This window comes from Prunus avium, chromosome 8 (assembly GCF_965620075.1).
Source record: "Prunus avium chromosome 8, drPruAviu1.hap1.1, whole genome shotgun sequence".
NCBI lineage: Eukaryota > Viridiplantae > Streptophyta > Magnoliopsida > Rosales > Rosaceae > Prunus > Prunus avium.
Window position 1 is genome coordinate 28,258,448 of NC_142291.1, and position 143,251 is coordinate 28,401,698.

The 143,251-nt window shown below is 37.4% G+C and overlaps 10 protein-coding genes, 3 non-coding genes and 1 pseudogene across 17 annotated transcripts; 8 read left to right on the forward strand and 6 right to left on the reverse strand.

The window, feature by feature from the left end:
• Positions 1-5,815: 5,815 nt before the first annotated feature.
• On the forward strand, positions 5,816-9,343 carry LOC110770402 (uncharacterized). Its single transcript, XM_021974546.2, has 3 exons — positions 5,816-5,862; positions 7,097-7,177; positions 7,268-9,343. Exons 1-3 carry the CDS (start codon positions 5,821-5,823, stop codon positions 9,047-9,049), a joined length of 1,905 nt encoding a protein of 634 aa, XP_021830238.2. The 5' UTR covers positions 5,816-5,820; the 3' UTR covers positions 9,050-9,343.
• A 3,959-nt stretch (positions 9,344-13,302) lies between these two features.
• On the reverse strand, positions 13,303-30,856 carry LOC110769946 (Phosphatidylinositol 3- and 4-kinase family protein). Its single transcript, XM_021974008.2, has 26 exons — positions 29,500-30,856; positions 28,999-29,340; positions 28,735-28,896; positions 28,170-28,340; positions 27,855-28,013; positions 27,629-27,756; positions 27,148-27,454; positions 25,848-26,016; positions 25,454-25,671; positions 24,287-24,445; positions 23,997-24,179; positions 22,300-22,833; positions 21,797-22,156; positions 21,203-21,417; positions 20,330-20,516; positions 20,017-20,153; positions 19,741-19,894; positions 18,662-18,928; positions 17,537-17,614; positions 17,382-17,429; positions 16,370-16,542; positions 16,005-16,200; positions 15,570-15,710; positions 14,323-14,531; positions 13,912-14,073; positions 13,303-13,805 (listed from the first exon to the last, which is right to left on the reverse strand). Exons 1-26 carry the CDS (start codon positions 30,475-30,477, stop codon positions 13,547-13,549), a joined length of 6,096 nt encoding a protein of 2,031 aa, XP_021829700.1. The 5' UTR covers positions 30,478-30,856; the 3' UTR covers positions 13,303-13,546.
• A 4,087-nt stretch (positions 30,857-34,943) lies between these two features.
• Positions 34,944-35,947, reverse strand: LOC110770252 (hydroxyproline-rich glycoprotein family protein). The gene has a single exon (XM_021974351.2). It carries the CDS (start codon positions 35,853-35,855, stop codon positions 34,944-34,946), a length of 912 nt encoding a protein of 303 aa, XP_021830043.1. The 5' UTR covers positions 35,856-35,947.
• Positions 35,948-44,099: 8,152 nt separating this feature from the next.
• On the forward strand, positions 44,100-45,545 carry LOC110770366 (adenylate kinase isoenzyme 6 homolog). Of its 2 annotated transcripts, none has more exons than XM_021974496.2 (3): positions 44,100-44,254; positions 44,712-45,071; positions 45,178-45,545. In XM_021974496.2, the coding sequence occupies exons 2-3, from the start codon at positions 44,740-44,742 to the stop codon at positions 45,362-45,364; spliced, it is 519 nt and encodes a 172-aa protein (XP_021830188.1). In that variant the 5' UTR covers positions 44,100-44,254; positions 44,712-44,739; the 3' UTR covers positions 45,365-45,545. The 2 variants fall into 2 exon arrangements, with proteins under 2 accessions (XP_021830188.1, XP_021830194.1); XM_021974502.2 differs by having other exon boundaries at positions 44,102-44,254; positions 44,655-45,071.
• A 72-nt stretch (positions 45,546-45,617) lies between these two features.
• Positions 45,618-48,193, forward strand: LOC110770358 (uncharacterized). Its single transcript, XM_021974485.2, has 4 exons — positions 45,618-46,423; positions 47,065-47,148; positions 47,229-47,318; positions 47,765-48,193. Exons 1-4 carry the CDS (start codon positions 46,013-46,015, stop codon positions 48,023-48,025), a joined length of 846 nt encoding a protein of 281 aa, XP_021830177.2. The 5' UTR covers positions 45,618-46,012; the 3' UTR covers positions 48,026-48,193.
• Positions 48,194-49,912: 1,719 nt separating this feature from the next.
• Positions 49,913-52,538, forward strand: MED32 (mediator of RNA polymerase II transcription subunit-like protein). 2 transcript variants are annotated; one of them, XM_021973996.2, is made up of 3 exons: positions 49,913-50,315; positions 50,816-51,298; positions 52,131-52,538. In XM_021973996.2, the coding sequence occupies exon 2, from the start codon at positions 50,864-50,866 to the stop codon at positions 51,296-51,298; it is 435 nt and encodes a 144-aa protein (XP_021829688.1). In that variant the 5' UTR covers positions 49,913-50,315; positions 50,816-50,863; the 3' UTR covers positions 52,131-52,538. The 2 variants fall into 2 exon arrangements, with proteins under 2 accessions (XP_021829688.1, XP_021829680.1); XM_021973988.2 differs by having other exon boundaries at positions 49,923-50,315; positions 50,847-51,298.
• A 1,524-nt stretch (positions 52,539-54,062) lies between these two features.
• LEW1 (Undecaprenyl pyrophosphate synthetase family protein) lies at positions 54,063-58,994 on the forward strand. Of its 3 annotated transcripts, none has more exons than XM_088245283.1 (10): positions 54,064-54,216; positions 54,319-54,422; positions 54,915-55,192; positions 55,310-55,355; positions 56,894-57,164; positions 57,278-57,339; positions 57,749-57,938; positions 58,034-58,130; positions 58,479-58,561; positions 58,815-58,994. In XM_088245283.1, exons 4-10 carry the CDS (start codon positions 55,311-55,313, stop codon positions 58,820-58,822), a joined length of 756 nt encoding a protein of 251 aa, XP_088101409.1. In that variant the 5' UTR covers positions 54,064-54,216; positions 54,319-54,422; positions 54,915-55,192; position 55,310; the 3' UTR covers positions 58,823-58,994. The 3 variants fall into 3 exon arrangements, with proteins under 3 accessions (XP_088101411.1, XP_088101409.1, XP_088101410.1); XM_088245284.1 differs by having other exon boundaries at positions 54,939-55,192; XM_088245285.1 differs by lacking the exon at positions 58,815-58,994 and having other exon boundaries at positions 54,063-54,216; positions 58,479-58,569.
• Positions 58,995-61,895: 2,901 nt separating this feature from the next.
• On the reverse strand, positions 61,896-64,333 carry LOC110770190 (putative polyol transporter 1). Its single transcript, XM_021974278.2, has 3 exons — positions 64,011-64,333; positions 63,545-63,891; positions 61,896-63,112 (listed from the first exon to the last, which is right to left on the reverse strand). Exons 1-3 carry the CDS (start codon positions 64,162-64,164, stop codon positions 62,036-62,038), a joined length of 1,578 nt encoding a protein of 525 aa, XP_021829970.1. The 5' UTR covers positions 64,165-64,333; the 3' UTR covers positions 61,896-62,035.
• Positions 64,334-87,269: 22,936 nt separating this feature from the next.
• LOC148292466 (uncharacterized) lies at positions 87,270-89,154 on the reverse strand (annotated as a pseudogene).
• A 10,463-nt stretch (positions 89,155-99,617) lies between these two features.
• Positions 99,618-102,627, reverse strand: LOC110770018 (polyol transporter 5-like). The gene is made up of 3 exons (XM_088244984.1): positions 101,845-102,627; positions 101,380-101,726; positions 99,618-100,975 (listed from the first exon to the last, which is right to left on the reverse strand). The coding sequence occupies exons 1-3, from the start codon at positions 101,996-101,998 to the stop codon at positions 99,899-99,901; spliced, it is 1,578 nt and encodes a 525-aa protein (XP_088101110.1). The 5' UTR covers positions 101,999-102,627; the 3' UTR covers positions 99,618-99,898.
• Positions 102,628-115,721: 13,094 nt separating this feature from the next.
• On the reverse strand, positions 115,722-116,441 carry LOC148292467 (uncharacterized). The gene has a single exon (XM_088245446.1). The coding sequence runs from the start codon at positions 116,439-116,441 to the stop codon at positions 115,722-115,724; it is 720 nt and encodes a 239-aa protein (XP_088101572.1).
• Positions 116,442-139,418: 22,977 nt separating this feature from the next.
• LOC148292468 (small nucleolar RNA Z223) lies at positions 139,419-139,510 on the forward strand. The gene has a single exon (XR_015827148.1). It is a non-coding gene; the product is annotated as a small nucleolar RNA Z223 (small nucleolar RNA).
• A 67-nt stretch (positions 139,511-139,577) lies between these two features.
• Positions 139,578-139,692, forward strand: LOC148292469 (small nucleolar RNA Z278). The gene has a single exon (XR_015827255.1). It is a non-coding gene; the product is annotated as a small nucleolar RNA Z278 (small nucleolar RNA).
• Positions 139,693-140,106: 414 nt separating this feature from the next.
• On the forward strand, positions 140,107-140,216 carry LOC148292470 (small nucleolar RNA snoR97). Its single transcript, XR_015827426.1, has one exon. It is a non-coding gene; the product is annotated as a small nucleolar RNA snoR97 (small nucleolar RNA).
• Positions 140,217-143,251: the final 3,035 nt, after the last annotated feature.

Genomic DNA, 143,251 nt, shown 5'->3' on the forward strand with positions numbered 1-143,251 from the left:
GTCCAATTTGGACTTTATTTCCTAGTATTATTTTATTTTAACCTAGTTTTCTTGTGGAGATTGGGGAGCTGAGTTTTAGGAGGTATATAAGTTATGTTTCAGATATTTTTAGGATCTCTCTTTTCAGCTTTGAAACGCGACTTTGGCTAGGATTTTTGGAAGAGCTTCTACTTCCAGGTGTTTTTATTCTTATTCATGGGAATGATATTTTCTTGGGTTTTAGTTATGAGTATGCGTAACTAATTCCTTTTGCTAGGGCGAGGCCATAAGCCTTAGCATGAATATGTAATTTTATTAATTTGCTTATGAATGGATGCATGTTTGCTTTGAATTATTAATCACTGTGTTTAAAACTATCTATCTATTTTAATGACTGATCACCATTAGGATATTTAGACAAGTAATTTGATGCAATTTTTGTTGGCACATCACCCTGAAATTGAGGAGGGCTTCTTGTGATTAATAATTGTAAGTTCACTTAAGGCGAACATCACGCTCTTAAGGGTTGCATGGTTTTTCAAAGGGTTTTCACAAAGCTTAATGAGTCTTGCATGTTTATATTTGATCTGAACATCACAGACGGATTGCATGTTAGATATACGTTTTCGCTTGAACATCACAAGGAAAATATGCATTAGGAAAACCTAGCCTTCAAAGCATATATGTGGAACTTCATAAGTAACTGATAAAATTGCATAGAATTGTAACGGCGACGGCTAAACCCTAGTTTCTCTCTATATTGTTAATTTTAAAAACATTTTTATTCTCTGCTATTATTACCTCCCAACTTTCAGATTTCTTTTATTGTCAAGTTAATCTTTTCAAATTCATAAATTTCACATCTTTGATAAAATCTATTTAGTTATTAATTAAGAGTTAGTTTAATTACAAATTAGTCAAACAATCTTTGGGGACAACGACCTTGCATGAGCATCTATACTACAATATCCTTGTATTCTTGCAAGTATTTTAAGTGATTCTAACCCTGTTTGCGCAGGTACTAAAAATCCTATCAGGATGATAAGTGATTTTTAAAAAAATTTGGGAAGCCTAACCCGTTTGGTAAACTATGAGAAAATCACTTATTGTTAAAAATTGCTGTGAGAGAAAGCTATTTGGGAAAGCAGCTAATAAGGTGCTTTCATTTTCTGATTATACAGGAATCAGTTTCAAAGAGGCGCTGGGTTTAATGATTATGCAGCAATTATTTTTTGATTAAACGGAAATCCATACCAACAACACTTTTAACAAAAAGTTTACCAAACGCCAAACTGTGTTATCTCACAGCTGATTTCTCTCACAGCAAATCTGACAGCGATTATTTTCACAGCACAGCAATGCCAAACTGGCCCTAAACCAACTACTCTCATCCAAATAATGGCCACTTTGGTAACTCTCTTCATGTTTTTTTTTTCTTTTAATGGTAAATGGGGGATATTTGAATTTGTAACCTCTTTTTAAAAAAAACTCATTAAATGAAGAGTTATGTAACTCCTATTATGTTTAAACAAACATAATATGTGAGTTTTACCAGAATCTGCTCTTCTTTCCTCCCCTTCCTCACCCTTTTCCTCTTCCCTTCCTTTTGTTTTTTGATTGAGCTTGTGGTCATTCTAACCCCTTTGAGGGTTTGGTTGTGCTCTCCGCTTTGTGTTGGCCCCTTGTTTTACAGATTTGTCTTGGTGTAGTCTGGGTTAATTTTGCAGATATGTGGGTTTCCCTTTTTTTTTTTTTTTTTTTGGTTATAGGTTCTTGTGTGGTTGCGGTTTTCCCCTCAACTTGGGCTTTCTACGGTGGTGTTCTTGTTTTCGTGGTTGCGACGACGGCAACTCTACTTTCTGTCATTTCAGTTGGTTTTGTAGTTTTATTGGGTTGTAATAATTACATCGACTCTTTGTGAGTTTGGTGTTTTGTTTGTATTCAAGTCTCTACTTGTCTTTTTATTTAAAGGGATTTTTGTAGACATGTCATCTAAATTTATACCTGAGTTTCAATTTGTCACTTTAACGAAAAATTTAAGAGAAATGTCACCTTAATTTTTCAAAATCATTTGTCATCTGACTTTAACACTATCCAATTTTCCATCCATTTTAAAGGGTATTTTAGTTTTTTTTTTCCATTTCCAATGGTATTTTAAAAATGGAAAAATCATTATAAAAAAATTTATACATGGTTAGAGAGAGAGAGAGAGAGAGAGAGAGAGAGGGGGGGGGGGGGGGGGGGGAGGGGGAGTCATGTGCAATGTGTTTTTGGGGAGGGTGGGGTCGGGGTGGGGGAGAAAGTGAGAGAGAGGTCTCTTTTTTCTCTATTTTTTGTTCTTGAAAATGGAAAGACTAAAATACACTTAAAAATGGATGGAAAATCGGATGGTGTTAAAGTCATATGACAAATCATGGATTTTGAAAAATTAAGGTGACATTTCTCTTAAATTTTTCTTTAAGGTGACAAATTGAAATTCAGGTATAAGTTCAGGTGACATTTCGACAATTATTCCTTATTTAAAAGGTGTAGTTATGTTAATATTTTTTGGCGTAGTGGTCCATGTCTGATTTGTTCATGCTCGCAGCTTTCATATCGAACTTTCATCACTTACTCTATAAAAAAAAAAAAAAATTGTCAGTATCTAAAAAACAAAGTACACATCATTGAATAAGAGTGCTGCTAAACGAACCCTAAAATTAATTGAGTACATCCTATGATCTAAGTATACCCTAATATTTAAATCAAAATGTAAAATTAACTAAGTACACCCTATTTAATTACCAAAAATACCCCGGATACACCCTAATCCACTCTATTACATAGCAGCAAACCCATTCGAATCTGGTAACAGCATTCATCAAGGTCAAGTGGCATACTAAATTATTCGGATATCATGGCTGAGCTTTGATTCAAAGGCAGTAGAAAGCCCCTTGTTTTCTCTGTGATTTATTATTCGCCATTGCCATGTGGTTCTTTAATTGAATAAATGATGTTTACCGGATTCGAGTTTGAATTCTCTCTACATCACTTTCCCTTATTCGAGTTTGAATGAATTAGCACATGTACCTTGCTCAACCACATAATGGAATAGGGTTTCTATCTATTTTTCCCAGTTAAGCAGATTCTTCAACTCAAATCCCAAAAGTTTCAATCTTTATTTTCTTAGTTTTCACCCAAATTGAATTGGGTTTTTTCTTCAATTTTTTAGAATTTCAATACACAATTACCGAATTCCAATTTCAATTCGAAGTAAGCACGTATGAACTCGCTTGGTATTTGGAGGTTTTTTAATCTTTTTATTGTCAATAAAAGGAAATAACATAGTTTTTGGAGTAGGATTTTTCGTTTATGTTTTATTAGAGTTGAATATGGTGAGTAGGGTGTACTTATTAAAATTACATTTATTTCATAATTCAAAATATCCTTTTTGGTAATTTTATATTAGGATAAATTAGTAATTTAATAAATAGTTTGATAGTAGGGTGTACTCAGTTAATTTTAGGGTTCATTTAGCACCACTCTAATTCAATGGTTACAAACAGAATCATCGTTTGAATGATTGAAATCGACAAAGAACACCCCACCTTAAAAAATTATTGAAGTTTTCAATACCAATTTTTCATCATTAAATCAGAACTTTTTTTTATTTTTTATAACAACATATTTATAAAGATATTTTGACAACGGGCCCGATAAGCAATTTCAACAAAATTACACCATTACAGTAAGGCTCTTCATAATTAGGTATCAAATAAATCACAAATATAATCATCTGCATTCATATTAGTCAAACCCAAAACTTCCTCCAATCAAGTGGATACAATTGCCCCTAAATTAAAGGTTAATTGGTTAATCAGTTAACTTCATTACCTGGTTACGTAGCAAAAATGTGGGCTTAATTAATAAAATGCTACGAAATTTTATTTGAGGGATACCCTTTAGGGTACTCTATGAAATTTTTTTCAACGATCCAAACCATCCATTTTTCACATCTTCATTCAGAGATCATCCTTGCAAAAATCATGCAAATTGAAAATCACTAAGGTATCTAATTGAGACCAACAAAATTAATGAACACAGTGCTCCAAGAAAGTACTTAAATTTCAAAATTTTAATTGAGCGGTCAAATGAAATCAGATTCAAGTGATTTTTTTTGTAGAGATGATCTTTGAATGAATATTTACAAAATAGATGGTTTGGATTAGTGAAATACAACTTAGAGTGGGCCCTACAAGAGTGTTCCTCAAATAAACTTATTTCAGAGATCCCTCAATAAAAGCTCTCTGATGTGTACAAGTTCACAAGATGAGTGACATCGATTGCATATCTATAGAGCCAATTTGCGGGGTGACGTGTGGGATTTTTAATTGACCAAGTAGTTTGCAATTATTTTATGGTATATTGACATTATTCCGATTCCTTATTTTTTATGTGTTTACTAACGCATAAGTATTAAAATGATTCCAAACACATAAGAAATCAATATGTGAGTTCCACATTAACTAAAAATTAGATTAATTAAGGGAGTAGTTCATGCATATTCTTTCTTTCCCCAATTCCTAAAGCCAAATAATGCAAATGAATTTCCTAGGGGTAGGAACATATAATCTGTGGGGTACCGGCCCTTGTGGGAGTCTTGAGCTGCTGTCCAAATCTTGTGGCATTACATGAAAAGTCATTAAACCTTACCATTTTGAGATTTACAAATCCTCTCATTGCATACATCAATAATTAAGAATTTAATAAGCCAGTAATATGCACAAAAGCCTTAAAAGAAGACTATTAGGCAACAAGTTTTATGTAGTATTCTATAATTTCTCGACCCAAAAGCGCACGCAAAGAGAAGTTAGTGCATGATAAGGATAAGATCATCAATTCAAGGTACAATAATGTCTTGTTGAATCGTTCTCACTCCTAATTTGTTATTTTATCTTCTTTTCGTGAGTATTTTAAAACATGAATAAGATATTAATTTATGGAAAATTAACTGAAGTTGTGATAGCAATTGCCTATTCTAATTTTTGGTCCAGCAACCTTCCTAGTTCCTACCATTCTGGATCTTGTGGTCCCTTAGCCAATTGTCTTATTCTACTGATTAGTAGTGTCGTCAAGTCTTTTATTAATCTTCAAGTAACAACGGCATGTCTGGAAGTGCTTCTGCAAAGAGCATTCTAGTTATAAGTGCTTTTTGCTGAAAGTACTTTAAAAAATTTCTCTCGTTTGGGACTGCTTCTCTAGGAAGCACGTCTGCTCATAAGCACTTCTAACAAAAGCATTTTTATTATATAGTTGTTGAAAATTTCATAAAAAATCGAAGTGTGCTCATAAGCACTTCTAACAAAAGCATTTTTATTATATAGTTGTTGAAAATTTCATAAAAAATCGAAGTGCTTCCTAAAAAAACATTTGGGAGTGCTTCTTGAAGAAGCACATGGCAGGTGCTTCTCCAAAAAGCACTTCTATGACCCAGAAGCACTTCTAAACTTTTCTGCCAAATGCTGTCATAAGCGCTTCTGGTTGTCAGAAAGTGCTTTTAGCCCTTCCAAAAGCACTCCCAAACGAGAGTATACTGTGAGGCAATAACTGTGAGGTGTAGTCTTTTATTAATCTATTTAAGTACGATTAGTTGTCATTCATTAATCAGTTATTAAAATCAACCACCGCGTGGATTAAGGAAAACGTAAAGTCTTGCATGGTTGCATTTTATTTACAGTCCTTTCAGATAAGAACGAACGATTATCTATTAAATTAATACGAATCAAAGCTCTCAGTGCTTATAAAAGCCCCTGCACACCCTCACTAAGAGCCACAGAGAAAAGCCTGAAGCAGAGAAGAAAGATGGCATCTAGATTCATAATCTTCTGTCTTCTCTTCTTTGTGGTAATTATTTCTTTCATCATACAGTAGTAAACTTATTAGAGCTTCTGTGCTACCTTGTTTTTTCTTTTGTAATTAAGTGAGGAGGGAATATTCGATCTTTTGATTTTTTAAAATATTGAAAAAAGAAATGACACTAGATCGATAACTATTTTGTGTGTGAGTAATGCTAGGAAGATTACATTATTGTACCACATTATGTGCCGCCTCCCTGATAGAAGTACAATCCACTAGTAAGTCCTAGCTATATTAGATAGGTGATATACAATTGTAATTTTTATTGTACAATAATATGGTCTCTTTTAGTATTTTTCCTTTGTGCGTATCACATGATTAGATGATTATTGTATGCCCTGGTTACTAAAGTTATATGTCAAATTGAATTTGGTGCCTACTCACCGATTGTTAAATTTCATAATTGTTTCTAAATAAATGGAGAGGGGATTTCAAACTTGTGACATCTTTTAATATTAGAAAGAAAAGTACCACTATAAGCTAGTTGGTGTTAAATTTTACAATTGATGTACGCATGTTTTGATTCATTACTTATTTTGCTTTACGATAACAGGTTTTAAACATTAAGTATTATAAAACGATATTGCTATATAGCTTGCATAAGATTCATCATCCTTGCCAGTGGGATATAGCTCAGTTAGTTGAGCTCTTCCCTCTTTACCCATGTGGGCAGAGGTTCGAAAAACTCCCAGACAACCAATGAATATTTGTGTAAATCTCTCTCCCCCAATCGCTTGTACTGAAAATAAAAAATAAAAAAACTTAACCATCATTCATTTAATTCAAATCTAACATAAAATGAAAGAAACTTGTTTTAGAAATTTCTGTTATAACTATGATTTTTCCATTAAGTCCTTGATAAGAAATTCTAAAGAAGGAACTATTTTATATTGTTTTTCTTTTTGTGACATGAACTAGTTTAGTTTAATCAAGCTTTGTATCTCTCTTCTTAATTTGATAGGATCCATGTACTTCTTTAAGAGGATGCATTGATCCAGAAAATTGTTACAGTTTCTTGAATTTCTTGATTATATAACTAAAAATACATGTAATTTAAATTGAACATACGATTAGTAGTTATAGAATAAGAGCAATATACTCAGATTTAAATAAGCACCTCATTTCTTCTTTTTTTTATAATGACTAAATTTAACTATGTATAATGACTAAATTTAATCTTTCTTTTTTTTCTTTCTTTCTATTTCTTGCTATTCAAATGTAGTGTGGTCACGCCAATGGAGCAAGGGATGTACAACAATACAAAACCGCATATGGAGCTACAAAAAACATGAAGGAAGCGGAGGTAAGTGATTACATAACTTGTTATGAGACTACACAACACAATGTTAAGCATCACATGATCCTTACATAACTAGTTGCGTGTCAACTACAGGATTCATCATATGGGCCTTACATAAATCAATACAATTCTGGACACAGCTTAAAGGAAGTAGAAGTGTCATACCTAACCAGTTATGGAACCAAAGAAGGCAGAAATGAAGCTGAGACTCCTTACATAGCACAGTACGGTTCAGGGCACAACTCAAAGGAACCAGAAGTGCCATACATAACCAGTTATGGAACCAAAGAAGGCAGAAAAGAAGCTGAGACTCCTTACATAACTCAGCACAATTCTGGACACAGCTCAAAGGAAGCAGAAGTGCCATACATAACCAGTTATGGAACCAAAGAAGGCAGAAAAGAAGCTGAGACTCCTTACATAACACAGTACAATTCAGGGCACAACTCAAGGGAAGAAGTTCCATACATAACCAGTTATGGAACCAAAGAAGGCAGAAAAGAAGCTGAGACTCCTTACATAACACAGTACAATTCAGGGCACAACTCAAAGGAAGCAGAAGTGTCATACATAACCAGTTATGGAACCAAAGAAGACACAAAAGAAGTTGAGACGCCTTACATAATGAGTTATGAAACCAAGACAGGCACAAAAGAAGTTGAGACACCTTATGTAATGAGTTATGGAACCAAAGAAGTTGAAGTGCCGTACATAGCTGGGTATATTTCTGCACAAGCCAAAAAGGAGTCAAAGGAAGTTGAAACTCGTTACATAACCGGGTATATTTCTGCACAAGCCAAAAAGGAGTCAAAGGAAGTTGAAACGCCTTACATAACCGGGTATATTTCTGCACAAGGAAAAAAAGAGTCAAAAGAAGTTGAAACGCCTTACATAACCGGGTATATTTCTGCACAAGAAGGAAAAAAGGAGTCGAAAGAAGTTGAAACGCCTTACATAACCGGGTATATTTCTGCACAAGGAAAAAAGGAGTCAAAAGAAGTTGAAACGCCTTACATAACAGGGTACATTTCTGCACAAGCTGCAAAAGAAAAGGCTATAACCAAATGTAAACATCACAAGCATGTAAATCCACCTTCCTCTGACACCAAAAACTCACAAGAGCCGCTATTGAAGGGACATGAACATCATCATATGCATACACATTCATCATCTCCCATGGATCACAATGAAGCATTCAAGATAGGCTTTTTCACGTTCGATGATCTATACAAAGGTAAGATAATGCCCCTAAACTTTCCAAAGCAAGAACATTCTCGTTTCTTGCCTAAAGAAGTAGCTGATTCCATTCCATTCTCAATGCCACAACTTCCGCACCTTCTCCAACTCTTCTCAATCCCACAAGGTTCTCGAGATGCAAAACACATGGCATATGCACTCGAACAATGTGAGATGAAACCCATCACAGGGGAGACCAAGTTTTGTGCCACTTCTCTAGAGTCCATGATAGAATTTGTTACCAAGATCATTGGTTCTAGTGTTAGCTTCAATATTCTCTCAACCACACACCCCACAACATCAACTGCCATTACACAAAGCTACACCATTTTGGAAGAACCCAAAGAAGTTTTAGCTTCCAAAATGGTTTTTTGCCACCCAATGGCTTATCCTTATGCGGTTTTCTTCTGCCACAACTTTGAGAAAGACACCAAGTTCTTCAAGGTTTCACTTGAAGGTGAAAATGAAGATAAGGTGGAAGCTATGGCTGTTTGCCACATGGACACATCTGATTGGGACCCTAACCACAGTTTGTTTGGCCTGCTGGGAATCAAAGCTGGTGCCTCTTCTCCAGTGTGTCATTTCTTCCCTGAAAATCATCTTGTTTGGATCCCGTCACCAACTAAAGCTACTATGTGAGTAGGTAGCAATGTTCTTGACTCTTTGTTGTTTGTATCAAATTTCATGTCATGTGTGTAGAATAATGATCAGTTGCCAAGATCTGGCACTGTGATCAAGCATTCATGTTAATGTTTTGATCCTTGATATGCTTTCTAGTTTGTTGTTTGTAAGAGCAAGTTTCATGTTAAGAAGACCTCAAGTGCCTAGATGTGATCTTTATGTCAAACAAGTTGTAACTTGTATTCACAACTCATTTCCCTAATTTATTTTTATTTTTTTCCCCTCCGAACTTAAAGTTTTCTTCAACCTAAATGATGGGATGCAATGAGAACGCCATGTCATCAATTAAAAGAAGTGACATTCATTGTCAAGAAACCTGCATTTCTTTTAACAATTCAGATGTTGGCAATCAATATCATACTTCTTCCCGCTTTGTAATTCTTCTTTCCTAAAATATTATAATACTTTGAGCATTAATCTTGGCTTTTACTAGCTCTAAACACTCCAAATTGTAAAGAGAAATAACTCATTTGTGTTAATTTGAAGTCAACTGTTTTTGTAACGCCAAAAAAGAATTAACTATTTTTTTGAACCAAAAAAAAAAAAGAACAACCTAGATTTTTGTTTTTTATTTTTTCACCAAGAACCACCTAGCTTTACTTAAAAGGGAAACAAATGGAGTATTCGTGACTTCATGCATCTTCTCCTCATGATTTTGAAATCTGAGGAATGCTTAAGCAACGATAATGACAACGATCTACTATGGCAAAAGAATATAAGATTACAATGCAGAGAAAGTAAGCCTATTTCAGCCCTTCGTACCCTCAAGCAATCCCTTTCTCTTAATCTCTCTAAAAAAATATTCCACATACACTAACAGACTCACATTTTCTATAGGTTACATCAAGTAACCCTGGTAACCTAGGTCCCATGCTAAGCTAACTTCTTTGGTAGTCCCATTACCACCTTAAATCGAAACAGGGGAAACATGCGATGGGCTAACCATCGTCCATCAAGCCTTACCAGTTGGTTCGCACCGAGAGTGACCAAACTTTAATACTGTTGTTGGCCTGCCGGTCGAGCCTAATCTCCGACCAGTCTCCCGTTACCTTTGATCACTAATTGAAGACGTTATTCCAACATGCAGGAGGATGTTAGTGTATGATGATAAGTGTCATCAAATTAGCCGCTAGTTGCATTGTTATGATACAATTAGAGCTTGTTACTATAACAAACGAATTTATTTGAGCAAATAATGCAAATTTTCTTTACTATCTCTTCTTTGTTCTTACTCTCCATTATGGCTTGGTTTTTTTTTTTTTTGGTCAAGAAGATCAATTTCATAAAACCCACAGAAACGAGGGGGAGGAAGCAGAACGTCTTCCAAAAACAATGAAAAATCCAAGATCTATTTGGCTTGATTAATACTGCCAAATATGTGGAATTATATATATATTTTTTTTTAAATGCATCAAAAGTTAAGCTAAAAGATATATAACGAAAAATCCAAGTGCAGCCTTGATTTTCAACATGTATAGTTGGCTATATAGAATTTAAGTAGATAATATTGAATAAAACAAAGTCATACACACCAAAAATTTATATATATATATATCTCAAATTATGTACCAAATTTCAAATATGAGTATGTCAGAATTGATTTAGTCCAACAGAAAATTTAGAGTATTATGATGATATCAAGACGTCAAGAGAGAGATCCCTTCATTAGTTTAGAAATTGTGACTCTTACATTGTTCAATAGAGAAATTTTGGTATTATGTACCTCAATTTGACATGTAACAAATACATATGTATTATGATATATTGGCACGCATCTTTTTACCTTTCAAAACCTAATTTAACGTTAACATATGATTACATATGTAAGTTACCTTCTATTGAGGAATCCCTCAAATACCTTTTGGAGTCCAATACGAATTTTATTTCAAGATCCAAAGCATATCTATTTTTCAAGTATTTATTCGTAGATCGTCATTGCAACAAATTAGAAAAATTGAAAATCATTAAGGCATCTGGTTTAGACTAACAAAATAGACAAATACGGTGCTTCAAGAAAGCACTAAAATCACAATCGTTAATTGAGTGGTCAAATGATTTTGGATTTAAGTGATTTTTTGTGGGGCTAATCTTTGAATGATAACCTAAAAGATAGACAGTTTGGATAATTGAAATACAATGAGGAGTGGGTCTTTATTGTATTCCAATTATCAAAATCGTCTATCTTTTAGGTTTCTTAAAAAGATCATCCTTAGTGGCGAATCCACCAAGGAGCAAGGGTGGTCAATTGACTCCTACAACACTAGAATCCGCCACCTGAGGGGGAAAAATTGACCTCTGCAAAAGCCCACAACATGTTTGAAGAAATGCCTCAAAAGGGCACAACACATGCATTCAGAGCGCGTTGTGCACATCGCTTCCTCTTTTTTTTTCTTCACACCGAAACAACGTCGTTCTATTTAAGAGATTTAAATAAAAAATAAAAACCCGGCAAAAACGAGGGCAGCAACAACTCCTCCACTTGTGCCCGATAATATTCCTCCCTCAATTGAGTTTTAACTCAATTTACACATTCAAACCCTAAATCCCTAACCCCAACTGCTAATCCTACCCAACCTTCACCCAATCAGATAATTAATTATTAATTATATATTATAAATAATATTAAGTTGAAGTAAAATGTAAGGAGTGTAATACAAGGAATGGAGATTTGAACTTGAAATCTTTCGTAACAAAGTATAGAGTTTTGTTGGATCTTATTTACTTGTTCTTGTGTTACAAATTTTCATGAACGTTGGTCTCTTCCTAGGCTACATCTCATGATACGCCTTCTCCAGGCTCCCAACCCACTTGGGCTTGCGCCTCCTGCTCGGCACCGGTGGCATCCCCTCCGTCTTCCTCATCCTCGGGATCCTTGTAATGCCGGGGTACCCTCCATGGCTTGTTGTCATGAAGGGCTGAATCTCTGAAGCAAAACAAGTCCTCGTCCAAACCTCCGACAGCAAGGAAGAAGCCGACCTCCTCCTCGCGGACATCATCGAAGCCGCAGCATCCGGTGGCTTCCCCCAAAACGACCCCGCTTCCGTGACCAACAAACAAGCTACCCACCACAGCCTCCAGCAACGTAGTCTAGGAGGAGACCAACGTTCATGAAAATCTGTAACATTGAGATTCTTTTTGTGATGCTTTTGGATGGTCATGCCTTGACATAATCTCAATGCAAGCTCAAGCTTAAGCCAATGATTTCCGTCGCCATTTTCTCTCATATTTTTCTTTTTTCACTTTTGTATTTACATTTGTTTTATGTGATATTGTATGGCGACTGAGAAATTGTGTCAAAATACAAAGAAATTTGTATCAATATATTGGTGGTATCTTCAACTGTTTTTGCTTATTCGACCCAAAAAAAAACCGTTTTTGCTTACTCTTACTCTCCGATTCCTGGTTAATTCTAGTTTGTTCTATTTCTATTTTCTTGGTCTTTTTTTTTTCTTTCTTTTTTTCTTTTTTGTCAAAGTTAGGAAAGGTGAGGGGGAAACTCACACACAGAGACACGGGTACCATAGAGACTTGAATCTATGACCACTTGAGAGCACACCAAAATCCTAACAGGTTTCTATTTCTTCGATATATCATTGGTATCAATGACTTTCTTATCCTCTGGAGAATTGCATGGCAAGCTTTATAATAATAAAAATATGGAAGACATTCTGGTCTCGTAAAAGGCCAAAAAAAACAAAATTCAGAATTCAGAAGAAAAAAAAATTATGTACTGGTTAACAAAAGAACGAAAGTAAAGATAAAAATCTATAGGGTATAGAAGAAAACCTGTATTTGAGAAGGAAAATGGTATCTCATTTTAAAATTGAGTTGATGTGGACGGCCAAGTGTTTTCCATTAAACAGAATACAACTTGCGACGAGTAATCTTTGGCTACCATAATTCCTTTGTTGATAAATTACATGCCATTTTATTCTTTTTTGCACATTAGAATTCTTTGACACGTATTATTCCCTCTGCATTTTCATTCTCTTGACATAAGATATTTTGTTGGATTTTGATTCAAAGCATACCGGGAAAATGAACCAAAAGACAAGCTTAAAATTCTATGCAAAATCCTTTGTTTTCTTCCTTTCATTTTTATCCAAATCTTGACATCCATGGATAGTCATAATTTACACAATTTTACCTTATAATGTCATCTACATATTTTATTCAAGAAGTGCTTGTAACTTGGTTGCATTAATCACTCGGAAGCAATAAATTTTGAATGCCATATATAAAAAATAACTACAAACTGTATTTTTTACAAACCTCACGAGGAATTCCAACCCTAGAATACAATGATTTCAATCTCATGCCGTTTTGACAGTCCTCTCAAACCTACAAAGTGGAGATCCCTCGGGAAAAAAAAATTGCAGCTATAAGACGACAATAATTACTATAAAATACAAGCAATCATGTACATTTGTAGACAAGCTCGAAACCTCTCCTTTTTTACTTCTCAATGCCCTGCTGCAGATACTGTATCAAGTCGTAGCCAGCAGTTGTCCATTTGTTATAGGCATCTGTGCATACATGGATCATAAAATTGGCCGCCTCACGCTCACTCATCTCGGGATGAAATCTCTTACGAAGATTTCCTATCGGATCTCCCCTGCTGAAGCAAGGCAGTCCACTATCTAGCATTAACGAAACTGTGTTGATGATCCCATCCATGTATCGGCGGGCAGCAAGGTAACCCTTAACGCACAAGCTGTGAACATATTATACAGAACAGAACATGAGTTTAAAATTTAGGCGGAAAAAAAATTTCAATGTACAAAGATTACCCAAGAACATAGGAAGGAGGCGCTTACTACCTCACAAATTGGTTCCAAGTGTCACTCTTCATAACCCCAGAAGGGTCTAGCAATTGTGTCATCTCGTGGCTAAGCTTAAAGTGTGCACTTTCAAAGCGCATGTTGCCACCCGGTGAAGTTTCCAAGATGAAACCAAAATCGATATGAACAAGCCTTCCGACGCTGCATTGTCAGGCATGTTGACATCAGTTTTAAATCAAGTATTGTATAATCCTATATGCTTCAATCCAAGTACTAGCATTTGGAGATGGCTTATCATGCATAAGGGGTTAGAAGATTAGTTTTGAGTTTGCCACATTGTCATAGTTGTGGTGTGCCTCACATATTGATTCACATAGTGCTTACTACCTCAAATATTGACAAAAAGAAAAACGTTACAGAAGAAAAAGAAAGGATAGATCATATTCATACTTGTCAAACAGAAGATTCCCATTGTGTCGATCCTTTGGTTGAAGTAAAAGACTGGCAACGGCATAACCGGCACTGCTAATGATGAAGTTTTCACGTGCAGCTTCAAAGCTGGGAGAGCCAACAGGGCCGTAGTCCTGTTGAAAAATCTCATACAAACCACCATCAGTGGTTTCACCCATCTGACTTCTGCTCCGTGTATTAGGTACAACCTGCAAGACAAAATATATTGAGAAAGAAACCAAATATGCATGTACTATTATGGTCAGAAACAAAAACAAAGAAAAAAACAAGGGATTTCTTTCCACCAAGTAGATTACAAAATATTTTAAAAAATGAATAAGAAAAACATGTTGTACCCCATCAAGTCCCTCATACCCCCATGGGCCCTTGGACATAATCAATCTGATAGTATACTCACAGTAGTTCAAGCCCAGCATAAAGACAAATCATCAGGAGTGCCATGTCAGCAGACTGAGGATGATTCTAGTAACTACGACTGTGGTTAATTTGGTCAATATTGTTAGAATTGATTTTAGTTAAGCTTTGATTAGCTGTCATCACAGCTGTGTAATTGGTTAGGTTGTTAGAGGTGTGAACACGCCTTCTCCAATAATATATACCCAGAATGTAATTTTATCAATTAATGAGAATCAGATTTCACAATTTCATCATGGTATCTAGAGCCTTTGTCTAACGACTTTTCTCTGCTGATTCTCGGCCTTTCTTACTTTTTCTCGGCCTTTCTCTTCTTCCAAACACTACTCTTCTTCTTCGTTTTTGCCATGGATGCTCCCCCTTCTCCCCCTTCTCCTACCTCCGAAACTTCCGAAAAAATTACTTTGACGACTCATAAAACCTTTCATTTTGAATTGCTTTCTCCAAATACCGGAGTCTTAAACTATGCCAAAGAATTAGACAAAGACAGAAGTCAAATGTCGCCTGAAGCTTCTTAGATGTACATTAAAGGTTTGTCCATTCAGGGGATACCTTGTCCCCTGAATTGTAGTTTTCTCTCCTATATTTGTTAAAAGCTGTGGTCCTCATCAAAATTAAAATAAAAAATGTACCCTGAAGCTAAGGTGCTGAGAAGAAATGTTAAATATCTATTGCTTATATGGTATCCTGGAGATTAAAGAATAAGATCTCAGCATAAGAACCAGCAAAGTAGCACATATTCAAAGCATGCATGCATTTCCAGACACGTGCACATGCATGAACCTAGTAATTGGGTTGAAAGAGATTCAAACCTCAATAATTCCTCTCTCCGGGCCAGTTGGGAGTACACCATACGGAAATAAATAAAGATTAATTCCAACTGATTCAAATATGTCTCTAAGAAGGGAAATCACTTGAAGAGCAAGAACATCCTGGCGACAATCATCTCCAACCTTGAAGAAAAGGAGCTCAGTTAAGCCATGAATGAAGGAAAAAATTCCTGGTGTCAAATTTTCATAGTAATAAATAAGAGATCACGACTTTCAAATCAGGAAAACTAAAGTTGTTTGCACCATGTAACTTATTTATTCCATTATAATGAAAAGGTTAAAGAAAGGGCTGGGGAGCAGGTTGGTTGACCTTCATCAAGGGGTAATGAAAATGGATCTTCTGTGAAGCATAGGTGGTTTTGAACAAAATACCTTTTATGGGTCTAATCAATTTGAAATGTAAGTGGGTAAGCTTACCTTGAAAATACAAGCTTGAGGTTTTACATCATTGTGGTCCCCACTTCGATCAATAACATTGAATGTTATCATTATAGGAACTTTTGCTGCAGATTGCAAGGGTATTCCACTATCTACCTGAATACCCCTGACAAGCTTGTTAGGAGCAGTTGGCAAATAGAGATCCTCTCCCTCAAGTTCAATTTTCTCCAACTCTCTGGTAAAGCACATTGCCTATTAGCTTCAACGGCAAACACATAGATGCATACATAGAGACATAAATATATGCATGCTTGTGCTTATGCGTATGCATGTTTTTAAACTACGGTTGCAAGCATCAAAAGCCTTTATTTTTTTAAGGAAACATCGACAAATTACAAGCATACCTCCGGATACCAGCTCGACGTTCTTCCTTTGGAAGTGGAAAGAGTACACCAGAAATAGATGTAACCTTGTCAAAGAAATCAAATTCTCTTTGAAACATGTCAAGTGCCTTGGGAGTGAAACCATCAATAATATGTTGTCTAACGAGAGGCAACAATTCTTGAAAGGAACTATTCTGAAATGACAGCATCAATAAATGCAAGTTATTAAGCAACGAATGATTGAGAAACCCAGACTATGTGAATGCATGCATATATCTATTTTAATATAGTAGCTCTTGTAGTATTGATACAACAATAATGCAAACATATCTTAGCATCCACTGTTCTACTCATATATGACCAGGTATGGATACCGAATGGAACTACAATCTTCTGGTGATGCAAAAGGTGTTTGATAATGGACTAGGCAGTTTTCTTTTCTATTGGTTAAAAATGACAACACAGCACACATAAGCAAACTAGTACACAAACTTTTTACACCACAAATACGCATACTGAAACTGACTTAAAATTAATGGGTGAGGCTTCCAACTAGATTATAAGCCCAGAATGAAAAAGTTTAATCTAAGTCATGACATTACCCAAAAACACATCTCAACAACATGTAACCAACAACACTTGCACTCTTTGAATACCATAGAAAGTTATTAAAAGAAATAATACAAACTTTTTAACGGAAAATTTCAGCTTCTATAAGCAATAAAATTATCATTGCACATGTCTTTAAAAATTCGCTTGCAGATACATAGTATACAACAGCATTCAGCAGACTGGTTAGCCACTTATTTTATATATCTTTCTAATATGACTTTATATATCACGTATTGTATAGACTTAACAATGCAATGCTAAATTCGTTTTCAACACAATGCCAACCAACAGACTCGGGGTTAGACATAAAGGAATAAGCAGATATTAGTTATCAACTTTCTATATAGAATCAAAATGTGAGGCATCCAAAAAAAGAATTGAAGAAACAAGGCCAATCCCAATTCCCAGATTCTAGTCAGACCTTCACAGGGGCAGCATCTTTTCCTGATTCTGGAACAGACGTCTCACCCTGCCATTTTTTAACACACAATCAAATTCTCAAAAATAAAAATACTTTCGTGTGTGTGTAAGTGAGTGAGAGAGAGTGAGAGAAAGAGTGAGAGAATCAGGCTTCACCTGTAAGTGCCATATTAAAATATGGGCAAATATATCACTTCTTTGAGTTGCTCTAAGCAGATATCCTTCTACTAACCTCTGCAAAACAATTTAAGTAGAAATCAGATACATAAAGAAATACTTGCAAAAGACAGAGTATGTGGAACAATGTTAAACGGGTTTGCAACTCCAGAAAGATGGTCAAATTAAGGATCCTCAAACGAGTACTACTATCCCCAAATATTCAATCAATCTGGGTTACAGAACTGCGGTTGCACCAACTATCCCCAAATATTCATATAGAAACTAAATAGAGATAAATAGCATAAGCATCTAATTACATATATATAAGTATGAAGAAACTTATAACTATAATTAAAAATAAAAAGATAACGTAATAGATATGATCTCAACTCTGATTTCAATTTCTACTTTCAAATAATTTAAATTGTATTTTGTATTTAATAATGTGTATACTACTTTTGGAAAATATGTATGCATGAATAAACGAATTACATGCATGTTTTCACAGATGAGACTGATTGATGAGGAGGTTCTTTATTTATTTAAGTAGAAGTGCATACTGAAAGGAGTTTTCATCAGAATCCTGGCCAGAAATCAGTCACACACACAATGTGTTCAACATACCATCACTAATAACCAAGTTTTTCTGGAAATAAGTTATGACCTATATCAAGATATTCAACTTTGTGGTTGGGAGATGCCAACACTTTATTGGACCTGTACCCATTTCACCCATTAGAAAGTCCTCCAAATTGTATTTGAAATAACAGTTTTATTCATTTTCTGTAATCTAAAATATAAAATATGCAACAACCAGATTAAAGTTTTCAGAAATTGTGATATGTTTACTTAAAATCAACCAAACTTAAAAAAGAAAAAACTCAATCAGGACTAGTAAGGACCACTGAAGTTCACCCCAATATGAAGTGAAAGTTATAGATCTTATTCTTCAAACAATCAAAACGAATCCTATACTTGGGAATTTAACAAGAATGAAGAATGGGATACAATAAAGTAAAAACTGAGCTTTAACTAATGCAATCCAATCCCATTCCTAATATAACACTGAATGAAAACAAATGTAGCTAAAGGAATTAAGATTGACCAGTTCCATTAACTCACCTCTTCATCATATCGTAAAGCCTGCACTAGCTGTGGCATGAAGAAAGTTACTCGTTCAGGAGGATAAGACTCCAAAACCCTAAGAACATATGCCATGACACGAGGATGCCCCTTATATGCAGGAGTAAGGAACTCAAGAGCTTGTGTGATTGAGCAAGCAGCCCAGTGTGGCAACTGTTGCAAAAGCGCCGAGTTTTCATCAACTGCTTTTGGGGTAACAAAATATGGCAATGCTTCAGGAATGGATCGGATATCCAGTATATGTGACTGCGAAATAACCCAGTTCAATCAAGATGTATTAATGTATAAAGATCCCAGGAGTAACAAATGGTAATAAGGTTGATATCAACATAAAATTTATAACAAATTTACATTTCAATACTTTTAGAAAGAAAAAAAGAACGCTTGCTAAAAATGAGGTATAAAAGCAAAGTTATTATAACTGGATATGGCCAACCTGCTGATTGTATTTAACCATTCAATTCAAAACACAGATTTTTTGGACTGTAAAACATTGGGCTGGTAATAGCTGTTTCAACTAAATGGGGGTGTTTTGCTCCTTTTTACAAAGCTGTTTGAACGGCACGATGCAGGAATGCAGACACGTCTGTCTAATAGGAAACTTTTATACATGCATATACATTATTACATATGTATACATAGCAACAGATTACTACTGCTAAATTATTGAGAAGTACCCCTTCCTCCTACAACTTCAGAAAATATTTATACACCCATAGCAACAGATTATTAATACCAAAACATGTTAACAAGTGACTAAGAGTTATAACAATAGCCATGGAGGATGCAGTTAGGTCATAAACTGAATTTAAGCCATAAACTACGAATTGCTCAGCCAATTATCAGTATTTTCTTGACAATTCGTGGCCTCCGCCGATCTGAAAAGATGCATGCATGCTAATCATAGAGAAGTCTAACGTCCCACTTATAAACAAGATGACAACAAACCTCTCACATATCACAAGTGTTTAAGACACTCAAACAATTTTACTTGCTCATCTCAATAAGCCAAACCCAAAATTTACAATTCGTACTCTCCCTATTACAGACAGACATACCTGAACCAGCTGGGTTACTTCAGCCTTCAAGAATGTGTTTGTTGGGAACCGCGAGGCCAAGGATAAAGCAATTCGAGGATCCACAGCAAAGGCAGTCCTAGCATGCTCAACCCATTTCTCCGAACTAATTTTTTGCTTAGAAGAGGCACTCTCCCTGAGAGTAAGAGTAAAAGGCAATTCAAAAGAAATAAGTTAAATTCACATGGAACCATGGGTACTGAGAAAAGGTTCTAACAACTTTACAATGTGATGAATATAAATGTAAATAAAAATTACTTTGTATTAGTGGGTTGCGACCAAACTTCAAGCCTGTCAGCCTCATGCTGGCATAGCATCAAAAGTAACTGCTTCCGTTTTTCTCTTCCCGCAGCATAGTTCTCCATCTGACCCCAGACAGGGTGATATTGATCGTTCTGCAAGTATTAAGTGACTTTATGGATATATTGCCACACAAAAAAAACAAAAAAAACAAAAAAACCTTACAGTGTCCAGTAATAGGGAAAACAAAAAACAAAATAAGAATGTGCATTAGACATCATCTTCATGCAGAAAACCATTGGAATGTACGCTGCAAACATAGTTATCTTACCGCATCAACCAAAGTGGTCCCATTTTCTCGTCCCCTCCCTTTTGAATCAGATTGGACTGCTGCCTCTACTCGCTCATTCAAAAGGTAGTGGACAAATAAAGAGACAGATTGAGCTTCACTCTGGGAAAAATTCATATAGTTTGTGTCGTACCATTCAGGCTCGTATGCAAACCAACCCAGAGAGGTCCTGTAGCATGCATCAAGAGAAACTTTCAACCAAATTGGAAACTGTACATGTATTCAACTTGAACAAAAATTATTCAAAACCTTAGTGGCTTGACACCCTTTTATACGAGAAATTTCATATCATTATTTGGCAGAGAAAATATACCAAAAACTAAAGTATTAAAACTACAAACTGCATAAAATAGGGTATTTCCCATCCATTCTTGCAGCCAAATTTCCTAATAAAGACCAACAATATAAATTTCACAAACTCGGTGACTAAATTCAAATAGTCATAATGCTCCAAAGCTATAAAAATATAAAAAATAATAATAATAAAACAAGAAATCAACCACATGTAGCTAAAATAACAAGTGCGACAACAAATTCTGCAACGAATAAAAATGAACAAAGTTGCAGCCATGTAGGACTGTGGCAGAGCAGTTCCAGACGAGCGAGCATAGCATATAAAGAAATACATGCTCCTACATCAACCTTCAATACATTGGCATAACTACTGATACTTAACAAGAACATATTACAACATGCCACACAAAAAGTACATATTACACAAAGGCAAGTAACTCCACTAGAAAACAAGTACACATTACAACATGCAAGCCAAGGTGCACTCATATGGTTGATGAAGTGCAAATAAATCTAATAATGCCTAATAAAATTGACAGTAAAAGACATAATTGCAGTAACCTATAAATCCGGTCTTCCAGTAACTGAAGCCCTGTTTTAAAGTTCTGCAAATTGCGCTGGGATTGGCATGAGCAGAACTTGAGCCCAAGAAGCATGACAGTGAAAAAAGTACCAGTCGCTGCAGGGTGGTGTGAAAAATTCCAGGGAAGCTTTGTCATCCCTTGTAACATTCGTCCAAGGAGCAAGAGTTGCTCAACACTGTTGTGTCGAACTACCTATACAGCCAATCAATATGAAGAGAATATATGGGTCAGCACACATAAACCAGTTAAGAACCACAAGTTGCAACATAAAATAAATGAGAACCATTTTCCTAACATTAATTTCTTTTCTTTGAGGATGCATACTCCAACAGTTGGAAAATCATAAATAAATAAATAACAAAACATTAAAAACAAAAAGAATGACACATACACCTCATACACCATAGTTATAAATAGTGTCCTAGTATCAATGTCTTTTAGAGTTGTTAAAGTTGCCAATAAAGAGCAAATTTAATTCCCAAACACAGTACCACAAACCAACTTAAGAGGTGAATAGTTACTTCAAAATAGTAATTATTTACTCGTGCATGCGATGAATACAATTCCTAACCTCAAAGCGGTCAATGAAAAATCCAAGCCATAATCTATGAGCCATTATTTGCTCAACAGGATCAATTTCAGGCTCTGCTTCTGGCTCTCCAGGAGAAAGGTGAGGCCTTAATTTTGCAGCAGGCCCAGAATATTTCACATCCGAAGCAAAGATACCACGTTTTGTATCAATGGTCCATAACCATGCATCAACAAGCTCCGCAAGGACTAGAGATCCCAATTCAGGCGCAGCAGACACTAACCAAGTCCAAACAAAAACACCAGTTTCCATTGCATCGGGCGTGGAAATGTAAGCAGGACACCAACAGAGAAGACGGAGAAGTTGGGAGAAGCCCTCTACATTTGATTTTGAATTAGAGCCCTGGATAGCAAAACAGAAAAACAAAACTAACAAATCAGAGAAAGGAACATGACGCCTTAGGAATAAGCATGCAAGAATGAAGAGATAACATGACGCGTTAAGAATTGAGCATGCAATAATGTAGAGAAGTAACACATATTTACCAGATTTGACAGCAGTAAAGCAGTTGCCTGGGAACAAGTCTTGCGAAATTGAGACTTGTCCACTTCCACACCTTTCTCTGCAGCATTAACAAATTGTTGTAGCAAACGCACAAACTTTGTGAGCAATATCCCATTGAATTGATCATCCTCAGCTTGTGTCTGTTGAGGAAATGCTCCGGAGATCAACCTTTGAAGGCCAACACCAAGCCCATATCCAGTTGGTGTGGTGCCAGATTGAAATCCACCAATGCTGTTATACAAGCTTCTCATGCCAGCAATTTCTCCTGCATGGTTGCACTTCACAGTTGCACTGACTATACCAGTACTGAGCACCTCCAAATTAAATGCTTCTGTTAATTTTAAGTTTGCTCCTGATGCTGCGGCTGCAGCAGCCATTACTGCGGGAATATTTGCTGTTTGTATGCCATTCCAGCAATCAGTTTTACCTGTGCCAATCCGTATCTCCGATAAAAGAGAGACCACATCAGTTGTATGCTGTGCTCTTTGCCATGTGTTTGCTTTACAAAGCTTTTCCTGCAGTATGCAAATAGAAGAAAGGAGCAATCAGACCTAAAAAAAACCAACTAACATGAAAAATTAGGTCTAGGAGATGTTTGGTAACCCAAAATTATGAGCAGAATTTTAAAAACTCGACACACAACAGATTTATGTTCATTTGAAAACATTCTAATGTTTAACATTTAAATTTTAGCTTGTTTGATACTGTCTAACAATTCAGCACATGACAAAAATTATTGAATATATTTAGCACAGCTGAATGCTGAAAAGAGTGATATCCAGCTCCTTCCATCCTTTGGCATCACACCAGAGCTTTCCTGGAATTAATCCAAGAGGTTTCTTGGACTCACTCCAATTAGTGCAACATAACCCACAACCACCACTATCACCATTATCATTGTTATCCTGACTATCACTCGTAACATTATATTTCTGGTTGTAATACATAATAATTTAATTAAGAAAAATCTGGCGTTTGTTTGCTACCATCCTCAATCTGTGTACAAGTATCATATATACCTTTCCACATAAAGGATTACACTTTAAGCCTCTTGGGTTGCACATTAGGAAGTTATTTATTCACCAAAATATATTAGTTCGTTTCTTTAAAAAATTATGTTGACTAAATTCTCTATTTTTTCTTTTTTAGAAGAAGCACACTTGTATTAAGAATAAGCGCAAAGTACAATGCAGTGGACCAATAAGTTTCAGGTTGAGTATATCCAGCACTTGTATTCAGCTCTTAAAAGTCAGTATGTACAATTCAAAGATCAGTTTTCAGTACTTAATTTCTAGTTTCAACAAACAGCACCTAAAAGGATTTGTAGATGCATTTAACTTACATTGCTGAACTACGCATGTACAAGTTGTATACAACAGAAATAAAGAAGGCATAACATCTTAAGAACAGAATATTCTAAAGCATGTACTTAAAGATCCATTTGAAGTCACTGTTGATCAAAAGAGATAAGAAGTGACTGTTGGATAAGATAGCAAACTGTTCACTACCCATATGTTCCAACCCTCAAAGCAAAACAATTGTCATTCAGGGGGGGTTCTCACTGATTAAAATGATATCATTTACCAATATCGGACTGGCATACCACATGAATGCTCACACATTTGACAATCAGAATAAACTTATACTGACTTCATACATAGAAAGTATAGTAGTCAACCTGTAGGAGACCCTGGCTAGAGCAAGGAGCATATGAAAGTGATTTTATGATCCACTCTCGAACAATCTTTTGGTACAAAGAACGAACTGTCACCACCCAACCAGGATCATTGACAACAGTAGAAAACGAATCATTATGAATTGAAAATAGCAGGGAATCAACACAAGATGAATTCCACAAGACCTGCATTCATGCCAATTGAGTTTTTTCAACTTTATTAGGCAAGTTCAATGACAATGAGAACTGGGAAACAATGAGATAAATGAGTAATTTTACCAATACAATCCTACCTGTGGAAACCTATCTTTAAGCTGGCTCAGCAAGATCACAGCAACATCCCGAATGTGTTCCTCTCTCTGTGACATACTTTTGATGAGAAAGCAAGCGTGGGCAGAAAGAGTTGACTCCCTAACCTCAGCTTCATTTCCTGTTTCAGATATCCGATCTTCCTGAACCCAGATCAAAGCAGCAGTGATGTTGACATAGCAGGCACATGAACGCAGAATAGGAGCAGTAAAACAAACATTGTACTATAAAAAAATTGTAAACTGCACTTCTAATAATTTACATTGTTATTTAAGGCGCTATTTATTTTTCAAGAAAAATGTATCCAACAATATTAAATAATTCACATTCAGACAAGAAGAAATAAATACAAACTGAAGCTATCTCAACCAAGGACTTCAGTTTCGATCGGTACTCCAAAAGTACAAAAATATACAACGACGGAAACGTGATATAAAACATATATATTACTGAAAGTTCTACAAACTTCAAAACCAACCAATTGCATCAATGTTACGTATAAGCTTTGAAAAATAGTTTTGTTCTTAATCTAAATTTGCATTTAAGGTGGGAAAAAGTTGGCGTTATGCTCGGTTCTCCACTAATAAGACTCTGAATCTTAAATACAATATGTAAAAAAATTTCTGTTCCATTCCATGTTGTGTATACTTTATATCAATATAAGAAACCTCGAGAATGCGAGATAAATTTTATTAATGAAAACATGCAGAGACATGGTAGCTGCAACATCTGTTTTCACAACATTTGAATTTCAAATCACACTTAAGGAATATTGACTAGAAAATGCAAGGAACCCTAGGATTGAAATTGTACCGAAATTTTATCGAAATTTCCACTGAATGATCTCTAAAATCTTCCAATTTTATCAGATAATGTACCGCAATTGTCAATATTACCAAAATATCTCTGCAATTTCGGAGAAATCCTGGAAAGATATTGCTTCCCCCCCTTCAATATTGGCAACCCCATGTTACAGATATTTTGGTAATATCGAAGATATTTAAAACCTTGATCTCATAAACACGTTCAATGCAACATGATGACTCTATAACATCCCCTGGATGATGAATGGCGTCTACATGAAAAGACCCAATAAAAAAGGAAAAAAGAAAGTATATTTTCAGAAGTTTTATGAAAGAACAAAGCCATACCAGCCATGACACTGCTGTTTCAAAAGCCCTATGCACAGTTGCCATTAAACATTGGAAGACAGCAGGCACAAGATTTGGAGTTTTTAGGTATTCAAATACGCAACTGAATGCACTTCTAGAAGAAGCTAAACTAGTGCCACCATTGAGGATCCCACCATTGCTGCTGAATCGTATGATTTCCAAGAATGCTACCGCAAGAAGATAGGTAGCCTTCACACCTACAAAGCATTGGAAAGTAATGCTTTAATGCTTGTAGAAAGAGTGACTTCTAGCAAAGTCAAAGGAGCCTTTTCTTTCTTATATCAAAAGCAAAGATGAGATTTGTGGACAATTAATGAATACAAAGAATGTGTCTTTACTTCACCAGTAAGCACTGTACAAATAATTAAATAACCTGATATAGTGTTCATTGATGCAACGTCGACTCTCCCACCTAGAGCAGTAGAAAGAGCAGCTCTTTGGGTTACAGCAACTTTCTCATTCCCACTTCCTCGACGACTGTCAGGATTGTGAAGAGCATTGAGTTCCAACTCATCTTCAAGCCATTTCACTGAGCTAACAACCTGAAAGAGAGATATTATCATGTTAAAACTTCAGATGCAAACAATCACTTTCAAGTGCATAAATATATGCAATCATCCTGAGTTGGCAAGAAGTTGAATTCAATAAAGCTGCGCAAACAAAAGTAGTAAACACTGGGGATAATCAGTCCCACCTGACACAGAATTCCCTGAAGCTATAACTGTCCAAGCATCACAAAGTATACATTCAAATTGAACAACAAACATGAGAAAGATGCAAGAAGAAATTTTTTATTTATTGTAGGTGGATTCACTGGTATATTGAAGAGAGATTTTCTTGAATTAGATGTGAGACATAGATAGAGATAGAGATGAGAGAGAGAGAGTAGCCTATGTATGAAGAGTCATGTCCTTGTAAGAAAATTCTGAGATAGTGTGTTGTCTGTGCCTCCTATACTGTAATCGTTCTTCTCAGAGCAACAAAAATTTAGTTTTATTATGTGGATTATCTTTTACCTGAAAAATGGTTGTCCAAATAAATTTGCTTCAGTTGTGTTGTGTGTAGTTGGAACCATTCAAAATATTGATTCATACATATGGCTATGGAGCGTCAAACATCTAACAACATGAACATTGAAGATTCACTATCTTACATTATGTAGTGTACACTTTGTAGGTTTTTGTAACTCCAGAATAATAATTTAAAAAGAAGAACTTCAATTTGGGAACATATCCTCACAAAACGTTTAAACCAAAGGAAGAAAAGAAAACATTTGAAGCAACTATATTCAGTATAGAAAATTCAAAAACCAAATTTAATTGCCAAAGAAAATTTCCATGTTAAGGAGACCACAGGGGCATACTCAATTTTAAATTACAGTACAAGCATCTACCCACGAATAAGTTCCTGTTTACAACAGAACCAGAGCCAACTCCCATACGATGGATGTTGCAGTGTGTGCGAGGGAAACACAGAGAAAAAGAGATAGACAGACAGTCAGACAGAGATTATTATCACCCCAACAATAGACAAAAATAAATCTAACATGTGAAAGTGCAGATAGCAAGTCCATAATTATTTTCACAGCACAAAATCAAAGCGAACCCTAACGACTGTATGAATTAACATCATGTAAGAGAGAATAAGGCAAGAATACTTAATAAAAATCTTACAAGTGGAGGAGTTCCTTGAGCAATTCGCTGAACAGCGGAAGACCACTGTGCATTCCACATGTATGGTCCACCCACAGCTTGAAGAGGAATTGTGCCCATGCTTCCCACACTATTCAGTGTAGTGGAAAATGGTTTTGCAGGGTGTTGAGTATTCTGTATGGGAGGTGCTAAGCCAAAAAGAGCAACATAGAACCACAAGTTGCGAAATAACTTTAGAAGTGAAGGCTCCACATCTACAGAAGGATCAAAATCAGAACATATTTCAGCTACAGCGGGAAGTAGTGGCCCCAAAAAATCTGCTCCACTCCTGCAATAGTTAGATATGAGATAAAAAATTTGAAACACAAAATGCAATGAGAAATGTTGATAAGTATCAGAAAACCAAAACCTCCAGGGTGCATAAGTTTTCATAAATTAAATGAAAGTTATATGAAAAACACAACGACATGCAATCAGAAGATATTATTTGAAAGAATTCTACCTTCCACTTTTGGATTCAGCAGCCAGCCCTACATCTGAGCATAAAGACAGCAGACGGTGACGATAGTCTGAACGCAATTTAGGATTCGTAAGACCACTAGCTATCAGATGGAATCCTGCAGGAAGAGTCTAGAATGTGATTGAACCAGTGAGAATCCATTTCATAGATATCAAGTCAAGCAATCAACAGTATCATGTGTAATTCATATGCTAGACATTATACGGACCTCAACACGTTCTGTTGTGGCTTCCTGTGGCACAGTTTTGCTTTCAGCAGATCCTAAACTTGAAAGTTTACTTAAGTAACTCCTTGTCATTAGAACAACAGTCTCACGATAGGACTTCTCAAAACCTAAACTTGCCATGCGTGATACAGCATCAAGGAGCTGTAGTAAAGTAGAATAAATAATTGAGAACCCATATAATTAATAAATAGCTAACTTCTTACTGGATCTTGATCAGTGTTAATCAAACCTACTTGGTAAAGATTAAAGAAAAAACTAAATAAGAAAATCCATGCCATAAAGGCAAAGTTACCATACCCGGAGTCGCAGTAAACTAGGACTTGAAGCATCGCCCTCTTCTAAGCTTTCAATAAATAGAGGTAATATCATGTCTACGACTTCAGGCTTCTTAACGGCAACATTCAGATCGGCTAGCAAGCGTATAACATTAAGCTGCACAACAGGAACTGCCTCTTTGTCTTTATCTGCCTGAAATTAGCAAGATGATAAAAGAATGCAATGAGATTAAGTCAACCTAGATACACAGGAAAAATTAAGGGTATTCATTACTAAAAGGGCATCACAGTTTGGCATACTAAGAAAATGCAGTGTGTCAATCTTTCGGATAGAACAGAAGGTTTTGTGATAAGCTAAACTCTTCCTCGCAGAAAGTACAAACAAGAAAGGGAGAAACCATAATTTCATCAAAAAGTATCAATTATAAGAAAAATTCTTACAGTTATACTGTGTGCATATAGCACGTACAGATACAAGTTAAAACAAAGACAAACACTACAACTTCAGATGTATGTATCTGTACAAGTGTGCATTATACAAGTAAATCTGTTATTTGTTAGTTAGTAACTGGTACAAAACAACCAACCTGTTCTTCAAAGTCATTTCGTTCGCGAATACTTGTAGCTAATCCCATTATGAATGTGTCAACTGGAGCTCGCTCCTTGGTCCAACAAGATTCAATTATCTCACAACTTGTCTTCATCACACTCTCAAACATCGCTCCCTGGCTGGTTGCCCAAGTATCAGCCTGTTAAAATCACATTGTAGAAAAAGCAAAAGTAAATAAAACAAACTTCCTACCACACTTTAGAACTGATATGCAAGTTTTAGCACCATAAAAAATATGTACCTGTGCGCATACAGTTAACACAACGGGTTTGAGGCGGATGAGCAAAATACGCAGTGCCTGGCCACCACGCTTGACTGCAATTTGTGCGAGCCCAGATAGCAAAGAACTAAAGAGCTCTTCACAAACTCTCATCTTCCTCCACACAGAGAGCAAACAAGCTTCAGCAGCATCCATCAACAATGCCAGAGTCTCATGTGCCAACTTCTTGGCTGATTTCACATCAGTTTCATAGCAAGCAAGGCAACTAAGAGTCAACTTGGCAGCAGCTTGATAAACTGACAGCTTCGTATTGATTCTGGCTTTTAAAAGCGCCCCATGTTCATTCCAATCCCGCTTTCTAATCTGCCCACATGTAACCAACAACACGAAAATCTCTTTCTTACATCTCCATTTTGCTCAAATAAACTCGATTTCTAGATTCTCACATAGACAACACTCTAAAGCAGTAGCTATTCATTTGCAACAACAATAAATTCAAAATGGTAACATTAAAAACCTTACCTTTAGAAACACTGACATAGACTGTAGTTGCCTCTTTGCAATAAACCTGACCTGCTCCAAAAGCGCAGAATCAATGCGGACTTTGTCTAAAATATGAGCAACCAATTTAAAAGCAATCTCTTGCTTCTCCAAATTCTCCACAGACTCTTCCTCGAATGAAGAAACTTGCTGCCTAAGCATCACAGCTCCACCTCCTTCACTGAGACTCAAAGTCAGACCCAATTGATCAACACCACTCTTCCACACAATGCTGCTCCCATTCACCATCACCGACCCCCTCGATGATACACTACCTGATGAACCCGTCACATTACTCGCCTCATTTCTGGGGCTGGAACTCTCATTGGCCTGGTAATGATTTCCATTCAACGGCGAGCTCTGCGCCGACGAGGTCTCTGAGTTCGCGGCAATTCGTCTTGGTGTAACCGGGGACTGAACCACGGGACCGGAGGCCGCAAACTGATCCATAAACATTGTTATCAACTTCTCTGCATCCGAAGGCAAAATTGGAGGGAAATTTTCTGACAGAGCCATGAGAAAAGCCCTAGAAATCCCTAAATCTTCGCCACCATTGCTAATCGCTGTAACCACAACCTCCCCAGTGAACCCAGTGATCTCTGTAGCAAAATCCGACGACAATTCGGTGGCTTTACAGACATAACCCAAGAAATCGGAGAAGAAAGAAGCGATCGAGTCATTTCCAAACGATTGGGGCCAAAATGACCGATTGAACGAAGCGGGAACCGAGCGAAGGAACTCGAGAACCACCGATTTTGGGCGGGGATCGGCGGAATCTGGGCATTTGGAGATGAAGCGAGACACGGCGAGCACGGCATTGAGCTGAGACCGCGAAACCCTAGGCGATCCACACAGAAGAAACTCCGGAGGTGGACACCGGCCACAAATCCACGAGAGCTTCTCAGTGAATTGGGTCGGGTGCTCCGCAATCAGGTCGCAGAGCTCCGTCAAAGCCTCCATTGCGATCGAATCCGAGAGGAAAAAAATTCGAAAATCCAAAAGAATTTCAAAATACCACAGAATTCCAATTCCGCATAAACAATGCCAAAAAAAGGGTCCTCAGGGTTTCCGCCGCGGAGCTGGATTGGAAGCTTCCATGTCCGTACAATGCGAGGGAGAGGATGAGGAAATTAGGATTTTTTCAGAAGCAAACAACATTTCTTGTAGTGCCCTTGTTGTATATGGTGGTGGTGGTTGTTTTCATTTTTTGTAAAAGAGGAGAGGGAGAGTGTCCGGTTCTGGCAATGTCCGCTTTTGTTTCTGTTTTTGGGCAATTGTGCTTCCTGTGTTTTTGCTTTCTGTTTTTTCTGTGATTTCTTTTTCTTTTTTTCTTCTTTTCTTTTCTTTTTTCCTGATTCTGTGTTTGGTTTGTTTTGCAACAGGAGCGAGTTGACCCGGTGAGTTACAGCAAGGCACGTGACGTTGACATTATAATAGAGTAATTTACGGTTTCCTCCTCCACCCCTTGGTTATGTAACTAAGATAGTAGAAGGGTAGTTTTGGTTACTTTCTTGATGACATTGCTTATGTTGACTTTGATTTTTGATTTACAGACCTCGATCGATTTATGTTGGGCCCCTGCTACAAATTGTATTTGACGCGTTAATTGAGACGTTACCTGCTCCAACCCATGCACAATAATTTTTTTTGGTTTTTGAATACCTAACCTATGCACAAATATTAATGGCAAAACGAAGGGCCCAACTTCAAATAGTCAGAGTGGGATCCGGTTTGATTCGGTTTGATTCGGTATAAACATATATCATTAACTAAACCAACTATCAATTCGTTAATTTGTTTTGATTTTCTGAGATTTTCTATTTTTGGTTATTGGATTATAATTTATAAGATACCAATTTTCAGTACTACTTTTCATATTTCTATTTATACTTAATCCAAATCAACCTAATAATATTCTAAATTCCAATAAGAGGAGGGTCACATCTGTAGTAAACCAATAATTTTGTATTAAATCATGATATTCGATTCGGTTTGGTTTACCTATAAGTTGGGTATTTCCAAAATTTTCAGTTCAAATAGGATCGTTATTATTTTTGTCAAAGTATAATAAATAGATATATTTTCGAACCAAACCGGATCGTTGATATGACTGGAACTCAGTTTTTTAAACTCGAATGACCCACTTCTCATTAACTATAACTGGTCAAGCCTGCAGCAACTGGGGCTTGAGTAGTACCAAAGGCTCTGCACAAGTTCATCTCTAGCAGGAAGGTAACAAGTGATGTCGTATATTGTAAACGTTGTATCTTGTCTCCTTCTTTGTATCTGTCACTTCTTTATTTAATAAAAGCTGTTTTTTATCTTTTTCTTTATTTGACTAAATTAATCGAAACATAATAAAATGTAATGAAAGAGAAATTGTTTTAGCTAGGTGGACTAGTCCCATATGGAAACAAATAAAGATTAACAACTGTTTCGTATATGTCTCTTAAGAACGGAAGTCACTTACTTCTCTTCTCGTCCCAATATTGGAAGAGGTCTCGATTTCAATTTTTAAGAAGGGAAACTACTTTAAGAGTAAGAACATCCTGGAGACAATCATCTACAAGGACTCCAGCTTTAAAGAGAGGGAGAGGGAGCTCAGTTAATCCATGAATGCAACAACAACAACAACAACAACAAAAATACACTACCCCATGTTATGTACCTACTTATATTTTTCTCTTGTTATAGTGAAGGTGGTCAGTCTCCCGAACACTTAGCTAGGCATATTACTAAACCTCATAAATTTGTTGTGTTTCACTTAATCATCATCTTGACTACACTTTTTTAATTTTATATTTTCATCGGTTTGAAGATTGGAAAATGTTTAAGGGGAGGCAATGGCTAAGCCATGATTTCATATGTGTAGGGCCTCTTACAAATTATAAAGAATAAAAAATTCGAACTCACAATACATACGAAAAATAGTATATATATATATCACATATGTCAAGAATTATATTGCTTTATTGGTTGCAATCATAATTGTCCTTGACAAAGGGATAGACAAATACATTCTAAGAAAGAAAATTTGCAAGAGATAGACAAAGAGTAGTGATTTAGCAAATAGCTTTAAAGCTTTTTCTCCCATTAAACCCAATAGAAAGAAAAAATCAAAATTTCACAAACTAAAAAAAGACGATAAGTGGAGAGAAATATAATATGGAGTTTAAGAGAAAAACTCAAAAACTTCTAAGAGGAGGGGTAAATTCTAGAGGATTTCACTAATAAACTCATTTTAGCATGACATAATATACAAAAGTCCTTATAGAGCCTATTTGGAGTGAAAAACTAAAAACTAGTCACTTGTTATTTTCTAATTGGTTCTTATAAAATTTTAACACAATTAAAAAATAACAAGTGGCTAATTTTGGGTTTTTCTCTCCAAATAGACTCTATATGAGTTTTTGTATAATATGTCATGCTAAAATGAGTTTTTGAATAAATATCTCTAAATTTTGTTGTCTGCACCAAGAAAGGAGGGGTGAAAAAGACTTTTTTTAAGGTTTGTGTAATAAAAAAGTAAGATAATTTTAATAGTTATATTAAACTTTTTGGTAGTGGATTTGCAAGTATCCGAGGAGATGTGGGTTTTCACTGGGTAGGGCCACATGCACTGGCGGATCCATGATTTTTTTTGCGAATGTGCAATTTTGAAAGGCTAAAAACTTTTTGTGGATTGAAAGGCATCTGGAAAAAAAAAAAAAAAAAAAAAAAAACCTAAGGCTTTTTACCTAGATTGACCTTAGGTCTCTTCATGCATTCATATCATACATGAAAAAAAGTATGAAAAATGGTTTTTCAGAATAAGAAAACTTGATTTTTATGGGATTTTAGTATGAAGCATCAAGGGAGGAACCATGAATTTTTTAACGGGTGGGCTAGCTAAAGTTATTAGCTTAAAATGTAATGATTATTTTTTTTGGTACTTACAATTTCTATAGTCTTTCTTGAAATAAAAGTAAACCTTAAATCATACAAACCACGCTAGTTCATAGCTCCATAGACTAATGTTCAATAAATTTTCACATAAACCAAATAGGGTTTAACACCAAAGTGGATTGAACATCTAAGGCTTTTTACTTAGATTGACCTTAGATCCCTTCATGCATTCATATCATACATGAAAAATTGTTTTATGTAAAAATATTGACTAAGTATGAAAAATGGTTTTTCGGAATAATCATTTTCTCAAGATAATATTTGGCTGCTTTTATTCCTCACACATCAAATAAGAAAACTTGATTTTATGGGATTTTAGTATGAAGTATATATTGACTTAATGAGCCATCATTTTTAGCCTAAATCGAATTTTGCACTAAAACTGATTTTTCATATTTTGATTTGGTTTTCTAGTATTTTTTATTTGAATCCAAATAGGGGGTACTTCATTATTTACATTGTAAACTTAAGTAAATAGAGTAATGTAAAAATAAATGAAAGTAAATGGACAAAGACATTTACTTAAATGCTGAAAATGGAAATAAGGTAATCGGTAAACGTGGAGTGCACCACCACCAACTGAACAAAGGGGCAATTTGAAGCACCTCCTTGTGCCTTAATATGTCCACCACAACACATGTTGATACATATAAAAACGTAAAGTATTTGAAATAATATACATATAGAAATACATAACAGTATATAAGTTTTAAAATATAAAAAACCTTGAGTGGGGGCCCGGGACCACACTGGGGGAGGGGAGGCTACCCCATTCCATTGCCATGGCATACCAAAGTCTCTTTGAGGACTTACAGAGGGGGTCTTAGCCCACTTTTTGGTCTTTTCATCGGTTTTGCTTGGAGCGATCAGGGGAATTAATTTCCCAACATGTTTTGCGAGTATTCTTGCTCATCTCCCACAAGTATTTTACGAATTTTTTTCCAAAATAAAGAGGGATAGAGGTGACAATCCGTAATTCTGATATCTCTCCTCATCTGGCCTTTCGTAGAATGTTGACAAATATTTAATTGTCGCAAGGAAAAATATCAATCCAAATGGACTTGAATGGCGTTCCAATGCCTGAATAAATGATCAGTCCTTTGCATATATAACTCGAGCAATTAATAAGATCTAACTTTTTTTTCTTTTCTAGAGACTTGTCACAACAGTTGCGTTCTTTCACAAAGATTGGAGTGGGCCTCTAGGAACCAATAAAATGTTTTCAGAAAACTAAGATCCGGATAAATTCATCATCAAGTTTGATTGCTTTTTCACACGCAGGTCTTTTTTGGTTTCCCATAAATGTGCTAGATTCATATCCAACAATATTCAATACTCAATCCGAAAAATAACTAAATTTAAAAGAAACAAATTGCAGTAATAAGTTGCATAGATCACCAAATTTGTAACAAGATAGCAACCTTGACCAAGATTTAAAACAAAAGAAACCAAGCACTCGGAACTACTATTGAAACAAGAGTTCACCCTTTCGAATTTGATCGGTCGAAAGGTCCATTGGGAACGAGTTGTTTACACAGCTCAAGATAGGTGAGGAAAAGAACTCGATCCTTGGCGCCGGTTCGATGATTTTTGGTGTGCTTACAGAAATACTTCAACTGCTCAAGCGTGCAGCAACCAAGCATCTGCCCTAGCAGCAAAAACAGCCAGTTGATGGCCTTCTTCTTCTCCGCTATGATCGGTTTCCCGCTGCTCTGTTCTTGACAATGCGTGCAGTTAGGAAGATCCGGCGTCGACCACGAAAGCGGTGCCCTATCACGCAGCGTATCTTTATTCCCAGCAACAAAACTCCCAACAACAGCAAACTTCACCTTCAGATCGTACTCCACCACGAATGACTTTTCACATCGCTTGCACTGCACGTCACCAGTGATAGTACGGATACCCCTTGACAACAAGTACTCAAGAGTGTGCACTGTGGCCCGCCTGGTGGTGGCCCACGGGAAAGGGGCCGGGACAGTCTCACTCTTTCCCTCCCGAGGAACATGAGTAGGGTTTCGTCGTGTACGAATTGGGCGAGATGTAGAAGGCCCCCGGCCCGGCTCTTGGGAATAAACCAAGGGCATGGAGGAGGGGATGAGGGAAGGTGGTTGTTGTGTAGTCATGTAAAGAGGGTGTGAGGGTGAGAGTTGGAGAGGATGGGGTGGAGGGTTTTGGGCCGTGAGGGTTTGCATGAACAATGACGGCATCAGCAAAGGCGGTGGTGGTGGTGGTGGATCTACCGTGGTCGGACTTCGCCGAGGCCTTGATGGACGGTAAGGACTGAGAGAGAGAACGAGCATGTCGTCTTCGTCTTCTTCGGAGAGCATTCGTTGGTCAAAATATTGGTTGTTGTTCTTTCTCTTCTTGTTGATTTCTTGGTCGTTGTTATCCATCTGAATTAGGGTTTGATGGGGAAGAGAGAAAGAGCAGTTGAAAGCAAGAAGGTAAAGTAAAAACAACTAAAACTGTGAAATGGGGGGTTTGAACGAAGACAGGCTGAAATTTAGAGATTTGGAGATAAGACGAAACAGATTCTTATATATAGGAGGAAGGAATTGGGATTGGGTTAGAAGTCTAATTTAAATTTTGAAAGAAAAAGACTATTCAAATTCTTATTAGTATTTTGTTAGGCTTGGGCTTTCCTTTCCTCTTTTTTTTTTCCCACGCTGGAACAGTGACAATTTGATGCCTCGTGGAAATCTTTCTTAGGGCACACATATATGCATGCAACCTAATTCATCAGTCTAAGACATGTGTCAAAATTTCATCAAGGCCAATTAGGACATTTTGATCTAATCTAAATTGTCGGGAGGGATTTCGAACTTGAGTCTCCTCTAACCAACTTGGACTATCCCATGTCTGCTTTGAATTTAAATAGTCTTTTAGACTAAGTCTGTGTCCTTGGAAGAGTTATTTTAGACGAAAATCAGTTAGTTTTGTTCACCAAACTTATCTCTTATATCTAACATAATAGATAATAGCCTTCATTTATTAGAAGAGGTCAAAATTTTATTGCAAAAACTAGGCAATTCCACTAATAAAACATCAGATGTGGTAGAGTTCCAAAAATAATAGCCTTTATTTTGATGACCTAAGATGTGGTGGAGTTCCAAAGTTTGTCTAAAATAAGGTAGTGGCATTTGTATGTAGACAAGCTTGGTCTTAGTGACGACCCAAAATTAAGTCCTAATTCTTTTTCAAATCCTATGAATTGTGGACCTAATTGGTCATGAGCATTAATGGCACAGTGTTAGACTTGTATTGTGTCTATTTTGAGCATGAAAACGTATTGATTAAGTTTGACTAATTTTTCTTCAATTTTCTCGTGAGATATGATGTTAGCCAAAATGTTCCCACTACAAATTGAACGTCAGCCAATATGATATATAAGGAGACAATTAATTAAGAAGAAATAATATGGTACTTGACACGTTGTAAAAGTATCTTGTATATTCTTGCCAAAAAAAAAAGTATCTTATACATAGCGGCGGAGCTAGTAGTTTGTCTTTGGGGGCCGGTAGCCTTATATTTTAACTGATATTGCAGCAAGTGTTTAAGAGTTATTGGTTTTTTCATGGAGCTTCGGGGGCCACGGCCACGGCCACTGCAGGCCTGTATGTGGCTCAGCCGCCCTGCTTATACATTATCTTATCATTCTTAAAAAAACACTTTTTCACACATTTTAACTTATCTTCGAATACCCTATATTTTTCTTTGAATGCACCTTAACCGGGATAGTCTTCTCAAAACAACCAGCATCCCAAAACTGCAAGAAACTGTCAAAATCACCCCAAATAAAAAGAAAAACTAATTAAAATTGTTAAGAGTTTTCAATTTTAACAAGTATATGCAACAGAACAATTTGGCTGTAAAATCATTACATGCCCCAAATGTTGCATTACAACAATGTTATATACTCGAACAAAACAGTGTGGCTACGTATGACCTAGTACGAACACATAAAAATACCACATTTATTAGACATTTGACCTTGAAGTGGTAACATTCTCTTCTTTTTTTCCCGCGTTGCTCAATATAACACTAGAACAGTGAGAATTTGATGCCTCGTGGAACTCTTTCTTAGGGCACACATATGTATGCATGTAACCAAATTCATCAGTTTAAGACATACGTGTCAAAATTTCATCAAGGCCAATTAGGACATTCGGGTGCTGCATTATATCTTGAGTCTCTTTCTTTGTTGGTATATCTATCAAAGCCCTAGAGATTATCCCGCCATCATTTTTTTGGCCCAAGTTACTGTCCTTGGAAGAGTTATTTGAGGAGGAAATCACTTAATTTTGTTCGTTAAACTTATCTCTTATCTCTAATATATTATATAACAGCCTTCATTTATTAGAAGAGGTCAAAATTCTATTGCAAAATTAGGCAATCCTCTAAGAGCATCCGCAATGATTGTTCAACAATTCATTTCATTTCAATTTAATAGTTAAATTTATTGAACTTTTTTGGCAACTATTGAACTGAATTGCAGTTTGACTTGCAGTGGTGCAATTCAATAGCTTATATATATATATATATATATATATATATATATTAATGATTGAATAAAATAAAATAAATAAATTTAATTACGATAAGAATTATACATTTAAAATGGTTTCAAAGACATCTTTAAAAAGAGACCAATTTTGAATATATATAAAAATAATAATAATAATAAAACTTTCTTTGGTTGGTGACAATATTATATTAACACTTTTTTTTTTAATGAAGAATTGGAAGTTAAGATTAAATGAGAACACATCAGAGCACCCCTTTTTCAGGTTATTGTAAAAAGTAATGTTGTCCATATGTCAATAAGAGAGAGGCTGCATAGTTATTATGGTGGGCCAACTTATTGATATGAATTTCATTTTAGAGTTCATTTTATTGACTTCTGAAATGAACTATGGATTCCTTAAATGAAATATTGATCTTTGAATTGAACTGAACTTTATCACTGTAAATCAGAAGTCCAATTTATTATAATAAAATTGAATTGACCTCACCATTGGAGATACTCTAATAAAACATCAGCAATTTAATCAAATCAAGAAGTGGAGTTCCTAAAATAATAGCATTTATTTTGATGACCTAAATATGTGGTGGAGTTCAAAAGTTTGTCTAAAATTAGGTAGTGGCTTTTGTATGTAGACAAGCTTGGTCCTAGTGACGGCCCAAAATTTAGTCCTAATTCTTTTCCAAATCCTATTAATCGTGGACTGAATTGGTCATGAGCATTAATGACACAGTGTTCGCAAGATGCATCCTGGTTTTCAATCCTGCTTAGACTTGTATTATGTGTATTTTGAACATGATTACGTTTGACTAATTTTTCTTCAATTTTCTCGTGAGATATGATGTTAAGACTAATAAACCATGCATAAAAAGTTCCCACAACAAATTGAATGTCGGCCAATATTACGTTTCGACGAAATAATCTAGTACTTTGACACGTTGTAAAAGTATATTGTAAATATCTTATCATTTATTAAAAAAATAAAACAAAATTAAGCTCCATTAAGAAGATCGAGATGGATGCATTAATTTAACCTTTCAAATCTCATTCCTTCCAAACTCAGAAAAAACCATTCATGGAAAAGTAATACAAAAATTCCATCTTCGGTTTATAACAATTGTTTCCGTAAAATATCAATGGGTCTTGGTCTCACATAAACCAATTTACTTTTCTTTAATCTAAAATAACCAAATTACTTTTTTTTAATCTAAAATAACCAAATTACTTTTCTTTAATCTAAAATAACCAAAGTACACTAATTAACATAAGATGGTCGAGGTAGTTTTGGTTGGAACTTGTCATTTTGCTCATGCGAAAATAGATTTGGTTGGAACGAATATCCTAGACAGTTTGGTTTTTGTATCACATAGCATGCAACAAATTACCAGGATCAGTTTTCGTCCTAAACGTTTTTCTGTGTCACTATTAATGGTCCTCAAGATATTGTATGTGTGGGGAGCCAAACCATAACACAAGCTTTTATAAATGAAAAAAAAATTCAAACTTACAACATTGTTTTAAGGAAAAACTACATAAAACCCCCTAAACTATAGGGTCATTTTCAAGTTCATACCCAATTTTAGAGACATTTACGAGTATATACTCAAACTCCCAGAAACCCTACAATTTACCCCATTCGTTAGCCAAACCGTTAGTTAATCTGTTAAATGCTGATGTGGCAAAAATGGGACCTATTTTTTTAATGACATGGACTTCCATGTAGACAAAAAAGAAAAGAAAAAAAAAATCATCTTTAAAATAACTAAAAAATCAAGAGAAGAGATTGCAAGCCTCTTGCTTGAAGCAATTGAAGAAGTGATTCCCAATAATATTCTCAAAGTAATAATCGACAATGCAAGTAATTGTGTCCCAGCTTGGAGAGAGATTGAAAAGGTACATGAGCATATTTTTTGGTCTTCATGTGTTGTTTCATACCTTAAATCTCATTTTTAAAGATCTTGCACAAAAAATTGAGCGGCTTACAAATATTTATAAATCTAGAAAATTAATTGTCAATTTTTTTTTATAAACCATACACATGCTTTGAAAATTTTTAAATGTGTCACATTTGAAGTTACTGAAAGTAGCTAAAACAAGATTTGCGTCACATTATATCTTGTTAAAGAGGCTAGTTGATTGTAGAGAAGACTACAAACTACTGTTATTCAAAAAGCATGGAAAGATTTTTTGAAAAATTTATATGAAGGCAAAAGGAATTTAGCTACTCTGATTCAAAATACCATGCAAGATGATAATTTTTGGGAACATGTTGAGGCAATATTAGATTTTACAAAGCCAATTTATCTAGTGGTAAAATTTGTTGATGGTGATGGGCAAAAGATGGGCGAAATTTATGAAAGGATGGATAATATGCTTGGCGAAATAAAAGATAGTATGGCAAGTGGAATATATGCGGAACATTTTCCTGAGGTTGAAGAAATTGTGCTTCGTAGGTGGGAAAAGATGAATATTCCCATGCATTGTCTTGCATCTGCCTTAACATCGATGTTTTATAATAGAGTTGATTTAAGTCGAATAGCACCAATGGGTGTGGCTAGAAAAAGCCCTAATGAAGACATATAAGTGATATGGATCCCATTGATTTGTGGTCAACATATGGTGCAGAAACATCAGAATTAGTAGAGGTGGCTAAAAAGGTATACATTTAATTTCAATATATATATATACAAATGATAAAGGTGTTGGCTCAACCTATATCAAGTTCATCGACAGAAAGAATTTGAAGTACATATTCTTATATCCATAATGTTAAGAGAAACATGCTAAATTTTGCATGAGCTAGTCAATTGGTTTATATCCATTCCAATATCCATCTCCAATCACGTTTCAGTGAAAGCCACAAAGATGGGTCTTTCGAGAAATGAGATATTGATCCAGAATCCTTTTTTTAAGATGACTTTGCTCAGAAATTGGAGGAATGAGATGGAAAGGGTTGGACGACAATTATATAGGTGTTCACACCCAAACATCATCCTCACCGTCCTCTTTGCCCAGTCACTTTTCTCTTGGAGGGAGCTCAAGCATAAGGACTAGTGCAAAAGCGAAGGGAAAACGACCAGTTAGCTAAAGTTGCTATTTTTAATTTTAAATATTTTCAATTTCTGTTTTGTTTGTTTTGAAGTTTCAACAATAAACTTTAATTTTTGTTTCTGCATGCAAATTTTAATTATGAACTTATTTAATTTATGAATAAGTGGTTTTTTTTAATCTATTCAATAAGTTATGTATTTTATTTGTTAAATGTATTGAAAGAACTGTGGCTTTCCTTCTTCCTTAGCAATTCTTGAACAATCTCGTTCTCTTGGACCCTAGGGTCCAAGGAAATTTTGATCACTTACCCTTGGATCTAATATAAGGATTGAGAAAAAAACTGATTTAAATATCAATATGTCATTATTTTATTATTTTTACTGTACAAAATATTAATTTAACTTAAACAAAAACAAAAAATGTAAAAAAGAAAAAAATCATTCCAACCAAAAGACACACACTCTCTCTCTCTCTCTCAGAAAACCAAGAACATGTTCTTCATCCTTTGTTGTTCAGTACCTTCAACCCCGAGGTTGCGACAAAAACACGTGCCGTTTAAGATTCACTTTAATTCTTATTGGTTATCTATTTCATCTCTTGATTTAGATTCAAATATTTAATTTTTTCATAAACAAAAGAAAACTTAATGACCCAAATCCGAAGCCATCAAGCCATCCCTTCTCACTTTAACGTGATTGGATTTCAAGGACCCACAACCAAGTCATTTTTCTATTGTTCTCTGCCTTTGTGATCAATTTTCTATTTATAAATGTTAGATTTGATTCTTAGGCCATTACTCGAGTATCTATTGTTCCTTTTTCATTTTTTACTTTTCCAGAGTTATTACCCGTATAAAGATTCTAGCACCTTCACGTTTAATAATATATTATACACGTACGCACGTATTTCTCATGTTTAATACACCTATTTTTTACAAAAATTTCATTAAGACACGCAAAATTCATGTATTATACACATAATTCTCACATACTATTGACTAAAAATAATATATATTTTAAAAAAATGGTATAGCCTTCGGCTATACTCAGTTTTCCCCTAATTGTCTTTAAAAATCATATAGCCGGGCGGCTATACTCCTTTTTTTAAATTTTTAAAACAAAAATAGTACAGCCGGACGGCTGTACCTGTTTGACACGTGGCTCATAGGCGCTGGACAGTATAGCCGAGACAACATGGTATAGCCGTGCGGCTATACTCGTTTTGACACGTAACGCCCATGCGCTGCGCGCTTTTTTTAAATATATAAATAGTATAGCCGGTCGGCTCTACTGTTTGGAAAAAATAATAAAAAACATATAATTAGTTTCTTTACTTTTATTTTTTGCCTACTTCCTTAATTTAATATATGTAATTAAGTAATATCTTAGCGTTATTGAATCACTTTAATTAGTAATTTAAAAATTATAGAAAAAGTCCACAAAATAATAGATTTCTATTTACTAAGTCTTTTGTGAAACTGTTTGGGTGTCCTAATTAAATTTCTCCATAGCCCAAGAGCCCTATCCATTACTATTAGACCATTACTCGAGTATCTATTGTCCCTTTTTCATTTTTTACTTTTCCAGAGTTATTACCCGTATAAAGATTCTAACACCTTCACGTTTAATAATGTATTATACACGTACGCACGTATTTCTCATGTTTAATACACCTATTTTTTACAAAAATTTCAATAAGACACAAAATTAACGTATTATACACATAATTCTCACATACCATTGACTAAAAATAATATATATTAAAAAAAATGGTATAGCCCCACGGCTATACTCAGTTTTCCCTAATTGTCTTTTAAAATAGTATAGCCGGGCGGCTATACGCCTTTTAAAAATTTTTAAAAGACAAGGAGTATAGCCGCACGGCCGTACTGGTTTGACACGTGGCGCATAGGCACTGGGATAAATAGTATATCCGCCCGGCTATACGAGATTCTTTTTGAATTTTTTAAAGAAATAGAATAGCCGTGCGGCTACACGCCTTTTCCTAAAAAAAACTGTTTTGACACGTGGCACCCATGCGGTGGGCGCGTCCTTTTTTTAATATATAAATCGTATAGCCGCTCGGCTATACTGTTTTAAAAAATAAAAAATAAAAAACATATAATTAGTTTCTTTACTTTTGTTTTTTAGCCTACTTTTTAAATTTAATATATGTAATTAAGTAATATCTTAGCCTTCTTGAATCACTTTAATTAGTAATTATATTTTAATTATTATTTAATATATAAAAATTATAGAAAAAGTCCACAAAATAATTGATTTCTATTTACTAAGTCTTATGTGAAATCATTTGGGTGTCCTAATTAAATTTCTCCATAACCCAAGAGCCCTATCTTTTACTATTAATCATTTGAATGATTCATGAACGAAGTTTGAGAAAACTTCAATTTTTTATAAACAATTTTGAGGTTTTTTTTTTAGGTCATGAACATAAACTTGGTTTTCTGCAACTATATTGTATTTTCATCTCTGATATTAAACGCGTTTTAAAAAAAAATAAAAAAAATATAGTTTTAATAACCAAAATAATATTGTACTGTAGTAAAAGTAAAATAAAAGATGACATATTGATATTTAAACTATTTCTTTTTCTCAATCCTTAGATTAGATCCAATGGTAGCTAACCACAACTTACTTGAACCATAGGGTCAAGAAGAACGATACTGAATGCTTGAAACCAGAAGCAGTACTTTTATTATATTGACACACCCACGCACCCAAACTCCAGTATGTTCCCCCTAACAACACTTCCACCCATTTGTCATGGCAAAAGACAAGGTAAGTAAGGAGAGTTATTGTTTATATGATAGTATATGTCATGGCAACTCAAGAGCAATTATTATTCACATAGGATACGTATGAGATTAATAAATAAAAATTTGCTAGGTATGTATTTAAAAAAATTTTATTTAAAAAAAATTAATTTTTTTTTTCGCTGATGTTAGTGTCCACGGACAGCAGCTCGGGCTATCTTGCCTTGGGCCTTGCCAGCTCTGGCCCGGGTTGGATGTCAACGCTGGAGCTGATTTTGGGAGACCAGGGGAGTCTTTTGCCTGGGCTGGGCTCTTGGAATCCATTCATCTAAAAAAATCCTCTCCGAACCCAATATCTTCCTTCGCCTAGTCCCTCATGTGCCCTCGATTGCTCGTCTGCTGTCGGCGGTCAGGTACTGTTCTGTAGCGGCGACGTCGTCTTTCAGGTACTGTTCTCGCCTCTGGAACTGAGTCGTTAAATCTTTCGTTCTAGATCGATACCGTACCGAGATTGGGTACGCTCGATCCACATCGAAATTCGTATGGGGGGTGGGCGAATTAGGCAACTATGCTGCTAACTTATCTTTTCTTATTCTGGGTTTGGTAATGTTTACTTCTGGGTCACCCAAATACAGGCCCAGCTGCATATAAGAACAGAGCTTCCGAATTTAGTTTCTAATTTGTCATAGTTGTTTAGGGTTTAAGTTCTTACTGTTGCACCTTTTAATTGCACCTTTTATTTAAGCTCTAAGATGAATGAAGTAATTTGGTTCTGTTGAGAAATGTTGGTATAATTTCCTGGGTGTGTTGCTGGTTAGTTTAAGATTGAATAAAATGTTTTTGTAGGCAACAAAAAGATAAAAATTTATTTTGGAGGCTTAGCCCACCTTAAATTTCATCCAGGCTCTGCCCTGAAGCAGACTAGAGGACCATGGTGAGGAAGAGGCCAAACATATTGGTGACGGGCACACCAGGAACGGGGAAGACAACAACATCGTCTGCCTTAGCAGAGGCAACACAGCTCCACCACATCAACGTCGGTGATTTGGTGAAGGCCAAGAATCTCCATGATGGGTGGGATGATGAGCTAGACTGTTACATCATCAATGAAGACCTGGTATGCGATGAGCTTGAGGATACCATGGAAGAAGGAGGGAACATTGTGGACTACCATGGTTGCGATTTCTTCCCTGAGAGATGGTTTGATCTTGTGGTTGTGCTCCAAACTGACAATACCGTCTTGTATGACCGCTTGACTCGAAGGTAATTTTCTTCATCACTGCTTCGTTTCTAGTGTTGCTTCCTTGGGAATTGAAAAGGAAAACCTTTGTTTATATGGCTTTGTGGGTTCTTTTTAAAATTGTGGCAGAGGATATTCGGAGTCAAAGCTCTCCAACAATATTGAATGTGAAATATTTCAAACTTTGCTTGAGGAGGCAAAAGAGAGCTACCCAGAAGATATCGTGCTTCCCTTGAAGAGTGATAGCATCCAAGACATTTCGACTAATCTTTCTACTTTGGCAGAATGGGTCAGGAGGTGGCAACCTTCAACTTAGTTTCCTATGGATCAAGCTTTTGAGATGGATTTTTCATGTACTATTATTACGACATATTAGCATTCTGTCTCGTATCAGTTTTACCGTTATGTTATGTGACTCTCTCTTGAATTGCAATTGTTCATTGAAGGGGTTTGATGAAATGAATTTTGTAATGAGGGGCATTCGTAGTGACTAGAAAGTTTGTATGATCAAAGATGCAGCCTGCAAATTGGCTTGAGTCCTGTTGGACTCTAGAAGAAGACCATCATTTCGTCCGAAGACACCCGTTTGATAACCATTTCAATTTGAGTTTTTAGTTTTCATTTTTTGTGCTAGAGTATAGAGGAAAAAAAGGGAGAATAGAAGTGTGAAGATGGAATTGATGGATCATACATAAAATTTGTCAATATTTCATTGAAACTAGTACAAAAAGCATTTTCGTGAATTTCTGAAATTCATAACTAACGCAATAGGTTGTCTTCTTTCTATTTTTCCTCTAATTATTTCTCAAACCAAGAGGGCAAACTTTTGGTCAGGCTCAAAGATTTTCATGAAACGGGCATATTTTGCTATGGCAAAACAGTCTATTCCCCCTGCAATTAACTTTTTCTCCAAACGAAGAGGGAAAATCGAAACTGCTGATTCAGTCACGTCAAGCAAACAAATATGCTGAGAAGAAGAGTCACATCCCTTCTCTCCACCACCATTCGCAGCTCCTCAATTGGCACTAAACCTACTCTCTCACCCTCACCAATCTCATTCCAATCCCTCCATTTCCTCCAATGCCCAAACCCTAACCCTAGCATTAGCAATGCCAAAGGGTTTGGCTTTCAGCCTCAGGGAATGAGAGCGTACAGTCTGCTGAGCTTGAACGATCTGAGAGGCAAGGTGCCCAGGAAGCAGAAGACGAGGAAAGGCCGTGGGATTGGGTCTGGTAAAGGCAAGACTGCTGGTCGAGGCCACAAGGGTCAGAAGGCTAGAGGCTCCGGGAAGTTGGGGTTTGAAGGCGGGCAGACGCCACTGCGACGTCGTTTGCCCAAGCGTGGGTTTAAGAACCCCTTTAGCCTCACTTTTCAGGTACCCTTTCTTTTCTCTTTCTTTTTCATTGTGTGTAATATGCATTGCTATTTGTTTATGGTGTTTTGCTGCTAGATGTATGGCACTGAAGATATGCTTTATGCATGAGTTTGAGCACAATTGGTCCCTTTTTATTAGAATAATTGAATAGTTTGTTTGTTTCATGCCTCTTAGAATTGGTGTATGCACAAAGAGGTTGATCAATTAACTTATTTGTGTTATATTTGTTTTATATGTCAATTCAGGTTGATATATTTAACAGATATATGTTTGGGATCATCAATCATGTACTCTGTAAGATGGCCAAAGTGCTCTGGTTGTGTTTTCGTGTCGGAAATTGTAGAAGCCTTTAGTGAATAATGAAATACTGAATTTATGCAAGCCCTGAGCTATAATGACCACCAAGGTTTTATGTTAACTGTGTGAATATGCCTCTTTTGATAGATAATAAGGGAAGTAGCTTCCAAACGTGCAATGGTAGTTGGTACTGAAGTAAAGTTTGCTGCTATGGCTATCAGATTTATCATTTCCTTTTAATTGAATTTGAATATATTGAAAGCGTTTTCTGTTTCTGTTGGATTTATTTGTATCACCTTTATTTCCATTCATTTTCTGATATTTCATACATGTCTTTGTGGCAGCCAGTAGGATTAGGAAAAATTGCCAAACTCATAAACGCAGGAAAGATTGATTCGTCTGAGTTGATTACAATGAAAACACTCAAGGTGCAGTAAATTCCTTCTCAGACTATTGAACCAATTCCAGCATCAACTTTGTTTCAATCTGGCAATTATTGTTACAATAGGATACAGGGGCAATAGGGAAGCAGATTAAAGATGGAGTACGATTGATGGGACGTGGTGCTGAACAGATCCAGTGGCCGATTCATTTTGAGGTATATGTTCATCTAGGCCTTCTACATGAACAGTTCAAACTTTATTTTCATAAAGCAGAACCATGTTATGACTGGAAAATGTTGATTGATCATGTTCATTAGTGCCAAGTTTGGTGATGACCTGAAATGTTTTCACTAGGTAATTTATTTCATATAAAATCTTTGGATGAAAGTTACTCAAGTAACTTTGGTCTTAGATTTCTTAAACTAGTTTGCAGATAAATTTTAATTTGAGTAGGTCAGTCAGACTTTTGGTTTGTTTTTTTTTCACCGTAATTCTTTCGTGTGCTGGTTTGTCAGGTAATCTCCAAGACTTAGATATTGACATTGACTTGAGTGTAACCTTGTGCACTTGATATCATTGTTGTCACTTACAATCAAATCATGCGAGCTTCCTTTTTTCCTTGCATGCAATTCAAAAATGGACTTACAAATGAGGTTTGCAGGTATCGCGTGTCACTGTGAGGGCAAAGGAAGCCGTTGAAGCTGCAGGTGGGTCTGTCAGAAGAGTGTATTACAACAAGTTGGGCTTTCGAGCATTGCTGAAACCTGAGTGGTTTGAAAAGAAAGGCAGGTTATTGCCAAAGGCAGCGAGACCTCCCCCAAAACAGAAGGACAAAGTCGATAGCATCGGCCGCTTGCCTGCCCCAACCAAACCTATTCCTTTTTTTACTGAAGAGGAAGTGGCCTCCAGTTCATCCACTTGACAAAAAGGGAGCAAAATCAGTTCTTTTTAGGATATTTGTACTTTTACATTGAGTTCCTTCATATGCTTTGCATGAACTGTTCTCTTTCATAAGAAACAGTAATTTTGTTACAAGGCAAAATGATCTGGAGGGATAAATGGAATGAGTAAAGCTTTTCATGTTGCCTCAGGATCAGCCTCTTTCAGACTTCTGCACCTTCTAGTTCTCTAGAAAATGAACTTGATCATCAGATGCTTTGACATGGTTTAACAATTTTACTTGAAGTAAGTATCTCACTTTTACCTTAGACGAGGAATAACAAAAGCTCTGTTATGCCAAAAGCTAACAGGTTTCTGTAATCAGAAACTCCGCATAGCAGACGAAGGAATGGTAATCTCACTTTTACCTGGATTGTGGCTTTATTGTCTTTGTGTTTCTGGTTTGCGCCTTTTTACTGGTTTCAGTCTCGTTGTACTATAAATCCCCATTTAGAAGCTTTTCTTAACGTACTTCATGCTGCGATTGCCTGGCGTAAAACTTGGGTTCAACAAATCTTTTACCGTTGCTGAAGGTTAAGGAGGATAAATCTTGCGTACAATTCATTTTTCACATTGAATCTCTTGCATGACTAGCATGGAACCAGCTTTACTAGAATTTCTCTAGCATCAAGTCTCTTCCTCTTTTAAATTAAAGCAATTCTCTATCAAAACCTTGTGCCTTGGTTGAATTTGAATTTCTGTTGTGATGCTTTCACCTTGGAAACTCAATGAGATCTTGCAATGGGCAGATCATAGTTCTCCTCAAGTAGGGTTTTCTTCTTCCGTCTATCTAACTTGCCGGAGGAACACGAACATTCCGAAGGCATACACACATCTCGCATTATCGCATATCCTAAGTTATGTCCAATTTTGAACAACGCCACAATAAAACAATTAGCAGGTTTACATACAATTAAAATCAAATAAGTTATTTGATGTCATTTAGTCTGTCGCTGAATTTTTTTTTCACCATGCATGCCCATATATTAAACTCATAATGTTGAGTTGATTCATTCAATCCCATGACCAGATATTCTAATTTATTATCTTTTAAGCCATGCACCAAACAGAATTGAACCCGCAACTCCACCTCACTTTAACCAGCTTACTACAATATGAAAAAGGACGCATTTCTAGTTACTTTAAATTTACTTCGTTTTAGTTTCCGATTCTAATTAGGATTTGATTTACTTTCCTGATTTTGGTTTAATTTTACTTTAAATCATGGCTCTGCTCATGTCAGATAGAGCGAGGAAGCAGCAATTGCAGAGGACGCGATTCTCGGATACCTGGAGAAAAACGATCAAATATCAGACTCAATTCAAGAACATGAATTAAAGATTTCATTTATATAGCGGTCATGTTTGTGTCCGGGTGTAGAATCCCTGTTTGCAGTTTGGTACTCCAAATTCTGAAATGTCCTAAAGCATGTGAGTTAAAACTCTTTTTTAAATACAATTAATAATCTAAATTATTATAAATTAATCTAATATAAGGGGAAGGGTACTCAAACTTGGGTGTAAGGAGGTGAGCACATTGCCTTGGCCAACTGACCTAATTCACGTATAGCCAACTGGCCTAACCTACAACTTGAGTTAAAACTTACAATATAAGTAATTAACATGTACATTTAGTTTGTTTTTAAAGGTGCGCTTCGGCTTTTCATTGACTCAGTCTTGTTGAGAAAATGACGAGAGTTTTTAATTTGTATTTTAGGCGGATAAGTTATAATTTGATGAAAAATATCATTTTAAAGCTTATCGCATGATGAGACGTAACATATTATTAGGAAAGTTTAGGATAAAATGCCATAACAGGAACCAAATGATTAAAGATTGACTTGAAAAAAAGAACCTTAAAATTTTTTAGGGCAAAGTACAAGAAAAACCCTATAGTTTATAGGTTCTTTGAACTTTATTTCGTAGGAGTTCTCCCAATTGAAATTCGTTTTACATTCTCCAAATTGCCAAAGGAAAAAAGATAAGAAAAAACGTATAAAAAAGTTGCTAAAAAAGGGAAGAAGGCCTTGGACATAGCAGCCCGCCCAGCCCTCTTCTTCTTTTCTGAATTTCTTCTGCGTTCTAAATTCTACTCTTCTTCTTCTTCAATTCTAATTTCTAAAAAACCCTTAACCCTATTTTTTGGTCTACAGTAGCTTTCATTAGCCACAAACGGGCAAGGGAAAAAAGAGAGGACCATCTCACAGCGGAAACCAGCTGCAAAAAAGTATCAGCTTCAGTTCTAAATAATTGAATCGGCTCCTTTTTAATTAGGTAAATTTCAATTTCATGAGTTTAATTTCAGCTCTTGTGTTTGATTCTTTTGATCTTTGAATCAATTATTGTCATAGCTCATAAGCATATCGATGCCAAATTGATCTGGGTTTTAATATCTGAAAAAATCCCCCTTTTTCTTTAGTTTGCTTCTCTTTTTAATTTTTGTTGTTGAAATTTTGTGAATTCTGATTGGTATTTCTATGTTACCGTTGTGGAATGTTTTTGCCTAGAATTTAATTTCTATATCGAGCGGATTTGATTATTTTAATGTACGTAATGCATACCCAGGTTTAAAGTAACAGAGAATTGTGATTTAGTATGAAATTCTGGTTCAAATTGAAAAAAAAAAAAAAATTAATTAGATTAAAGCTATTATCTTTTGTTCGTTGTGTTGTTGGTTCACCATACTGAATGAATATAAAGCTATGGGTACCCTGGATTTTTATTTCAGTTATATGCATTTATGCAACTTTTTACCTTCCCTCAATTGTTCACAGTTTGCTAACGTTTCATCACTAAATTCACTAGCCAATACGAGCCGCCAAATGGACAACATTGTAGATTCTCTAAACAATGCATACCAAGAGTTCGTTGTTGCAGCAGCTAATGTGCTCGAAGCCAAGGAAACTTCTGGCGCCCAGAAAACAGCAGCCACAGATGCTGCTCTTGAGAATTTTAAGCAGAAATGGGAACTTTTCAGAGTCACTTGTGATCAAGCGGAGGAGTTTGTGGAGTCTGTGAAGCAAAGGATTGGCTCCGAGTGCCTGGTGGATGAGGCAACTGGCTTGGTGGCTGGGAAGTCTGGGCAAACCGCAACTGGTCTTCCACCCATTAGTGCAGTTCGGTTGGAACAGATGAGTAAAGCTGTTCGATGGCTTGTCATAGAACTTCAAAATGGTTCTGGAACTGCTGCTGGTTCAGCACATTCTCATATGTCAACTCCTTTTGATGGCAGATTCTCTGAAGATTCAGCTCAATAGGTATGAAGGTTCTTCTAAGCCCTTATTGAGAATTTTGTAAATGCATTTTTTTGCTAAGAAAACTTCTGCTACCCCTTCCAAATGATTTTGAATGCCAGCTTAAGGGAGTTGTGATTTCCTTATTGTTGTGAGCTTGGGTTGTGTCCCCTTTGGCACTTATAATGAACTTATTTATGGAAAAGGTGGGGGAAACACAAAAATTGATTGTTGAAAGATATGTGTCTCGGATTTGCATACCTTGAACTCACTTCAAGTAGATGCCACACTTTTTAATGTATGGCTGGCTGCTACGACAATCTATTTCTATATTTACACAATCTCATAATTAATGTTTCTACATATAATCTGTTGTATGTGTGTTTTAAATTTCTTTCATCAAAGGTATGTGTCGTGTGTGCGTTTTAGGACAGGAATTTGAACATTTTCACATATTTGTTGGTTTTAAATTTTTATGATCATGAACTTAATTATTTTCAAAAAAATAATCATGAACTTAATCATTTCAAACCTCATGTATACTTATATTGTTCATTCAATCACTTTTCTTTGTCATATTTACATACGAAAATGATTGGGGAATTCAAATACTTCCAAAACTCAGTTAAAAGTAAATGCAAGGCCTATATTCATGCCATACATTTTGCTATAAAAAATGTTCGTTCTTATTAAGTGGTTTTTCCTGGAAGACATGATCTTTACCTGCTATTATTTAGCTCCGTATATGTGCTACCACATTTAGTTGAGTTCTACTCCAGAGAAGGTGTTGTATTCAGTTTTTGTGGTTTTGGGCAATTTAGAGTAAAGGAGAACTGATATATTTAAGCTGTGGCAGAGGATCGTAAGGTCTGTGGGTGCGGGCTATCAACAATGAAAAGATTGTTAGATATTAAATCAAACAGAGGAAAGCAAGGTGATAGACCCCTGTGTTTGGGTGATATGGAATGCATAGAATGCAGTCATACAAGGTTCCACGACCAGATTTGTCTGCTTTCCATTCTCGATATGGTTTTTCTCGGAGAGCTACCTCAGTTGGGCAAAGAGTTGTGGTTTTAGTTGAAGAGACACACTTGTGTTTGTAATTTACCCTCGCATTTCAGTTAATCTTCCCTAATGTATTGTTAGAACTAGAGTTGAGTTTTTCTAGCAGACTTTGAACAAGTGGACAAGAGCTAAGAACAGTGATTTTGTTGATGAGGCAAACTAATGGTCAATTTGTAGTTGTTTTTCTTTTTGTGATTTACTGCTCCGTCATTTATTCTTGCCTAATGTATTATATAAGAAATGCTGGAAAGTAAGCTGATTGTATCCAAAATGATGATTAATTCTTATCCATATATGAACTTTTGATCAAAGGTTTTGACAGAAGTTTCACTGGAAAATGTTTATATAATTGATATCATGCAATTTTGGAGGGGTCTAACATATGGAGCTTTGGTGCCGGTCTTGTTGCAAGAGGCTTTACGTCCACCAATTCCCCATTGTGAAGATGCATTGGGATTTGTTTGTTCATATGCATATGTCTTGGAAAAGAAAACACCTTCCAGGGGGCTTGTAAGAGCCTACATTTTATGGAGTACTTGAATCCATGACCCCTAGACTAGCACTTGAATTGTACAAAGTGGAATGCCAGCAACCTTCTCTTTTGGACATTCTCCCTTCTCTTTATGACATGTGTTAATTTCGTTACATTTAAAACAATGTCATTAATGCATCATACAAGCTACTTTTTGTTTTTCAAGTTTACCCTTATTAATGTATTAACTTTTTTGTTTTAATTTACAATAAGCTAGCCTTTTTATAATTTTTTTTTACAACAACCTTGTTAAAAAAATTAAATAAATAACGTTTTTTTTTTGTTAAAAAAAGACGTCTTTTTTTTTCTCTGTAGAGAAATGAAACTCCTATTTTCTCTTTGTTTCTATTGGTCATTGACAATGGCTATGTAAACATCACATGTGCAGCTTCCGCCTTAGACAAGTTTGACTGTTTAGTGCAAAAGAATCATCCTTCGAGCATGGTTAAATATCAATCAATAGTGGTCTAAATTCTTTTGTGTTTAAAAAAAAAAAAAAACGTTCTCTCTTGAAAAGAAAAACATACATTTTTTTTTCTCAAATAAACAGACGTTTTTTCTTATTTAATTTTTTAACAAGGTGATAAAATAGTTACAAAAAAAAAAGCTTGTGTGATGCATTAATGACATTGTTTTAAGTGTAAGAAAATTAACACACGTTGTGAGAAGAAGGGAAAATATACAGAAGAGAAGGTTAGAGAAAAAGTTGCTAGCATAATAATAATAACTCAACGCTTATCCGTTGACCCAATTAACAATATATATATAATCAAAAGGTCAGAGTTTTATTAAGACGAAGTGTTGGTTACAACAAAGTCACTCTCTCAAGACAATCACTTAGGGCTCGTTTGGGGCTGCTTCTCTAGGAAGTATTTCTGCTCATAAGCGCTTCTAACAAAAGTGCTTTTATTATAAATATCTTGAATTTTCATAAAAAATCAAAGTGTTTCCTAAAAAAGCACTTGGAAGTTGGAAGGGCTTCTCGAAGAAGCACAGAGCAAGTGCTTCTCCAAGAAGCACATAGTAGGTGCTTCTTCATGAAGCACTTCTAAGACCCAAAAACACTTCTAAACTTTTCTGTCAAACGCTATTAGAAACGTTTTTAATTGTCAAAAATCGCTTTTGGCATTTCCAAAAGCACTCACAGGCCCTTAACCAAATAGGACCCTCTTCCAACCAATAAAACCAAGTCACTCTCTGAAGACAATCACTTAACCAAACCAATAAAATAATCCTCGCTCTATAATTAAAGAGGCAGTACATGTGCCGTCCTTTCTCTGAGACTCCATCATTGGTCTTTCATATTTTTGGGCGAACAGCATCATTGGTCTTTCTTCCTTGTACTGTAAGATTTTATTTATCTCAATTTTGTAGATTATGTGAACAGAACATTGAACTTTATGCTGTGAAGAGAACAAGGCGATTGATACTTTGGTTTATCGGGCAGAAAGAAAAGAAAGAAGAAAAAGGAAGAAGAGGAAGAAGAAAGAAGAATCCAACCCAACCTAACCCTCTTCGAGAAGGAACACCGCGCGCAGCACCAACCACCAGGTTCGGTGACTCCAGCTTTCTTCTTCTTCTTTGCTGCTCGACGAGATACTTTTTTATTTTTAAAATTTGTTTTGTTTTGTTTTTTTTCCAGTTTTTTCCTTTTTCTTTAATTTTTTATATTCTTAGCTAGTAGCTGGTATTTGTTTTGTCGTGTTCGTGTTTGATATTTTAAGCCCACTTTTCTTAACGGGTTGACACGACCCGGCAAACACGATCAGTGTGCCATGTAGCTGGTACTCAAAACGATGTCGTATGGTTTGCTCTCCACGTTTTTTTTGGGTTGGAAACTCTCCACGTTTATACGTTCTCTCTTTTGTCTCGACATTCCATCTGCGAATAGTGTGCGTTCTTCTTTGTCCCAAACATGAGAATTCCCTCTCACTCTGTCTCTTCTCAAGCAGATATTTATTATATAATTAAATCCATTTTATTTTAAAATTTTATCTTTCGAAATGCTCTGAAGCACAATTAACCTGAACCGGAAAAAAGCAGGAATTTACGTGAACTCAATTGCAGCGACCAGAAGCACAAGTACAAGTGTGAAAGAAGACAAATCGCAAATATACATCACAACCCAGAAACCACAAATCGTTGCTCGAATCCAGTACACAATTTATGTTCAAGGGTTAGTTTAAGGCTCACTTCAGCTTTTATATATTGGATGAAGCTTGGGCAAAAACAGGGAAAGAGTTAGTTCATACACAGAGAGACTGGTGGTTTGGCTTTGCTGCTCTGTTTCTCTCACTCCAATATTCGCCAATTTCTTTTTGGTAAGTGAGATTAGTTTCTGATGATTTCTTGACTCTCTGATTAAATTTATTGCTACCCTTTTAATATTTGGGTTATTGAATTGTTGGGTTTCAATCGATTTTTTTTTCTTTTTTCAGAATGATGGATTTGAGGATTGATATGCCGAGGGCTTCCTTTGCTCAAGTAAGTGCATAAGTTTCTTCTTCTGTGATATTTGCGTAGTGGGTATCTTTTGCTTTGGACTGAACCTCTGTTGCACCGATACGCCAAAAATTGGGGGTATGCCCGTATCAGATACGGCCCCGATACGATACGGCACTGATATGGGGATGTTGACTTTAAGATACGGCTCCGATACTCCATCGATACGGTCATGATACGCTCGCGATACGGTCCCGATACGTCAAGGGGTAATTTTGACGGCAACCGAAAAAGAAGAAGGAGGAAGAAGGAAGAATGAAGAACAAAAAGAACTTACTTGCGAATCTTCAGTTGCTGTGCGAAGAAGAGGCGGCTAATTAGTGAAGAAGATGATGTTAGGTGCCCTAATTACAATACGCACCGTTTTAGTTGCATGTTAGGTGGCCTATGTTAAAAAAAATTATTTTATACAATTTTAAGTCTGATTCATTCATTTGGGACCAGCCCAATAACTGAAACAAGTCATATATGGCCGAGAAAAACATAATGAACCAGAAGAAAAGGCCCAAAATGCTAATTTTACATATATATGTTTATATTTTTATAATTTATATATTTATATTATTTTAATTGCAGTATTGGTGCCGTACCTGTATCCTATTTTTTGGAGATTTTCTGTATCGGCATATCATATCGTATCGGAGTACCTGTATCCGTATTGGTGCAACTTAGGGACTGATACATATCTTGTGCTCTTTAATTTCCAGCGCAAATTACCCGTTAGAAGTTTACTTCTTTTACATTGTAATTAGATTGGTGTTTCCTGGTTGGAGGTTGAGGCTTTGCTCTAGATGATTTTAGCCCACAAAAGAGAAATTAGTCTATATGTTTCAATTTATTTTGGAAGCATAATCAATCTAACTAAAAATGGTCATGTAGGCAGACAATAGAATAGTCACTCTAAAAGATTGGTGTGATCATAAAAAATGGTATTGACAAGCTTTTAAATGTGCTTATTGACCTACTAATTAGTTCAACTTTGTGTTTTATTTTAAATTCAGATATTTGTTGTAGTCCATATAAGAAAGGGCCTATTTCTTATTGTCTTCTACATAGTTGAAGCACCTTCATATGGCATAATGAAGTAAAAGAATATGATTGAATTTGATCTGTACATTATAGCGAGGTTGTTCTTTAAAATTGGCATGCGGAAAGTAGGAAACCTTGAGTTTGTTTTCTACCTCACCAAATAATTTAACAAAAGAATAAAGTAGTGCAAAGAAGGCTTCTTTGAAGCTTTATTCTTTGGATGATGGCTTTGTGTAATTGATGTTGTTTCTTTGTTCATGTAATCGGAAATGAGTTTTAATGTAGGTAATAAACTTTTAAGATAAATTATGAGCCTGAAAAGATTGCAAGCTTTTTGAGAGGGTAATGGATTGTGAATTATTGGGCCATTTATTGCAATATCAGAAAAGTCATGTATTTGGATGATTATGGCTGATTGATATTCATTCATTTCGTATGCTACTTACTTTGATATTAAAGCCAATGTTGATCCTGGGTTGTGGCTGCTGCAGATTGGCAATCTCGGGCTTCTGCTGCTATGGCATATTCTACACCTTTTTGTCAGCATATGGTACTTTCTATTGGGTGTAGCTTATGTGCTTCAAAGCTATCTTATTTCTGGTGGAGTACTCAAGAGCTTCAAAGCCCTTAATTTGGGCAAGCTACGGTACCTGGCAATTGTGATAGAAAGTGAAGAAGCTTACCAAACATCAAAAGTAATTGAGCTGCTGCAGTGGCTAGAAGCTATTGGTGTGAAGCGTGTGTGCCTCTACGATACAGAAGGTAATGGTGGTTTGCCATCCTGATTGATGTCAGACGCTTTCTACTATTGGTATGCAACAATGTAACATATGTATTTAAATCTTGTGTAATTATTTGACTTTTCTGATGTCCAGGAGTGTTGAAGAAATCAAAAGAAGCCATCTTGAATAAACTGAAAAACGCAAGAGAATTTAAGGTGTTGTCTTCTGTCCCTACAGTAAAGTTACTTTCTGGTTCTACAATTCTCCACCGTAAATTAACTAATTAGCATACTGGGAAGCAGTTCAGGCTGTCACGATCAATCTTCGTGTATCTAGAATTCAGGATTGTGTTGAGACCAACAGAGTTTTCTTTTGATGCCAATACCAAGCAATTGCCTTTAATTTTTGTTTTATATTTTTAATATGACTCCTATATAAAGCATACATTGGTAGTCCACCACTAGATTACCGACGTAGGGCAAGTGAGGGGTAAGTTTATGCAAAGTAGTACTTTTTTCTTTAATTATATAGATCTGATAAATGATTTGTGCCTTTCACAATGGACAGTTATGCATTATTGATGATGCCAAAGTGTATACCCAACTTAACATCCATGCTGTGCAGGCTTATGAAGATTTAGTCGATCAAAACCACATGGCTCTGGAATTTTCTTCATTTTCTGATGGAAAAGAAGCTGTAACCAAAGCAGCTAACTTACTTTTTGTGAAGTATTTGGAGTTGGCCAAATCAGTTGGAGATCATGAAGAGAAAATCTTTACAGAACCTAACATGGATGAGGCACTAAAAGCTATTAGTATGTTTTACTGTCAGATGCTCAATTGTCTACAATAATGGTTACCTGCACAATTCAATTTGACCTTACGGGTGTTTATGGTAATATGCTTTCAGGTTGTAGAGGGCCAGACCCTGACCTCCTATTGGTTTACGGACCTGCAAGATGCCACCTTGGTTTCCCTGCATGGAGAATTCGATATACTGAGATTGTGTGAGTGTTCTTCGACAGATGTGTGATGCAGTTAGCTGCATATATTCCTATATATGTCTACTTGATGTCTAGTGAAACTTAAACCACAAAGCCATGGTGCAGGGAAAGATGGAGTAACCAATCTAACCATAAAAATAGGCCAGAGTTTTGAGCCAGCTGATTTGTGTATAATACATACATATACATGTGTTTGTGTGTGTATACATTTATCTCCTTTGTCTCATGCAGATTTGTTTTTCTGCAGTACATTTTCTGGGAACTTTTGTGCAACAGAAGCTTCTCCTTGATGTATTGTGTTTGTACCCATTTTGTTTCTGAACTGATTGTGTCCCATATTTTGCTTTACAGACATATGGGAGAATTGAAGTCTATGAGATATGGTTCCCTAATTAAAGCCATCTACGGGTTCACCACTGTGCGCCAGAACTATGGTAAGTGATGTTCCTTTTCATTTGTCTAATTGTCATCTCTTGTAATAGTTTGAGACTAAATTAGTGATTTCATAAGATCCCTAACAAGTTTGCAATGGTGTGCTTAAAACTGTTTATTGTATTTGTATAACTTGGTAACCATTTTCATTTAAAATAGTTGTATGGTTTTAATTTTCATCATCGAACCGAACCATAGAAACTGAAGATTTTTAGAATTTGGTTTGAATATTATTTATTGTTCTTGTTCCAACAGGTAAATGATATAGCAATTGGAAGTTCATAGCTTGGATAAATGATGGCTTCTACAGAGAGTTCTCAAAGTCCAAGCCTGCTTATCATCTTCCTTTTACCCTAATTATTACGTAAACAATAATCTTGCTCATGTACAAGACATCCATTATGTTATAAGTTATAACCAGTAATCTTCACCCAACTGCACATCTCTTATTGATTTTCAATTAAATGGCAAGGATAACCAAAAAAACACGAAAGTGGGAAATTAAAGGCAACATTTCATTTTCATAGACGAAGAAGAGTCGAAACATGTTAATCTGAACATGTTCATTTTCAACTTTTATTATTTCTTGCGGTAGTTGGGGCGTCGGTGCCCACCACAAATCTAGATGATACGCATGGCATTCATGTCAATTGTCATTAATTATTCATAGTCAACAGCAAATCTATAATCCTCTAATTAATTCTGTTCTTGAATTCTGTGAACCAAGGGGATATTTGGACTGATTGGTAATTTCAAATGCAGGGTGTCTAGATTTTGAGAGATTATTCGTATTACTTATTTATTTGTTAGTAATTAAATTATAGGTGTAGATATAATTATAGGTGACATAGCTTGGTTTTTGTACTTGTTTCATTATTTAATATTTCCTCATCAATAAAAAGCTATGGCCTTTCGTGCCAGAGTTTAGGGAAAAGAGTATTGGTTCATTAAATTCAACGGCAAATGGTGTAATTTGTTAGTAAAAATAGGGCTAGTTAAATGGTGTGAGGAATTGAATTCCACTTAAGAAGAATTTCTGTGTTTACTTCATATTAAAAAAATTAAAAAGTAAGTGGAGTACACACAAAATTAGGAATTGAATTCCTGATTTTAGAGGAATTCAATTTTTGGGTGGGAGATGATATTTTAATTCACAGAGAACTAACTCATTATGAATTCATCTTTTTTACCTATTATATCCTCGTACAATTTTAAAATTCCAAATTTGCCATCTACTTTAACCCAACAACAAGGACATTTTAGTAATGAGTACCACTCCTATTCCAATTTCATATGATGTAATAAACAACTTCAATAAGAATCCAGAATCTAACTCTCCTCAATTCATATGGTTTAGTAAACAACTTCAATAGGAATCTAGAATCTAATTCTCCTCAATCCAACTCCTCCTCAATTCATTTCATCCTCAGTTCAATTCATCCTAATCCAATTACGGGTTAGTAAACATGCCAAAAATATATATGGCAATACAATTGTAAGGGAGCGTTGAATCAAAATTCTAAAATACATATATCTTTAGTCTAAGAAATATGAATACGAGGCACCTAAATCTAAATGCCCCTTTTTTTACAAGAAAAGGAACACCTTATTATTAAGAAAAAAGAAATTAATTTCACAATCTTTTACATGGTTATATATTAAAACTAAAAAAGAGATGTTATAAGGCATATACATATTTGTGTTTTTTTTTTTCCCAAGCAAGAAAAGGTGTATTACTTAAAATAACATTAATGGTAGTTACCTATCACAATCTTCTTCCTACCAAAAATGAAACCATTCTCACAAGCTATTACATGGTTATCTATTAACATGACCGGTAGTTTAACGTCACAATCTTCTAACCAAAAAAGAAAACCTTACCATCTTTTTATCGATGTGATGTCCATCTCATAAGGTGGTATGTAAATGTGGGATAAAAATGTGATAAGTGTAGCATTACTAATAATTTGGATTAACCAACTTTTGGGGGTCGTTTCAAATTAGTACCAAAGCTTTAAAATTGTGTACGTATGTATTTGAACGCACGAAAAATATACAAACTAGTTAATCCGTTACTTACATCGTTCTATCAATTTAGCACGACCCTTAAAATTTGGTTACTTTTATGTAGTTCACCCTAATAATTTTCAATAGAGGATGTGATGACCTCAACAGAAACAAAAGATCAACTAATGGTAAGGGGAACCAGTCTGGCTCCATAGTGTTTTAGCTCTTGATGTTATTGTTGACTTGAATTAATAAAACTTCCAAACTGTTGGCAAAAAAAAAAAAAGGTAAGGGGAACCATAGACGAGGAGTGCCTTTTATGTGGGGCCCCAACCGAATCTACAATCCATAACCTCCGTGACTTGATTGGCGTAGTTCGATATCAAGCAACCGCAGGTGGAATGGAACAAAGAAGCTCATTCACGCAAGGATTGGGTACTTCTATGTGCAAATTCACTCACTCAGTAATCATGACTTGGGAAATTTTCTCGTGGTGGGCTGGGCAATTTGGGAAACACGTAATGGATGGCTATAGGAGGATTAAGCCTGACCAAGTCAGCTTGAGTGCATCTTTGTGGCTACAGGATTTTTTGCGGGTTAATAATTTCTTGGGGTCTCGTGGTGGGCATAGTCAAGCAGAACAAAAGTGGCAGCCAACACCTCATGTTAATACTCTCAAAACCAATGCGGATGGTGCTTGGAAGCCAGGGACCACAGAGAGGGTGGCGTTGGTCTGGTTGTAAGACTCCAGCGGCAAATTTGTGGTGGGTTGTGGGATTAAAATGGACAATACATTCTCTGCGCCACAAGTTTTGTGGCGGGTTGTGGGGTTAAAATGGATAATATATTCTCTGTGACATAAGTGGAGGTTTTGACTGCAAGAACATGTACAATATTGGCGATGGAAACGGGTTTGAAAGTGATGCTTTCTAGGTCACTCGGTAAGGTATTACTCATATTCGTCGTACTGAAAATCCTGATTTTATTTTATTTCCGATGTATTGTATAACGATTGTAATTCATGATTAAGGAACTGTCCTTGGCCCTTAATAAGAATTCAAACTTGTTGTACTAGTTGTTTCATGTCAATAATTTTTATCGCCTATCATTAAAAAAAAAAAACAGAAGATAAGGTATATATATGTAATTTTTTTTCCCAATAACACAAATGATGGTTGGGTGGCAATATCAATTATTGTTATAGGTCCTAGTTGAGCTATTATTGAGAATAAAGAAGTCCACTTTTCCAATAGAGAAAGAGTGTGATTCCTCTATTGCTTTTAAAAGAACAAAAAAAAAATTATTACAAGGGAAAAACACATTAGAAAATCCTTTCGAATAAAAATATATAAATTTTATTTTCTCCATTACATAGAAAACATTTATACTAAAATAAAAAGAAGAGTATTTAAATCCTACTAGTAATAATAAAAATCCATAGTAAACCCTAGTGGACTGGACTGTAAATCCTATTTGATTTGACTTTTGTTTTCGTCACCATCGCCTTGCTTGCTCTTCTCGAGCACGGCTTTCGCTTCTCTCCACCTGTGATATTTACCAAACAGCACCTCCATGTGTTCAATGGTTCTTCCCCTGGTTTCGGGGAGCATCGTGTAAAAGAAGACCCAACTCACCGCAGCAATCCCCGCGTAGAGAAAGAAGGCCCCACCAATCGTAATGGCCTTGGATAGTGAGAGAAAAGACATGGATATGGCGCCACTTGTCAACCTGTTAACGGCCACTCCCATACTAACTCCTTGCGCGCGTAGCTTCAGCGGGAAGATCTCAGAGCTATAAACCCATGTTATGGGCCCCAACCCAATCGAGAAGAACGCAACGTTGAATAACACCATGGTGATGCACAATGCGATGGCCCACGGGACCTTGTCGCGGTGATCATTGATGATCGTGAGGCCCACCGCGAGGCACACGAGCGAAAATACCATCCCAGCCACGCTGGTCAAAAGCAACCGGCGCCGCCCAAACCGATCAAGGAAAAACGTGGCGACCAAGATGGCAATGGTCTTGACAAATCCAACTGCCATGGTTACAAGGAGCAAGTGGTCTTTAGATTTGATCCCCGCCTTCTGGAAGATCCTGGGGCTGTACAGGACGACAGAGTCTATGCCCGAAGCTTGTTCGAAGAAGTGGATGCCGAGGGCTGCGATCAAAATGTGGCGAACGGCTGGCGTTGGGTGCAAGATTAAGTCTTTCCATACGCCTTCACCACGGCTTTTCTTCGCGACCGGAACAACGTCGTCGTCAAGGTCTTTGGCGATGCCTGCGGCTTCTTTGATGTCGTCTAGCCTCAACTGAGCCTCTTCCTTGGAGGCAGAGGTTTTGTTGAGGACGCGCTTGGCGTCCCCAAGTCGCCCCTGCATGACGAGCCAACGCGGCGACTCTGGCATGGCTAAGACGCCGACGGCGAGAATAATGGCGGGAAGGGCGCCGATGCCGAGCATGAACCTCCAAGCGAGGTGAGGTCGGAGCTTGGAGAAGGCGTAGTTGGAGACGTACCCCAATAATATGCCAAGATTGACGAAAACCTGTACATATTTATCCAAATAAATCAAATAAATTAGTATAAATTCCACACCTATAAACCACAGAAAGTCATAAAACACTTGCCAAAAAAACTCATACAACCGGTTCACCTCATCTCTTTAATAAATCTTACGTTGTCAAAAGTTGTTTCCAACCACATCCACATCCACATCCAATTCAAAAGTACAAAATCAAAATCAAACAAAGGGGATATGGTGGGGAGAACTGGATAAACATCATCACAGGTATCAAAAGCTGTTTCACATGATGTCTCCAAAAGTGCTTCCCAGGTTGTGTAATGTGATGATATCACTAGTGAGGAAACAAACACTTCCTACTTTTGTTTCACATGAAACCTGCTTAGTATTGTTTTGGGCTCAAAAAAAAAAAAAAAAAAACAAAGGTAAATAAACAAATAAGGAAAGAAAACAAACCTCAGGGAAAGATGTGAGGAAGCCACGGGACAAAGTCGGAGAGATCTCGGCGGTGTAGACCGGAGAGATCATGAGACCGTAGCCAACACCGATTCCAGCGACGAACCGGCCGAACATAAGGAAGGCGTAGTTCGGGGCGACGCCCATGAGGATAGCTCCGACGAAGAAGATGGCTCCGGAGAGGACGACGGTGTACCGGCGCCCGATCCAATCGGAGGTTCTGCCGGCCAAGCCCGAGCCGATGAGAGAGTAGATGTTCAATGTGCCGGTAAGTATTTGAATCTTGACGTCGTCGATTTTGAGGTCCTCTTGGATGAAGAGGTTCGCCCCACTCATCACACCAATATCTGTAAACAAAAGTGACCACACTCAGTTCATACACTCCAAAACCAACAATTCTTTTCTTGCAGAATTAAGATTAAAAAAAGTAAGAGAAAACGATTTCGAGTGCTAATAGGATAATTACCATAGCCCAGTAAAATTGATGTCATGCAAGCCAAAATGGAGCAGGCAATGGCGAAGTTGTTTCTCTTGGGTTTCTGTGGCGGATCAAAGTCTGCAATTAGTGTGTTCTTGGGTTGGCCGGAGATGGCCTTGTCTTCAGCTGTCCGGTCAGCCATCTCGATCTAGAGAGAGAGAGAGAGAGAGAGAGAGAGAGAGAAGTATCAGAGAGTGAGCAGCGACAGGGAGAGAAAGATATAGAGTGAGGAATAGAAGAGAATATAATTCATTCAATATATAAGCAAACTCTTTCTTCAAGTAGTATTAATTATTGTAAAGGGATTTATCCGTATGCCGGGGTTGGTCTTCTATTGGGATACAAATTCTGGATTGGATATGGACGATAAGGATTTATCCAAAAATAAATTCAAATAAATGCGGGACTCAAATGGTAAACGTTCTCGAGAGGTTAACGTGTATCCAAGCTGATGGTAAGAGTTATTACGCTCCTAATTAATTTCTTTGAATAATACCTAATAGAAATTGTTCTTTTGAGAGAAATAATACTGTTCCCTTCTTAGACTTGGATATGTATTATAGTAGATTAGGTAAGAATTCTATAGTTGGGGTCTTATCTAAATCCCTTAAATGAGAACCTATCTCTTAATCGTTGTGATCTTCTGTATAAGTTGATAAGTTCACAAGGCTTCTGCAGTCTTGAATTATATATATTTCATTTGATTTATTACAATGATTTCTGAATATTGAACACAAGGGGATTTTGGGCTTATCTTAGAGCATCCACAATCATGCTCTCTATTTTTCAGTTAAATTTTAGCTAGAACCATATAAAAGTTATTTAAGGAGCTCTCTATAAAATTTAAACTCCAATCATAGTGTCTAGTTTAGGGAGTTATAAATGCTATAAGTCTCTTTTAATTGGTCAATCTCTATTAAAAAATAAGAGTATTGCTATTTCCACCCACCTGTCCTATTTCCCCACCCACCTTATCTTCAAAATTTAAAAACAAATTTATTCATTTGTAAAATGACTTTTAAGGACTTTTTAGATTAAAAAAAAAAAACACCTATTCTCCTTCATCCTTGTCAAATCCCAACCCCTCCCTCTCTCCCTCATCCTGACCAAACCCAAATCAAAATTCCAATAAAGCTTCAAAATTTCCAACTGGGTCCAATCCAATTCCATAAGATTTCTCCTCAGTTTCTGAACCCAAGGGCACAGGCTTTCTGTTCCATTTGCTCAGTTTTCTCTTCATCTTCTTTCTAATTCTGGCATTTCTCTCCGTTATTGTTTTCGTTCGGTGGAGAGACGATGAACATTGAGAGCGATTTTCTTTATTTTTTAATTTTTAATAATACTTTACAGAGGATCCCACGCATTTTGATTGACAGGGGTTGAAGGTTTGAAGTTTGCTTTGAATGAAAGTAAGGAGAATTTGCTTGAATTAATAATTAAAGGGTATTTTAGGAATAATGGTGGGTGTAAAAATAGGATTATGTTTTTTCAAATTACATGGTGGGTGGGAAGATAAGGTGGGTGGGAAAATAGGACTGGGGGGTGGAAATAGCAGCACTAAAAAATAATCTAAAAAATAATTAGCATTAATTGAAGGTTTGAAATACTTATTAAATAAAGCAGCATTAAATTATAGGAGCCACAAGGAGTCATTTCTCTATCCTCAGATTTAGGAGCTCATAGAGGTCTTCCTATATTAGGAGGTGGATAGGGAGCATGGTCGGAGTTGTATTTTTCCAATTCCTCCCTAAAATTTGTCTAAGGAGGTGGTTTAGGAAGCCCATTGTGGATGCTCTTATAGATTGATATTGAGGTATTTGAGATGCGAAAACTTGCATTGGACATGGAGATGATTATTGAGAAAATCTCAGATTTTGGGTATGTGGTATGGTGGTAATGTATTAGGAATTAATCCTTGAAGGGGTCGTTTGGTATGACGGACTGTTATGGACTGGACTGTCTTGGATTAGCTCGGATTGGCCTAAGCTGGATTAAGTATTGACCTACATTTGGTATTGCGTCGGACTAAGAAGCTGAATTGTAAAAATAGTGAAGACTTATGTTTGGTGTTGTGTTGGACTAAAAAATAATTATTTTAATATTTAATTTTAATTAAGGATTTTGACCTAAAAATAAATAAAAAGAAAACAAATAAAATTCTAATATTAAATTTTAATTAAAGGTTTTGACCTAAAAATAAATATAAAGAAAATAAAGAAAAATAATTTCGTCCAAAAAAAAAAAAAAGAAAATAAAGAAAATTCTAATATGTTTTAAAGGCTAAAACTTATCTCTTTTTTTTTCTTTTTCTTTATTCCTCTTCACTACTCTGCCTTTTTTTTTTTCCTTCCTTTCCTTCCCTGGCATGTTTCTTTTTATTTATTTATTTCTTCCTCTTTTCTTGTGCCTTCCCTATTTCTTTTTCTTTCTTTCTTCATATTCTTTCCTTTCTCTTTTCTTCTTCCTTCCCTATTTTTCACTCTCTCTTCAGGCCGCACTATTTAAGATTTCGTTTTGAATTTTTTTTGCAGCCACCACATGCCCATACCCATAAGTGGGTCTGGCTCTCTTAAAGTTGGGGTGCGGCCTGGGATGATGATGGTTGCTCACTCAACCAGACTGGGGGCATATCCAATCAAACCATCAACCCAAAAGTGGGTATGTGGTGGCTGGTTATGAGTTTGATGATGGTGGTAAGACGGTCGTGGACTCGTGGTGGTGGTGGTCGGGCTCGCGTGTTTGATGGTGGTGGTGGAATCTAGCAGGACTCGTGTGTTCAAAATAGCACCCTCACTATTTTGCGAACTACATTTCGGGCTCGTTGTATTAGACAAGCGAGTCGAATGTTTTTTTACCCGTTATACAATCTCATTTAAGCTAATCATCTCCCTTACCAAACATGGATTTCAAGTACTATTTAACCCAATCCTATCCAGTCATGCCAAACATGGCCAAAGTTTGTATTGTTTCTAGACTCTATTTAGTGAAGGTATGGAAATCTACATGATTTCAAGTTGAGTGATGCTAAACGGACCCTAAAATTAACTTAGTACACCTTACTAGCAAACAATTTATTGAATTACTAATTTACCCTAATATAAAATGACCAAAAAAGATATATTGAATTGTGAATTACTTTTAGAGCAAATAAGATAATTTGGAAGAGAGAGAGAGAGAGAGAGAGAGAGAGAGAGAGAGAGAGAGAGAGAGAGAGAGAGAGAGAGAAGGGCGGTGGTGGTGGGGTTGGGTGGGATGCGAGAGGGCTTAAGTCGGAGGAGAAAGGACGGGGTTGGTTGGGTAAGTGGTTTGCCACATGTCCAAAAAATTGAAGGGAAACATGTCGGGCACATGACATTTGGTAATAGTAAAATTGGACTCTTGAATGGGTTAGGTGTTGTGTGATAGTGTATTAGGGTGTATCAGGGGTATATTTGGTAGTTAAATATCATGTACTTAGTTAATTATATATTTTAATTTAAATATTAAGGTGTACTTAGATCATAGGGTGTACTCAATCAATTTTAGGGTTCGTTTAGCAATACTCTTTCAAGTTTTGTGTGCATGAGATGTGAAGAAATAAAAGAAGATATGTGAATATTCTCTTGATTCGAGGCCTTTGTTTTTTGGTTACAAGGAGAGCCGAAGTCCAAGAAAAACAAGGAGAAAAAAAAAACTACACTTGGACAAGCCTAGCAATGATCATCCTAACATAATCATTTAAAAAGAGGCTTACAATAGAAAGAGGGGGAAATGTTAAGGCTTAAATGTTTAAACGTTCAACTAAGTAAATGCATTGAGGTTAAACATTCAACTTATTAAATATATTTAGAAACATCTTTTTGCAACTTAAGGGTTTTATTTTATTTTATTTTATAATGACGATGTTTGTTCAAGATGCGTTTTGAATATCTCTAATAGGTTTTATCTCATGTCTTGGTATATTGTAATTAGGGATGGCAACGGGTCGGGTAGGGGCTGGGTATGACAATACCATCCCCGTTTCCGAACCTATCCCCGTTTAATAGGTTTCGGGGAATCCCCATCCTCGTTCCGTCGGGGGACTATCCCCCATACCCGCCCTGAATCCCCGATTTTTTTTGCATAAAAAATATTTATCATATATTTTAACATTAAGTTTCATATTAAATTTTCATTCAACACATCCAAATTAACTATAAAGTTCAACTCAACTATTCAAAATCATATCAATATGAAATTCCATAGAAGATTAGGAAGAATTAGGAGAGGGAGGTTAACTTAGGGTTAAACATAAATATTATAATTATATATTTATTTATTTAAATAAAAACATATATATTTTCGAGTCGGTTCGGGGATGGGGACGCCAATACCATCCCCTCCCCATACCCGTCGGGGATTTTTCAAGTTCGGGGATCCCCGTACCCGATACCCATTTGGCCCCGAAATCTCCTCCCGTTAGGGTCGGGGACCAGCCCCCGCGGGGATTTTTGCCATCCCTAATTGTAATTGTATACTGTTATTGTTGCGCATAAGTTGAAATATTTTCAAGCACCTAATTAACTTGTCATATTTTTTTAGTTACTACATGAAGATAGAAGTAAAAACATATACTAAATTTAATTAATTGTGAAATTCCATGGGGGAGACTTTTTCCATCTAGAACTATGATATAGGGCTTTTGTCACTCAACCCAAGTATCTGTACTACAATGAATAAAACAAAGAAATGCACAATAAATTGTACCCCAAAAAGCCCATGATAAATGACAAACCAACCCCACCTCTCCATGAAACCACCACCCCCCCCCAACCCCCCCCCCCCCCCCCCTTTCCTCATTCCCCAGTCCTCCGACAAAGTTGGATGAATCGAGCCCACACCAAAGAAGCACAATGACCACCCAAACTCTCATATTAAGTGGAGTTGGTTCCAATCATTTTCATGAAGCATGAGGTTGATATTTCTCAACCTTTGGTTTCACTTTTGCAGTGGTTTAGGTTCACCATAGTAAAAGCATGCTTTTAGTGTCTAGATGATAAGATGTGTTTGTTTTGCGTCCTTTCTCTAAAATATTGATAATATCGACCAAATATCGAGGATATGATCGTTTTTTCGAGTCACTGATATTTCGGAACGTATCCATATACATATCGTATAAATATCGATAATATCGATGTCGATAATTTTGCTTACACTTCAGCAATATTTTGTCAAAATATCGCTATAATATCGAAAATATCGAAAATATCGAAAATATCGAAAATATCGATGTAATGGAAAAAAGGAAAAAAAATACACAATGCACACACGCAAAGGGGATTCAAACCCCTACCATTTCACTCCTCCAACACCTTAACCATCATGTTGCTTATGTTTTTGTGATAATACGCAAAGGGGAACTTTATGTGGTACTAAGTCACTCATGTATCTTACCATTCAATGTATAAAATGTAAAATATTGTAGTAAATCATTATATATAAATGATTATGGTGTGTTTAATCTTCTTTCATTAATTACTATATATTTTCTACACTCACAATGTTTGTCAGCTCGCTCTATAATCAACTTAAATAAGTTAAACCCATCATGCAATGCATTTTGTTCTAATTTTTTGTGATAAATTAAGGGATAATTGACTAAATAAACATCCTCCAAAGTTTCAATAAAAATTTCTAAGTTTTTCTTACAATTTCCGTGGTTTTTATTAAATTTTTATCGATATTTCCGTGTTTTTGGACTACCGATATTTCTGATACCATCGTTATTTTAGTTCTTCCTACCTACCACATGCTTTCTCATGAATTTCTTGGGAAATGTGACTTCATTTATATGGTATTCTAGCTAGGGGTGGTAAGTTCTAACATGACCCGATACACAATTCGAAACCCACATGGAAAATTATCTGATCAACCGGCATAATTAAATTTGTGGATCATTTTCAGGTCAAACCGCCATTGACTCATTTATAAACGAGTGGGTTTTGGGTCAACCCACCAACTCGCTAAAATACCGATATAACCCGTTTATTAAATGGGTCAACTTGCCAAGCTGCTAAAATACCTATGTAACTCGCCAAGCCGCTAAAATACCTACATAACCTGCTAACCCGCAAACCCATTTCTTTGTTTCTTCTTCATTTTCTTCATTTTTTAAATTTCTTTTATTTCTATTTCTCAATCTTATAGAGAGAGAGAGAGAGAGAGAGAGAGAGAGAGAGAGGCAAGTTGAACAATCCCTTAAAGATGTTTAAAAGACTCATTATTATGCGATATGGTTCAACAATCCTTATAAATCTGAGATTCAATTTGTTCTTTTATTTTTTGGAATTTTGTGGCAATTAGACTTAAGGCAGTAAAAGTTTATGAATTTTCTAGTTTTTTGTTTTGTTTTGTTTTACGTTAAGGGTGATGTTTTGAGGAGTCCAAATCTTTTGTCCCTATTTTGTCTGTCCACTCCCTGCCTCCTATCTAACTTTTTGACATGTGTCTTTTCACTTAACCCTAACCTAACAAGTTGAGATCTTCTGTCCCTATTTTGTGCGTCCACTCCTTGTCTCCTATCTAACTTTTTGACATGTGTCTTTTCACTTAACCCAAACATAGCTGTGTTAGACTTTAATAAAATTAAAAACAATAATAATTAATAATATAAAGCAAAAGGCAGAGAATGGTGAAACATTCAAAATACCAGAAAATGCCCTTGGTTAATGCAAACATTAAGAATTGAAATTATTAATTAAATGAGGATAATATGGTAAATTCACACTTTTCATATAATATGGTAAATTCACACTTTTCATATTTAAAAAAATCAAAATTAAAAGAAAAATCAAATAATGAATCCTATTTTTATGGAACACAACTACCCATTATCTTTTTTAATTCTAAATAAATTTATTTTTTTTTTAAAAAAAGCCTCTCGCAGGCGCGGAAGCTAGTAATTAATAATTGAAGAAGATCAAAAGAAGAAAAAGAAGGAAATCAAAAGACCCAACAACAGCCACAAAAACTTCGACCCATCCAATCCCGTCAGCCACCCCAACTTGCCGGAGACGACCCCCTCTCCTCTCCATGACTAACAAAGCTTCCTTCTCTTTGTCTCCCCTTCTCTATCTCTTTTTTCTGGTCGGGCTCCTCCTCTCCTCCCTAACCTGCTGCAAAAACTAATACTCTTTGTCCCTTTGTCTTCTTCTCATCGCCTCTGCGAATTCAGTTATTTCTCCGCTTAGACATTGTTTTTAAAATTTACCAAAATATCTTCCACTTAGACATCGTTTCGGTAAATATGTTGTCAAAAGATTTTTTCTTTAACCTAATTCATTTTATAAAATTTTTATACAAAGGATTTATAGTTGTTTTATTTGTACATGAGATAAACTAATGTTTACGTATAGGGCTCGTTAATGGGCCGGGTGGGGTTAGCCCGGCCCAAATTTAATGGGCTTGGGCCGAGTCGGGCTGGGCTTTAAAGAGGAGAGAGAAAATATCGGGCCGGGCCGACCGGGCTTTTTTAGAAAATTCGAAGCCCAAGCCCCTCTCATGGGCCGGGCTTGAAAAAACCCATCGGGCCGGGCCGGGCTAAGCCTAACGGGTCAGGCTGAAATGGGCCTAAAAAATAATAAGTATAAAAAAAATATATTTTTATTTATAAGAATGGTGTGAATAAATATGCAAATGTTTGGTGATGTGTTAAAGAAAAGTATGATTATATTTGGTTGTATGATTATGTTTAGTGACATGATATGTTGTTTGTCTTATTATATATATATATATAATTGTTGTATTAATAAATGACACAAATTAATGTGCTAATCATCCAATTATAAACTAGGAATGAGTAGAATTCAATGGAAACAAACACGATTTTTCAAACAAGTAACACACACCCACACAAAAATGAAAGAGGGGGATTTGACATTCAAGTGATATAATCCTAATCCTAAACCCTTATTTATATATAATTATATATGTATGCGGGCCTAACGGGCCGGGCTTTTGTGGTCGGGCCGGGCCAGACTTTCATGGGCTTAATCGGGCCGAGTCTATGGGTCGGGCCGGGCTTCAAACACCCAAGCCCAAACCTAGCCCAAGCCCAAGTGGGCCGGGCCCTCTTAAAACCCATAATGGGCCGGGCCGAGCTTTTTTTTCGATGGGCCAGGTGGGCCCCCGTAGGCCCATGAGCCCGCAGGCCAAATGATGAGGCCTATCTACGTACGTGTTCGTTTTTGATTTTGTTCTTTCGCCCTCCCGTACTCGATGTGATATTAGCTACCAACATACGAAGTTTTTTATTTTAATTTTAGAAAGTTTAATTTTATTGAAAACTACAAATCAATATAATCCCGAATTAATAAACTGGTATAAAATCAGAAGATTCTTCAAACCAAACGAATCATGATCTAAGCAAAGCATACAAGATGGATTATATAAACAATTGAATGTCCATTCCTGGACTATTGTTTTATGTTATTGATTAATTGATGGATTATAAATAACATTATAATCTTGGAGAGCGTGGGCAGCTAAGTATTAGTTAATGTGTGTTCTGAAAATTATAATTTATATGCATCGAAATAGGTTTTTTTGTTTTGTTTTTATTTTGGTAAATGCATCCAAATAGGTTATCTTTATTTGTTTTTGTTAATTTTCAGTTGCCCCTTATCCTTAGTCTCAAAGAAGCCAAAGATTATTGATGCAAATTGGCTTTGTGTGACAACATACCTCGCACCCTTTTGTCTTTGCATTTAAAAGAGCAATAAATAATAATATTTTATCTCCCATAAACCCTGAAATATGTTGGTTAAATTAAAAAAAAAAAACCTAGACTCCTAAAAAGAAAGGAAAAAAAAAAAAACATAAAGAAGGTCACAGTTTAGTATTGAGAGCCGGCAAATGCCATAAAATTGTTCAATAGGATGGAACTTTAACATCCTTTTAATATTGTGTCTCAAAAATGTCAAAATTTAAACCCAAACTAAGTCGTAAAACGTAAGTCGTAATGACGAAATTTGATAAGGACTAATTTTGAGTATGTAAATTAACTTTGAGGACCACAAATAAGAATAGGACAATGCATTGTGTATGCTATTTTAATATATTATCTTCACACAAATATTCTTTATTTGTCTTCACACAAATATTGTTTTCCTTAATTCTCGGTGATAAACTTAATATATTCCACCAAAATTTTCAAACAAAACCAAATTGATTTTTTTTTCCTCTATGCTGGTCGACAACATAACTGCGTGTCCATATTCCATGTGTACGTGTGACATAATCCGGAGTTCATCATGAATTTAATTATTTTTTATTTTTATATTAATATATAAGTCAAGCAAGTCAGTTAGAAAGAAAAAAAACAAAAGTGGATGGGAACTTCCTGGATTAATTTTCTTGTATTTGCCTTCCCTATTTTCTTGGGTCAACAAAGACGGCGTGATCTATCAAAATCCAAGAATCTATTTTTTATATCAAGTTGCATTTGGCAAGTTGAAATTTATTTTGTTTTGTTCAATGAATTCAGTGGCAAGACATATAATGAGAGGTACAAAAGAGACTGATAACGAGACATATAAGGTCAGAGGTTCTGTTCTTTTAATCTTGTAAGACATTGAACTCGTATCAATAATTTGGGCAACAATAACAAAAACTAGATTTTACTTAGGTCACAGGTTAAGTTCTCTATAGGAAACATAAGATACTGTAATTTCGGTCTTTATAATAGGATAATATACGTTCACAATAAAATTACATACGTTATTATAGTATCGTTATTAAGTATCGAACTCATTACAAATATCATTCTTGCATTGTCGGGTATTAGGATTTCTCCGTTTTGAATTAACTATCCCTTAGATTATAGAAGTTATCTCTCTCAAAACCCAAAAAAAGAGTAGATTGACATAAGTTCATCGAAAGCCGAAGAACACCGAAAATCCGAAGAGATCGGGGGGCCCAATCTAAAGCTTTCTCTCAGTTTTTTATTCTCTTTCTTTTTGCGGCTAGGGTTTTTCTTCACACTATGATATTAATAAATAATGGTATTGGTGAGATTCTCTATATATACATCTGTAAAATCCTATTATTAATATGAACGATCCATTTAATTCTTCAAGGGAGATTCCACATTGACCCGCAAGATTTGCATAGCAGGTTGAATCTGTTGAATTAATGGGTTACAACAAAACCAACCAATAAACTAGTTTATCTAAGATAAAGATGGATCACCACCAGAAATCATTAGAAAACTATCAATGTTAAACAAGTATTTGATTCAACGAAGCAGAACCCTCGGTGGCTCAACTGCATATATATCTTTACCCTCATGTGCATGCAACTTGGTTTTACAATACCAGAACTGAAGTGAAAGAAAATGAAGTGGGCAAGGCAAACTGCATATATTTTTACCATCACATCTCTATGTTCAAATCAAAATCCTTGTTTTCCATCCAAATTTATAAAGCAAAAATCTGCATATCTTTTTGCTACAACTAAATCTAGGAAAGGTCGCATACATCACATCTATATTAAAATCAAAACCTTGTTTTCTAACAGGTGTTCCTTTCAGACAGGTATTTGTATAACCTTTTTTCAAACTCACGCTCCTCCACAATTAGGAAACTGGCTAATAACAATATGTGCCACCCAAGCGCCAAATCACTACAATGAGTTGATAGCCATTTGCTTGAAACTGATAGATTCTTTTTTCACCACCTCACATTTGTCTTGCAATAGATTCTTTTTTCAATTTCTATTCTCAAATTGATGTGCCCTTCCAAACTAATTTCCAAATTAGAACGTTGTGGGTACACACAGTCCAGAATGCTCTAATATTTTTCAACTCCTAGTGGTTCACAACTTGGACTCTCTCATTCTCTCTGTGGACCGTATTGCACCAATAATGCATGTGATGAAAGATCTTGACTAGGGAACCTGCAAGAACTTCTCCTTATCCTTGGCTGCCTTCTTCTTTTATGTATCTTGAAGCATTGGAATCTTACAAAGTTCATTTGTTTGGAGTTTCTTTTTTGGTAGCTTTTTTCAAATCTACCTTATCACTATGTTGAGTAGGGGCATGAATTTGGCCAAATCATAACTCTTCCAGATAATAATAAGCAGCTAAATCTGATTTATGGGTTACCAACTTAATTAACCTCTGAAAAGTCAAGTCCACCAATACAACCATAACTAAAGTTGTATTCATTATACTTTAGCCAAACTACAGATTGGAAAAACATATACTGAATTTTCTTTTTTGGCAACAGCGTGTAACGCTCAGGCAGATTTTTCCTTGAAGACTTTTCAACCAGAATCTCCAAGTCAATATTGACTTAATTACTTGGAATTTAGGATAAATTAATTAGAAGATTGTAGGCCACAATCTTTGTGTTGTCCATTTTATAATTGCCAATGGATTACATTATAATGTGGTGTGTGACTAATTTTAAAGAGAGAAAGGACACATCTTCATCATAATTAACCAGCATGCTTGGTCCACCACCAAAGAAAAATAAGTACTTTTTTTTTATATGCTTCATCATATCTCGCTACAGAACAAGCCACCAATCCTTTCCAACCTTCATTGTAATGCCTGCCAATGTTGAAATTAATTTTGTACATATATCATAATCAAATTGGGCTCCATCAGCATTATGGAAGTACGTACATATTGCATTTAGTTCTTAGTTGAAATTAATGGGCTCGCTTTAAAATCACATGGCTTGACTATGATAAAAGGATTGATATATGATGACTAGTAGTAATGATAATAACAAGAAGTGGAAGAAGAATTTGAAAAAATTTATTGCCACCCCTACATTTATTGAAGGCATCCCTAAAATATATATATACAATTTTTTTTTTTTTATAAAGACTTTTCCTATTGAGAGGGTGATAATATACTGAACTCACACACATTATACAGATGCTAGGACTCAAACTCAGGACCTTATTTGAGGGAGTAATTACTCCAAACCACTACACTAGTGGGTCCTTTACCTGAAGGACAAGTTTTTAAATCCAAACTTATTTGTTGACAATCCATCCCGAAATCCCACTTTTGATAAGCCATAGCCCGCCCATTAGCTCTCTCACACACTCACAAGTTGATGAAAATAAATGTTATTTTTTTTATGAATGGGACTTTAAATCCTATCTTCGAGCTCCAAATGAAGTATATGAATTGAAAATTCTTCAGTTTTGTTGAAGTTTTTACAATTTATAAATCCTGTTTGTGCTTTTGTTTGATATACCAAAACCGAATATTGGAGAATACATTTAAGTTTGATAACCAAGTTACACTTGTTTGTACCATATTTGGAAAACCGACCAAAGTTTGTTTAGTTTTTAGATATTAAAATCACATTGGACCCAAGCCCACTTTCATTCTTTCAAAACCAACAAAAAGGGCTTTTGTTTTTGTGTTTGGGCCACTACTTGGTTTAAATTCACTTAAAGGCTCATATCTCAAAATATCTCAGCATTGACCCACACTAAAGTCAGTGAGTGGGTAACCTTTACCAAGTTGACCTACGTAACCTGCTGAAAATGGGTTTTCACCATTAAGACCGACTTGACTGTCATCTCTCTTAGCAAGAAAGCAAGCTGGCTGACTGACGCCAAAACCAAAAGGAGCCGTCTTTCGACTGATTTTTGATCGGTTCATAATTGTATATCATTTTGTACCCTTCTAGCTTATGATTTGGTTATGTTATTGAGTTAAACTTGTGCTTTTAATCCATTTTCTGTTTTGATAAGTCCATAATTTCATACACTTGCATGCCTTCTTTACTTATTGATTTTGCTTAGTTTCTCTTTATTTTGAGTCACTTACTTCTCTTTGTGTGTTTTGTAGGTTAAGATACCAAGAGATCACATTTGATGCAATCCATGCATGTTAAGGGCTGATTGGCAAAGAGCAAGAGCTTAAAGACAAAACCAAAGTTGGGCCACACTCCTTGTCAGTCCAGTTTCGTAAGTCACCTTGCAGGTCTCATTTCAACAATCTGGACAACTCGGATGAGGAGACATTATTCATAGAAGTTGTTCAATTGGGTGTCTAGTATAACATATCCAAAATTCAGCCCAATTGAACATATGTGGAGTCCTTAGCCCGTCCAACACTGAACCATGCTCAGGAGGATTTGCAGCTGCCAGCTTTGAGCCTTGTCTCCTCCTTTAAGCCATGTGCCTCACCCATGCTGCAACTGACTTTGGATCCAACATAATGAGTGAAGTGGGGAGGCATTCCAGCTATGAAATTCTAAAGGAGCAAGTTGGTACATGCTGGAGCTATTATAGAGAAAGCATGTGCATGCATGTAAAGCAAAGAAATGAAATGAAGTCAATTCCAGTCTCTGTTCGGCTGCCAACTTGCAAGGCCCAAAACGCACACTTCTACTGCTCCGATGGGAATACTTTCTTCATAGAAGTTGTTCCAATGGGTGTCTAGTATAACATATCCAAATTTGAGCACCATTGGATACGTTTTGAAACCTCTGGCCTTCCTACACCAAGACTGGTTCAGAAAACTCGTTTTTCAGCAACCAAAAGGCAACCACATGGGTTGGCAGCAAAGGCAGCCACAACTGATCACCTTTGAACCCATGTGAAGATGCTTGAGGTGCAGCAAAAGATGAAGGATGGTGTGGGAGTTCATCATGATGTTCTTCCCTCTTAGCCCTATAAATAGAGAAGCCTTCAAGCTTCAAAACACACCCCAAGGGGGGGAGCTCTCAAACACTTCTCTAGAGCTCCCTTCCCTTCTCTCCCTCAAATTCTCTTAGTTTCCTTTCTAGTTTTCAAATGTTGTAATGAAATATTTGTGCTGAAATTCAACTTAAGTTTTTCAAGTTCTACTTTACTTTTATTTGTAATGTACATTCTTTCTTAAGTATTCAAGTTTAATTAGTTTCCAAGTTTCAATTATGATTTTTGTTCTTATTCATTATGCTTATAAGTTAATATGCTAGTTTGAATGATTGATCACCATTTAGGCTTGCATGTTAGCTATCTTGGTTTGAATTAAGAGTAGACACCATGCTTTAATTCGAATTGAACTATGAATAGGAAGAGTATGTATGGACATTCGACAACAGGGATTAGATACATGCTTGGTTGTTTAAATTGTTCTTCTATGCTTAATGGGTTCCTAATGCTTAGTTTTAGGTTAGACAACAAATGATCAAATTAGGGAATTAGGAACACAAGGTTATGACCAAACACCATGGCTTAATCATACTTTAGCTAGAATCAATCCGTTAATCTAATTGAACTTGGGAACTTATTTGCTTGAGTTATTTCATTCTTTCTTGTTTTATTTATTTTCTTTTTTTCATTTCTATTTTGTGTAGGGGAAACAAATTGGATCATTCAATCACCAATCCTCGTGGGATCGACCTCGCACTTACATATGCTATACTACCAAACGGCTCGTGCACTTGCGAGTATCACAAGTTGGGGATGCAGTTGAAACCATTTTGGTGCAGCTGAATCGAAGCAACAATTTTCCAGCTACAACAAGATAGCAAATCAAAGGAACATCCCTTGAAACCGGTATCTTCATCTAAGATATTTTTTCTCCTACTTGTGAATCAACTTACGAGGGTAGGCCAACCTGCTACCCAGATAACCAATTAAAAACTCATGTGCTTATCTTTTATAGCTCTGCCATCTTCTTGGTATGATCTTTGTTAAACAATTAGGCTAGCTTCCTTCTAAACAGCTAAAACTTGTAACGGATTGGATAGAGAAATCTCCAATCTCTTCATTACTGTAACTTGTTCTTTAAAATAGCTAAATGGAGAAATCTTTAGCTTTTTTCTTAACTTGTTATCATGCCTGGGCTGGATAGAGAAATCTCCAGTTTATGGAACTTTATTCCTCTACAATTTACCTTACTAGCACTTTACATTCCTGCCATTTATCTTTCTCGCACCTTACTTTCCTGCACTTTGTATTTGAATATGTACTTTTTAGAGTAATATAACTGTTCATTGCTGGACAGATGAACAGGCCCAAAACAAAGGTTTTTAGGTCCGAATAGGGCTTTCTTAGCCTGAAAACAAGGGTTTACTTAGGCCCGAATTAACTAAGTCTTAACCTAATCTATGGTTATCTTCGGCCCGAATTAGGTTTTTGAACCCAGTCAAGGGAACATTGACCACAACATTGGTTTTTTTGTTTGGCTAGGTATCATTCGTACCTCCCAAGCCATAGACGCACAATTGAAAGAATATTGAAGTCCTCTTAATTGAGGCATAGAAAAGAACTCATCTGAGCTAGTACCCCCTTGGAGCACAATTGCTTAATCAGATGTCCAGAACAAGCGCAAATCTATGGAACAAAGCATTCTACATCACATATACCAGGTCTATTGGGTTGGTCTCATCCTTAATAGTGGCATGCCTACGCAAACTAGGAATCAGGCAAGAAGAAGTAGGTCGCCATGACTTAGCCCGTGCTTTCCTGCCATTTTCAACCTGATCCAAGTTTCAATTTTGTCCAAAATTTAATAGTTCTTTCACGAGCTAGAGATCTAATTGGTGCATTGTGTTAACTCATCCTCCTCTCTTTTCCTGCTTCATTCCCAAGAAGGAGCAGGGAACGAAAAAGGGCATCAACAACACGACACCGCTACCCAAACTGAAAATGTTAATGGTTTTCAGTAACATCATACTGAAGTTTGCGAAAAAAAAAAAAAAAAAAGGCAGAACCCCACTTCATCATTTCAAAATTCAAATGTCAGTATTCATCAAAGATGGTATTCCGCTTGAGTAGATGGACTTTATGGGTTGGGTTGGTGTCTTGCTACTTTAATTTTTGTATTTTGTTAAGTGAAGGTAATCAAAATAATTTGGCGGGTGAGAAGTTATAAGCTAAAAGTTTCGAGGTTTATCTATCTTTGATCTCATGATTAGGGACGAACTCAGGATTTGAAAATAGTGAATTTCATTGAAGTACGAATTTTAAGGTCAATTAGCAATTACATGATAAACTTCTCCATGAAAGGAAAAGAGTTGAAAGCATTTATTATCCATTACAAAAGAAGAAGAAAAAAAACTAAACCATTTTAATCCATTAAAAAATGAGAAGTGGCCAAAATTTATAAGAAAAAAAATGAATTGATGTTTCATGTACACTAAAAAAGGTAAAGTTTTTTTTTTTTTTTGGGGATAGAAAATGTAAAGGATGTTCTCTAGGAATGCGTGTTTTGTGAAAAGGCTGAGTAATAAATATTAATTAACTAAAGAAAAAAAAGAGATTTTCTATGGGTGGGATCAATGGGATGGGGTGTGTGCAGGTGTGCTTTGATGGCTGAGTATTAGTATTGGACTATAAAATATCTAGTCGCCGAAGGGGACGTAGGACCGTCCCTGCTCATGATTCGGGCTTTTTTTAGGTTGATGTAGCATGGTTAGAGCATCCATAATGGGGGATGTATTTTCAGGGGTGTAAAGCCACTTTTACATCCCCTTTACACCTCCGGGGGTTGTAAATGTGGTTTTTGCTCCAATAGGGAAGATGTAAATCTAAAAATGTATAATTGATTTTTTTTTTGGTCTTAATTCATTTTTGTATTAAATTTTTATTTTGTGTTAACTTTGTAAAATTAATTTTGTGTGTGTTAAGTTTATTTTACTTTTTCAAACAAATAGACCTAAAAATATTTAACTTTGGAGAAGATATGATTTCATCCACAGAAAAATTATCATAAGAACAAGCTACTAAATAAATAAATAAATAAATGAATATATATATATATGTATGTATTACCTATTAATTAATTTATGAGTTTCACTGTAGAAGCGTAATCAGCAACAATGAATTATTTTATTTTATGTGGCTACAAATTAAGTATGAAGTTTTGTCTAGCAACTACTCTAGTTGCGCGTCTTGGGGAAGTGGGTTTACATTCAGCCTTTTTGCTCATTTATTTCCATCTTTTCTCACATTTTATCATGTAGGGCCCCCCCACCTATAAGGGATGTAAAAAAGGATGCACATGTGCATCTAAATTTGCATCTCATGGTTGCAAATCAAATTTACAATCATTTACACATGCCCATTGCAGGTGATTCCGATCACAAAAGGTGTATATTTAACATACACCTCATTATCCAACCCTCCACTAGAAATGCTATTAGTAAATGATTAGTAATTACATTAAGAAAGATGAGTGTCTAATAAAACTCCCCACGTACTTATCAAGATAAGTGGAAGACCGTCCTAAATAGGGGCATGAAGAAGATCTTCTCAAATTTTCTTAATTATGAACAAAAATTTCTTAAAAGGGTAGGAATATAAAGAAGTGAACCAAGTGGAAGTGCATGCATGTACTGTTTACAAGGTGGCCAAAAAAGAAGGATGGACTAAGGTGGCGGGTTGGATAAGCACTGGGCAGGCAATTTATGTTCATAGTGGTCAATGTGGATAACTGGCTAAGTGTTTACTACTGTTATTGTCTCGAATGGAGGAGAAAGAGAGGAGGGCCTTTTGGATTGTGTATTTGGACAATTTCAAAAAGGGGTTAACGACCAATATTATGACTTCAGATTTTGCCTCTATTACTTTACTTCTTCTCACAAACACATGTGCGGCGCCTAATATTATGACTTCAGATTTGGCCTCATCCTAATCTTGGGGCCAATATTCTCTAAGATGACTCACGAGCTCTCTTTTTTTCTTTGTTTTGTTAAGTATTGGAGGACGTGTGATTTGAATTTGGGTCCTCTAAATTTGATGATAAACTCATTTCTTACGATACGCCTAATAAAGGTCTAATTAACTACATATCTAGTATCATATTTAGGAGTGATTTTGGAACGCCTAAAAGCCTTTTATTTCGATAAAAAAGCCTTCTGATAACATTTGATCGAAATATTTAAAAGTGCCTATATAGATCATAGCACCTACTTCACATAGCAAGTGTTTCTCTAGAAAATACTTAGATTTCTTATAAATTTTTTAAAATAAGGGTGATTATGAGCAAAAGTGCCTTCTAAAATAGCAGTTTCAAACGGACTCTAGGACATGTTGTCAAAGAATGAAGAGCCTTGCCATTCATGCTAAAAAATTTACTCACTATACTCGATGAAGATGTATGAGATGAGGACAACAATGACAATTTTATTTTTGACATTTTTGAATTTTTTTTTATACTACTTGTGAAGTTTTCAGAAACATCAATGAAAGGGTCAAAATTGAAAAGCTGGGAAAATTTTCAGATGCTATGCTAGGGTGTAGTGATCAAATTTGTGTGTGCGTGATGAGCCACGCTCAAGACTGGAACAACAGCAAACTTAGCCCATACATATAAATACAGTTCAGCCCAATAACGTCAAGGCCATTATCAACCTTATAGGCTTCAACTAAAACTACCCATTAGGATTTTGATCAGAGCAAAAGTCCAACCCAAGAACAAGTATGTCTCCGTGAAGTCTTACTGAGGGCAGGATTCAGAAGCTGTACTTGTAAACAAGACGACGACAATGGAGAAGAGTGCACGGAGGCGATTGGATTGTATTTCTCGTCGCCTTGTATTACCACCTCAAGCTAATCATGGTCTGCAGCAGGTGAGATTGATTCATCCACAATCTTTTTCCATTTTTCTTTTTTTTTTTTTTGTTGGGTTATCTTTTGCACTATGTACTGAGAAGGAAAAGATGTTGCATTTGATAAAGTTTGAGTTTTTAGCCACCACTATCACCATTATCATTGTTATCCTGACTATCACTCGTAACATTATATTTCTGGTTGTAATACATAATAATTTAGTAAGAAAAATCTGGCGTTTGTTATCCTGACCTAAAGATGTGGTGGAGTTCAAAAGTTTGTCTAAAATAAGGTAGTGGCTTTTGTATGTAGAAAAGCTTGGTCCCAGTGACGGCCCAAAATTTAGTCCTAATTCTTTTCCAAATCATATTAATCGTGGACTGAATTGGTCATGAGCATTAATGACACAGTGTTCGAAAGATGCATCCTGGTTTTCAATCCTGCTTAGACTTATATTATGTGTATTTTGAACATGAAAACGTATTGATTACGTTTGACTAAGTTTTCTTCAATTTTCTCGTGAGATATGATGTTAAGACTAATAAACCATGCATAAAAAGTTCCCACAACAAATTGAATGTTGGCCAATATTACGTTTCGACGAAATAATCTAGTACTTTGACACGTTGTAAAAGTATATTGTAAATATCTTATCGTTTATTAAAAAAAATAAAACAAAATTAAGCTCCATTAAGAAGATCGAGATGGATGCATTAATTTAACCTTTCAAATCTCATTCCTTCCAAACTCAGAAAAAACCATTCATGGAAAAGTAATATAAAAAATCCATCTTCGGTTTATAACAATTGTTTCCGTAAATTATCAATGGGTCTTGGTCTCACACATAAACCAACTTACTTTTCTTTAATCTAAAATAACCAAAGTACACTAATTAACATAAGATGCGAAAATGGATTTGGTTGGAACGAATATTCTAGACAGTTTGGTTTCTGTATCACATATGATTTAGACCATCTTTATTGCATTTCAACCCTCTTAGAAGGTCAGTTTGGATTCATATATAGGTCATCAGCTTTTGTTTTGAGGTATACTTATCACCGATAATTAAGGAAAACCTTCGTACTCATAGTATGCAACAAATTATCAGGATCAGTTTTCGTCCTAAACGTTTTTCTGTGTCACTATTAATGGTCCTCAAGGCATTGTATGTGTGGGGAGCCAAACCATAACACAAGCTTTTATAAATGAAAAACATTCAAACTTACAACATTGTTTTAAACAGAAAAGAAATTGTTTTAAGGAAAAACTACATGTAGACAAAAAAGAAAAGAAAAAAAAAAATCATCTTTAAAATAACTAAAAAATCAAGCAAGAGATTGCAAGCCTCTTGCTTGAAGCAATTGAAGAAGTGATTCCCAATAATATTCTCAAAGCAATAATCGACAATCACAGCTGAGAGAGAGATTGAAAAGGTACACGAGCATATTTTTTGGTCTTCATGTGTTGTTCATACCTTAAATCTCATTTTTAAAGATCTTGCACAAAAAATTGAGCAGCTTACAAATATTTATAAATCTAGAAAATTAATTGTCAATTTTTTTTAATTATAAACCATACACATGCTTTGAAATTTTTAAAAAGTGTGTCACATTTGAAGTTACTGAAAGTAGCTAAAACAAGATTTGTGCCACATTATATCTTGTTAAAGAGGCTAGTTGATTGTAGAAAAGACTACAAACTACTGTTATTCAAAAAGCATGGAAAGATTTTTTGAAAAATTTATATGAAGGCAAAAGGAATTTAGCTACTTTGATTCAAAATACCGTGCAAGATGATAATTTTTGGGAACATGTTGAGGCAATATTAGATTTTACAAAGCCAATTTATCTGGTGGTAAAATTTGTTGATGGTGATGGGCAAAAGATGGGTGAAATTTTATGAAAGGATGGATAATATGCTTGGCGAAATAAAAGATAGTATGGCAAGTGGAATATATGCCGAACATTTTCCTGAGGTTAAAGAAATTGTGCTTCGTAGGTGGGAAAAGATGAATATTCCTATGCATTATCTTGCATCTGCCTTAACACCAATGTTTTATGATAGAGTTTATTTAAGTCGAATAGCACCAAGGGGTGTGGCTAGAAAAAGCCCTAATGAAGACATATAAGAGATATGGATCCCATTGATTGGTGGTCAACATATGGTGTAGAGAAACATCAGAATTAGTAGAGGTCGCTAAAAAGGTATACATTTAATTTCAATATATATATATATATATATATATATATATATATATATATATATTTACAAATGATAAAGGTGTTGGCTCAACCGATATCAAGTTCATCTTTGGACGTTAACTAACAGTTAGTTGGGTGTTAGGGTTTTTTTTATTCTTTTTTAATTAGGAGTAAATTGAGTTTTTGTTTTAAGATGATGTATCAACTTTTAAATCCGTTAGATTAAATTTTAATGATGTGGCGTATGGAGAATAAAAGTATAGCAGATCATGGCAGAGAAAATCAGAGCAGAGGATCCGGATCCTTAAATAATTTGAAGTACATATTCTTATATCCATAATGTTAAGAGAAACAAGCTGAATTTTGCATGAGCTAGTCAATTGGTTTATATCCATTCCAATATCCGTCTCCAATTACGTTTCAGTGAAAGCCACAAAGATGGGTCTTTCGAGAAATGAGATATTGATCTAGAATCCTTTTTTAGTCTCTTTATTTGTTGGTACATTTTTCAGAGTCCTATAGATTATCCTGCCATCAATTTTATTTTTTTAATTTAAATAATTATTTTTATGCAAAGATATTTGACTTTAATCTAATTTAAATTGTCGGGAGGGATTTCAAACTTGAGTCTCCTCTAACCAACTTGGGTTATCTCCTGTCTGCTTCAAATTTAAAAAGTCTTTTGGACTAAGTGTGTGTCCTTGGAAGAGTTATTTTAGACGAAAATCACTTGGTTTTGTTCACTAAACTTATCTCTTTATCTCTAACATATTAGATAATAGCCTTCATTTATTAGAAGAGGTCAAAATTTTATTGCAAAAACTAGGCAATTCCTCTAATAAAACATCAGATGTGGTGGAGTTCCAAAAATAATACCCTTTATTTTGATGACCTAAGATGTGGTGGAGTTCCAAAGTCTGTCTAAAATAAGGTAGTGGCATTTGTATGTAGACAAGCTTGGTCTTAGTGACGACCCAAAATTAATTCCTTTTCAAATCCTATGAATCGTGGACCTAATTGGTCATGAGCATTAATGGCACAGTGTTAGACTTGTATTATGTCTATTTTGAGCATGAAAACATATTGATTAATAAGTTTGACTAATTTTTCTTCAATTTTCTCGTGAGATATGATGTTAGCCAAAATGTTCCCACCACAAATTGAACGTCAGCCAATATGACATATAAGGAGACAATTAATTAAGAAGAAATAATATGGTACTTGACACGTTGTAAAAGTATCTTGTATATTCTTGCCAAAAAAAAAGTATCTTATACACAGCGACGGAGCTAGTAGTTTGTCTTTGGGGGCCAGTAGCCTTATATTTTAACTGATATTGCAGCAGGTGTTTAAGAGTTATTGGCTTTTTCATGGAGCTTGGGGGGCCATGGCCACTGTAGGCCTGTATGTGGCTACGCTCCTGCTTAAACATATTTTATCATTCCGAAAAAAGCACTTTTTCACATATTTTAACTTATCTTCGAATACCCTATATTTTTCTTTGAATACTCCTTAATCGGGATAGTCTTCTCAAAACAACCATCATCCCAAAACTGCAAGAAACTGTCAAAATCACCCCAAATAATTTATAAAAAAACTAATTAAAATTGTTAAGAGTTTACAATTTTAACAAGGATGCAACAAAACATTTTGGCTGTAAAATCATTACATGCCCCGAATGTTGTATTACAACAATGTTATATGCTCAAACAAAAAACTGTGGCTACGTATGACCTCGTACGAACACATAAAAATACCACATTTATTACCTTGAAGTGGAACTCTTTCTTAGGGCACACATATGTATGCATGTAACTTAATTCATCAGTTTAAGACATACGTGTCAAAATTTCATCAAGGCCAATTATGACATTCGGGTGCTGCATTATATCATGAGTCTCTTTCTTTCTTGGTACATCTATCAAAGCCCTAGAGATTATCCCGCCATCATTCTTTTTTTTTTTCTTTTTTGCCCAAGTTAGAGCATCCATAATGGGCTCCTTGAACCACCTCCTTAGTTAAAATTTGAGGAGGAATTGAAAAAACCCACCTCCAATCATGCTCCCTATTTAGCTTCTAAAATAAGGAGATCTCTAGGAGCTCCTAAATCTGAGGAGAGAGAAAGAGCTCCTAATGACTTCCTATAATTAAATGCTACCATATTTTATTATTATTTTAAACATTTATTTAATAATATCTTTAATTTTATCATCTTTTTTCTGCATTTTATATTTTTAATCACCTTTCTACATGCACCATCTTTTCTATTCTTTGCCGTAGCTGTAGGTGCTTTGCAAACAAATATTTTTTTGATGACATTTCTATTACGTGGAACTATAGTGCAACAAATATTCTTTTTGCCGTAGCTGTAGGTGCTTTGCGAAACACAACAATCATAGAATATCAAAATTGAATAACAAATAAACTTACAATTAATTCCTTTCAAATTACATAGTAATAATATAAATTAAAAATACTAGTTTCCCAGTCTCCCGCATGCAGCTGCCACAAGTGTTCAATAAGATCTAATTGCAGTTGGGAATGAAGTCAAGCAACTCAGGTGTACGATCATGTGACACTGATATAAGCGAAATCCATCCACTCTATCATAGTTATAGTCAAAATCTCCAGAATTTCGCTCATCCTCAATTATCATGTTATGCATTATTATGCATGCAGTCATAATATCATTAAGCGTATCTTGATCCCAAATTCGTGCCGGTCCACGCACAATCGCAAAACGTGCTTGGAGAACACCAAAAGCTCGCTCTACATCCTTCCTTGCAGCCTCTTGACTTGTAGCAAATAGCTTTTTCTTATTTCCTTGTGGTGATGGAATTGTTTTAACAAATGTTGACCATGGTGGATAAATACCATCGTATAATTGTGACCATTAACAGAATAATTGACTGGTGGAGCACGTCCTTCCACAAGTTCACCAAATACAGTAGATCGTTCCAACACATTGATATCGTTATGAGATCCCGGTAATCCAAAGAATGCATGCCATATCCACAAATCATATGATGCCACAGCTTCTAAAATAATTGTTGGTTCATGAACGTTACCAGAATACATACCATTTCACTTAGTAGGGCAATTCTTTCATTTCCAATGCATGCAGTCAATGCTTCCTAATATCCCAGGAAATCCACGTTGTTCACCGATCATAAGCAATCTTTTTATGTCATTGCTATTTGGTGACCTTAAGTACTCTTCACCAAATATTGCAATAATTGCCTTAACAAACTTTTTAATGCTTTCTATTGCAGTGCTTTCTCCGATTCGTACATACTCATCTGCATAATCTGCCGCTACTCTATAAGCAAGCATTCTCAACGCAGCTGTTGTCTTTTGAAGTGAGGACAAACCCATAATTCTACAATAATCCCTCTTTTGAACAAAATATGGATCATATGCTTCCACTGCACTTTTGATTTTTAAAAACAAAGGGTGATTCATTCGAAACCTCCTTCGAAATTTATATAGCGGATACACAGGCCTTTCAGCAAAATAATCACGATAAATTCTTTGATGACTGCCATTTCTATTACGTGGAACTATAGTGCGAACTCGTGATGTCAATTGGCTAGCCAATTGCTCTTCTTCTACGGCCACTGCAACAAATATTAGTATATCATCATCAAAATTGAATGAATTTTACCGTTAGAATTAAAATTGGATACATATTACTGTCAAGGATTAAAATATCGGCTGTGCAGATAATATCGGGCCTCCAATTTACGGATATTTCGGGGGATATATTGTTATCGTTTTAGGTATCGGGAAAAAATCAACAAAAATGATAGATATAGGCATTGAAACACATAATTTTGGTGTAGAACTTTCATAGATGTTATTTACATTATCAATGAATGTATTGAACAAATAAAACTCAAAATTTACTAATAATAAGATATACATATGATGAAATATAAGTGGTATGTAATGCGCGTTAATGAAAAGTTTGAAAATAAAATGTTGATTAGAATGAATAAACCATGAATAAATCCATAGTTTGTTTAAACATTGGATTACAATTTAGATAAGTGTCCATCTACATAAATGAAGAGCTCCTATGAGGTTGAAACAATGAGGAACAACTTTGTAAGCCATGTTTGAACATGGTGCACATACGTCTTTCTTGAGCTCCCTAATATCCTCCCATATATGGGATAGTTAGGATTAATTAAACTAGTAGGCTCATAATCTGTTTCATCATCTTGAGCTCCACAACTAATTCCACTATAATCAGACATGACATAACCATAGCCATCATAAGATTCGTTTGAGTTTGTACTAGGTCTAGTTCCTATGCCCACATATCCAAAACTGATCGCCACGTCCTCTTCAGATGGATTGGAGGTATGTGGGCAGTGGACTATGCATAGATTCTTCATATTAATAAATTATAGGGTTATGGGCAAGGGTTAGCTATTTTTGGGTTCTAATTTGCTTCAATTGCCTTAAAAAATTCTGAATTTTTTTTGGGTTCTGTTATGGGTATCGGGAAATATCGGGGATATCGCACTTATCAGGGATATATCGTTGATACAGGGGAAGATATGGCCTTACCCCCAAGTATCGGTGTTGACAGTTCAAAATATCGATATATCGGTGTATCGGCCGATATTTCAATCCTTGATTACCGTTGGCATTATTTGCTACAAAACCCAAAATGAAAATTGAATTGGAGTTCATCAAAAATAGAATTTTTGTTGGTCTCTTTTCCTGTCAAGTATTCTTTTCGCCCAATGTCGTAGTGGGCGTGCTCGAAAGAATACCGGAGCTGTTAGGCCTACACCAATGCCCCGATTGTATCTTTTTGGCCCACGCAGATGTTATTTCACTATTCAACAAAATTGAAAGTTGAATCAGGTTGACAAGAAATCCGGTCCAACCCTGCCTTGGGCCTAACTTCTGAAATTCTTCTGATTCATGGATTCTGCTTTATAGGCGTGCCACTGTTGGATTATGACCAGTCCAACAGACCTGGTACGAGCGAGCGTGGTTGATATTTTGTGGAGTTTGCGCCTTCTTTCTGAACCTCTGTTCAAGCCATTGTGCACCAGGTGGGGTACTGGCCTGGGTTGGTTCTTTTCTATGCCCCAGTTAAGAGGACTTCACAATTATTTCTCTCGTGTATATGTCGGCTATGGCTGGTGCGAGCAACACCTATCCAAGCAAGGGAAAAAGACAAAGTTCTTGGTCAGCAAACGCCTCGTGTGGGTTTACAGACCTAAGTTTGAGTTCAAATGTGTATATATATATATATTTATATAATTTAACCACAATTTCGGGCTCAACTATATGATTTTCGGGCCCAGCTGGTTTGCGTCCCTCAAGCCTTATGCGGCCCGATTCGGGCTAAAACCTTTAGTGATATTTATAATTCAAATAAAATGAAAGCGGGGGAATAGCTTAAGTTTTGCAGATATAGAAATAGAAGCAAACATAAACATAACAGAGCTCTTTAGGTATGGGTTCCATCATTCTCATTTGCTTAACTTTTTAAATTTATGACAGAAACAGTAGAGATCCATGCTTATTACTTTCAAATTATGAAAATACATTATCATGGTGATCCAAGGTTCATAGCCGACTAAATTATACAAACATCAAACTGAACGTTTTCAGAATTTAATCATACCATGGAAATGGCAGAGAAATAAAAAGACGAACACAGAGATCATCCGGCTATCTGAAATCTGAACGGGATAACTGGGATGCCTTGAGTGCTTTTTTGAGTGTTTTTACAAGACGTTGCGTCTGGTTTAGGAGAAAGAGTCCCCTTCTTCTGTGTTGGAAGCTCTCTATTTATAGAGGCAGAGGAGGTCTCAAATGACTGGGTAAGGATATTTGTCTGTTGTCCAAAGTCAGCTTGCTGATTTGACGTTCTGAACTGGTCCGTAGAGAGGAAGATTGGTCTTTCTGGCGAGAACCGCTGGTTCCTTGAATTGGTCCCTTGGTCTGAAGCGTCTTCGTCCTTGTCGATTTGATGTGCAAGTTGGCTTCTTACCTGACTTGGTGGCTTCCTTCGGCGGCTGGTTTTTCTTATTGGAAGAGAGAAAAGTCAAATCGTCATTTAATGCTGATGTTCCTTCTCTAATCTCGCGTGGGTTTGGAACGGCTCTCGATTTTTTATTCTGTCAGTGGTCCAATCGTTTTGGGCCCTCTGCTTTTGGGCTTTGGATTTTGATCTTTGCTTAGGTGTTAGACAATTGTTGGGCTTGGGCCCTTGCCATGTTCCTTTTTTGGGGACGTAACCAGTTTTGGTTTATTGACCAAAATTGGGTACAAACAATTTTAATTGAAAGCTTTTGCACAACCAAAGACCAACAACTCTTGGAATTCTTTTCACCGTTGGAATTTAGCTATTTATATTGGATGTTCATTCGCTTGCAAGTAAAAAATTCAATTTATTAAAATAAAATTGAATTGACCCTCATCATCGTAAATACTCTAATAAAACATCATAAATTAATCAAACCAGGAAGTGGAGTTCCTAAAATAATAGCATTTATTTTTATGACCTAAAGATGTGGTGGAGTTGAAAAGTTTGTCTAAAATAAGGTAGTGGCTTTTGCAAGTAGACACACTAGTAAAAAAAACCCTTTGCGCGACCAAATTTTGCGTGACAAAACACAATTCGTCGCTCAAAGTCTTACATGACTAAATTTTGCGCAACGAAACACAAATCGTTGCACAAAGTCACTTTGCGCGACAAACCTTTGCGCGACGACAAAACATCGTCGCTCAAAGTAACTTTGCGCGACGAAACAATAAAATTCGGTGCACAAAGTCCTGCGCGACGAAGTGTGGTTCGTCTCGTAAAGTCTTTACAAAAATAAACAAAATAAAAAATTATTTTTAAAATATTTGGATGACTTTGCGCGACGAAACAATAAAATTCGGTGCACAAAGTCTTGCGCGACGAAGTGTGGTTCGTCTCGTAAAGTCTTTACAAAAATAAAGAAAATAAAAAAATTATTTGTAAAAATCTTTGCATGACTTTGCGTGATGAAACAATAAAATTCGGTGCACAAAGTTTTGCGCGACGAAGTGTGGTTCGTCTCGTAAAGTCTTTACAAAAATAAAGAAAATAAAAAAATTATTTGTAAAAATCTTTGCATGACTTTGCGCGACGAAACAATAAAATTCGGTGCACAAAGTCTTGCGCGACGAAGTGTGTTTCGTCTCGCAAAGTCTTTACAAAAATAAATAAAATAATTTTTTTTTATAAAAACCTTTGCATAACTTTGAGCGACGAATTTATAAACTTCGTCTCGCAAAGTCTTTACAAAAATAAAAATAAAAAAATTAAAAAAATTATTTTGTTAGAAAAATATAATATTTTAAATGTATTATATTTTAAATTGACGATCAAATTGGTTCATTGTATTCATATAGGGTCAAGGAGTGTAGCTGTAAAAAATCATCAAAATCGAAATTGAAATAACCGTTAAATCGTGATTTTTCGTTTATAACCGTCGAAAAATTTTGTCCTATTACTTGATCTCTGAATGTTTATTTTTTCCGATTTTTGGCATATATGATCTCGAAGTATAAACAAACAAGTTTGACGGTTGGATCTTTGAAACTAGTTTCGTAGAATGTGTATGCCATCAAAACAATATATTCACTAACAATTAAGAGTTTATTTATACTTTCATTAAATACAACATAAGATTTTGTGGTATCCACTAGTGTAAATATTTTAAATTGAAGATCAAATTGAGTCATTGTATTCATATAGGTTCAAGGAGTGTAGCTGTAAAAAATCATCAAAATCGGAGTTAAAATAACCGTTAAATCGTGATTTTTGTTTATAACCATCGAAAAGTTTTGTCCCATTACGTGATCTCTGAATGTTTATTTTTTCCGATTTTTAGGGTATACGATCTCGAAGTATAAACAAACAAGTTTGACGGTTGGATCGTTGAAACTAGTTTCATAGAATACATATGCCATCAAAACAATATATTCACTAACAATTAAGAGTTTATTTATACTTTCATTAAATATAACATAAGATTTTGTGGTATCCACTAGTGTAAATATTTTAAATTGACGATCGAATGCAGTCATTGTATTCATATAGGGTCAAGGAGTGTAGCTGTCAAAAATCATCAAAATCGGAGTTGAAATAACCGTTAAATCTTGATTTTTCGTTTATAACCGTCAAAATGTTTTGTCCCGTTACTTGATCTCTGAATTTTTTTTTTCCCGATTTTTGGCGTATATGATCTCGATGTGTAAACAAACAAGTTTGATGGTTGGATCGTTGAAACTAGTTTCATAGAATGTGTATGCCATCAAAACAATATATTCACTAACAATTAAGAGTTTATTTATACTTTCATTAAATATAACATAAGATTTGTGGTATCCACTAGTGTAAATATTTTAAATTGATGATCGAATGCAGTCATTGTATTCATATAGGGTCAAGGAGTGTAGCTGTAAAAAATCATCAAAATCAGAGTTGAAATAACCGTTAAATCTTGATTTTTCGTTTATAACCATCAAAATGTTTTGTCCCGTTACTTGATCTCTGAAAAAAAAAAAAAAAATTCCTGATTTTTGGCGTATATGATCTCGATGTGTAAACAAACAAGTTTAATGGTTGGATCGTTGAAACTAGTTTCATAGAATGTGTATGCCATCAAAACAATACATTCACTAACAATTAAGAGTTTATTTATACTTTCATTAAATATAACATAAGATTTTGTGGTATCCACTAGTGTAAATATTTTAAATTGATGATCGAATGTAGTCATTGTATTCATATAGGGGAGTGTAGCTGTAAAAAATCATCAAAAAAAATGGGAATTTCAAAAAAAAAAAATTACGACTTTGTGGGACCAATATATAGTCGTTCGTCGTGCAAAGTATACCCGAAAAATTTGGGCAGGTACCAAAATTGCGAAATTTTTTTTTTCCAACTTTGCGCGACCAATATATAGTAGTTCGTCGCGCAAAGTATACTCTAAAAATTTGGCGGGTACCAAAAATGGGAATTAAAAAAAAAAAATTACGACTTTGCGGGACCAATATATAGTCGTTCGTCGCGCAAAGTATACCCGAAAAATTTGGGCGCGTACCAAAAATGGGAAGCGGGAATATTGTGGTCACGCAAAACTTTGAGCGACCAAAATTTCGTCTCGCAAAACCCTGAAAATTGGGAGCGCACCAAAAATGGAAATTTTTAAAAAAAAAAAATTTCGAGACTTTGCGTGACCAATATATTGTTTCGTTGCGCAAAGTGATACGGTTTTTAAAACCAAAATAACACCTCCACCATTTTCTCAATGTCTTCTACTCTTACCTCTCCTCTGTCTTTCCTTCTCCCCAAATCCTACCCTTTCTCTCACACTCACTCCTCTTACTTAATCTCTCATCTCTCTCTTCACTATCTCTCACTCTCACTCACTCTCTTATCTCTCTTTTCATCATCTCTCACTCTCACTCACTCTTTCATCTCTCTCTCACTATCTTCTCTATTCTCTCACACTCACTTCTCCCTCTCATTCTCACTCACTCAAAATCTTGCCAAAAGGTATATTCTCTCCAAACTTTAATTTTTTTTTCTTCATTAATATGTGTTTTTGGAGTTAGTTTTGAGTTTATGCCAATTTTTTGTTATTTTGTTGTTATTTGACAATATTTGTTTTTTTTTGTAGGGAATCGTCGAGACTTTGACGGCTAAAGTTGAGGATTTGGACGCTATCGAAAAATATCCTCCGCCACTACCACCACAATAGGCTTGTAGATTTTATTATTGTACTTTGTTAATTTATGTGTACATTTTGAATATTATATATATTGGATAATTTGACCACTATTTTTCATATGTAATTTTATTTTGAATATGTCAATTTAAATTAAAGTAATTAAAAAAAATCATACAATTAAATTAAATTTTAAAAGTAAAAATTTGAAAAATTAATATAATGAAATTGATATAAAAGAAATAATAAAACAAAATGGCAAAAACCTTGGGTGACAAAATATTTCGTCGCGCAAACTATTAAATTAGTTTATTTTAATTAAAAATTTTAAAAAAACAAAAATTTTAAAAAATTGAATATTTCGTCGCGCAAAGATTTGCGCGACATTAGGATTCGTCGCGCAAAGTGTATTTGCACGACGTTAACTTTCGTCACGCAAAATAATATTATTCGTCGCGCAAAGTAATTAATATTCGTCGCGCAAAGTTGATAGTATTCGTCGCTCAAAGTAGCGACGTTAGTATTCGTCGCGCAAAGTTGTAATAGTTTGTCGCGCAAAGTATCTTTGCGCGACAAAAAATAATTTTCGTTGCGCAAAACCTTTCTTTACGAACTTTGCGCGACAGAACTTGCACGACCAAAATTTCGTTGCGCAAACTTTGCGCGACCAAATTGTACTTTGTGCAACAAAATTATTTCGTCACGCAAAGTGTTTTTTTATAGTAGTGACAAGCTTGGTCCTCGTGACGGCCCAAAATTTAGTCCTAATTCTTTTCCAAATCATATTAATCGTGGACTTAATTGGTCATGAGCATTAATGACACTGTCCGAAAGATGCATCCTGGTTTTCAATCCTGCTTAGACTTGTATTATGTGTATTTTGAACATGAAAACGTATTGATTACGTTTGACTAATTTTTCTTCAATTTTCTCGTGAGATATGATGTTAAGACTAATAAACTATGCATAAAAAGTTCCCACAACAAATTGAGCCAATATGACGTTTCAACGAAATAATCTAGTACTTTGACACGTTATAAAAGTATATTGTAAATATCTTATTGTTTATTAAAAACAAAACAAAACAAAACATGTTTTTCTTAAATTGCAAGAAACTATCAAAATCACAAAATTGCATGGAGAGAAATGAAAAGCATCTGTAATAATTTGCATGGAAATGAATTAAAAGTCAATTAGTTTGTGTGCATTTAATACTTGTACCTCAGTGTACAAAATAAATAAGTTACCTTCCGATTTATATATAGTTTTATAGCACGGAGGATAACTACAATAAGAAGATCGAATATTCTAGATAGTTTGGTTTTTGTATCACATATGATTTAGACCATATTTACTGCATTTCAACCCTCTTAGAAGGTCAGTTTGGATTCATATATAGGTCATCAGCTTTTGTTTTGAGGTATACTTATCACCGATAATTAAGGAAAACCTTCATACTCATAGTATGCAACAAATTACCAGGATAAGTTTTCATCCTAAACGCTTTTCTGTGTCACTATTAATGGTCCTCAAGGCATTGTATGTGTGGGGAGCCAAACCATAACACAAGCTTTTATAAATGAAAAAATTCGAAATTACAACATTGTTTTAAACAGAAAAAAGACATTGTTTCAAGGAAAAACTACATAAAACCCCCTAAATTATAGGGTCATTTTCAAGTTCATACCCAATTTTAGAGACATTTACGAGTACATACTCAAACTCCCGAAAATCCTATAATTTACCCCCTTATTTGTTAGCTAAACCGATAGTTAATCTGTTAAATTATGATGTGGCAAAAGTGTGACCTATTTTTTTAATGACATGGACTTCCATGTAGACAAAAAAGAAAAGAAAAAAAAAATCATCTTTAAAATAACTAAAAAATCAAGCAAGAGATTGCAAGCCTCTTGCTTGAAGCAATTGAAGAAGTGATTCCCAATAATATTCTCAAAGTAATAATCGACAGTGCAAGTAATTGTGTCGCAGCTGGGAGAGAGATTGAAAAGGTACACGAGCATATTTTTTGGTCTTCATGTGTTGTTCATACCTTAAATCTCATTTTTAAAGATCTTGCACAAAAAATTGAGCGGCTTACAAATATTTATAAATCTAGAAAATTAATTGTCAATTTTTTTTTATAAACCATACACATGCTTTGAAATTTTTTAAAAGTGTGTCACATTTGAAGTTACTGAAAGTAGCTAAAACAAGATTTGCGTCACATTATATCTTGTTAAAGAGGCTAGTTGGTTGTAGAGAAGACTACAAACTATTATTATTCAAAAAGCATAGAAAGATTTTTTGAAAAATTTATATGAAGGCAAAAGGAATTTAGCTACTCTGATTCAAAATACCGTGCAAGATGATAATTTTTGGGAACATGTTGCGGCAATATTAGATTTTACAAAGCCAATTTATTTGGTGGTAAAATTTGTTGATGGTGATGGGAAAAAGATGGGTGAAATTTATGAAAGGATGGATAATATGCTTGGCGAAATAAAAGATAGTATGGTAAGTGGAATATATGCCGAACATTTTCCTGAGGTTGAAGAAATTGTGCTTCGTAGGTGGGAAAAGATGAATATTCCCATGCATTATCTTGCATCTGCCTTAACACCGATGTTTTATGATAGAGTTTATTTAAGTTGAATAGCACCACGGGATGTGGCTAGAAAAAGCCCTAATGAAGACATATAAGTGATATGGATCCCATTGATTTGTGGTCAACATATGGTGTAGAAACATTAGAATTAGTAGAGGTCGCTAAAAAGGTATACATTTAATTTCAATATATATATATATATATATATATATATATATATATATATTTACAAATGATAAAGGTGTTAGCTCAGCCGATATCAAGTTCATCGACAGAAAGAATTTAAAGTACATATTCTTATATCCATAATGTTAAGAGAAACAAGTTGAATTTTGCATGAGCTAGTCAATTGGTATATATCCATTCCAATATCCGTCTCCAATCACGTTTCAGTGAGAGCCACAAGAGATGGGTCTTTCGAGAAATGAGATATTGATCCAGAATCCTTTTTTAAAGATGACTTTGCTCAGAAATTGGAGGAATGAGATGGAAATGGTTGGACGACAATTATGCAGGTGTTCACGGCCAAACATCATCCTCACCGTCCTCTATGCCCAGTCACTTTTCTCTTGGTGGGAGCTCAAGCATAAGGACTAGTGCAAAAGCGAAGGGAAAACGACCAGTTAGCTAAAGTTGCTATTTTTAATTTTAAGTATTTTCAATTTTCATTTTGTTTGTTTTGAAGTTTCAACAATAAACTTAAATTTTTGTTTCTGCATGCAAATTTTAATTATGAACTTATTTAATTTATGAATAAGTGGTTTTTTTATTTGTTCAATAAGTTATGTATTTTATTTGTTAAATGTATTGAAAGAACTGTGGTTTTCCTTTTTCCTTAGCAATTCTTGAACAATCTTGTTCTCCTGGACCCTAGAGTCCAATGAAGTTTTGATCACTTACCCTTGGATCTAATCTAAGGATTGAGAAAAAACTGATTTACATATCAATATGTCATTATTTTATTATTTTTACTTTACTAATATTAATTTAACTTAAACAAAAACAAAAAATGTAAAAAAGAAAAAAATCATTCCAACCAAAAGACCAACAACCAAATCCGAAGCCATCAAGCCATCCCTTCTCACTTTAACGTGATTGGATTTCAAGGACCCACAACCAAGTCATTTTTCTATTGTTCTCTGCCTTTGTGATCAATTTTATGTTTATAAATGTTAGATTTGATTCTTAGACCATTACTCGAGTATCTATTGTTCATTTTTCATTTTTTACTTTTCCATAGTTATTACCCGTATAAAAATTCTAGCACCTTCACATTTAATAATGTATTATACACGTACGCACGTATTTCTCATGTTTAATACACCTATTTTTAACAAAATTTCAATAAGACACACAAAATTCACGTATTATACACATAATTCTCACATACTATTGAATAAAAATAATATATATTTAAAAAAAATGGTATAGCCGAACGGCTATACTCAGTTTTCCCCTAATTGTCTTTAAAAATCGTATAGCCAGGCGGCAATTATATTGTATTTTCATCTCTGATATTAAACTCGTTTTTTGAAAAATAAAATAAAAAATTAGTTTTAATAACCAAAATAATATTGTACTGTAGTAAAAGTAAACTAAAAGATGACATATTGATATTTAAACCATTTCTTTTTCTCAATCTTTAGATTAGATCCAATGGTAGGTAACCACAACTTCCTTGAACCATAGGATCAAGAAGAACGAGACTGAATTCTTGAAACCAGAAGCAGTACTTTTATTATATTCACACACCCACCCACCCAACCTCTAGTACGTTCCCCCTAACAACACTTCCACCCATTTGTCATGGCAAAAGACAAGGGCAACTCAAAAGCAATTACTATTCACATAGGATTATACGTATGAGATTAATAAATAATCGCTGATGTCAGTGTCTTGCCAGCTCGGGCTATCTTGCCTTGGGCCTTGCCAGCTCTTGCCCGGGTTGGTTGTCAACGCTGGAGCTGATTTTGGGAGACCAAGGGAGGCTTTTGCCTGGGCTGGCCTCTTGGAATCCATTCATCTAAAAAAATCCTCTCCGAACCCAATATCTTCCTTCGCCTAGTCCCTCATGTGCCCTCGTTGGCTCTGTTCATGTAATTGGAAATGAGTTGTAATGTAGGTAATAAACTTTGAAGACAAATTATGAGCCTGAAAAGATTGCAAGCTTTTTGAGAGGGTAATTGATTGTGAATTATTGGGCCATTTATTGCAATATCAGAAAAGTCATGTATTTGGATGATAATGGCTGATTGATATTCATTCATTTTGTATGCTACTTACTTTGATATTAAAGTCAATGGTTGATGTCAGACGCTTTCTACTATTGGTATGCAACAATGTACAGACGCTTTCTACTATTGGTATGCAACAATGTAAAATATGTACTTAAATCTTGTGTAATTATTTGACTTTTCTGATGTCCATCTTCAATAAACTGAAAAACGCAAGAGAATTTAAGGTCTTCTGTCCCTACAGTAAAGTTACTAATTAATTAGCATACTGGGAAGCAGTTCAGGCTGTCACGATCAATCTTCGTGTATCTAGAATTCAGGATTGTGTTGAGACCAACGGAGTTTTCTTTTGATGCCAATACCAAGCAATTGCCTTTAATTTGTTTTTCGACAGATGTGTGAAACTTAAACCAATCTAACCATAAATTATTACAAGGGAAAAACACATTAGAAAATCCTTTCGAATTAAAATATATAAAAACATTTATACTAAAATAAAAAGAAGAGTATTTAAATCCTACTAGTAATAATAAAAATCCATAGTAAACCCTAGTTTACTGGACTGTAAATCCTATTTGACTTGACTTTTGTTTTCGTCACCATCGCCTTGCTTGCTGTGCTTGGGCACGACCTTCGCTTCTCTCCACCTGTGATATTTACCAAACAGCACCTCCATGTCTTCAAGGGTTCTTCCCTTGGTTTCGGGGAGCATTGTGTAAAAGAAGACCCAACTCACCGCAGCAATCCCCGCGTAGAGAAAGAAGGCCCCACCAATCGTAATGGCCTTGTATAGTGAGAGAAAACTCATGGATATGGCTCCACTTGTCAACCTGTTAACGGCCACTCCCATACTAACTCCTTGCGCGCGTAGCCTCAGCGGGAAGATCTCGGAGCTATAAACCCATGTTATGGGCCCCAACCCAATCGAGAAGAACGCAACGTTCAATAACACCATGGTGATGCACAATGCGATGGCCCACGGGACCGGGCCGCGGTGTTGATCGATGATCGTGAGACCCACCCCGAGGCACACGAGCGAAAATACCATCCCAGCCACGCTGGACAAAAGCAACGGACGCCGCCCGATCCGATCAAGGAAAAACGTGGCGACCAAGATGGCAATGGTCTTGACAAATCCAACGGCCACGGTTGCAAGGAGCTTGTGGTCGTAAGATTTGATCCCCGCCTTCTCGAAGATCCAGGGGCTGTACAGGACGACAGAGTCTATGCCCGAAGCTTGTTCGAAGAAGTGGATGCCGAGGGCTGCGATCAAAATGTGGCTAACGGCTGGCGTTGGGTGCAAGAGCAAGTCTTTCCATACGCCTTCACCACGGCTTTTCTTCGAGACCGGAACAACGTCGTCGTCTAGGTCTTTGGCGATGCCTGCGGCTTCTTTGATGTCGTCTAGCCTCAACTGAGCCTCTTCCTTGGAGGCTGAGGTTTTGTTGAGGACGCGCTTGGCGTCCCCAAGTCGCCCCTGCATGACGAGCCAACGCGGCGACTCTGGCACGGCTAAGACGCCGATGGCGAGAATAATGGCTGGAAGGGCGCCCATGCCGAGCATGGACCTCCAAGCGAGGTGAGCTCGGAGCTTGGAGAAGGCGTAGTTGGAGACGTACCCCAATAATATGCCAACATTGACGAACACCTGTATATCCAAATAAATCAAATAAATTAGTATAAATTCCACACCTATAAACCACAGAAAGTCATAAAACACTTGCCAAAAAAACTCATACAACCGGTTCACCTCATCTCTTTAATAAATCTTACGTTGTCAAAAGTTGTTTCCAACCATATCCACATCCACATCCAATTCAAAAGTACAAAATCAAAATCAAACAAAGGGTATATGGTGGGAAGAACTGGATAAACATCATCACAGGTATCAAAAGCTGTTTCACATGATGTCTCCAAAAGTGCTCCCAGGTTGTGGAATGTGAAGATATCACAAGTGAGGAAACAAACACTTCTTACTTTTGTTTCACATGAAACCTGCTTAGTTTTGTTTTGGGCTCAGAAAAAAAAAACAAATAAGGAAAGAAAACAAACCTCAGCGAAAGATGTGAGGAAGCCACGGGACAAAGTCGGAGAGATCTCGGCGGTGTAAACCGGAGAGATCATGAGACCGTAGCCAACACCGATTCCAGCAACGAACCGGCCGAACATAAGGAAGGCGTAGCCCGGGGCGACGCTCATGAGGATAGCTCCGACGGAGAAGATGGCTCCGGAGAGGACGACGGTGTACCGGCGCCCGATCCAATCGGAGGTTCTGCCGGCCAAGGCGGAGCCGATGAGAGAGTAGATGTTCAATGTGCCGGTAAGTATTTGAATCTGGACGTCGTTGATTTTGAGGTCCTCTTTGATGAAGAGGTTCGCCCCACTCATCACACCAATATCTGTAAACAAAAGTGACCACACTCAGTTCATACACTCCAAAACCAACAATTTTTTTCTTGCAGAATTAAGATTAAAAAAGTAAGAGAAAACGATTTCGAGTGTTAATAGGATAATTACCGTAGCCCAGTAAAATTGATGTCATGCAAGCCATAATGGAGCAGGCAATGGCGAATTTGTTTCTCTTGGGTTTCTGTGGCGGATCAAAGTCTGCAATTAGTGTGTTCTTGGGTTGGCCGGAGATGGCCTTGTCTTCAGCAATCCGGTCAGCCATCTCGATCTAGAGAGAGAGAGAGAGAGAGAGAGAGAGAGAAGTAACAGAGAGTGAGCAAAGACAGGGAGAGAGAGATGTAGAGTGAGGAATAGTAGAGAATATAATTCATTCAATATATAAGCAAACTCTTTCTTCAAGTAGTATTAATTATTGTAAAGGGATTTATCCGTATGCCGGGGGTTGGTCTTCTTTTGGAGAACTTTCCTGGCACGGGGATGCCAGGGTCAGCCGTCCACGTCAGTATCCCCGGCCAATTAACTCTAATATTCGTTGGGGGCGACGTTGAACGCTATGAATTTTCCTTCTTCCACTAGTTGAAGGGGGATGGGTTCCAACACGATATTACGCGCTTATTAGAATCCTATGCTCGTCGGGTCTGGGTTGGTTGGCGATAAGCAAGGGAAGGGTGGAGTTGGGTTGTGTCAGAGAGAGAGAGAGAGAGAAGGGCGGTGGTGCTGGGGTTGGGTGGGATGCGAGAGGGCTTAAGTCGAAGGAGAAAGGACGGGTTTGGCTGGGTGGGTGGGATGATGGGAGGTCGATCTACCAGGGTTAAGTGGTTTGCCACATGTCCAAAAAATTGAAGGGAAACATGTCGGGCACATGGCATTTGGTAACAGTAAAATTGGACTCTTAAATGGGTTAGGTGTTGTGTGATAGAGTGTATTAGAGTGTATTATGGTGTATCGGGGGTATTTTTGGTACTTAAATATCGTGTACTTAGTTAATTTTATATTTTAATTTAAATATTAAGGTGTACTTAGATCATAGGGTGTACTCAATCAATTTTAGGGTTCGTTTAGCAATACTCTTTCAAGTTTTGTATGCATGAGATGTGAAGAAATAAAAGAAGATATGTGTGAATATTCTCTTGATTCCAGGGCTTTGTTTTTTGGTTACAAGGAGAGCCGTAGCCCAAGAAAAACCAGGAAAAAAAAAAAAACTACACTTGGACAGGCCTAGTAGTGGTCATCCTAACAGAATCATTTGCCAAGAGGCTTACAATAGAAAGAGGGGGAAATGTTATAGGATGATATAAGGCATAAATGTTTAAACGTTCAACTAAGTAAATGCATTGAGGTTAAACATTCAGCTTATTAAATATATTTAGAAACATCTTTTTGCAACTTAAGGGGTTTTTATTATTATTTTATAATGACGATGTTTGTTCAAGATGCGTTTTGAATATCTCTAATAGGTTTTATCTCATGTCTTGTTATATTGTAATTGTATACTGTTATTGTTGCGCATAAGTTGAAATATTTTCAAGCACCTAATTAACTTGTCATATTTTTTTAGTTACTATTGTTGCGCATAAGTTGAAATATTTTCAAGCACCTAATTAACTTGTCATATTTTTTTAGTTACTATATGAAGATAGAAGTAAAAACATATACTAAATTTAATTAATTTAGTATCCATGGGGGAGACTTTTTCCATCTACAACTACGATATAGGGCTTTTGTCACTCAACCCAAGTATCCGTACTACAATGAATAAAATAAAGAAATGCACGATAAATTGTACCCCAAAAAGCCCATGATAAATGACAAACCAACCCCACCTCTCATAAAAAAAAAAAAAAAAACCCCACCTCTCCTAATTCCTCAATCCTCCGATAAAGTTGGATGAATCGAGCCCACACCAAAGAAGCACAATGCCCACCCAAACTCCCATATTAAGTGGAGGTTGATATTTCTCAACCTTTGGTTTCACTTTTGCAGTGGTTTAGGGTCACCATAGTAAAAGCATGCTTCTAGTTTCTAGATGATAAGATGTGTTTGCTTTGCTTCCTTCCTACCTGCCACCTGCTTTCCCATGAATTTATGGGGAAAATGTGACTTCGTTTATATGGTATTCTAGTTAGGGGAGGTAATTTCTGACACGACCCGATACATGACTCAAAACCCGCATGGACAATTAGCGGATCAACCAACACGATTAAATTTTCAGGTCAAATCGCCACTGACTCGTTTATAAACGAGTGGGTTTTGGGTCAACCCGACAACCCACAAAATACCTATATAACCTGTTTATTAAACGGGTCAACCTGCCAAGCCACTAATATACTTATGTAATCCGCCAAGCCGCTAAAATACCTACGTAACCCACCAACCCACCAACCCACCAACCCATTTCGTTGTTTCTTCTTCATTTTCTAAATTTCTTTTAATTATCTTTCTCAATCTTCATACATAGAGGGAGAGACAAAATGTAATGAATATTTTATATATAAAAAAAATGCAATTACTTGATAAAATTGTCAAAATTTTGGATTTTTTATTTGCTACCACTTAGAAGGTAACCCGACACAACTCGAAACTCACACGGGAAATTAACGGGTCAACCCATAAATGACACGTTTGTTAAACGGATCGGGTTTGAGTTGAGCATTCTTAACATGTATATAATCTTGACACAACACGAACTTAGCACGACACGACCCATTGTTAGCCCTAATTCTAGCCATAACATCATCCTACAACAACCAGGTACATCCTACAAGTTGTGTGGATTTAGTGACTACTTGTGTCACGGGTTTGCAGCTTCTCATTAGAGTGAGCATCTTCGATGGAGTAGGCAAACCCTATTTGTCTAGACACAAAAGTATTTTTATTCTACAAGAGAGTAGATATTCAAGTAGGTAAAATATGTCTTGTTCACTTTTGTTATAAAAATATGATATTTAATGATCAGCAATAGGTTGGAACTTTTTGTTGGGAGTCACACAACTATACCTTGTTGCATTGCCTAGTTTATTAGAGTTGTTGATGCAAAAAAGTGGTTTAGTACTCTTGGGCTCAACTTAGTGATATTGGGCCTTCGGAATGCTTTGGGCCTCGGTAGAGCGAGCGATCTGCGAGATGAGCAAATGCTCGGTAAGACCTGGGGTACCGGTGTGGTACCGGCCGAAGGCTCTCCGATGTTTAAGTAAGTTCGAATTTAGTAAATTAAACTGACAGATCAATAGGCTTGTATGCCGTTCGTTCTAATTACCTCTATTTTGGGATAGTTGCCCTATTTTATAGACCTTGAGAGGTGTGCCTTTTGTTTAGGATTTCGATGTGGGACTGTGGACGTCGATTGTGAGCATGCCACGTGTCCCGGGAGAGGGCGTTGCCCTAATGGACGGATCGGTAGGCCAAGATGCCAAAGGCAACCTTAACCACGTGTCTTGTTCTTACTGGTTGTTCGTTTTGGTATAAATAAGAGTGACAAACTTTTGTTATGAGACAAATGAGTAAGCAATATGTCACTTAGGTTGTAAAAGTACAATTTTAATTACTTACATTACATACTCCTTTAAAATGCTTAAAAGACTCATTATTATGTGATAGGTTCAACAATTTTTATAAATCTGAGATTCAATTTGTTCTTATATTGTTTGGAATTTTGTGGCAATAGACTTGAAGGCAATAAATGTTTATGAATTTTCTAGTTTTGTTTTGTTTTGTTTTTTTTATGTTAAGGATGATGTTTTGAGGAGTCCAAATCTTCTGTTCCTATTTTGTATGTTCACTCCCTACCTTCTATCTAACTTTTTGACATGTGTCTTTTCACTTAACCCGAACTTAACTAGTTTAGATCTTTTGTCCCTATTTTGTGCGTCCACTCCTTGTCACCTATCGAACTTTTTGACATGTGTCTTTTCACTTAACCCTAACATAACAATGTTAGACTTTAATAAAATTAAAAATAATAAAAACTAATAATTGAAGAAAATAAAAAGACGAAAAAGAAGAAAATCAAAAGACCCAACAACAGCCACCAAAACTTCCACCTACCCAATCCCGTCAGCCACCCCAACCTACCGGAGACGACCCCCTCTCCTCTCCATGACTGACAAAGCTTCCTTCTCTTTGTCTCCCTTTCTCTATCTCTTTTTTTTGGTCGGGCTCCTCCTCTCCTCCCTAGTCTACCGCAAAAACTAAGGCCTTGTTCGGTAACATTTTAAGGGGTTGTTCTCATTTTTAGAAAACAAAAATGAGGCAAAAACACGTTCGGTGGCCCAAAAACAAAAAACACTGAGAATGTTTTCATAAAATGAAAACAAGTTCATGTATTGTTAATGTATGAATTTTGATTAATTCTTTTGGCTTCCCTTGACAATTTTGTAATAGGATTTTTATATGTATTAATCAAGCTCAAGGTTAGATTAAGAATAGCATCTCTAGGTGTTCTTAACTATCATCTATCCTATGGAGGTTCAAGCAAATTGACAAAGGTAAATCATGCATTACATTTCATGCATTAAAACTGTTTTCATAAATGATGACTAGTCATCCTTGCTCTGTAGGATTTCCAGCTGTCTAAACCATATGTTTTGTCCTATTATCTTTTCTCTCTCTGCTGCCATGTGTCAGTCTGACCTAAGGGATTCTTTTGTCTGTAAAGGCTAGTGATTTTCTCATTTGGTAGCCGTCTCTTTTGTGTGGAAGTTTTGGAAAGATTGGCTTGCCATCTTTCTCTTCTTCTTCCTCAAGACTAAACCATATATTTCATCTATGAGTTTTTCTAATTGATTTCTTTTTGAAAAACTGCTTTTGAAATTGTTTGGACCCAAAATTGGCACGCCGAAAACAAAAGCCCACACCATCTCCTAGGCCGCTTGAATAAGACGACCTCAAGCCCATCAGCACTACCCAGCCCATTAAACGAGTGGACAGGCCAAGAACACCTGGCCCAAAACGTTAAGAGGCCTGGGAACAGTGGAAATCAGAAAGCAACTTGGGCCTAGGAAGAACTAGAATGGGGCTCAAAACGCAAACTAAACCCAGTTGATCTTTTAAAAACAAACCCACGTGATCCCTGACTAAGAAAAGTCAACAAAATCGGCCGAAATCAAGATTGAACAGGAGCAGGTATGAAAGAAGAACGTTTATGAAAAACTCTGTTGCCAGGAGACCAAGCCCCGTTTTGTTTATTCGGAAGATATCCTTCTGCACCAAAGAAGGCGCCATTTTCAAAGGATAAGCACACACTGTTTCTATGAAAAGGAGATAAAGCGGGAACAGGGAGTTGTTCAAAAACTGGGAACTTGACATCGCAAGCTTCAGACTCTTGCAAAAGCAGTTGAGATGGAAGAACAGTATGGCATCCCATCAAAACGCAGGGAAATGATCACTTCAAGAAACTAATTGATAAGTGCTCGCATGCCAGAAAATGGATAGAACCCCTGTTTGTTTTAAATTAAAAATTAAAAAGATCTTTCGATTACCTGCTGCCCACTTTCAAAAGAACATTTCATATATATATATATAAGAGGGGGTGAACAGAAAAAGACAACCAACCAACTCAACCAAAACCCAGTCAAAAGACAAATACTCAAAATGATCACTTGATCACGAGAACTCCAAGCTAAGTCCAACAGACCCAGAGTCTGAAGCATCTTAATTTCAAAAGCTTTTTTCAACAAGCTTGCAGAATCATCCTGTTTTTCTCCCAGCAAAGACAGCTGAACCACTGTTTCTGATTTGAATTCCAGTCCACAAATCAACAATAACGAAGTCTCTCTCTCGTTACAAATTTGGTTCAGCAGAGCCAAGGCAAGCAGAGTTTTGAGTTTTCTCAAATATGAAAACCTCAACAAATTTATGAAGAGCCCTGACTAAGCAGCACATGTATTACAGCCCATTTCCAGCTCGAGTCCAGCCACTTCTGCCCCTTTCAGACTGGAGAAGTCCCAATTCTGCCCATCCAAAAGCCTTCCAGGGTTCGAAATAGATTAAAGCTCTGCCAAACTCAAGCTTTGGTATCGATTTGCAGCTGAAACCTAGCAGTTGAAGTTGTTAAAAGTCCAGTCCAGCACAGGCGTACCTAGTCCAGCCCAGAACAGAGGCAACTATCCAGACAGAAATGGAAGCACAGCCCTCTTCTTGTCCTTGTATAGTCAGCTTTTCCCTTTTTTGAGTCTTGTAAAAGGGAGTTCTGCCTGAAATTGGTTCAATCTGTCATCTTTCATTCTGGCCAGAACTACCGGTTTTCGTACTGAGAAAATTGTAAAAGTCCTTACCAGTCTAAGGCATAGAAAAGAACTTACTTGGGAGATATTCCTCACCCAAATTCACAATCGCTTGTTCAAAGTCAATAGCTTGGGGCGCAAGTTATTTTTACTCTCAAATCTGTTGGAATTGAAAAATTGCTAACGGTGGCACGCTCGACACACAAAGAAAGTTAATTTATAGACCAACCATGGTCTTTAAATTAATGGGGAACTTTACCCTACCATTACAGGTACACAAAAAGGGGTGAACAATTTGGCACGCCCGGTGGGATTTCTCAGTATATACACCCTGCAGTATTTTGAAAGTATATGTATATTGGAAGTTCTAGCCAGAACCCATATCGCACAATGGAACGAGACCAAGCAGCTTTCCAAGAAGGACCAGACTCGGAAGAGAGCGACGCTAGACAATCAGCTCATGGCAGTACAAGAAGCAGAAGTTCCAGAACTGGTTCCAGGAGGCTGAACCAAATACAGGAAGCCGTGTTCCGACAAGAGGCTACAACACAAAGGAGTCAGGAGTCTTTGAACAATATAACAGCCATGATGCAGTGGCAAGTTAACAGGCAGTTCAGAAAAGACCGCGAGGCCGCTATGGCCAGAATTCCAAATCCTGACGCCATAGTTCAGCAGTTGGACCTTCCCTACGGTCCTCCACCAGGACTGGCATGGCCATATCAAGAGAATCCTCTTATTGCACAGATAGCTGGAGTACCGGGACCCGAAGAAATCCAACCTGGACAGAGGGGCGGAGCCCTTCTCGCCCAAGAACATGAGGCCCCAGTCAGGCCGGAAGGACCTGCACCAGTTCAGGTTCCCCAGAATCAGCCAGAACCGCCTGCGCCGCAACCTGTGGCCCCGCGAGATCAACCACTGCCACTTCTGCCTGAGGCGCCAGCTGTGCCACCCTACAGACCAAGAAGAATGGACCCCAATCCATTTCCTCCACTAGCAAGGGGCAGGAGAGGCAGAGGGGGAATTAACCCTTTTGCCAACAATGACAGGAACAGACCTGGGGCAAATTGGAGAAACCATCTGGAGATTGAAGAAGAGGAAGAACACAGGGAGGAAGCTCTACCCCGACCATACAGAATAGAGCACAGGTTTGATCATGATCAGCCAGAACAGGGACGAAATCCACGTCCTGTCAATGCTTTGAATGACATGGGGGCACTACAGAGAATGATCAGAGAAATGATGGAGCCGGAGGCCAGGAGAGGAGAAAGGCCTACCTACAGAAAGCCGTACCCGGCTTACATAGACCAGATACCTTTACCTGCAGGTTTCAAAGTACCAAACTTCACCTTATTTAACGGAGAAGATCCTCATGCTTCGTCGGTTGAGCACATAGGCAGATTTTCTGTCCAGTGCATAGCTATAGAGAATAATCCTCTGTTAAAGCTAAGGCTTTTTGGGAATTCTCTCTCTGGACAGGCTTTCACCTGGTATACCAGTCTGCCAGCCAATTTTGTGCAGACTTGGGAGCAAATGGAAAACATTTTCCATGACTATTATTTCAGGATCCAGCCAGAAGTCACCATCAGCGATCTTGCTGCTCTCAAGCAAAGCGAAGACGAACCTGCTCAGGACTTCATAGCCAGATTTAGAAAGCTCAAGATGAAATGCCGAATCCCTATGGAAGAAAGGCACTTCATTCAGATGGCTCAAACCTCCCTTAAGATTTCTTTGAGGAAAAGATTTGATGGGATGCTATTCGGAGATCTGGCAGAACTGGCAGACAAAGCATCCAAATATGAAGAACTGCTAAGGGAGGAACAACAGAAGAGGAACTCTTCCAAAGGTACATACTACAAGTCCCCTTCTTCTTCAATCCATTTGATTGAGGTAGAGTCAGAAGAGGACACGGAAGGCTCGGAGGAAAGAGAGGTTGCAGTGGCAGAAATGGCTAAGTTAAAACATCCTATTAGCTGCAAACCTCTTACAAAGCCACCAAAGGACCAGAGGCCGCCACCATTCACAGGAGGATTTGTTCCAAACAAACCAACACAGAACAAGGTCTACTCTTTTGATCTAACTAAGGTTAATGCTTTGTTTGATGAGATGCTGGCGCAAAAGGCAATAGAGACGCCTCATAAGCTGCCTAAACCAGAAGAGCTTAAGGGCAGGCAGTATTGCAGATGACACAACTCTTGGAATCACTCCACCAACAGTTGTGTCGTTTTCAGAGATGTCATACAAGAAGGAATAACTGCAGGGATATTGAAGCTGGCAGAAAAACCTCCCTCAGTTACGACAGATCCTTTTCCCCAGCCCCAAGTTAACATGGTCAACCTGAATTGGCCAGAACGAAGAAAAAATGCCAGTTCCAGCAGGAGTAGAAGAACTGCAAAGGAGGACTTCCAAAGGCCAAAGGCGACCATCTCGGCTGGAATAGTATTATGCAGTAAATGCAAGTGCGAAAGTGAGTTAGAAGTGACTCTGGAAAGGCAGAACCAGGCCACACACAGCGTGTTTGACCGGATTGGAACATCGCACCAGCAAGGCCTAGCTCCGATTCCTCCCGGAAACAGAGTCAGACGAAGGGATTATCTTAGGCCAGATCAGCACAACAGAAGAATGCCAGAGCAGCCTAAGGCGGAGATACCAATTAGGATGCCGGGAAATGACAAGCCCTTAGCAACTATCATAGAGGGAAGATGGTATTCCGTTGGAAAAAGCGGCAGACCAACCTTGGAATTAACCAGAACTCAGAAAAGAAGAGTTCAGAGGCAACATTCCACCTTCCTTAGAAACAGGAAAGATGTGCAGGTGTTGACAGAGCCAAATTCTGCCAAGGGAAGAGAAAATCTAGAAGCAATTCCTCAGGCAGAACAGACAAAACATAAGTCCCAAAAGCTGATAAAGACAGAATCCTTCATCTGTTCAACCTCATCCCTAGCCGATCAACCCAAACTTCAACAAGTACAAGAAGGGCCAGAACCTGTTCCAGAAGAAGAACAACAAGGCTGGACTGAAGAAAACGAGGAGGAACAGTTGGACTATGAGCCATCTGCAGATGATCAAGCTGGTTTCCTCGAAACAGGAGAACAAGGAGACTGGACAGAGGAGATGGAATACGATGGGGGATTAGATGAAGAAACCGAAGCTTTTGGGGCAGAATTGGAGAACTTGTTGCAAGGTGATCTTGGCATTAACATGGTATTTATCCTATCAGAGAGATTCAGGGCAGCAGAAGGACAAGGAAGCACTCTAGAGGGAGACGTACTCTCGCAAGAAAGCTTCGAGTGCAGACTGACGGAAGTAGAAGGAGCGCCAGAACAGCAAGTGCCCGCTGCCGGAACAGGCGGAACCACCATGAAACCAGTTGCAGAACAGCTTTGTTTCTCCAAGCCGACCGGGGAAATGGCCAATCACCTCAGGCCTCTATTCATAACTGCAAATTTTGGAGGCATTCCTATTTCCAAGGTAATGGTAGATGGAGGCGCAGCCATTAACCTTTTACCACACAGACTGTTGAGTAAAATGGGCAGAACAGAAAAGGATCTAATTCCAACACGTCTGACTGTCACCAACTTTGCCGGGGGCATCACTAAGACTCATGGAATTTTGGACGTGGATGTCATTGTTGGAACCAAAAAGCTGAAAATTGCATTCTTTGTGGTGGACACTACTTCTACTACCTACAATGCATTGCTCGGAAGAGACTGGATTCACCAAAGCCTCTGCGTTCCTTCTACTCTGCATCAGCAGCTAGCTCTTTGGCATGAAGAAGGTTACATGGAGATAGTAGAGGCCGATCCACGGCCATTTCTGCCTTCTGCCATGTGTTTTGAGGCAAGATACTATCACGATGACCTTGGTCCTTTCACTTTCTTTGGAGTCAACCAGAACGGCCGCCCTCATGGTGTCACGGCCCAAAGGCTCATTGAAGACGGTCTGGCCAGTTCTCTAGAAGACTGGAATAGGCCTTTTGTTCTGAACCTCCAGAACTCCGATGTTTAGTCCCAATCAACAGGAAAAGGATCGAGCTGCAATAATTCGATCCATTACAAAAAGATTGTTGATATACTGGGAAGAAAAGAAACTCATTGTGTAGAATCCAGCCATTAATATGGCAGAATTCACGCATGAGAGCATCGAAGAACAGGAAGAGAGTTTACAGGAGGAAATATTGGACTTTGCACCATCAGCACTAGATGATTCCTTACCAGAAGTGGAAGATCCATTACAGGAGATTAATCTAGGGACAGAAGAGGATCCAAGACCCACTTTCATTAGTGCACTATTGGAAGAACCGCTCAAAAACGAAATCATCGCACTTTTGCATGATTTTAAAGACTGTTTTGCTTGGCATTATCACGAGATGCCAGGATTAGACAGGAAACTGGTAGAGCACAAGCTGCCTATCAAAGAAGGCTACCTTCCAGTTAAACAGGCCAGAAGGAGAATGTCCATGGAGACAGAACTAAAAGTCAAAGAAGAGATAGAAAGGTTGCTCAAGGCAGGATTCATCAGGCCGACCATTTACACTGATTGGTTAGCCAATATTGTGCCAGTTCTGAAAAGGAAAACAGGGGCAGTTAGGATCTGTGTGGATTACAGAAATCTGAATGAAGCATCCCCCAAGGATGAATATCCTATGCCTATGGCAGATATGCTAGTGGATGGAGCTGCCCAGAACCAGATGCTATCTTTCATGGACGGCAACGCAGGGTATAACCAGATCATGGTAGCAGAAGAAGATATCCACAAAACAGCTTTCATGTGTCCAGGGCACATAGGTGCTTTTGAATACACTGTAATGCCTTTTGGCTTACGAAATGCAGGAGCCACTTATCAAAGAGCAATGAATTCTGTTTTCCATGATATGATAGGACATTCTCTAGAAGTATATATAGATGATGTGATAATTAAATCCAAGGAAGCTGAAAGTCATGTGTCGGATCTGAGAAAGGCATTCCAAAGAATGAGACAGCATAAATTGAAAATGAATCCTAAAAAATGTATTTTTGGAGTGCAGGCAGGAAACTTCTTGGGTTTTTTGGTCCATCAAAAAGGCATAGAAGTCGATAAAAATAAAGCAAAGTCCATCATAGAAGCTCAACCACCTCGGAACAAGAAGGAGCTGCAAAGTCTTCTGGGAAAAATTAACTTCCTAAGAAGATTCATATCCAATTCTGCGGGAAAGATTCAGCCCTTTTCTTCCTTGTTAAGGCTAAAACAGGAACAGATTTTCAAATGGGAGGAACAGCACCAACAGGCTTTTGAAGAAATTAAACACTATCTGTCAAATCCACCAGTTCTGTCCCCACCAAAGAAGGGCAGACCGCTCAAACTCTATGTGTCTGCGTCAGGAACATCTATTGGAAGTCTGTTAGCCCAAGACAACAACGAAGGGAAGGAGCAAGCGGTATACTATCTGAGCAGAACTCTGACAGAAGTAGAAAGAAATTATTATGTGATCGAAAGGCTTTGTCTGGCTTTATATTTCACTGCTATAAAACTCAGACACTACATGCTGCCATTTACCATTTATATTATTGCCAAGACAGACCTAATCAAATATATGCTAACAAGGCCAATGCTAAGAGGCAGAATTGGGAAATGGACTCTGGCTCTGACAGAATTTGCTTTCAGATATGTCCCTCAGAAAGCTGTCAAGGGACAAGCTGTAGCAGACTTCCTAGCCGATCATCCAGGAGAAGAAATTGAAAATATGGACTCTTTGGATATAGCAAATGTAGATCTATTGACAAGAGCTCATGTTTGCCTTAATAATCCCATTTATTCGATTCATCTCACACCATGGAAGTTGTATTTTGACGGATCAAAAACTGACTTAACCTCCGGAGCAGGAATTGTTCTAGAGGAACCTCTGGGAGTCAGACATTGTTATTCTTTTCAGCTGAATTTCCAATGCACCAACAACAGGGCCGAATACGAAGCTCTAATCATTGGCCTCGAAATATTGGTAGAACTCGGAGTCCAGTCTGTAGAAATCCTGGGAGATTCTATGCTTGTTTTAAAACAGATTGCTGGAGAATACAAATGTTTGAACCCTGCCTTAGCTGTCTATTTAGTAGCAGCTAGGAATCTGTTGACAGAATTCAGGGAAGCCACTTGGGAACACATCCCAAGAGAAGAGAACTTTGCAGCCAATGAACTGGCTCAAATAGCTACAGGAATACAAATCCCGGAAGATTGTGTGCAAAGGATTATCAGGGTAGGAAAGAAAAGTCTGCCATCTGTTCTGACCAGAGGAATGGAGGTAGATGTCAATTCTGCCATAATCATTGAAGATGATTGGAGAACTCCCATCATAAACTACTTGCAGTATCCAATTCTGCCTTCTGAAAAGAAAGTCAGAATCATGGCTTCAAACTATATTATGTGGAATGAAGATCTGGTCCGAAAAAGCAAGGATGAGATATTGCTAAGATGCTTGGGAAAGAAAGAATACATGAAGGTCATGGGAGAAACCCACGAAGGGATATGTGGAGCACATCAAGGTGGAAGGAAAATGTGTTGGCTAATCAGAAGGTATGGTTATTTCTGGCCAACCATGATGAAAGATTGCATTAATTATTCCAAGGGATGTGAAGCTTGTCAAAGACATGGACCAATCCAGCAGGTTCCCTCGGTTCCCATGAATCCAGTAGTCAAGCCATGGCCATTCAGAGGATGGGCAATGGACCTCATTGGCAAGATTTATCCAGCCAGCAGCCAACAGCATTGTTTCATCATTGTAGCAACGGATTATTTTACCAAATGGGTAGAAGCCAAGCCTGTTAAGTCTACCACGTCTCAAGAAATCATCACTTTCATAGAGGAACAGATCATACAGAGATTTGGTATTCCAGAATCAATCACTACCGACAGGGGATCTTCTTTCATATCTGGAGATATGTTGAACATGGCAAATGCATTCAAATTTAAGCTGCTCCAATCCACTCCTTATTATGCTCAAGCCAATGGACAGGCAGAATCAAGTAACAAAGTGATAATCAATATTATTAGAAAAATGCTTGAGAAAAATCCAAAGCAATGGCATGAGAAACTGTCAGAAACATTGTGGGCGTACAGAACTTCAAAAAGGGAAGCAACTGGCATGACTCCGTATGCCTTAACTTATGGACACGATGCAATTCTGCCTATGGAAATTGCAGTTCAATCCCTCAGAATTGCTCATCAACACGAACTAGTGGGAGAAGACTACAACCAGGCCATGTTGTTAGAACTGGAAGGGTTGGATGCAAGTAGGATTGATACCCTCAACAAAATCTTAGCAGGAAAACAGGCTGTGTCAAGAGCGTACAACAAGAGAGTTAAAAATAAGAGTTTTGAAGAAGGAGAGATAGTCTGGAAAGCAGTTCTGCCCCTCGGGACACATATAGCTGGTTATGGAAAGTTGTCACCAACTTGGGAAGGCCCTTTTATAATTAACCAAGTCTTGGGATTAGGAGCATACAAACTACAGGATCGAGAAGGAGAAGTTCATGCTGCGCCAATCAATGGCAAATGGTTAAAGAAATTCTATCCAACTATGTGGGATTCACAGGCTGTGCAGACAGATCCTGGGATAGAAAGACAACAACTTGAAACTGTTGTTTGATTTTGTTTTAAGATTTAATCCGGTATTAGTATAATCTTTTGTTTCAGTTTATCAAGAGAAATCAAAATTCCAAAAAATAAATAAACTTTCATTTTCAAATAGTCACTTTGGTGACTCAACCAGTTCATTACAATTCCAAAATCTGAATTTTAAAATCCTAGTTTTCTAAGGGTTTCCTGCAGACTCGTCTTCTTAATCGAAAGCTCCTTCTGAAGCAGTACTCCTTGGTGGATTGAAGCCTCTGCAACTTCCAAAGCTGGCCTGGAGGCTGAAACCATGGTCTGCACAAGGAAGGTGGCCTTAGTCTTGGAGCTCAGTCCAGCACCCAGCTGGCGCTGTACCTCCCTGCGTTCTGCCAGTTGCTTTTGAAGCTCCTCAATCTGCTTCTCCAGCCTATCTGCAGTAGCCTTGGCCTCTTTGTACCCCGCGACCATCTGATCCAGTTCCGCCTTTTGTTTTGCATAATCAGCCAAGTTAGCATCATGAGTTGTCTTGCAGAGTTCAGAAGTCTCGAAGGTAGGCTTGAGATCCTCGTAGCGATCGTGAAGGTTAAGCACATCTCTGGCCAGGTTCAGACTTATCTCAAGAATTGGCTTAGGAGCCATGTTCTGCCTGTGCAGCAGGTCCAGATCTTTCATCAGTTGTTCTACAGCTTCCCTATTTTCCTCCAGTTCCAGCTCAGTAGATTGCCAGACCTTCACCCTCTCCATGGCCTCATCCACTGCTTTGAATTTGGTCTTGTTAGGGGTAGAACTGAGTTTCTCCAGCCTATCCAGTTGGGCGTCCAAGTCCATAGCCTCGAATTCAGCCAATTCTGGGTCTGCAAAGGAGGCTGTGATGGTTGAAACAGCACGGGATTGGACAGGCATCTGCAAAATCAAAATTGTGGATTTGAAAAGGGCAGAAATAAAAGAAAAATTCATGATATGGTGAATACGTACAGCTGCGAGAACAGGCTTCAAAGGACTGATCACCACTGCCACGGCTCCTGCAGCTCCGGGCACTTCCACCTGAAAAGAATAAGATGTAAAAAGAAAACAAGGACAGGATAGAGCGCGAAGGATGGACAGAAATAAAAGGACAAAGACTTACCATGGCTTCAGAAACAGTAGCAGTTAATTCTGCTTCAGATTCTGGGGTTGCAACAGGAAGCTCCACCTGCTCCACAGGCCCCGAGGCAGATGGTTCTGCCAGGCCTGCAACCAGAAGTCCTGCCGGTTCCACAGGTTCCAATACTACCAAAGCCTCTATCTGCTCCTCAGACCCCAGCATTGCCTGTTCTGCGTGAGCTGCGACAGGAGGATCAGCCTGTTCTACGGACTTAAATACAGGCGGATTGGTTGAAACTCCCGCAGAAGCTGCTGCCTGTTCCACTGGTTCTGAAACAGAACCCTCTGGCTGCTCCTCAGAGGCCGGAGCTGCAGTGGATTGCTCAGCCTCTGTGTCGTCAAAAGCGGCCAGTTTCGAGCTAGTCAGTTCTGTCCTAGGCATAGCACGCTGTTTCTGCGCCAAGGCAATACTCTCTGCTATCACCTCAGCCGTGATCTCCTCCTAAACAGACAAACAAAATTAGGAATTGAAAAAAGACAAACAGAAAGAGCATATTTTTGATTGGCCAGAATTCAGTCTCACCTCTTCGTCGAAATCTTTTCCTTTCTTTTTTGAAGGGGCTTCCGCTGTTGTTTCTTGCTGCTTCTCCTGATCAACAGCCTCAAGGGCTTCTCGCAGCTCATCATCAGTTCCAGAGGCTTCATCCGGATTGGCAGCAAACTCCTCTGTCTCATCAGAATCAATCTCACGCCTCTTCCTAAGTCTTTTAGACCTAGTGAGAGGATGAGGAGGGAGACTTTCAGCTGCACAGAACTAGCAAGAGTCAGAAGAGCAAACAGGACAGAACATGCCGAAGGAAATAAAATCAGAATACAAGAACCATACCAGAGGTCTCAGGTTGGGCCACATTGCCCCGTGCAAGAGTACTTTCCTTTCTTTTCTTTCCAACAGTGGAGGCAGCCTCAGCAGGTGGCGGTTCTGTCAGGTTTTCATCCTCGTCATCACCAGAAGGGGGCTCCAAATCACCAGCAGCAATGACAGAACTAACTGCACAAGAGAAATATGAAGTCAGAACTAAATCATGCAAAATAAAATGGAAGGAACAGCGTAAATCAAAGCTTACCAAACATTGCTCCAGCCTGACACGTTTGTCCCCCAATGATTTTCTTCATGGAAAGATTTGATACAGGCAGAATAGATTTGTCAGACAAATATAGATAACGGAACAAGAAAATACAGACAGAATGATGAATCTACCTTCTATGGTTTGATTGTTAAGGTCCTGAATGGTCTGAACTGTGAAACTTCTGGCTGCTGCCTCTCCAAACACATTTCCACAGGCCCAGCCCTCAAAAAGCACCTTGACTGCAGCAGCCGAAGCAGGCATCCCTCGAAACCTGGCCTTCCACCAAGCATCAAAATCGGAGGAACTGGATGAATTCGGCTCCCAGGATGGATAGAGACCATCTAGACTGTTTTTTATCTTGTTCACTGCGCACCGTGCATCCTTGTGCACCTCCAAATTATCCAAGTCCCTCCAGGAACTGGCTCGATTGCAGCTCCTGTAGTATTTGAAAGGAATAACCTGGGGACAGCCAAGCTGTCTTGCACAGAAGTTAGGATGATATACTTCCGCTCATAGATGATAACTTGGAGGCCTTCCGCCTCCATGAGGCAGATCTCTTAACAGGGTCACACTCAGGAATATCTCCCTGAATTCTGTCCTTGCAATTTCATCTTCCGGCTCCTTTTCAAAAAGTCGATATACAGGTCGGAACCAAGGATACGTCCTTCTAATCACCACTTGCCACTGAGCTGTTGATTTCTTGCTACAATGCCTGAACCACATCAGGTACTCTTCAATAGAGCGCTTGGGCACTTCTGCTGACATCAGAGGAAGAGCCAGAACCTGGTTTTCAGGCAGAACTAGATCAGGAAATCGAAACTCTGGAAAATATACCTGCAGCCAGACCTGGATCATCCAAAATGAACCAGGAGCAGATAAATTCAGAGGACTCTCCATTGTGGCAGTATGCAAATTCTTGAAAAGATGGGCCAGAACCGACGGCCCAAGACCAACATCAGTGTGGTTGTGCAAGGCTTCTGCCAAATGCCTGTACTCAAGCAGAACAGCAGAGGAACGATTGGGGAATACAAATCTGTTCAGCCAGTACAGAAGGAATAGCATATGCTGCTGATCCTTGTCCTTCTCCACACTGAATTTTCTCAAATAATTAGAGAAGGAACAGTTCTGGTTGATAGTAGCAGGGGAGATGGTGAAGGGTTTTGCTAGTTTCTCCTGGTTCTTCCTTCGATGATAGTCACCAACAGCATCAGCAGGTCTCCCATGAGGCCTGAACCCAAAGATTTGAGCCATGTCCATCGGACCCACACGGAAATCAAATGTATTGCTGGCAGAATTCCAGAAACACAGAGCGGCAGCAAGCAGGTTCTCATCCCGATTAATGGACTGTTTAGACAGAAGGATTGCATCATAAATTCCTGCCCGCTTCCAGTGAGCTCCAAACTTGGGAAGAAGTCTGTCAATCCAGTCCGCCCACTTCACAGGACTATTCCTCACTTCACTGGATGGAAACGAACGGCTCAAATTCTTGCTGACCCAAGAATAAGAGGTTAAGGCAGAGTTCCCTTGGTAACACAGAGGTGCTTCGGCATCCTTCTTGACTAACTCTGCCATCTCAGCTGGGACAGAACCAAACCAGCGAGGTCCCACAGTCAGAGTACTGTCAAACAAGTGAAGGACGTTTTCGTCCAATTTTTTCTGAACAAAAGGATGAAGTCTGCTTCGAACTTCCATGGCGTGAGCGTCGATTCCACTCCCGGTGATGTAGTCTGGAGGAATCTAGGAGGAAGCACTGTGGGCACGAGTCCTTGGAGAAGACATTTTCTGGGCTTACAGGCTAGGAACGAAAAAGGGTTTAGGGATTGAACGGAGCAAAGGGAAAGGATTCTGACAAAAACCGAGAAAATTGAACTCTGAGAAAGCTAGGTTTTGAGATGAACAGGAACTGGAAATTTCAAATTTCTTTTAAGGGACTCAAAATCGTGGGAAAGGGAAGACAAGACGCCACCTGAAAGCTAATAGTGATGAGCTAGTGACCAGCTAGTAACTGACCAGTTTCCCACGAAGTCTAGGTAGGTGGACGTGGTAGACAGGGGACATTTTAAACTGGCGCGCACAAATTAAATAGCCGAAAACATTAAATCTGAAAACCGTTTGATCAACGGTTCAGATTTAATGGGGGCATTGTTTGGACCCAAAATTGGCACGCCGAAAACAAAAGCCCACACTATCTCCTAGGCCGCTTGTATCAGACGACCTCAAGCCCATCAGCACGACCCAGCCCATTAAACGAGTGGACAGGCCAAGAACACCTGGCCCAAAACGTTAAGAGGCTTGGGAACAGTGGAAATCAGAAAGCAACTTGGGCCTTGGAAGAACTAGAATGGGGCTCAAAACGCAAACTAAACCCAGCTGATCTTTTAAAAACAAACCCATGTGATCCCTGACTAAGAAAAGTCAACAAAATCGGCCGAAATCAAGATTGAACAGGAGCAGGTATGAAAGAAGAACGTTTATGAAAAACTCTGTTGCCAGGAGACCAAGCCCCGTTTTGTTTATTCGGAAGATATCCTTCTGCACCAAAGAAGGCGCCATTTTCAAAGGATAAGCACACACTGTTTCTATGAAAAGGAGATAAAGCGGGAACAGGGAGTTGTTCAAAAACTGGGAACTTGCCATCGCAAGCTTCAGACTCTTGCAAAAGCAGTTGAGATGGAAGAACAGTATGGCATCCCATTAAAACGCAGGGAAATGATCACTTCAAGAAACTAATTGATAAGTGCTCGCATGCCAGAAAATGGATAGAACCCCTGTTTGTTTTAAATTAAAAATTAAAAAGATCTTTCGATTACCTGCCGCCCACTTTCAAAAGAACATTTCATATATATATATATATATAAGAGGGGGTGAACAGAAAAAGACAACCAACCAACTCAACCAAAACCCAGTCAAAAGACAAATACTCAAAATGATCACTTGATCACGAGAACTCCAAGCTAAGTCCAACAGACCCAGAGTCTGAAGCATCTTAATTTCAAAAGCTTTTTTCAACAAGCTTGCAGAATCATCCTGTTTTTCTCCCAGCAAAGACAGCTGAACCACTGTTTCTGATTTGAATTCCAGTCCACAAATCAACAATAACGAAGTCTCTCTCTCGTTACAAATTTGGTTCAGCAGAGCCAAGGCAAGCAGAGTTTTGAGTTTTCTCAAATATGAAAACCTCAACAAATTTATGAAGAGCCCTGACTAAGCAGCACAGGTATTACAGCCTATTTCCAGCTCGAGTCCAGCCACTTCTGCCCCTTTCAGACTGGAGAAGTCCCAGTTCTGCCCATCCAAAAGCCTTCCAGGGTTCGAAATAGATTAAAGCTCTGCCAAACTCAAGCTTTGGTATCGATTTGCAGCTGAAACCTAGCAGTTGAAGTTGTTAAAAGTCCAGTCCAGCACAGGCGTACCCAGTCCAGCCCAGAACAGAGGCAACTATCCAGACAGAAATGGAAGCACATCCCTCTTCTTGTCCTTGTATAGTCAGTTTTTCCCTTTTTTGAGTCTTGTAAAAGGGAGTTCTGCCTGAAATTGGTTCAATCTGTCATCTTTCATTCTGGCCAGAACTACCGGTTTTCGTACTGAGAAAAATTGTAAAAGTCCTTACCAGTCTAAGGCATAGAAAAGAACTTACTTGGGAGATATTCCTCACCCAAATTCACAATCGCTTGTTCAAAGTCAATAGCTTGGGGCGCAAGTTATTTTTACTCTCAAATATGTTGGAATTGAAAAATTGCTAACGGTGGCACGCTCGACACACAAAGAAAGTTAATTTATAGACCAACCATGGTCTTTAAATTAATGGGGAACTTTACCCTACCATTACAGGTACACAAAAAGGGGTGAACAGAAATATGAATCTGCATCTAGCTATTTAAATCATTCTCTCATTTAGATCTAGATCAGATTCAAGACTGATTTCTTCAAGAGTATGGTTTCTTGAAGAAATTGGTCATTCTCCCTTGAATCCAAATTTTGGTTTCGTTCTAAGTTGGAGCTTGCAAGCTAGTGTCATGGGATGAACGAGCTGGAGAAGGAGCTGCCATTGCCATGAAGAACTTAGCTTCAAGCTTTGCTAAGTTGGAGAAGAAGATTGCACAAAGGAGGTATAGCTCATCTTCCTAAATAGATCTAGGTTTTACTTGAGCTTGCTTGGATTCCTTTGTAAGAATCTTTTTCTACTTAGTAGATTGCCTAGTCGGTTGATGACTTCCAGTTTTTCCCAATGGTGGGTTTCTGGGTAAACAAATTCTGTTTTGCATATCTGTAAATATTTCTGGGTTTGTGTTCTTAGTGTTTGACTAGTCATCTTTATCTGCTATTTGTTGTTTACTTGATAATGATGACTACACACACTTTCACCATAGTTGTTGCTGGCACAGGGGATGCCTAGATTGACGGGTCCTTCTGAGTGCTTAGGTTGTTACTAGTAATCTTCTAGGGCTGCAGGTACTTTATGGTATACTCTGTGTGTTCACTTGATTGTTGTATTGTTGAGTCTTGTTTGTGTCGTTAGATTTACCCCTCATCACCTAAGTACCATTTTCATGTATACTTGTAGAAAACAGAAAAAAGTTGTTTTCATTCTCATGGGAAATGTTTTCATAAAAATAACTCACATATTATTATTTCAAATTGTACTACCAGACACGCTCTCATTGTTTTTGTTTTCTGAAGATGTTTTCTAATTAATCTAAAAGACGCATTTTCATTTCCTGAAAATACAAATTCGTTTTCTTGTTTTCATTCACTGAAAATATTCTAAAAAAATATTCTCCAAAAATGTTACCGAATGAGCCCTAATACTGTTTGTCCCTTCGTCTTCTTCAATTATTTCTCCGCCGTCACTAGTCACTAGCGGACAAAAAACCACAATTCCATCCATCTTGTTTTTCCATTCTTTTTTCCTATCCATCTTTTAGCCTAAGCAAAAAAGAAATCCCAAGTTCTAAGCTCCCTTCCTGACTTCTGAACCCAATTTCACTTAACCCATCAGCCCATCTAGCATTATCAGTAGCGGTAGCCCCTTCGAAGATTTTTCCTATATTGATACCCTTTTGGAACAAGAACTTTGTCTGTATGGAAATTAGGAAGTTTGATTTTTGGGTTATTAATCCTTTTCAAAATTTACCAAAATATCTTCCACTTAGACATCGTTTCGGTAAATATGTTGTCATAAGATTTTTTCTTTAATTCATTTTATAAATTTTTTTATACAAAGGATTTATAGTTGTTTTATTTGTACATGAGATAAACTAATGTCTACGTATGTGTCCGTTTTTGTTTTTGCTCTTTCGCCCTCCCGTATTCGATGTGATATTAGCTACCAGCATACAAAGTTTTTTATTTTTATTTTAGAAAGTGTAATTTTATTGAAAGCTACGAATAAATATAATCTCTAATTAATAAATCCGGTATAAAATTAGGAGATTCTTCAAACCAAATGGATCATGATCTAAGCAAAGCGTACAAGCTTGTGAGAAACAACATTGTAACTCCTGAGCATATGAGTCAAAGATGGATTATATAAACAACTGAATGTCCATTCCTAGACTATTGTTTGATGTTACTGATTAATTGATGGACTATAAACAACATTATAATCTTTTATAATGTGAGTTGGAGAGCGTGGGCGGCTAAGTATTAGTTAATGTGTGTTCTGAAAAGAAAGTAAAAAAAAACATAAAGAAGGTCATAGTTTAGTATTGAGAGCCCGCAAATGCCATAAAATTGTTCAATATTATGGAACTTTAACATCCTTTTAATATTGTGTCTCAATAATGTCAAATTTTAAACCCAAACTATACCTTATGAGAAATAATATAGAAAAACGTAAGTCGTTAATGAAGAAATCTGATAAGGACTTTGAGTATGGAGATTAACCTTGAGGACCACTAGTGATACAAAAAAATGTTAATGATGAAATCTGATAGTTTTGTGAATTTTCACACAAATAGGGATAGGACAACGCAATGTGCATGCCATTTTAGATGCCATGGTAATTTGTTACATACTTGTTAAAAAAATATTCACACAAATATTGTTTTCCTTAATTCTCGGTGATAGTATGGCTAGATATGGCATTGAACTTAATAAATTCCACCAAAATTTTCAAAAAATTTTCAACATTAACATTCAAACAAAACCGAATTGATTTTTTTTGGGGCTTATTAGATCTAGGTCCAAAACGATTAGATGTCATTAGGTTTAGTCCTCGCTTTTTTGGTTTTAGATGTAGGTCCTTTGACATTTATTACTTTTTTTATTGTGTCGATTTTACCCCTTTGAGGTAAATAAAGAAAACTCATTGAAAATCTAAATTTAATGCATTATTTCCATGTAATTGAATTTCAGAATTTAAAATTTGAATTCTTTACTTATAATATTCCTAATATAAGGATAAAATACAATTTAATCAATAAAAAATAAAGACCCACATATTATACCAATTGATCAGACAAGCACCCACATTAAATTATGTACCTGACATACAGGTAAATAATGTTATTATTAGCAACGAAGAATACTTAGTGATAAATCATGTTACCTATAAGTTAGGAACATAAATTAGAAGACTACACATAAGTCAGAGACAAAAATAGACAAAATAAAATTACCTACCAAAAAAGGTACATAACACATTGTTGAAAATATGAAACATATATATACCTATGCAATAGGTAATAGGCAATATGACATAAATGACTATTACCTGATTGAAGTCATCATAAGAAGCAACATTGGAACAAAAAATGATTTTAAAACAAAAATAATAAAAAGATTACATCATAAAATATTAAAAAAGGAATGTAATTCTCTATGGCACAAAAGTCAAAGGACTTGAATCAAAATCACCAAATCCAAGAACTAATCCCTCAATAGGAATTTGAATCTATCAATTTTTTTTTTTTCCTTTTCTTTTTCTCTATGCTGGTCGACAACATAACTGCGTATCCATATTCCATGTGTACGTGTGACATAATCCGGAGTTCATCATGAATTTAATTATTTTTTATTTTTATATTAATATATAAGTCAAGCAAGTCAAGGAGAAAGAAAAAAAACAAAAGCGGATGGGTCAACAAAGACAGTGTGAATTTTATTTTGTTTTGTTTAATGAATTTTATAAGTCAAGCAAGTCAAGTTGAATTTTATTTTGTTTTGTTTAATGAATTCAACTTCTTGGATTAATTTTCTTGTATTTGCCTTCTCTATTTTCTTGGGTCAACAAAGACAGTGTGATCTATCAAAATACAAGAATCTTTTATTTTTATTTTTATATCAAGTTGAGGGACACCTTGCATTTGGCAAGTTGAATTTTATTTTGTTTTGTTTTGTTTAATGAATTCAACTTCTTGGATTAATTTTCTTGTATTTGCCTTCTCCATTTTCTTGGGTCAACAAAGACAGTGTGATCTATCAAAATCCAAGAATCTTTTTTTATTAATGGAAATTAAACTTGAAAATTTGATGCCCCAATTTCACGATTTTTTCCATGCATCATTTAATAAATTCCACACTTAAGTTGCCATACAAAGAAATTGTCAATTTCTTCTCTTAAATTCCCGACTTTTAGTTAAATTCTGAGTTATTTTCCCTCATCCAAATGAAGGGTATAAGAAACATAAGATGCCGTAATTTCAGTCTTTATAATAGGATAATACGTCCACAATAAAGCTACGTACATTATCATAGTATCATTATGTGATGACTTAATCATAATTAAGCATTGAACCCATTACAAATATCATTCTTGCATTGTTGGGTGTTGTGATTTCTCCGTTTTGAATTAACTATCCCTTAGATTATAGAGGTTATCTCTCTCAAAACCCAAAGAAAGAGTAGATCGACATAAGTTCACCAAAAGCTGAAGAACACCAAAAATCCGAAGAGATTTGGGGGCCAACCTAAAGCTTTCTCTCTCTCTCTCTCTCTCTTTTTTAGCGACAAGGGTTTTTCTTCACACTATGATATTAATAAATATTGGTATTGGTGAGATTCTCTATATACATCTGTAAAATCCTATTATTATGAACGATCCATTTAATTCTTCAAGGGAGATTCCACATTGACCCGAAAGGTTTGTATAGCAGGTTGAATCTGTTGAATTAATGGGTTACAACAAAACCAACTAATAAACTAGTTTATCTAAGATAAAGATGGATCACCACCAGAAATCATTAGAAAACTATCAATGTTAAACAAGTATTTGATTCAACGAAGCAGAACCCTCGGTGGCTCGACTCGTATGTATCTTTACCTGCATGTGCATGCAACTTGGTTTTACAATACCAGAACTGAAATGATGAAAGAAAAATGAAGTGGGCAAGTCGCCTATATAATAACATGTAAAGTTGATCCTTTTTGCAGTTGAGAGGATAGTTTACGAAAAACTGCATATATTTTTATTACTACTAAATCTAGGAAAAGGAAGCATATAACCATCACATCTCTATGTTCAAATCAAAATCCTTTTTTTCCAGTTGTTGTTCCAATCCAAATTTATAAAGCAAAAATTTGCATATCTTTTTTCCAACAGGTATATTCAAATCAAATCCTTGTTTTCCAACAGGCATTCCTTTTTTCAAACTCACTCTCCTCCACAATTAGGAAACTGGCTAATAACAATATGTGCGGCCCAAGGGCCAAATCACTACAATGAGTTGTTAGCCATTTGCTTGAAACTGATAGATTCTTTTTTTCACCACCTCACATTTGTCTTCCAATAGATTCTTTTTTCAATTTCTATTCTCAAATTGATGTGCCCTTCCAAAGTAATTTCCAAATTAGAACGTTGTGGGTACACACAGTGCAGAATGCTCTAATATTTTTCAACTCCTAGTGGTTCACAACTTGGACTCCCTCATTCTCTCTGTGGACCATATTGCACCAATAATGCATCATGCATGTGATGAAAGATCTTGACTAGGGAACCTGCAAGAACTTCTCCTTCTCCTTCGCTGCCTTCTTCTTTTATATATCTTGAAGCATTGGAATCTTACAAAGTTCATTTGTTTGAAGTTTCTTTTTTGGTAGCTTTTTTCAAATCTACCTTATCACTATGTTGAGTAGGGGCATGAATTTGGCCAAATCATAACTCTTCCAATAATAAGCAGCTAAATCTGATTTATGGGTTACATTATATTGGATAAGGATTAATTAACCTCTGAAAAGTCAAGTCCACCAATACTTTTTTTGGTGAAAACCAAGGTATCCCCCGCGCGATTGCGGGGACTAACCTTCGAGGTACTGTCGGGCGCAAAGCGGGGACCTCTCCCAACAAAGTCAAGTCCACCAATACTTTAACCAAACTACAGATTGGAAAAAGATATATTGATTTTTTTTTTTGGGCAATGGCGGGTTACTTTGGACGCAACATGCATTCAAAGACTCCATACTGACATGGATGCCAGATTTTTCCCTGAAGACTTTTCAACTAGAAGCTCCAAGTTAATATTGACTTAATTACTTGGAATTTAGGATGAATTAAGTAGAAGATTGTAGGCCACAATCTTTGTATTGTCCATTTTATAATTGAGGATTAATATCTAAAATTGTATTCACATTATATGCCAAATTTTTCCTTGAAGACTTTTCAACTAGAAGCTCCAAGTCAATATTGACTTAATTACTTGGAATTTAGGATGAATGAATTAGAAGATTGTAGGCCACAATCTTTGTGTTGTCCATTTTATAATTGAGGATTAATATCTAAAATTGTATTCACATTATATGCCAAAGTTTTCCTTGAAGACTTTTCAACTAGAAGCTCCAAGTCAATATTGACTTAATTACTTGGAATTTAGGATGAATTAATTAGAAGATTGTAGGCCACAATCTTTGTGTTGTCCATTTTATAATTGAGGATTAATATCTAAAATTGTATTCACATTATATGCCAAATTTTTCCTTGAAGACTTTTCAACTAGAAGCTCCAAGTTAATATTGACTTAATTACTTGGAATTTAGGATGAATTAAGTAGAAGATTGTAGGCCACAATCTTTGTGTTGTCCATTTTATAATTGAGGATTAATATCTAAAATTGTATTCACATTATATGCCAAATTTTTCCTTGAAGACTTTTCAACTAGAAGCTCCAAGTCAATATTGACTTAATTACTTGGAATTTAGGATGAATTAAGTAGAAGATTGTAGGCCACAATCTTTGTGTTGTCCATTTTATAATTGAGGATTAATATCTAAAATTGTATTCACATTATATGCCAAATTTTTCCTTGAAGACTTTTCAACTAGAAGCTCCAAGTCAATATTGACTTAATTACTTGGAATTTAGGATGAATTAATTAGAAGATTGTAGGCCACAATCTTTGTGTTGTCCATTTTATAATTGAGGATTAATATCTAAAATTGTATTCACATTATACTTTAACCAAACTACAGATTGGAAAAACATATATTGATTTTTTTTTTGGGCAACGGCGTGTTACTTTGGACGCAACATGCATTCAAAGACTCCATACTGACATGGATGCCAGATTTTTCCTTGAAGACTTTTCAACTAGAATCTCCAAGTCAATATTGACTTAATTACTTGGAATTTAGGTTGAATTATTAGAAGATTGTAGGCCACAATCTTTGTGTTGTCCATTTTATAATTGAGGATTAATATCTAAAATTGTATTCACATTATACTAGTCTTTAACCAAATTACAGATTGGAAAAACCTATACTGATTTTTTTTTTGGGCGATAAAATACTGAACTTACACACACTACATGCATTGGCGGACCCAATGAAGGACAACTGTGGGCACTTGCCCACACTTACAAAAAAGTTGCAGCTATATAATCCCACCCAAACTCATATTTTTTAATTTGTTTTAGGTCTTTCTTAGGTGGAGCCCCCACATGGCCCATCCAATACATACACTTTAAACTTAAAGTTTATATTAAAAAAGAAAAACCTATGTTATAAAAGAAGAATAAAGATCCCACCAAGTACACATCATTATCCACACGATTACTGATTTTTTTTTTAATAATATGCATGTGGTTAAGATAAGAATAATATCGGTGGCTGATTTTTTAAAAGTCCTCTTTTATGGTTCACTGTATTTGAATAATCCACACGATTGTGACCATAGACGACCGAATGTCTGTGTAGTAATAGAAAGAAAAGGAGAGACCCTTCCCGTCCGTCAACCACGTTACATATCCAACCAAACTATATCGATGTACACATCATTATCTAAGAAAGTTCTCTTTATTTGAATAATCCACACGATTGTGACCATAGACGACTGAAAGTCTTTGAAGTAATACTCGTCCGTCAACCACGTTACATACCCAACCACGTCACATTTTTTTTATTTTTGCAAAATTGAATATTTGAGCATGTATAAAAACAATTGTGTTAACCACATTTTAAATAGAGATGAGCCCTACATATGTAAGTCCTATCTCTATCTACATGGATGCTAGGACTCAAACTTAGAACCTTGTCTGAGGGAGTAATTGCTCCAAACCACTACCCTAGTGGGTCCTTTACCTGAAGGAGCATCCCTAAAATATTAATATAATATAAAATGACTACTATTGAAGACCAAATTGTTTTTAAATCCAAACTTATTTGTTGACAATCCATCCCGAAATCCCACTTTTGATAAGCCATAGCCCGCCCATTAGCTGTCTCACATGCTCACAAGTTGATGAAAATAAATGTTATTTTTGATGAATGGGACTTTAAATCCTATCTTTAAGCCTCCAAATGAAGTATATGAATTGAAAATTCTTCAGTTTTGTTGAAGTTTCTACAATTTATAAATCTTGTTTGTGCTTTCGTTTGATATACCAAAACCGAATATTGGAGAATACATTTAAGTTTGATAACCAAGCACTACTACGTTTTTCGATTTGCGTGACGATATTTTGCGCGCTAAACAGAAATTCGTCGCACAAGAAACACTTGCGCGACGCAAAAACTCATTCGTAGCTCAAACTATTGCCGATAATAATTTTATATTTCTAAACTTGCGCGACGACAATTTTCGTCGTAAAAAAACACTTAGCGCGACAATACACGTTATCGTCGCGTAAAGTTAGCAAGAAAAACTCGGGCTTATTTTATTTGGCGCCAAACCCTTGCGCAACGATAGCTATCGTCGCGAAAGAACACTTAGCACGACAATACAAGTTATCGTCGCGTAAGAAAAACGCTGGTTTATTTTATTTGGCGCCAAATACTTGCGTGATGGACAATCTCTGTCATCGCGTAAAGTTGGATGTCGGCACGTTCATGAGCGACGAAAATGGCCTTTTGCGCGACGATAATGAACATTGGCGCGACGAAATGTGTAGTGACGAAAAAGCTTTCTCGTCACATAAAGTTTGATGTCGACACGTACATGTGCGACAAAAATGGTATTTTGAGTGACAAAAGTGACCGTTTGTGCGACGAAAATGAGTTTTCGAGTGACAAATCCCTTTTGCCTCTGCCTCTGCTGGGAATTCGCTACGTTCATTAGGTAAGTATTTTTTGTCGTTAGTTTAAAAGTATTAATGTAAATTCATACTAACGCCATTAATTTCCTTGTCTATAGAGATATTATGTGTGATTAGCGATTAGTGGAGAACGATTGAGAATGTATTTTCTTCGTTTTATATTTTAAAAATATAAAATTAATTACATTATGTTAAACTTAGTTTGTTATGTTTATATTGTTTTGTGAAATTATATTTATATTATGTTGTTAAATTGTGCATGACGTAGAACAATGTGTTGTGATGTACGAAGTTAATTGAAATTAACTTCATATTATTTTTTATTTTTAGTAAAACTTAGTTTTCCGTTTGAGGATTAGTTGGATTTCGCGCATGGATGCGAAAGCATGACTGCGGTCCAATTAATTCTTGAATTGTCCCATTATTTGGACAGTTTGGGAATGCATAGTCATGTCACGTAATTTACGGCTACATGATTATATTTCTGTTGTGGAGATTTCAGTGTTATCTCTGTACGTTCTTTGAGTGGTACATAGATTTTATACTTACAGTACATCTCAAGAACTGTATTGAGATGCTGCCGAAATTCATCAACGTCAAAATCAAATCTTATGTAGCTGTAAATTACGTGACATGACTATGCATTCCCGAATGGGATGGGGCCCTTACTGGAGGCATCAGGTGACATTATGATTTTGTGTGAAGTTGTTGTGATTGTTGTATTGTGATTGTGGTTTCAGGAATTATGAGCAGAAGGTGGAGACAGAACCTGAATATATGCATAGACGAATACTTGGATGGAATCAAGGATTTTATTGACTTTGCAAGTGCACACAACCCGGGTGCAACTAGAATCCAGTGCCCTTGCAGGAGCTGTAACAACACGTTGTGGGAGATAATTGAAAATGCTCGATTTCATTTAGTAAGGAATGGAATGATTGAGACATATAGCACTTGGAACCATCACGGGGAACAATTAGACAATGCTTCGTCTTCATAAGCCACAAGAGTGGACAATGTTGAACCTATTGTGGATCCTAACGAACAAGTCATGGATATTATAATGACATTTTTCCATTTGCATCGACAAACATCAATCAGGAAGGGGAAGATGACGTGCTTATACCAATGGACAGTGCAGAGTTCGAACAATATGAACAACTATTAAAAAATGCCAATCAAGATTTATACCGGGGGTGCGAGAGCTTTTCCGTTCTCATGGCCATTATGGAGCTAATGCATGGAAAAATAAAGCATCGTATGTCGAACCTGTGTTTCGATTACTTTTTGGGGGTTTTCAAGAGAATGCTTTTGACGGACAATTGTTTGCCGAAAAACCATAGACACGCGCAAAAGGTGTTGAATGGTTTGGGATTGGGTTATGAAAAAATTCACGCTTGCAAAAACAATTGTATTTTATTCTACAAATTGTATTAAAAATTGGATACATGCCCTATATGCAATGAGTTGAGGTTCAAAATGACATCTCAGAATAAAATGAGTAAGGTCCCACAAAGAGTCATGTGTTATCTGCCCCTGAAACCTAGGTTGCAGCGATTGTATATGTCGACGCATACTGCCACAAACATGAGATGACATAAGGAAAAACAAGTAGACGACGATGTGATGCGGCATCCTGCAGATGGGGAGGCATGGAAAGAGTTCGATCAAACATTCCCCTAGTTTGCTGCTGATCCCCGAAATGTTAGATTGGGACTTGCCACCGACGAATTCACGTTTTTAATCCGTACGGGGTTCTAAACCAACACCACAGCACTTGGCCGATTTTTGTATTCCTATATAATTTGCCGCCTTGAAATGCATGAAAAAAGAATACATGATGATGATTGTTTTGATAACTGAGGATCCTGGCAGGCCAATCGATGTTTGCTTAAGGCCGTTCGTTAATGAGCTTAAGGATTTATGGACAAATGGTGTGCGCACGTACGATAAATCCACTGGGAAGATGTTCACTTTACGGGCAGTAGTTATGTATACTGTGTTGGCGGCGCAAATCTCACGGCCTGGTGCTCCGGGCCGAGGGGATATGCGTTAACACGTGACGTCCTTCTTTTGGATGCGGTGCGGTTGTGCGCGGGCGTGCCAGCACGGTCTACCGTGCGTCGAGATGGTGATGTGGTTTGGATAGAATGGTACGAAGATAGGAGGGTCTAGTACGAAAATTTTATTTCGGCCAGATTCATTCAGCCTATTGAAGAGGCTGCGAGGGGTGCGTTGAAGAACGCAGATTGGGACCCACTTCCACCCAAGACTGGCAAGGGGAAGAAGGCCCCAGCTGTGCCTTCGCGGCCGAGTACCCTAGTTGCGATCGTGTCCAGAGCGACAGCCCCTCCTTCGGCCAGAGAAACGGTCGTGACTTCGACCGCGACCCCAACTTCCAGGGCGACAGCTGTGGTGGGGGCGCAAAAAACCTTGGCGCGTAGGACCGTGCCATCCTCTCCGCTGGCTCGGTCGATCGCTGCCGTTGGTAAGTTTTCTCCCCTTTATGCTCTTTCTTCGGCCTCTTCTGAGCCAATTTTGTCCTTGTTTATTCTACCTCTTACTTCTTTTGCTTCTTCCTTTTTTCTTTGTATATGCAGCCCCAAGTCGTAAGAGGGGTAGAGTGGCTGCAAGTACCGAGGCCACAACGGTTGAGGCTGCATTGGCCGAAAGTGTAGCGGTCGAGACGGCGGCGTTAGAGCACTCGAGAAAAAGGGTCCTCCTTGTTCTCTCGGAGGAAGTCCCTCCTGTGACCGTAAGTACTCCCCCTTGATTTCTTTTCTCTTCTTTATTTTTACCAGGCCAGGCCCCCCCTCTTCTTACATATTTTGATAATCTGGTCCCTTCCTCAGGGCGAAGTGGCGACCGAGGAGGCAGCTGCTACCGAGGCGATGGTCAGGGAGGCGGCCGCTGCTGAGGCGGCAGGAATGCTGGATGCCGAGGCAACAGCTGCAGAGGTGCCAGCTACTGAGGCTGTTGCCGATGATATATCGGACGACGAGGACATCATCGTGGAAACAACACGGGCTGCCCTGGTGGCACCTCCTCCGGTTGTTTCTGCCGTGCCTATCTTGGCCGTCACAGCCTCTACTGAGATACCGCCGGTCATCCCCCGCCGTCCGAGAGGCATTGTGATCCGTTCGGTAAGTGTTTGTTTAGCGTACCAATCTCCTCCCCCTGCTTAGATTTTCCTAACTTTCAATTTTCGTTTGCAGCCCCCCAGGGTGTCCTTGCCTTCGGTTGTGGCTATTGTGGCACCGAGCCCGCCAGCTGTCTCGGCTGAGGTGGCCGTGACTCAGGAACTATTGGCCAAAGGTGGACTTGCGGCCGTGGAGCCCCCGGCCGTTGTCACCTCGATTTTAACTCCAACCGCTTCGGTCAGCGTGTTCATGCCGCAACTGCCCTTATCTCAGGAGTCAAAGGTCATGACCGAGCTCGCGGTCACCGAGACCTCCATCGCGCCACCGGCCGCTGAGGTGAGTTTCTCCTTATAGTGCCCTTGACTTTATCTCGCTGACCTGTACGCTAGCCTTTACGAGGAGGGATGTAGCTCGGTCTCGGATCCTTTAGACGAGGATTCCAGGGCCGCTGTTGAACGGCTCCGAGAGTTCTTCTTCTTGGGAGTCCATCAAATGAGTACTGCCGAGGCTTTCGTGGAGTTCAGGTCTTGCTTGGATACGGCTATGGCGTTGGGTCTGCTGGACTCGGCTCAGCTGGATGAGCTACAGACTCGTTTGGCCGAGGGCGAGGAGATGATTGGTCGATACGCTGAAGCGAACATGAGGATGACCGAGGGGTGCTCGCTCGAGCAAGAGCTGTCAGTGATAAAAGAACAAGTCCAACCTGCCATGGCCCGTTTGAAGGAAAATGACCTTGTTGTCCAAAGAGAGAATGAGGAACTTGCGCAGGTTGAGGCTCAGATTGCCGAGCTCCAGGCCCGTCGAGATCTCATCCTTCAGCGCCGAGATGGTGCGGTTGCGGTCGGAACCGAGCTGAAGTCTTCGGCCAGGCAGATCCTCAAAGTAGCGACCGAGAAGAAGAAGGCATTGGCCGAGAGGAAGCTGATCCGGGCGAGGTGGCAGGCGGACATAGACGGTGGGGACATCGCTTGGAGGAGGATCACCTGCTTGATCTGGAGGATGTTCAGCGAAGGGGTCTAGGTGGGCGGCCGTTTATAGATTTTGGGATGTAATAATTTTTTCTTTGATCGGCCATGACTGGCCGTTCTCTCTTTCTTTTTGTAAAAAATGACCTTTTGATCTAAATACAAAGCATAGGCTTTCCTTTCTGATTGATCGAATGTATGCCCTTTTGCTTTTAATTTTACTGCACCGTTCGTTTAACTCGTTCGCCTACTTCCCCCTCTTTTTCTTTTTGACTTTTTTGTCGTAGGTCCTTGGTGCCATTTTTTCTTGAGCTTGCACCGAATTGTAAGTGTCGAGTCTCGACTGTTCTAAATTTTCTAAACCCCGGGGCAAGGCTTGCGTGTAGTTCTTCCCCTCTCATTCAGGTCGCTTGGTAATTCGAAGAAATCGAACCTCTAGCTCTATTGGTACATCAGTGTCATGGCCGTAGGCCGAGACATAAGGAAATGTACCCATGGTCGAGCGTTTCGATATGTGGTATGTCCAAAAAGGCATAGGGAGAAAACCATGCCGAGCCCTGGGCTTTTCTGATGAGTACGGCTCAGTATACCCTGGTGCCTCCGGCCGCCTTTGGGCTAAGCCGTCCTTGGTCATACACCGGATATCTTCAAACCGAAGCCCTTGAGGGGCCATCTCCTGTTGGATCGCAAATGGCCGTGGGACCTGTTGCATATCATTTTGTGGCCTTACCTACTGTGCCACTTGGACAAGGGGCTCGGCCATCGCGACCGAGCCGGGCTACATGAGATGAGTACCGTGGGTTCGACCAGGGTGCTTATGCGTTGCCGTCAGAATGGCCGAACCGTACTGAAGGTGGGAGCCTAACGGAAGTAACGACGCCTGCAATGGTGGTGTAACGGTCGAATTGTTCTGACTGTACTGTTGTGATGGCGTCGTGGTCGTGTTACTTGGGTCGGGCTGTGTCTGGACGGCCAAAGTATGAATTGGGCCGAGTTGCTGGATCGCGGAATGCATGGGGCTGCTTTGCCCTAATGATACGGCCAAACTATGGAGTGGGCCATATGCTGTTTCTGCTGGGCAGGCCGGTCCGGGATTCGCCCATGTGGGCTGGGACTGCCCCCAGCTATTTGTCGGCGGCAGAGAGTGCCGGCATCCTCTCCTGGAAAAGCGTCCGCAGCTCTGAGGAAAATTTGTCCATTGCGGCCATAAAGGATGTCTCTATCCTGTAGGCCTGCTTAGACATCAGATCCTCCACCACTGCTTTGCTCTTGCATGGACTCAGCCGTGCTATCCGTCTTCACTGGAACACTGGCCGAGATTCTGACCGCATGTTCGGTCTCGGTGATAGTTATTGGCGAGGTGGACTCAGGAGTCTCGGAAGTCATTTCGACTGTTTTATTCTTGAGTTTTGCTTGTGCCCTAGTTTCCACCATGACTTTTTGACAAGTGTCCCACCGGGCGTGCCAAAAGTGTTGGCTGCGCAAATCTCACGGCCTGGTGCTCCGGGCCGAGGGGATATGCGTTAACACGTGATGTGGTTTGGATAGAATGGTTTCAGTGGTGCGCCTGTTTTGAGTCTGACTTCTAATCAAACGATTGTGGCCGAGAGAGGAACTGATCTCGGCCGTCAGGTTCACGGCCTGAGCTACAAGGCCGTTTAGTGGTGGTGTTGATGGTGGGTTTTGGGCGGTGCCCCGGCGCGTTGCTCAGAGAGCGACGGTCGTATGATATATGAGGTGAATGAGAGTGTAACAGAGATAGTGCTCCGACGCTTTGAAAATCAAGGGTCGTATGATATATTGATGAATGGATTTTCCTTACAATCTATCACTACTCCTAGGAAAGCAACTAAAGGTATTGAAAGTACATATAGGAAAATATAATTTGCTCTGTGGGAGGCTTTTGGTTTGGTGTTTGAACCCTTTGAATGTAGCTTGAGCATGGTATTTATAGGAAGAGCTCTGGAGGAGTAATCGAGGCTGAAAATCTGCATGATGGAGCCTGATCAGAGCAAGTGGGTAGTCCAATCGACACTTGGGATCGTGAAGCATGGTGGTGTGACCCCATAAATCCTGGTAAATCTCGGCCGCCGCCCTGATCGTGGGTTCTGCGCCTCTGGCCATGGGGACGCATTTAATGCCCTGGTCTGGTGATTGGTGATCTGACCTCAAGTTGTAAGAATATTTGTAAGAATGTTTGCGCCTAATCACTCTAATTCTTATCACCAAATCCTGGCTTTAGTCACTTCCCTTCTTCTCTCGTGCATTAAATGCCTTCTTGCGGCGAGTGGGTTTGCTAGTCAGAGGCGTTACTTCATTAAATGAACCGTGGGACCCTGCTGCCACGTGGCAATTTGACTCCAATATCTTTGGCCGTGTCCCTTTCGTCCTTCGGCCTCGGCCCATAATGTCGCGGTCGAGGCTGAGATGATTATGCCTTTGCAGCTTTTCCTTTATCTCTGGGAAGACAAAACGCCACGTTCCAGTTCATGAATAGGTGCTAAGGCCGAGCGGAAACTCCTTCGATCATATTTACGACCGTGATTTATTAGGCACAAACATACTGTAAATGATTTTCCCGCATATGCAATGGTTTCTAGGTGGAGCACTAAGGGTTATATGGCATGCCCTATATGCAAGGAAGATGTAACTTCTGGTTGGCACTCTGAAAAAGTTTGTTACATTGGTTATCGGAGATGGTTGTCATGGGACCACGAGTGGCGGGAAAATGATAAAGAGTTCGACGGGAACACAGAGCATCGCCTCAGACCTAGAGAATGGTCTGGTGATCAGATCTTGGAACAACTTAATTGTTTGGATTTTGCTCCGTTCGGGAAAACAGTTAGTCGGACCAGACCTTCTACGCATATGAACTAGACGCACAAGGCTATATTTTTTGAGCTCCCACATTGGTCGAAACTAAAATTGAGGCACAATCTCGACGTTATGCATGTTGAGAAAAATGTCTTTGACACATTGATGGGCACGATTCTAGATATCGAGGGCAAGACAAAGGACACGATTAAAGCTCGTCTTGTTTTGGAAAGAATGGGCATACGTAGGGGTTTATGGGTGAACAAGGATAGTGATAAAGCTAGAAGGGATCTTGCATTTTTTTCCATGAAACCAAATGACAAGAAAGAGTTTCTAAAGTTTGTATCGTCTGTAAAGTTTCCCGATGGGTATGCTTCTAATATCGCGCGGTGCGTGAATGTTGACAGGGGTAAATTTGCTGGACTAAAGAGCCATGGCTGCCATGTGTTTATGCAACGCCTACTTCATGTGGGTATTCGACACCTATTGCTGGAAGATGTAGTGAAGCCAATCATGTTGTTGTCCAGATTTTTTTCCTAACTAACGACAAAAACATTGCGAAAGACAGACATTAATCAGTTGCGCCATGACATTACCTAAGTCCTATGCAAGTTTGAGATGATATTCCCTCCAGCTTTCTTCACAAGTATAATCCACGTGATGGTTCACTTGCCAAACGAGGCATTGCTTGCTGGTCCTGTCAACTATCGTTGGATGTATCCAATAGAAAGGTATATAATCCTCATAATTATTTTTGCGTCATTATCCCACGCTTGCTAATTTGTATCGTATCGTTTTATTTTGGCAAGCTCCTCAGAGAGCTGAAAAAAAGTGTACGCAACAGGGCGAAGCCTGAAGGATCAATTATAGAGGCTTGGGTTCAGTATGAGTCGCTTACTTTCTGTGGAATGTATTTAAAAGATGTGGAGACGGCTTTCAATCGTCCTCAGCGCAATAATGACGGAGGCGTGAGAAATGAGAAACTTTCTGTTTTTGCCCAAAGCGCACGACCCTTTGGAGATCCTGTATGAGGAGAGTCGTTTTCCAGAAATGATATAGAGGTAGTGCATTGGTTCGTACTGAACAATTGTGATGAGATAATGGCATACTTAGATGAGCATGAAGAAATTATGAAGTGAGAACATCCATCACATTTGTATGCCAAGAAACACCGTGAATTGTTTTCATAATGGTTTTTGGAATATGTAAGTTATAAGTGTTTTGTATTTGACATATATATTGTAGTATTTAATTTTCTCAAACTAACATGTGAATGTTTTCGTATAATATTATGTCAATAAGTTGAAATCATCGAATTCCCCCACTTACAGTGAAGAGTTATATAACTTGGCATTCAGCCCGATTCACGCTGAATTGTTCTCGAGTTGCCATGTTAACAGCATCAAGTTTTTGGGGACTGTACGAGATGACAAGTTGTGTACGCAGAACAGCAGTGTCCATGTCCCAGGTTTAGGTGAAAGTACGGACATTGATTTTTATGGCAAACTTACAACTGTCGTGCAATTGCTTTACAAAGACCGATACCAAGTGATCATGTTTAAGTGTCGATGGTTTGATACAAACCCAAATAGGTAGGGAAGTGTTAAAATCGACCATATGGCTTACTACGTAAAAAGTGCTTCTACGTCGCACAAGTTGTGATAATTTTAGCTTCAGGGTTTAGGGTTCAGGTTGTGATAATTTTGGCGGTCCAATAGTAAAAATACCTTTGCGCGACTTGAGATGGTTCTTACGTCGCCCAGGTTGTGACAGTTTTGGCATGAAAATATTACCTTGCGCGACGCTTTAATTTAGTCGTCGTGCAAGTGCGCGAAAATGTTGGTGCCCGCTTATGAAAAAAAGGCGCTTTTGTTTTTTCATTACCCCCTTTCTCTCCTTCGACCCCTCGCAGACCCGACCCCTCTCAGACCCTCTCTCCTTCGATCCCTCTCATCCCTCTCTTCGAACCGGAGATGACGGCCAAGCCGCTCGCCCAAACGACTGCCCAGCCTCCCATACCACTCCAATCTACCCTCTCTCCTTCATCCCTCTCTTCGGTTTCCTCCTCCCCTATCTCTGTCTCTCTGCAAAACCGTAGATCTTGCCACTGCTGGAGACTAGAAGCTCTTGCCACCCCCCTGGTAAAATTCCCAACTCTGTGCAAGCTTGAAGCAGAATGTGATAATCAAAGGTTGAATTTCTTGATATGAGCCATGATTTGTGCTTTTTTTTTTTGTTAATTCATGTTTTGGATTGTTGAAAAGTTTGCATGTTTTTTCATATGTGTTTTGGCAGTGATGACTAAATTTACAGCTTTATGCCAGTTCTGCTTCAGAAAATTCGTGATCGAGAGAGCTGTTTCATACTCTGAGCCTTCAGTTTATAAATTCGATTTCTTTTATGTTTTTTAAATTGATTTGATGTTTTGAATTTTGTGTTCTTGTGGCCTATGATGATTCAATCCGCTTGTTTGAGGTGTGGTGGAGCTGAGACCCTGTTTTCAAGGAGAACCCCTTGGCAAAGCCACATTTCATATGACATTAATGGATTTAACTGAGGTTTTGGTCTAAATTATTGCATCCAAATCCATTGTTTTTGTGTCCGTTGCTTGATCTGCTGTTTTATGTTTTGAAAATCTTCTTGTTATGATTTTCATTTGAATATTGTGTTGTTCTGAGCTAGGGTGATTGCATCTGCTTGTTTGAGGTGTAGTGGAGCTGAGACCTTGTTTTCAGGGAGAACCCCTCAGTTAAGCTACATTTCATATGACATCAATGGATTTAACTGAGGTTTTTAATCTTAATTGTTGCATCAAAATCCGGCGTTTGTGTGTTTTGTTTTTGTATGATAAGATTAGGTGCTAAGATTAGACCCTGGCAACATGTTCTTTGTTTGTGTGTTTTAAATCAGACACTGTTAATGTTTGTTTTTCATTCTTTTATGTTTGATTTTGAGTTTTAACGATACCCTTGTCCTTAATTCGATTAGGTTTAGGGTCTGAAAAACTCATAAATTTTGGTGTTGTCTATCAGCTTCATCTCCTGTTACTGGTGGAGACTGAAGTTAAACAACAACACTACATGTAATCGCTTTCAAGCTCTTTATATTTTGCATTTAGGTGAAAATCATGTGAAACTGAATCTGATTTGAATTTCTCCTGAATATGAATGTGAAGAATTTGGTAGGGTAACATAAATAACTATTTTAAATCAAATTTTCCATGCCATGAAAAGAGTCTTGCTGCTGGTATTTACTCTTTTTAACCCCTGAACAAAAACATAACTCTCCTTGAAAACTCTCCTCGAACTAGGGCGCTTGAGAGATTCCTGGAAGAAAAATTCCTGGATCCGTCCCTGTATATTAGTTAAGATTAAGTTTATGAGTTTTCTGTCAATGTATATATATGTTATACATTAATATCTGCTTAGTCTGATGGTTGGTTAGTATTTTTTGTTTTCTTGAATGGGTTCCTATTTGTTTGATTACTTTGACCATGACCTAGCAAACACACGGGTAAAAAAAAATTAAATAAATGTTTAAATGGTTTTGTAGCACATATTAGAGTAACTATGTGTTTTAACTTTGGATGCTTGTTCAGTTGTGCAGATGTCAAACCTTATTAGAAGTTGTAAGGTGGTGATGACTGCATAGAGTTCGCCTCCCTCGGCTCACGGCTCAGCCGGCAGCTGCCACTACTCCAGCACAGATGGACCACTTGTCGGTTGGTCCCGGGGTGTCCCATGCGCGGCGTCATCAGCGTCATTAGTGGTGCAACCTGCTAGCACCAGGCGTCGTCACCGCCCCCCCGCGCGACCGACACAACAACGACATCCGCTACTGGTGCATTGGGGTCATAACCAGGTAAAGATTCCCTTGAACTCTAGCTGTTTTGGACCAAGAAGAACACCCGAGGACCTTGTTGCCAGTTGAAGACGACGAAGGTCACCCGGGTGACCAACAGTCGTATCAACATCAGATACGACGAGCGGCATCGGGCTGCACCAACGGTGGACCAGCATAGCTCATTGGCCCACGACATTGGTCACGTCATTCGGACCCATTGCCCGATGAAATGGAAGTCTTGGAAGGTCATGCCTGACGAGATGAGGACGGAGGTGCGCAGACAGTTGTCGGTATGTATCCTACCTTTGGAAAACGGACCAAAGTTTGTTTATTTTTAAAATATTAAAATCACATTGGACCCAAGCCCACTTTCATTCTTTCAAAACCAACAAAAAGGGCTTTTTTTTTTGTGTTTGGGCCACTACCTGGTTTAAATTCACTCAAAGGCTCATATCTCAAAATATCTCAGCCTTGACCCACACTAAAGTCAGTGAGTGGGTTGCCTTTACCAAGTTGACCTACGTAACCTGCTAAAAATGGGTTTTCACCATTAAGACTGACTTGACTGTCATCTCTCTTAGCAAGAAAGCAAGCTGGCTGATTGATGCCAAAACCAAGTGGAACCGTCTTTTGATTGGTTTTCCAACTACAACAAGATAGCAAATCAAAGGAACATCCCTTGAAACCATTATCTTTATCTAAGATATTTTTTCTCCTACTTGTGAATCAACTTACGAGGGCAGGTCTACAGCTGACATTGGACAACACTCAAGTTTTATCCTCCACGCACCACCGTCATTGTTGGAATATTTTGCCTATAAATATAGAGGCTCAATAACAGCACTCGAGGACTCTCTCTCCAAAATTAGACGCAACGTCTCTTAAACACTTGAACAAACTTCAAGCTTTTCAAACAGCCAACCTGCTACCCAGATAACCAATTAAAAACTCATGCGCTTGTCTTTTATAGCTCTGCCATCTTCTTGGTATGATCTTTGTTAAAGAATTAGGCTAGCTTCCTTCTAAACAGCTAAAACTTGTAACAAATTGGATAGAGAAATCTCCAATCTCTTCATTACTGTAACTTGTTCTTTAAAACAGCTAAATGTAGGAATCTTTAGCTTTTGTCTTAACTTGTTATCATGCCTGGGCTGGATAGAGAAATCTCCAGTTTCTGGAACTTTACTTCATTCGCAATTTACCTTACTCACACTTTACATTCCTGCCATTTATCTTTCTCGCACCTTACTTTCCAGTAATTTACTTTCCTGCACTTTTTAATCTTTACTTTTTAGAGTAATATAACTGTTCATTGCTGGACAGGCCCAAAACAAAAGTTGTTAGGTCCGAATAGGGCTTTCTTAGCCCCAAAACAAGGGTTTACTTAGGCCCGAATTAACTAAGTCTTAACCTAATTTATGGTTATCTTAGGCCTGAATTAGGTTTTTGAACCCAATCAAGGGAACATTGACCACAACATTGGTTTTTTTGTTTGGCTAGGTATCATTCGTACCTCCCAAGCCATAGACGCACAATTGAAAGAATATTGAAGTCCTTTTAATTGAGTCATAGAAAAGAACTCATCTGAGCTAGTACCCCCTTGGAGCACAATGGCTTGATCAGATGTCCAGAACAAGCGCAAATCCATCGAACAAAGCATTCTACGTCACATATACCAGGTCTATAGGGCTGGTCTCATCCTTAATAGTGGCATGCTTACGCAAACTAGGAATCGGGCTAGAAGAAGCAGGTCGCCATGACTCAGTCGGTGCCTTCCTACCATTTTCAACCTGATCCAACTTTCAATTTTGTTCAAAATTGAATAGTCCTTTCACGAGCCAGAGATCCAATCGGGGCATTGTGTTAACTCAGCCTCCTCTCTTTTCCTACTTCATTCCCAAGAAGGAGCGGGGAACGAAAAAGGGCATCAACAACATGACACCGCTACCCAAAATGAAAATGTTAATGGTTTTCAGTAGCATTATACTGAAGTTTGCCCAAAAAAAAAAAAAAAGAAGGGCAAAACCCCAATTTATCATTTCAAAATTCGAATGTCAGTATTCATCAAAGATGGTATTTCGCTTGAATAGATGGACTTTATGGGTTGGTTTGGTGCCTTGCTATGATTTTTGTATTTTGTTAAGTGAATGTAATCAAAAGAATATGGCGGGTGAGAAGTTATAAGCTAAAAGTTTCGAGGTTTATCTATCTTCGATCTCATGATCAGGGATGGACTCAGGATTTGAAAATAGGGTGGCCTAAATTTATCTTACATA

What these genes read in the sequence shown, in the direction of transcription:
- LEW1 (XM_088245285.1), top strand. Translation starts at nt 55,311, where the DNA reads ATGATGGATTTGAGGATTGATATGCCGAGGGCTTCCTTTGCTCAA. An exon ending in CGAGGGCTTCCTTTGCTCAA is followed by an intron (nt 55,356 to 56,893) that starts GTAAGTGCATAA and finishes TGGCTGCTGCAG; the next exon opens with ATTGGCAATCTCGGGCTTCT. An exon ending in TGAGGCACTAAAAGCTATTA is followed by an intron (nt 57,939 to 58,033) that starts GTATGTTTTACT and finishes ATATGCTTTCAG; the next exon opens with GTTGTAGAGGGCCAGACCCT.
- LOC110770018 (XM_088244984.1), bottom strand. Translation starts at nt 101,998, where the DNA reads ATGGCTGACCGGATTGCTGAAGACAAGGCCATCTCCGGCCAACCCAAG. An exon ending in ATCAATTTTACTGGGCTACG is followed by an intron (nt 101,727 to 101,844) that starts GTAATTATCCTA and finishes TTTTGTTTACAG; the next exon opens with ATATTGGTGTGATGAGTGGG. An exon ending in TCCTCACATCTTTCGCTGAG is followed by an intron (nt 100,976 to 101,379) that starts GTTTGTTTTCTT and finishes TTGGATATACAG; the next exon opens with GTGTTCGTCAATGTTGGCAT.
- LOC110770358 (XM_021974485.2), top strand. Translation starts at nt 46,013, where the DNA reads ATGCTGAGAAGAAGAGTCACATCCCTTCTCTCCACCACCATTCGCAGC. An exon ending in TTACAATGAAAACACTCAAG is followed by an intron (nt 47,149 to 47,228) that starts GTGCAGTAAATT and finishes TTGTTACAATAG; the next exon opens with GATACAGGGGCAATAGGGAA. An exon ending in AGTGGCCGATTCATTTTGAG is followed by an intron (nt 47,319 to 47,764) that starts GTATATGTTCAT and finishes TGAGGTTTGCAG; the next exon opens with GTATCGCGTGTCACTGTGAG.
- MED32 (XM_021973996.2), top strand. Translation starts at nt 50,864, where the DNA reads ATGGACAACATTGTAGATTCTCTAAACAATGCATACCAAGAGTTCGTT.
- LOC110770402 (XM_021974546.2), top strand. Translation starts at nt 5,821, where the DNA reads ATGGCATCTAGATTCATAATCTTCTGTCTTCTCTTCTTTGTG. An exon ending in TCTGTCTTCTCTTCTTTGTG is followed by an intron (nt 5,863 to 7,096) that starts GTAATTATTTCT and finishes ATTCAAATGTAG; the next exon opens with TGTGGTCACGCCAATGGAGC. An exon ending in AAAACATGAAGGAAGCGGAG is followed by an intron (nt 7,178 to 7,267) that starts GTAAGTGATTAC and finishes TGTCAACTACAG; the next exon opens with GATTCATCATATGGGCCTTA.
- LOC110770252 (XM_021974351.2), bottom strand. Translation starts at nt 35,855, where the DNA reads ATGGATAACAACGACCAAGAAATCAACAAGAAGAGAAAGAACAACAAC.
- LOC110769946 (XM_021974008.2), bottom strand. Translation starts at nt 30,477, where the DNA reads ATGGAGGCTTTGACGGAGCTCTGCGACCTGATTGCGGAGCACCCGACC. An exon ending in CTATGTCAGTGTTTCTAAAG is followed by an intron (nt 29,341 to 29,499) that starts GTAAGGTTTTTA and finishes ACATGTGGGCAG; the next exon opens with ATTAGAAAGCGGGATTGGAA. An exon ending in CTTTACGATATGATGAAGAG is followed by an intron (nt 17,615 to 18,661) that starts GTGAGTTAATGG and finishes ATTGTTTTGCAG; the next exon opens with AGGTTAGTAGAAGGATATCT.
- LOC148292467 (XM_088245446.1), bottom strand. Translation starts at nt 116,441, where the DNA reads ATGCCTGTCCAATCCCGTGCTGTTTCAACCATCACAGCCTCCTTTGCA.
- LOC110770190 (XM_021974278.2), bottom strand. Translation starts at nt 64,164, where the DNA reads ATGGCTGACCGGACAGCTGAAGACAAGGCCATCTCCGGCCAACCCAAG. An exon ending in ATCAATTTTACTGGGCTATG is followed by an intron (nt 63,892 to 64,010) that starts GTAATTATCCTA and finishes TTTTGTTTACAG; the next exon opens with ATATTGGTGTGATGAGTGGG. An exon ending in TCCTCACATCTTTCCCTGAG is followed by an intron (nt 63,113 to 63,544) that starts GTTTGTTTTCTT and finishes AAATATGTACAG; the next exon opens with GTTTTCGTCAATCTTGGCAT.
- LOC110770366 (XM_021974496.2), top strand. Translation starts at nt 44,740, where the DNA reads ATGGTGAGGAAGAGGCCAAACATATTGGTGACGGGCACACCAGGAACG. An exon ending in TATGACCGCTTGACTCGAAG is followed by an intron (nt 45,072 to 45,177) that starts GTAATTTTCTTC and finishes AAATTGTGGCAG; the next exon opens with AGGATATTCGGAGTCAAAGC.